Source organism: Hoplias malabaricus, chromosome Y, assembly GCF_029633855.1.
Source record: "Hoplias malabaricus isolate fHopMal1 chromosome Y, fHopMal1.hap1, whole genome shotgun sequence".
Classification (NCBI taxonomy): Eukaryota; Metazoa; Chordata; class Actinopteri; order Characiformes; family Erythrinidae; genus Hoplias; species Hoplias malabaricus.
This window is the reverse complement of record NC_089820.1, coordinates 82,842,259-82,986,437: the sequence shown is the minus strand read 5'-3', so window position 1 is coordinate 82,986,437 and position 144,179 is coordinate 82,842,259. Positions and strand designations below refer to the sequence as shown.

Sequence of the window (144,179 nt, the reverse complement as noted above, 5' to 3'; positions counted from 1 at the left end):
CGGGAGGTAGTATTCTTCCAGTACTAGAGGTCATAGATAAGCCGTCTGACAGTAACGTGTTGGCACTTTCTGGGGTATTAGAAGATCATCCTATGGTTTTCCCTGCTTGTGCTGTGACACGTGCTAGAGCAAAATTGTTAGAGGACGTGGTTGATCTAGCTGATTCATTTTTAGCCCAGGATGACTCGTCTTGCTATACGGCTTCCCATTGTCCAATGGAACAATCTACAGCCTTTGTGCATAATGAAAAGACTGGGTATCAGGGGATGGGTAATTTGAAAATTAGTCGTGACCAGCTTGTAACATCCCAAAAGGCTGACCCTAATTTGAGGAAATGTTTTGCTGCCTTGTCTACAGAAACACGAGATAAACAAGTGTTATTTTTTTTAGATTATAATGTATTAATGAGGAAATGGTTACCTCGTACAAATTCTGAGGCCGCTTGTGTTTATCAAGTTATGATACCCAATGTTTTCTGACAGCATGTGCTTCAATTGGCACATGATCACCCTTGGTCCGGTCATTTAGGTATTACCAAAACGTATGCTCGTATACTTAAACATTTTTTCTGGCCTGGACTTAGAAAGGGTGTAGCAGACTTTTGCCATTCTTGCCATGTTTGTCAGTGCTCAGGGAAACCTAATCAGGTTATTCCTCCAGTTCCTCTTTGTCCCATTCCAGTGATTGGGGAACCATTTGAAAGAATATTACTTGATTGTGTAGGTCCCTTACCAAAAACAAGGTCTGGAAATCAATACTTGTTGACAATAATGTGCACTGCAACACGTTTTCCTGAAGCTATCCCTTTACGGAGAATAACTGCCCCAATTATCATTAAAGCTTTGATAAAGTATTTTACTACTTTTTGTCTGCCGAGGAGTGTACAGACTGACCAAGGAACTAATTTTCTCTCCAAACTGTTTTCACAAGTTATGGCCACTCTGAATATTGCTCACCAGGTTTCAAGTCCATATCATCCTGAGTCACAAGGTGCTTTAGAAAGGTTTCACCAGTCCTTAAAGTCAATGCTTTGTAAATATTGCTTGGATACAGGGAAAGACTGGGATGAAGGGGTACCCCTTGTGCTCTTTGCTGTGCGTGAGGCTGTTCAGGACTCATTAGGATTTAGCCCTGCTCAGCTTGTATTTGCTCACTCTGTGCGTGGTCCTTTGAATGTTCTTAAAGAAACATTTCTAAATGAAAATAGTCAGTCACAGAATATATTGGATTATGTAAGTACCTTTTGAGAGTGCCTGCATAAAGCTTGTGCTCTTGCTCGTGAGACTCTTAGTGGTTCTCAGGAACGGATGAAAAATTCCTATGACAGACGTGCAGTTTCCAGACAGTTCAAACCAGGGGATAAAGTAATGGTGTTACTTCCTGTCCCTGGTCCATCACTTTCATCACTTACGGTTGAAGAAACACTTAGTACTACAGATTATGTTATTCAAACCCCTGATCGAAAACGTAGGAAACGTGTCTGTCATGTCAATATGTTGAAAGCTTATCGTTCTTGTGTTAGTCCTGCTACTGAGGGTAAGATACCTATTGACACCCTTGTTTCTGTTGGTACAGTAGTTGGTAGCCCTGAAAATGATAATGCACATGGGTTAATATTACAAGACTCTCCACAGATATTGTGTCGACTTGCCAATTCTGAAATGCTACAGAGCCTGGCCTCCATATTAGGCCACTTACCAGATTAGCAAAGAATAGATCTTGAGGAACTAATCTGTGGATTTCCTTCCATCTTTGCTGATGTTCCTTCCCAGACAAATGTATTAAAACACGTTATCCAGGTTGCTACTACCACACCAATTAAACAACATGCTTATCGTCTTAATTCTATGAAGAGAGCTGCCATGAAGAAGGAGGTTAACTATGGCAAAACAAAGTTGTAGTCCTTGGAGTTCTCCTTGTCTTCTCGTTCCTAAGCCTGATGGGTCATACCGATTGTGCACCGATTATAGGCGTGTGAATTCTGTCACAATCTCTGATTCTTATCCTTTACCCCGGATAGATGACTGTATTGATAATGTTGGCTCTGCTAAATTTGTTAGTAAACTGGATTTGCTAAAGGGATACTGGCAAGTTCCTCTGACTGATCGTGCTTCAGACATCTCTGCGTTTGTAACCCCAGATGCTTTTGTACAGTACACAGTGATGCCATTTGGTCTTAAGAATGCACCAGCTACATTTCAAAGATTAGTGAACACTGTGCTATCTGATGTATCAAATTGTTCTGCTTATTTAGATGATCTTATCATTTATACTTTGGACTGGCCCACTCCTGTGAAGATCCTATCATCCGTGTTTGATCACCTACAGCGTGCTTCCCTGACACTCAATTTAGCAAAGTGTGAATTTGCTCAGGCCACCGTAACCTATCTTGGTAAGGTAGTTGGTCAAGGTCATGTGCGTCCTGTTGGTGCACTAGTTTCAGCTATATTAATGTATCCTACTCTTTCTACGCAGGTTCCTTGGTATGACTGGTTATTATCATACTTTCTGTAAAAATTTTTCAACTGTAGTTGAACCACTGACTTCCTTGCTCAGTCCCTCTCAATCTTTTACATGGGATTCTGGTTGTCAACATGCATTTGACATTGTAAAAGCTCTTCTCTGTAATACCCCTGTTTTGGCTGCTCCTAATTTCCTAAAGCCATTCAGACTAGATGTGGATGCTAGTGCTGTGGGAGCTGGAGCTGTACTGCTACAGGAGGATGATTCGGGCATAGATCATCCTGTATGTTACTTCTCTCGCAAGTTTAACAAACATCAACTAAATTATTCTACCATTGAGAAAGAGACTTTAGCTCTACTGTTGTCTTTACAACATTTTGAAGTTTGTTGGTTCTAGTTCATTGCCTATTACAGTTTATACTGACCATAATCCTCTGACATTTTTGTCACGTATGTATAATCACAACCAACGTTTGATGAGCTGGTCTCTGATACTACAGGAATTCAATCTAGTTATCAAACATAAGAAGGGTTCGGAAAATGTTTTAGCGGATGCATTATCTCGTATATAATTTGTAAGCAATCTTTGTTAGCATACATTCAGGTAATAATGTCCTGCTATTACAAACATATTACATATGTTTGTTCTTTGGGGTGGGCATGTTACATGTAACAATTTTGTGCATGTATTTGTTATCTTGTTTTGTTTCCTGGTTCTTTCATTTTCTCTCTTTCTCTTCTTCTCATAGGTAGATTGGACTGTCACTCTTCATGGACCTGGCAACCCTTCCAGCCAATCCCAACCAGCCATAACAACTTACTGCTCCTAAAAGGGTGGGGCTTAAAGGTTTTAAGCTGCACCAGGAAGTCAGAAAGGCAGCCATCTTTGGGCTCACTTGTTTTGCTTGGCCATTGTTTGACTCTATCTGGCTGTATGGTCTTGTGTGCTGGTGTGTGTCTTAAAAAACTAGTTTAATGATGTCTACCTTATGTTAGTGTTGTTTTGCTTTTGGAGTATTTATATTTTTGTGTTTGAAACTGTGTCCTAGTCCTGTCAGGTTGTCTGTTTGTTTTTGTCTCCCTAGGAGGGTGAGAGCAAGCTGGAACCTGGAAGGGTTGCCAGGTCCATGAAGAGTGACAGTCCAATCTACCTATGAGAAGAAGAGAAAGAGAGAAAAAGAAAGAACCAGGAAACAAAACAAGATAACAAATACATGCACAAAATTGTTACATGTAACAAGCACATTGATATTTTTTTTATTAACTTCCTGTGTACACGTACCATATCACTGTGAAAGTGTGTGTGTTTGTAGAACCGTAATCCAGATCTCTTGTACTTTACAATGTTCCTTTTAACCTAAACACTTATTACCTGATGAGCATTTCAGTATAATTAAACTAGACACTGTTGGTACTTACCATCCTGTTACCTGAGTTTGTACCTCACATAGTCAAAAGAACTCTTGAACTGCCGAGGCTAGTGCTGCCCTAATGCAGTCACGCCAAACACAGCCCCAGAAACAAACACAAATAAAGCATGTTCCTGTTTTATTTCCTGTTATTTATTTATATGAAATTAATTATTTATATGAAGTTAATTTACTGCTCAAATCCACATTTTGTTCATTAAATACCAATGATTCCAAATGCAAACATGGAAAAGCATGGCAAACCTGCTTCAATATCGAGTCATACGTTCAGAATCTAGCTCAGGTTTTCTCTTCAAGAGCAACGCAGAGTCAGTCAGAGCATAATGACTGTCAACATACTAACAGCTGATGGCATTACAGAAACAGAATAACTCTCCATGTGTCAGTTCTACCAGCAAACAATAGACACTATGACATTCACTGTGTTTCTCCTGGAAACTGCTACATTTTCTGATTGAGTGTCAAATGTGTACGTTTTTGGTGACATACTCTCTACAGGTGAAAGACTGATATTTACCCTGTGGTAGACAAGAAAACAAGACTTCATGTCAGACTTGGTGCAGTAACAGTGTTTATTACAGTACACTCTCTGAATTAAAGGTACAGTACAGGTCTAAGATATAAAGAAGGTCAGTGCCCAGAGGGAGGGCTGTTCTGAAACCTTTAACTGATGTTGATACTAGTGATAACACTCAGTTCTGTGCTAAATGTAAATAAAAACAGAACACAATGATGAGAAAATCATTTAAACCCTATATTTAATAGAAAATAAAATAAAAACAATATTTCACACATTGAGAAATTTCAATACTTTACCTTTTTAAACATTTACCTATTTTTAATTTGTTACCAGCAACACGGTCCGAAAAGGTTGTGATGGGGAACAAAAGACTGGTAAAGCTGTGTAATGCTAAAATAAATTAGGTTAAATGTCAACAGGTCAGAGATGTGACTGCACTGTAAGCCCAGATAAGTTGATTGTACTTAAATAGTTTGAAAGTGATTGCCTTAAAATATTTAAGTAATGAATACTGGAGAAAATTAAATGATTTGAGTAAAATTAACTTTAATTACAAATGAATTTGAAGTGAATATTTGAGTTGAATATAGAAAAATCTGAAAAGTTTATACTGAAATCTGCTGTATAATCAACAAAACTGGCAGGTTCATTCAGATACATATATTACATTTTCTGTAATTAAACTTATTTAAACAAGTTTTTTAAAAACAATGACCTGTATATAAAATTTTCAAAGATGAACTCAAAGTGCATTAAAAAAATGTTTTATTTAAAATTACATCACGGAAACAAAACAGCATTTTGCATAAAATAACTGTAACCAAATCTAAAATGTGACAAATGTATGAAATCAACACAATTTAAATATCTACAATTATAATAAAATAACTTACAATTATGTTCCCGAACTAAAGGGAAGTGAACATATACCCTTGAGAGTACCATTACAGTGACAGCAAAAGTTAGCACCATGGTGAGTTTACTGACAGTGCAGCAGCAGAACAGTCTAAAAGTGATACAAAATAAAACAAGCACTTTACGTGCACTTTTGCAATGTTCAGCAATGTTTCGTACACAACAAGAACATTCTTCAGCTTTTGAAACTTGGGTGTATCTCATGTTCTATATGTCAGACCAAACAAAGGGCACCTTGCCTGAGGTAGGTTGGTAAGTTCATCCATTTCAAGACTGCCTTCTAGGATGATCCTGACACTTGAAGGGTTCAGTAGAGGTGATGCCTGGTTTTGGACCAATGACCTGGAAATCTGCATCATCCAGATTCTATAGAGAGCAAGAGACAAAAAACAGTGTTGAGTGTCAATTACAATTTGTCTAAATATAGATAGAAAGACAGAGATCTATAGATAAATAGTTAGCTGTAGAGGAACAGATAGATAGACAGGTGTAAATAAACGGACAGATAAAGAAAAGATACACACAGAGCTACTTATGAAGAGCCTTGAGGGGACTTCCAATGATGTATCTATGGCTGTTAGCTCAGGGTTCTGGAAGAGCGTGACATGCATGAGATAATTTGTGATTTATTTCTCCAGGTTTTAAGAAATTTGTCTCTGACATTTTTGCCTTAGGTTATGGTCATATTTCAATATTTTTTTCACAAACAGTATAATGTACAAAGTTTAAATAATTTAATATTAATTTTTAATGTTCCTGATGCAACCAAGGACAAGGCTCAATCCTTGTGCTCTCTTCACACAGAGAAAAGGACAGTTTTTGCATTTCCAATAACTTTATCTGTGAGGCTGGTAATGTCTGATATTAAGTCTGAGGCCCAGAACATTTAATGAAGTAAAGGAAACTGTTAACCTCAGCCAAACCACTGGGACCAGCACAGATTAAGAATATATAAGTTAATTTGTCTAGTTAGAAAACTGTGTTTAGTTTACAGTTGAACACAAACCACCTTTACACTTTGTAATGACTCTAAAATTCACACACTGTAATTAATTTTCTAACATAAGCATAAAATCATTTTTCTTTTCAGTCACTTAGTTATGGAAAACAACTCACCAATTTCCAGAATGTGAAAAAGAGCTTGAGGGGAAAAAAAGACATCTTGTTTGACTCAACTGTAATTTGTAACTGTAATTAGTTCTTCTCTGAAGAAAAGAAGAAATGAAAACTATGTCCTAAAAAGGTTTTGCGAGGTTAAGGGGTGTTTAGCTACTGTCGTTACTGCAGCTGCTGCCACTGCTGAGGTCGGGTTTCTCTCATTTATGGATCTACTCATGTGCTTTAAGGTGGCCCGACTGGCTGAAGCTCTTGCCGCAATGGCAGCAGTTGAAGGGCTCCTCACCCATGTGGACTTGCTGGTGGTTGCGGAAACTCATCTCCTTGGCGAAGGTCTTGCCGCAGTGCAAGCAGCAGAAGGGCCTCTCCCCGGTGTGGATCAGCTGGTGGGCTTTCGGTTCCTTTGACTGGCAGAAGCTCTTGCCGCACTTGGTGCAGGTGAAGGGCTTGTCACCCGTGTGGAGCCTCTGGTGCGAGTGGAAGTGGTGCGCCTTGGTGAAGCCTTTGAGGCTGTGGGCAAAGGTGTAGGGCTTCTGCGGAATGTGGATGAGCTGGTGCGTCTTCAGGTTGCCTGCCTAGCCGCACTCTTGAAGCTCTTGTAGCGTATGTTGGGTGTTTAATCATACGCCACGATACCTTTGTGAATATATATTTAATACATATATTTATAATTTGTGTTTATAGCGTTGACCTTATTCAAACTCCTATAATCTCTGATATTTGACTTAATGATATTAATTAAAGTTTATAATTGGCTTAAGCAATTAAAACGTTAATAATTAGTCTGAGAATGAATAATAATCAAGCTAATGTGAGTACGTCAGGATTTTCAGAAATTCTAATGAACAAACTGCACACACTGTTATTTCAAATAATGAAAGCTTTATTAACAGAAGAAAGATATTTGATTAACATAGCATAACCTTGTAATCTTACGGCGTCACCACAGGGTAGACCGATTCGAGCTTAAAGGTGAGCTAGGCACTTCTGGCTTGTGACTAAAGTGTTGCTAACTAAGGTTTAATTAATACAAAATTTATCAAGAAACTTGATTCGATTTTCAGCTCTGGAAATGCATAAGTTTAGCTTACTTTTTCGTCGATTTTCACCACTCGTTTGGATGCAGAGGCTCTCTGAGGTCCTGGGAGTGAAGGCGTCTCACTTAGTCTCGCGGTTTTTACCGCAGAAGCGTCCAGGCTGAGTCAGCTTGGAGGTCCTTCTTCGTTGGTTGAGTTGTCTCGGGCGTACCCGGAGTGTGATGACGCAGGCGGCAGGATCCTCTCTTCGGCTTTTTGTCCGGAGTGGGAGGGTCCAAAGTATGGAAGTCTTGGACGAAAGGCTCGCTAGTTACTGCAGCTCCAGAACTGAAAATCGATTCAATAAACTCACTTATTCTAAGACTTTCTGGTATCTCGGCAGTGTTTCCTTACTCTGGCCACGAATAAGTTCACCTGCTTCGATCAGTCATGAGATTAAACTTAGATTGGGCTATAAGACATAAACACGATTAAAAGAAAAGAAGATATTCGAATCATTCGACGCGTTATTAAAACTTCATACTATGAGCTAATTCAAGACGTCTCCTGGAAGCTTTGATGAAGTCTGAGAGTTTTCTTTGTCTCGTCGGCTGGAAGGAGAGGCGTCTCTTTGTTGTTTCAAAGTTTCTCGGATTTTCTTGCCGTTGTTGTCGTCGTCCTCTCTTTTCCGCTTTCTTTCGTGGACCGTTACTTCTGTCGAGCTCTCGTAACTGCTGTCGAGCTCTCGTAACTGAATTGTGAGCAGTCGACCTGCTTTTTTTCAAAGTCAGCGCGATCACGCCCTAATGGGAGGCGTTCTTTCCTGATTGGACGCGAGTTCAGGCTCATGTGACTGACTAAATGAGACAGAAAAGAGTGAAGGCTGGATCAAAGATTTTAAACAATAAGTAATAAGATAGACATTTCCCGTATCAAAATTTCCTATTCATATTAGTAACATACAACAATGAGTATACTGGATTATTAATATCAAACATTTACATAAGGTTTCATCTTTACGTCCCATTTATGATGATACGCTGGAAAAGAACATTAATCCGTTTTCTCTATTAGGAGACAGAACTTCTTTTCATGATAGAAACAATCGGCAACATACAACATTTCATTAGAAGGTGGGCATTCATCTGAGGACACAGAAAGTGACATTAATACATTTGTTTATACACATTTAATCAGAATTCGACTATTTTCCGCTATTGTTTTAGGCGACTCCGCGCGAGGCGTAGTTTCGCCAGTGTCCATTTGGAGTCGCTGTTGGTCCATGTGTAGGTTGTCGTGTAGATGAGTCAATGGGGTTCAACTCGAGGTCACCCCTTCTAAACACCTGCTGATTCCTGTGGGAGATAACGAGAGACACTGAGGTGCCACTTCGTCATAAACGGGATTATAACCCTTCCTTTTGTTTGAGGTTCCTGTCTCTTAAAAGCATTATAAAAATCGGTTATCTCGACAGTTCCTGGCCATGTGTCACTTGAAAGTGTTCTTAGGTGGGTGCATGTGTGTGGGGGCTGCAAGGCCTTTGCCCCCTGTGGTTTGTGGAATGCTGACTTCGGGACCAGATGAAAGGTCCTCTTCAGAATGGAAAAGTTTTAATTAAAACTTTTCATTTCTTCATTTATATTCTGTCCATATCTATCTTCGGTCCATACTCCACTACACTCTTGCCACACTGCAAGCAAGTGTAAGGCCTCTCTCTGGTTTAGATTCGCTGGTGAATTTTTAGGTTGCCCAAAGTGCTGAAGTCTTTGCCGCACTGCGTGCAGGAGAGGGGCTTCTCTCCTGTGAGATTGCAAGGTATGCAAGAGTGCGATTTTGTGCCGGCCTGGGGACCCTTAGCTGCCCGACTGCAGCTCGTACAGGTGTCCCTTCTGGACCTTGAGGTTGGGTTCATACTCTGGTTTGAGGGACACCAGCTCCCTGGTCTAGTAACACTGAACGTCGACGTGCTGCTCTGATTTGATGTACTCCAGGCTGTCGTGCACATGGGTGATGTAGTCGAAGACGAAGCTGGGTTCGCAATGAGACTTGAAGGAGTCCAGCTTCACGCTGTGGAAGGAGCGCAGGTCGCTGTGCCGCTCAGACTTGATGTAGTCCAGGCCGCTGATCTCCATCTTGATCTGCTCAGAGCCCAGCTCAGCCGTGCTCAGTAGCTGGATCTCTGAGAGGTCCACCATGTGGTTGGAATCCAGGTCCTGCTCGGACTTGATGCAGGACAGCATGGCCATGGGCTCGGCGATGTCTGAGGTGAGTGTGCTGAGGGTGGGCGTGCTGCAGCTGATCAAGTTTTCACAGTTCTGTTTCAAAGTCCTTTTGTTTTATTGCCTTCTTTTGAATTTTTGGATCCCTGTAGTACATTGGAACCTCCAACAACCATCCACCCTTACAGTGTTCTGTAAGAAAGAAACAACAACCAGTATCTTTCACAAAAATAACAGACACAAATAGCCACATTTTACAAGTTAGTACTAGTAATATTAATACTAGTGATAAACCGATATATCGGCCTATTTTTGGGATTTTTTTAAATAAATATATTTATAAATATATATATACTAGCGCAAAAGGCCGATATTTACACAATGCACACAGGTAATGCTGTGGGCAGCTCTGTCATTCTGGCTGTCAGAGCGCCCCTTGCGTGCATTTTGCCATCTTACAGACAGACATCATTGAGTACAAGCCTCCAACATGTAGCTGCATGCCGTCTCAGAGAAAATGGTATGAATTATTTTCTCTTCTTCTGCTCTCACTATTTGTTACTGGCTGCTCTTTCTAACATACACTCAATAATCTGCTCTCATAAACGACTGAGTGGATAGTTGTAACCTAGAAGCCCCGCGTTATTTAGCCTCTTATTATGGTCATTGGTCGGCGGTGCCTATAAAAAAAATCACTAATTGTTATAACCGTCAGTAAGTACTACAGGTCCAAAGTCAACAGTCAATGATTAAAGTCACTGATTTTCATTGATTTAATCATTTTATATATAATCTCACTCAATAAATACGTATTTTTGCTGTTACTGGAAATTGATATGAAAAAATATTGGTTAAAATACAGATTTTCAGATTTTTCACGGTGCCATATTTGAGTAATGTGTACATATCATACATCAATTGAACGGTCAGACTCTCAGGATCATGAAGATATAGACTAAAATTTAGGACTAAGGAATTAAAGCCAAAAGAATTAGATATTCCAATCGATGACAAAACCACTGCTTCTCGAAGCCTGAAGAGCCCACAAGCAGCTCACACACAAAGTTAACATAGCAAACCGTTCGTGAGTAATCCTCATGTTTGTGTCAAGAGTACAGGCCGAAAAAAGATTCTCAAAAAAACAAAGAGTACACATTATCAAAATATAATCCAAATATGTGTTCTCCTCGTGTCCGCGTGGGTTTCCTCCGGGTGCTCCGGTTTCCTCTCACAGTCCAAAAACACACGTTGCAGGTGAATTGGTGACTCAAAAGTGTCCGTAGGTGTGAGTGTGTGAGTGAATGTGTGTGTGTCTGTGTTGCCCTGTGAAGGACTGGCGTCCCCTCCAGGGTGTATTCCCGCCTTGCGCCCAATGATTCCAGGTAGGCTCTGGACCACCCGCGACCCTAAATTGGATAAGCGGTTACAGATAATGGATGGACGGATAATCCAAATATGATCCCCATGGACCCATGTCACTGCAGCGTAGCTTAGGCGCTCAGTTTTCCAACGACATGTCAATCAAATCTGTAGACCAATCAGGGGCAGAGTTACGGTGATGTGCACCCAAGGAGGCGGGACAAACACGCAACAGAGCGCATATGTTTTCAGCGCCTAACAGATCCAGACACTGCGAGAGAGACTCAAACGTTTCTGTTTCGCAGTCAAAAGCTCCACAAACAATAATCAAGTCAATAAACATGTTTTAAAGCTTAGATGTCTTTTACTAGTTACATTTCCCCCACTGAGGGCATTTAAATGCAGCAGGGGTGTGGGGGAGGTTGCCTTGTTCTACAGCCAATCAGAGTGCAGCTCTCGCCTTTTAACATATCAGTCATTTAAAGAGCTTTGAGACGGTTAAATCCAATTAATCACTTGTAGAGTGACATCAAAAATGCTGAAGAATTTCATTCATTTTCCTTCATTTAACCAGGAAAGTATCTCACTGAGATTAAGAATCTCTCTTACAGGAGAGTCCTGGCCAAAACAGGCAGCAGCACATACAATGTTTCCACAAACACCACAAACCACTAAATCTCTAATAAGCTATTTAAGACATTTGCAAACCATTTTGCTCAATTCCAATGTCTGAAGAATGCTTTTTAAAACATTGGCACTAAGTCATGTACTTTAAATACTTTCTTTACCAAATATAAGTCTGATGGTGCAGCCTAACCAAAAGCTTGTTTTTCTATTTCAGTACGTACTGTGGAAACCTTAAGTAGATACAATGATTGAGAGTGTAATATCCATTACTTTTCTGATATGAAGAATGCAGAACTGTGTAATGTATTCCAATCAGGTTGGGCTGGAATATCAGTTTGAAGGTGTCAGATGTTAATTGACTACCAACAGCCAAACAGACGTAAAGCAGTTATCAGGAATAAAAGTAAAACAATCAAATGTTAGTTCAGTGATTAACAAAACAGCTACATCTCTTTAAAAAAAACATAGGATTGAATAGCATTTCAGAATTGATGTCAATGTTCAGCATTACAGCAGAGTGCACTTTTCTGATTTACACACCTGTTCTCTCTACGAAACATTTGAACGACTGAAGACACAGTTGTTCTTCCAATTTTCGGCTGCCCCCGGCGACCAGCTTCAGCCGTCGTAAGTCTGTGATTTAAAACATGGTCCACAATTGTTGCCCTCATTTCATCTGGGACAAACCTATGGGCATGGACTCTCCTACCTCTTCCTCTGTCTTGTCCCCTCAGTCTTCCACCACCCAGCCTTACCCCTCTTCTCGACTGTTCACCCTGTTCACAGCCTTGTCTTTCCACTGTGAGTCTTTGAGACACTGCAGTGTTTGGTGTCTATATGTATTTGTCAATTGAAGGTTCATGAGATGCACCTCTGAGCTATTGTTGAGAGCTGTTTGATCTTTGTTTGATCTAAACCTTCACAAATTCCCCTTCTTCACTGAGAGCCAAGATTCATCTGAGAAAAAATTTTATCAGTTTAGGAAAAATTACCAAAACTTACCAAAAAGGTTTCATAGAAATGTACAAATGATGCCTGAGAGATTATGACATGTTTAGCACTTTTGCAGGAAATGACCCAGGCAATGACCTAAAGCCTAAATGTATTGGAGGGTAAGACAATTCAACAGACAATCAGTAGAACACATTTTGATGAACATGACATAAGGAACTGATAAACACAGCCAACAATTGAACATGACCATTTGCATGAATGTACAAAGCATTTGCAAGATGAGAAACACAATGAGAAATGCTTTTATGATGTGCACAAGTGACAAGGAGATGCGAAGATTGAATGAACAATTTTGAGAATTTCACTGAGAAAAACTGTAATCATTTGTGCTACACAACCCTGACCTGGAAAAGCGGTTACAGACAATAAATGAATGAATTAGTGCTAAACGGTCTTGTCTTTCTCCTCTGTATCATAACGACACGCTCTGTCATTGACCAACAGTAAAGAGCATGAATGTGAATTTGGTCCAGTCTCTTTCAGTAAATCTCCCACACACAGTAATGAAAGTGGGTATTGTTTATATGCCCCTCACAGTAAAAATGCAGCCTGTGCATTTTCACTGCTATCAAAGACATTCAGAAATGACTTACAGAGTTACTGATGTACTGACAATGTGGCTAAAGGTGTTGACCGTCCTGTTCATAATCAACCACACAAGGTCTTGTTCTGATGACACTGACATGTTCATTGACATAGAAACTTCATTCTGGGACGTGATCTAAGGATTCTGAGCATGTTACAGGCATTTGACACTGATCCAGGGCGTGGTGCTGTTTGTAAGAAATGTTTTGAGAAATGCACATAAAGTTGTACAAATATAAAAGATGATTTGAGAAACTGTAAAAAAACTATAACTGTGATGTGTTTATTCTTCTTATCTTCATTAAACACAAGCACCTTTACATTGTATTAATCAGAATCACTATTTTCTCAATAAGGGAACAGGGTGTTTATGTAGAAAGGTAGTGTAGTAGGCCTCTGAAACTAAAACTATTAATAAATGTTTGTTTCAACGTCTGAAATCTGTACTACTTTATATTAGAGGATTAATAATAACACCACTGCGTTCTGTATTAAATTACGTTTTGCACAGCACCCCAACTTTTCTGGAAATGGGGTTTATGCATCACTTTGTAAAGAGAAGGACTGGAGCTTACTGCAAATACATTATTAAAAGAACAGCAGGCTACCCCCCAGCTGTAGGACAGGGCTGAATCTACTGTAACTTAGCACCAACAAGTGGATACAGTCAGAAGCAGTGTTCAGAAAAGGCAGTGGAGTTCTCCTGTTTTCAGCCTTCAAAACACTGCTATGTTCAAGTCCATAGAAACCTACTAATGTCTCCGAATTACTGACAAATTTAACAAAACACAGCCTTTTTCATCAGAAACTTTAACACACACTCTGTGTAGAGGAGGGGTTCACTATCTCTACAACATCAACTCAACCTTCATCTGATCAGGGACACACACTTCACACACACAAACACACACACACACACACACACACTTCGCTCACTTCTTTTTCATTCAATATTTTTTCATTTTATTTTTTAATATTTTCGCACCGCTATAGCATAATTCACAGGAACAACTCCAGAATTCTTCGAGGAAACCACTTCAACCTTCGTCAGAGTGTCGACCTGATTAAGATCGTGATGCACCTCTATGATGACAAGCTTATTCACTCCTACATCAACCTGAGAGAGAGAGAGACAGAGAGAGAGAGGAGAGAGAAAGAGACAGACTTTCTACTTTACATTCTACATTTATTTTTGTGTGTCTGTGTCTGTGCTAATTGAGTGTGCTATTCTCAGGAAGACCCACATTTTATTCCTTGATTCATATCTCAACTCAGGAAACACACACTGAATATTTACTACATTATTTAATTAAACATAATGAACTCTGACCTTTTTGTTTCTCAACACCACTGTTAATAATGTTCAGAATTAGGGTGAATGCAGTATTCCCCACTTGCCCCTAACACATATGGCACTTTTCCACTGTATGGACCTTACTCAACGAGTAAACACAACGAGTAAACAACGTTTAAGGTCACTGCTGCCATTGCTGTGTTCTCCAAAGCCCACTGTTCCTGCTAGAGACTGGGTTTTGAGGCGACACCCAATACATTTAGTGATAATATCTGATTGTGGAAGTCTTCTGAAGGAGAATGAAGCCCTAAATGTAACTAACGTCCAGCAGCTCCTCTGATATCACTGCAGACTGGTGCAGAGCTGCTACAGAGCGGTGCTAGTCGCCTGGGAATGAAGCACTTCTCTGTTCTGATGATGTATCAGGGTCTTGAAGGGTCGTCGTAGGGGGAGATATAACCACTGCACGCTGTAACTCAACCCCAAGGGGAGAGAGGACACTCAGAAACAAGGGGGAGGGGGGAATGGGATTCACCCTACAGTGAGTACTACAGCAGCTGGGGTAACTACAGTCTGGGTTACAGTGTAATGTAAAGCTTCCACAAGGAGGCGTTTGTGTTCATGTTCAGTTTGGGTTTGTGTCTCTTATAAATAACTTTATTATTCCCAGTCAAACAGCACAATCTTAACTAGAACCTTTATCTAGAACCTCCTTTCAGCTTGTTCATGTTTTTCTGGGGATTACACATTTATTACCAACAGACAAACCATAATCACGTATAAAAAGTTAAATGTACCTTGATTCTGTAGTTCACTCCTCCAGCAACTTGGGTTTGGTACGTCAGAACCTCGAAACGAGAAAACTCCTCTCCAAGCTGCTTTTGGACTTCAGGCTGTAGCTGAAATAATAAAAACAACATTTTACAACTACAGCTCAAACAACAGTAAATCAGAATAATATCTCCACAGACTGTCTTCACTTTTAATAATAATAATACTAACAGACCACCTTCACTATAATAATAGTACTGATGATGATGATGATACAGCTTCAGCTTAAAGTCACTGTTCTCAATGCCAAGTGTGGGCTGGAGGGGTCTATGTGGAACTGTTTTGACCTAATCCAGCTTATGAACTGTGTATTAAGAAGGTTTTTCATGCAATTACAACGGTTTATAAACAGCCAGATATTGTGCTGTAAGCTGTTTATAAACTCTCATGAGCTTTAGAAGAAGTGTTATTAGACACAAGGTATCAACAGTTTTCCGTCAGTGAAATGAATAACACACTGGAACACAGCAGTGGGTTTTAATTCTGACCCTGAGCAGGACGGCGCACTTACAGAAGAATAAATTACAGAGATGAACAATATTCACCTTCCTGCAGATCTCATTCACGCTGTTGTCAGCGTTCTTCCACTCTGACCATACTCCAAGTTGTGGAGTTGTTGGAGCAAACTCTGCGACCGTGAACAAGACAACCATGAGCAGGAGACAGAAGCTAGACGCCATGGTGCTGAGGAGAGTCTTTCAGGAGAAGTGACACCTCTGAGTGAGTGGAGTGTAGTTCTGAGAGTGAGTTCAAACTGCTGTAAAGCTGCTGTATTTCTACCTGCATCTTCATCACTATCACCTTCATCTCTCAGCACAGGAACCAGTCAGAAATTAAACCATTCCCTGAGGCAATAATAAGAGCCTTGCCTCATTTTCCTGTGAAACCTGTTCCTCCAGATGTTTGGAAAAATACTTGATTTCTTCGCTTTAAATTATGTCTCTGCAGAAAATATTTCTTTATTTTTATTTTCAGAGGAAAAAAAACATCTTTAAAATCTTTGCTGTGTGTGTATGTGTAACTTTGTTTTGCTGATGAGACTAATTTACATTGTCCTGAGCTTTTGAATAGATTGAAATGATCCATTTTAAAGTAATGTTTAAATATATACATGTTATCTTTGAATTTATATAAAATTATATTTATAATATTTGTTGGATGGTAATAAAAAATAAAAAAGTGAATGTGTAATCTCAGGGACACTGATGGACCACAGAGTGGACACTTTTTAAACCCACACTATTAACGCGTAATTTGTTTCTATGGAAACAGTTTGAGTAACCACTACTCAAAAGAAAATATTTTATTGCATTACTTAAAATGTTTTAATTATGTCTTCCTATTTTGAGAGAATAACTGAGTGCACTAGAATTTTTAATTTGAACAAACTTAAAATATCAATTTGTAGCCCGGACCACACCCTATAGCACTTTGCCAGATTTTCATCGGTCAGTTCCAATGAGCCTAGTCTTGGCTTGTTTTGTGGAAGACCCTGTACAAGTTTGGAAGCCTTTTTCTCATTTTTACACAATAAGATTTGGTGTTTTCTGCATTTTACTTCTTTCCTTGGGCAAATACCTTTTTAGGACATAGTTTTCATTTCTTCTTTTCTTCAGAGAAGAGCTAATCACAGTTACAAATTACAGTTGACTGAGTTAAACAAGATGTCTTTTTTCCCTCAAGCTCTTTTTCACATTCTGGAGATTGGTGAGTTGTTTTCCATAACTAAGTGACTGAAAAGAAAAATGATTTTATGCGTATCTTATGTTAGAAAATTAATTACAGTGTCCGATTTTTAGAGTCGTTACAAAGTGTAAAGGTGGTTTGTGTTCAACTGTAAACCAAACACAGTTTTCTAACTAGACAAATTAACTTTTATATTCTTAATCTGTGCTGGTCCTAGTGGTTTGGCTGAGGTTAACAGTTTCCTTTACTTCGTTAAATGTTCTGGGCCTCAGAGTTAATATCAGACATTACCAGCCTCACAGATAAAGTTATTGGAAATGCAAATACTGTCCTTTTCTCTGTGTGAAGAGAGTACAAGGATTGAGCCTTGTCCTTGGTAGCATCAGGAACATTAAATATTAATATTAAATTATTTAAACTTTGTACATTATACTGTTTGTGAAAAAAATATTGAAATATGACCATAACTTAAGGCAAAAATGTCAGAGACAAATTTCTTAAAACCTTGAGAAATAAATCACAAATTATCTCATGCATGTCACGCTCTTCTAGAACCCTGAGCTAACAGCCATAGATACATCATTGGAAGTCCCCTCAAGGCTCTAAGTTCTTCATAAGTAGCTCTGTGTGTATCTTTCCTTTACCTGTCTATCTATCCGTTCCTCTACACCTAACTACTTATCTGTAGATCTCTGTCTTTCTGTCTATATTTAGATAACTTGTAATTGACACTCAACACTGTTTTTTGTCTCTCGCTCTCTATAGAATCTGGATGATGCAGATTTCCAGGTTATTGGTCCAAAACCAGGCATCACCTCTACTGAACCCTTCAAGTGTCAGGATCATCCTAGAAGGCAGTCTTGAAATGGATGAACTTACCAACCTACCTCAGGCAAGGTGCCCTTTGTTTGGTCTGACATATAGAGCATGAGATACACCCAAGTTTCAAAAGCTGAAGAATGTTCTTGTTGTGTGCGAAACATTTCTGAACATTGCAAAGGGCACGTAAAGTGCTTGTTTTATTTTGTATTACTTTTAGACTGTTCTGCTGCTACACTGTCAGTAAACTCAACATGAGGCTAACTTTTGCTGTCACTGTAATGGTACTCTCAAGGGTATATGTTCACTTCCCTTTAGTTCGGGAACATAATTGTAAGTTAGGAACTCAAATTCCACTGTATTTATTTGTTTGACACTTTCATAGAGCTTAGCCTTTAAGTTATTGAGATCTTTAGCATCAGTTGTAGCATAATCATTTGTATAACTGTTTGTACTATACCCTAATAATCTTTTACATTTGAAGTTCTGTAGTTATTGAATTTGCACGCATAAGAATTTTACAGTTTTTCGTTAAATACTTTTAAAGAAAATATATTGAAGAGAACAGAACATGTACATAATCTCTATATGTTTAATTATAGAGCTGGAATTCAACAAGGAGTACAACTGAGATGACTACACTTGAGCGTTCTTTCACTACACTGCATCTCCTGAAGATCCTTGTTGTCCAGGCTGCCAGAGATGAGGATACGGCTGATAATTCCATCATTGTTGAGGGCAGTGAGGTCTTGACAAAGTGTGACAACACAGCAGAGGCTGTGATAACTGTTGATAGAACTAACGTATGCCATGAATAAATGTCAAATGTGTACTTCCACATATTTGAGGAAGCTCAAACTGTTTTAAAGTACATTTCTGCCATTTTTTTTTTTACTTTTCCAAACCTACTGGTGAAATATTTTTGTTTTTTAAGCATTTTTGTTATATAGCCTTAGCGTAGTACATAAATAAATTATTTTTAAAGAAAAGTCTAAATGTAAAAGACAGTTCTTAGGGTGTAAAACAAATTGTTTCTTTGAAAAACAGGATTTGAATGTTAATTGGGTTTAGGAAATAATGACACTGCCAATTTCAAATTTCAATGTCAGTTATAAATGTATTTTCTATGCATTGATTTTAGGTACTGTTTATATACATTGCAATTGCTTTATGTTTACATTGTTTCAAGGCTGTATGAAAAGCACACTGACTGATATTACATTGTCAGATATGTTGTCATTGTGGTGGTACTCTCAATTGTACATATTTGTACATTTAATTAGGGAACATTATTATATTATAATTGTAGATTTTAAAATGTGTTGATTTCATACACCCTGTTTCATCTCCAAGACTTTTATTATGTTTTTTGTTATATGACATTTCTATAATGAAATGTTACAAACATGTATCTCGCCCTCTGGAGAAGAGAATGTAATGTACCTTTAACGAACAAAACTGGACTTTTAAACACTTGTACCTTTAGTGAACAATAATGTACCTTTTTTCTAAGAGTGTAAGTTATTTAATAAAGCAGTAATTTCACCATGAACCTGATCCTAACCTTTTCTGAGGGCAGGGAGGGTGGTGGTAGGGGTGGGTTGTCGGAGGGGGCAAGAGTTCCCCGAGTGTTTTTGTTCTGACATGTGTGATTCGGCCGATACAATTTTGCTAGCTGGGGTGTTGCCAACACCCGTGTTTACAAAGTTCTGACCACAAAAGTCTTGTCAAGAAATGTTTAGAACGTGTTTTTTCACAATATTTCAGCACTTCTGAAAATAGGTTTTTGGAAAGTCAAAGTTTAGAGTAAATTTAATCAAAAATAGATGTATGACACTCTTACTGATTCATTGTTGTTGCAGAGATTGTTCTGAAGAAAAGCATGTGTAACACTTTGAGAAAAAATAATTTGAGATGGGTGTAATTTGTAAAAAAATCAAGGCCTGTCAGACTACCCCAGAGTGTCTGAAAACCATTGCTGTCTCAGTACTGTGATGACAGTGAAAACCAATTGGAATGTCTCAAAGACAAAGCTTCAGAAGAGAGTTTGGAGCAGGGTCATGTAGACAAGATGAAACTGTAGAGATTATATGTGATACAATACTATGCAAAATTTACTTTCCTCAGAGAACATAACTTTGGACCACTCAGCAGCAGTCCAGTCCTTTTTGTCTTTAGCTCAGACGAGACGCGTTTGACGCTGTCTCTTGTTCAAGAGTGGCTTGACACAAGGAATGCGACGCTGAAACCCATGTCTTGAATATGTCTGTGCATGGTGGTTCTTGCTTTTACACTTTTTACTACCACATCTTTTCCTTCCCTCCACCTCTGTATTAATGTGCTTGTACACAGATCTATGAACAGCCAGCCTCTTTAACAATGACCTTTTGTGTCTTGCTTTGCTTGTGTAACGTGTCAATGGTCATCTTTTGGACAACTGTCAAGTCAGCAGTCTTCCATTTAAAGGCCTTTGCAGGTGTTTTGAGTTAATTCGCTGATTACAGTGTGGCACCAGGTGTCTTCAATATTGAACCTTTTCATAATATTCTAATATTGTGAGATACTGAATTTGGGGTTTTCATTAGCTGTCAGTTACAGCGCCCTCCATAATTATTGGCACCCCTGTTTAAGAAGCATTCTTTGGCTTCTAATAAATTCTTTAAAAAATAATACAGGACAACAACGCAGAAAAGAGAACAATCTAAGCTTTAATTCATGTGCCTTTATTTGGTGGGAAATAATCACACATTAAGAAATAAATCTTTTGAATGAAATAATGTGTGCCACAATAATTGGCACCTGTGGTGTTAGTACTTTGTACAACCTCCTTTTGCCAACAAGACAGCACTTAATTTTCTCCTATAACTATTCACAAAATTGCAGAATACAGAAAGAGGGATCTTCGACCATTCCTCTTTGTACAACCTTTCTAAATCATCCAGAGTCCTGGGTCTTCTCCTACGCTCTCTCCTCTTCAGATCACTCAACAGGTTTTCTATTGGGTTGAGGTCTGGGGACTGAGATGTCCATGAGAGGAGCTTGATTTTGATACTTGTAAACCATTTTTGAGTAGATTTGGCCACATGTTTAGGGTCATTAACTTGCTGAAAGACCCAGTGGCGACCCATCTTTAGCTTTCGGGGAGAGGCCACCAGATTATGATTCAAAATGTCCTGATACTTTAAAGAGTTTATGATCCCATGTGTCCTTACAATGTTCCATGGTCCTTTAGAGGAGAAACAGGCCCACAGCATCATAGTTCGTCCCCCATACTTAACAGTAGGCATGTGGTGTTTTTCTGCGTACTCATCCTTGGTGTTATGTCAGACCCACCTAGAGTGTTTGTTGCCAAAAAGCTCTATCTTTGGTCTCATCTGACCAAAGCACACAGTCCCAGTAAAATCCCAGTACCGCTGGCAAACTCCACCGGTTTACACTTATAACTCAGAAAAGGCTTTCTCCGTGCATGCCTCCCAAACATCTTGTTGGCATGTAGATAGCACCTGATGGTTGATGGAGACCTCGTAACCCCAAGATGCTACCATTTGATTCAATTTCCTTATAGTGAGCTTTGAAGAACTTTTTACTTCTCATACCATCCTTCTCACGGTGTGTGGTGGAAAGATACACTTGCGTCCTCTTCCAGGCTTGTTTGTCACAGTTCCAAATGTTTGTCACAGTTCCAGATGTTTTGAACTTTTTGATGATTGCTCTGACTGTAGATAAGGACATCTGCAGGTGAGTGGCTATTTTCTTGTAGCCATTGCCTGATTTATGAAGGTTGACACACATATGCTTTACTTGAATAGTGTGTTCTCTTGTCTTTCCCATGTTTAAGAGTGAGTAAGAGAAATGGGCCTCTGTGTAACGCTATATTTATCACCCAGCAAAACAGGAAGTGATGAATTACTAATTACAGGTTTCTAGATACTTTGACCCACTTTATACACTACAGTAGAAATGACATAAATGGTTTAAATACATTTATTTCCAAGAAATTGTTAAGGATGCCAATAATTGTGGAACAGGTCATTTTATGGAAAATAATTATTTCTTAGTCAGGATTTTCTCTGTATTCTTTTTTTTTCACTTGAGTTGAAGGTTGTTTTTTTATAATTAGTTTTCAGAGTGAGATTATGCTTCTGCAATAAAAAAAATAATTTATTTTAAGGCTTTTAACACATTTTAACTAGGGGTGCCAATAATTATGGAGGGTGCTGTATAATCATCAAATTAAAAGAAATAAACACTTGAAATATATCAATATGTGTAATGAATGAGTATAATATACAAGTTTCACTTTTTGAATGGAATTACTGAAATAAATCAACTTTATTATTTGTAGTAAACTCATCCCTTAGCCTGGGCCATGTACCCAAAGCTTTTAAACTAGCAATTATTAAACCTCTGATCGAGAAACCAAACCTTGATGCTAGCACGTCTAATTAAATAAGCTAGCACATGTCTAATTACAGGCCTATTTCTAATCTGCCATTTCTATCCAAGATCTTAGAAAAAGTCATGGCCCAACAACTTAGTTCATATCTACATAAGAATCATATATATGAAAAATTCCCATCTGGATTCAGGCCACATCATAGCACTGAGACAGCTCTAGTCAAGATAACAAACAAACTTCTTCTTGCCTCTGATCAAGGCCACGTATCCCTGTTGGTGCTTCTTGACCTTTGATACGATAGACCACAATATTCTATTAGAAAGGTTAGAACACATTACAGCGAATTACAGGGACAGCCCTATCATGGTTCAAATCTTACTTAATGGAATGTTATCAATTCGTAAAAGTAAACAAATTATCTTCAAATTTGGAATTCTGCAAGGCTCTACTTTAGAACCGTTATTATTTACATTATACATATTACCACTAGGCACAGTTATAAGAAACCATGACATTAACTTTCACTGTTACGCAGAAGACACACAATTGTATATTTCAGCCAAGCCCGGTGACAAACACAAATTAAAGAAAATAGAGGACTGTGTAAAAGACGTGAAAGGCTAGAGGGAGTTTTTCTTGCCATTGTAACCCTGGCCTCGCTCACGTGGGGATTTTTACATTCTTTATATTGTTTACATTTTTACATGTCATGTCAAAACTTTGTCTTTACTGGAATGCTGTGAAGCTGCTTTGTGACAACATCAGTTATAAGAAACGCTATACAAATAAATTTGATTTGATTTGACCCTTTACTGACACCGGGGGTTTGTAATCACATTAGATCAGTTTCCAGTGCAAACCGACTAGAGAGCAGCAAATAGTGCAGAAACATCTACTGAATTTTATGAAAAGTGTTTTTTGATCACAATCGTGAACGTTGCCTTCAAGTCTTTGTCTAGGGCTGTGGAACAGGGAGCAGTTACACAGCTCTTTTAGCCCTTTTTCATTCATTCATTTTCTGTAACAGCTTATCCAGTTCAGGGTCACGGTGGGTCACATTTCCTTCTGTTTATGTTTCGGTTTGAAAACCTCAGCTCTTGCAAAGTAAAACGCGTTCATTTATAAAAATATTTTTAATTGTCTGGCGTCCTATATTAAAAAACGCTGTGACAAAATAATTTTGTCTGTTTTTATGCAGTGCTTTTCTACCATCGAGCAGCTGTGTGGTCTGCTGTCTTCTTAGAACTGACAGAATTGTCTACATTGTCTAGAATACAGAGTGTTATCACTGGTCTAAATATCAGTGAAAGGTTTCAGAACGTCTTATTTCTCTCAGCACCTCTTTCATTCTCACCCATATGCAGTCATGGGGAGAGCATTTTTAATGAACCAGAAAGCATTTTAAAAATGGTCTTAGTGAAGAAACTCAGATAAAATAAATGTATGTTGCACAACAAGACTGAATGTGAGCCGGTTCAAGAGTTCTTTCGACTATTTGATGTACAAACTCGGGTAAAATTGCCATTACCAATTTTGACAATTCTGACTTTGACACCACTATTCCAGTCCTGTAACATGTCAAAGTGTAGTGTAGAAGGAAATGGTACAGAGGACCATGATTTTACTTGGTTATTATGGATTTATTTTTCACTCTATCGTAATGTTAAACATACACATATAATTACAACACTGTAGAATTACTGAGGATTGTTTATTCAGTAATTTTCAGTATTTTAGTGAAATTGTATTATGCAGCACATTGATATTTTTTTATTAACTTCCTGTGTACATGTACCATATCACTGTGAAAGTGTGTGTGTTTGTAGAACCGATCTCTTGTACTTTACAATGTTCCTTTTAACCTAAACACTTATAACCTGATGAGCATTTCAGTATAATTAAACTAGACACTGTTGCTACTTACCATCATGTTACCTGAGTTTATACCTCACATAGTCAAAAGAACTCTTGAACCGCCGTGGCTAGGGCTGCCCTAATGCAGTCGCTCCAAGCACAGCCCCAGAAACACACACAAACTGAGCATGTTCCTGTTTTATTTCCTGTTATTTATATGAAATTAATTATTTATATGAAGTTAATTTACTGCTCAAATCCACATTTTGTTCATTAAATACCAATGATTCCAAATGCAAACATGGAAAACATGGCAAACCTGCTTCAATATCGAGTCATACGTTCAAAATCTAGCTCAGGTTTTCTCTTCAAGAGCAACACAGAGTCAGTCAGAGCATAATGACTGTCAACATACTAACAGCTGATGGCATTACAGAAACAGAATAACTCTCCATGTGTCAGTTCTACCAGCAAACAATAGACTCTATGACATTCACTGTGTTTCTCCTGGAAAATGCTACATTTTCTGATTGATTGTCAAATGTGTGTGTTTTTGGTGACTGTCAGGCTTGGTAAACAAGAGAGACGCTCGCGGGTGTTTAACAGAAAGAGATTTACTTTAGGGATGTGCAAAGCACACCGTAAAGAGAAAGCAATCACAGCAAAAGGGGCAATCCAAAGAATAGTGAGGTACAGGCTGGGGTCAAAAACACAACGTAGTAAACAATAGCAGTCCGTAACTAAAAACACAGAGTCAAGTGGAAAGTAAGCAAGGGTCATACACGGGTAGGCTTTCAGAAACAATGTTCGCTCGGTAAGTAACATAAGGTTAGCAATACTTCGCAAATGGTGAATGCAAGAGTCCGGGTTTATATGGTGAGTGAGTGATTGTGACAAAAACGAAACAGCTGTGAATTAAAACTCAGGTGACCTGGAGCGTGTGAGAGGGGTTCTATTGGTTGGTGAAGTCATGTGACCATCAGCTGAATCATCGGAATTGAAGTCTTCTGAGTTCTTCCCAGACTCAAGTGGTACTGTGTCCTGGACTGAGGGAGGAAGCGAGACGTCAGCAGAGACAAGCGTGACAGTGACATACTCTCTACAGGTGAAAGATTGATATTTACTGTGTGGTAGACAAGAAAACAAGACTTCATGACAGACTTGGTGAAGTAACAGTGTTTATTACAGTAAACTCTCTGAATTAAAGGTACAGTACAGGTCTAAGATTTAAAGAAGGTCAGAGTCCAGAGGGAGCGACATTCTGAAACCTTTAACTGATGTTGAGACCAGTGATAACACTCTGTAGTCAGTTCTGTGCTAAATGTAAATAAAAACAGAACACAATGATGAGAAAATAATTTAAACCCTATATTTAATAGAAAATAAAATAAAAACAATATTTCACACATTGAGAAATTTCATTGGTTTTTTTTTAAACATTTGCCTATTTTTAATTTGTTACCAGCAACACGGTCCGAAAAGGTTGTGATGGGGAACAAAAGACTGGTAAAGCTGTGTAATGCTAAAATAAATTAGGTTAAATGTCAACAGGTCAGAGATGTGACTGCACTATAAGCCCAGATAAGTTGATTGTACCTTAAGAGTTTGAAAGTGATTGTCTTAAAATATTTAAGTAATGAATACTGGAGAAAATTAATTGATTTGAGTAAAATTTTAAAAAAAAATTATAAAATTTATTCTGAAATCTGCTGTATAATCAACAAAACTGGCAGGTTCATTCAGATACATATATTACATTTTCTGTAATTAAACTTATTTAAACAAGTTTTTTAAAAACAATGACCTGTATATAACATTTTCAAAGATGAACTCAAAGTGCATTAAGAAAATGTTTTATTTAAAATTACATCACAGAAACAAAACAGCATTTTGCATAAAATAACTAACCACATCTAAAATGTGCCAAAGGTATGAAATCAACACAATTTAAATATCTACAATTATAATAAAATAACTTACAATTATGTTCCCGAACTAAAGGGAAGTGAACATATACCCTTGAGAGTACCATTACAGTGACAGCAAAAGTTAGCACCATGTTGAGTTTACCAACAGTGTAGCAGCAGAACAGTGTAAAAGTGATACAAAATAAAACAAGCACTTTACGTGCACTTTTGCAATGTTCAGAAATGTTTCGTACACACGAACATTCTTCAGCTTTTCAAAAACTTGGGTGTATCTCATGCTCTATATGTCAGACCAAACAAAGGGCACCTTGCCTGAGGTAGGTTGGTAAGTTCATCCATTTCAAGACTGCCTTCTAGGATGATCCTGACACTTGAAGGGTTCAGTAGAGGTGATGCCTGGTTTTGGACCAATGACCTGGAAATCTGCATCATCCAGATTCTATAGAGAGCGAGAGACAAAAAACAGTGTTGAGTGTCAATTACAAGTTATCTAAATATAGACAGAAAGACAGAGAACTACAGATAAATAGTTAGCTGTAGAGGAACAGATAGATAGACAGGTGTAGCTAGACAGTCAGGTGTAAAGAAACAGACAGATAAAGAAAAGATACTCACAGAGCTACTTATGAAGAACTTAGAGCCTTGAGGGGACTTCCAATGATGTATCTATGGCTGTTAACTCAGGGTTCTGGAAGAGCGTGACATGCATGAGATAATTTGTGATTTATTTCTCCAGGTTTTAAGAAATTTTTCTCTGACATTTTTGCCTTAAGTTATGGTCATATTTCAATATTTTTTTCACAAACAGTATAATGTACAAAGTTTAAGTAATTTAATATTAATATTTAATCTTCCTGGTGCTACCAAGGCCATGGCTCAATCCGTGTGCTCTCTTCACACAGATAAAAGGACAGTATTTGCATTTCCAATAACTTCATCTGTGAGGCTGGTAATGTCTGATATTAACTCTGAGGCCCAGAACATTTAACGAAGTAAAGGGAACTGTTAACCTCAGCCAAACCACTGGGACCAGCACAGATTAAGAATATAAAAGTTAATTTGTCTAGTTAGAAAACTGTGTTTGGTTTACAATTGAACACAAACCACCTTTACACTTTAGAACCACCTAAACCACCTCTACACAGATAGATAGACAGGTGTAGCTAGACAGTCAAGTGTAAAGAAACAGACAAATAAAGAAAAGATACTCACAGAGTTACTTATGAAGAGCCTTGAGGGGACTTCCAATGATGTATCTATGGCTGTTAGCTCAGGGTTCTGGAAGAGCGTGACATGCATGAGATAATTTGTGATTTATTTCTCCAGGTTTTAAGAAATTTGTCTCTGACATTTTTGCCTTAAGTTATGGTCATATTTCAATATTTTTTTCACAAACAGTATAATGTACAAAGTTTAAATAATTTAATATTAATATTTAATGTTCCTGATGCTACCAAGTACAAAGCTCAATCCTTGTGCTCTCTTCACACAGAGAAAAGGACAGTATTTGCATTTCCAATAACTTTCTGTGAGGCTGGTAATGTCTGATATTAACTCTGAGGCCCAGAACATTTAACGAAGTAAAGGGAACTGTTAACCTCAGCCAAACCACTACGACCAGCACAGACTAAGAATATAAAAGTTCATTTGTCTAGTTAGAAAACTGTGTTTGGTTTACAGTTGAACACAAACCACCTTTACACTTTGTAACGACTCTAAAATTCACACACTGTAATTAATTTTCTAACATAAGATAAGCATAAAATCATTTTTTGCTAGTATGGTCCACGCCCTATAGTTTGGAACGGGGGGGCGAACTCAGAGGAATTTGGGATGGAGTTCAGCGCGGTTTTGAGCGTGTGTAGAACCAGGCCCCCAAAAGTTACAGGGAAGCGATACGTTGGTGAGCTTCGAAAAGATCATGGATATGGGTGCGGATGTATAAATGATGTGCTTGGGAGGTCCATCGGCCGAGTGTCTGAATGGTATGATCTGAAAGGCCTTGATGGTAAGCTGTAGAGGCAGCACCGATCCTGAAAGAGTGAGCGGAAAAATGTGATGGGTTAAGATTACTACGTGAAAGGATTTGTCGTAAGTGGGACTGAAACCAGTGGCGAGTGGCGACCGAACCCGATTCGGTTGTAAAAAATGGATCGGAATGGGAGGCACCTTGGGATAATCTAAGCTGGAGGTAGTGTGTAAGAGGTTCATAGGGGCTTATAGGGGAAGGGAGTTTAAAGAGAAATATTTGAGAAGAATTGTGAAATTGGTCTGTTTTACTGTGTTTAATAGTAAAGACGAGTGTGTTTGGATCAAGTATGAGTAGGTCAGATAAACAAAGGTGAAGAGAATTATGGTGGATGGAAGACGGGGTTGTGAATTCAGAGCAACGGAGGAAGCCAAAAAACGCTAAAAGGAACATGACTTCGAGGGTGGCATCGGTAGTCGGTGATACGTAACCGGATCGCAGGGTAGTTAGGCAGCTGTAAAGAATGTGAGAAGAGATTGGCATGCGTTGAGGTAGATGATGGGGTTCAGTTCTTCTTAATCCTTTAAGAAGCAGAGTGACTTGGTGATGATTAGTAAACGGATGGGGAGAGCCGTAAATCAGTTTGAAAAAGAAATTAATAGCGGTTGTATAGCTTTTTAAAGTGGATGAACGAATAGAAAATTGAGAGCTAGTGAATGAGAGGAATGCTGTGAAAGAGTGTAGATCAGAAGAAGGGAACTGTATAGAGTGTATATGATGGAAGCGTCGAAAGCACTGCCATCCAGTCCAGTAAGTAGACAAGGTGTTTGGTGCCAGAGATTTCAGGATTAAATCCTGGGATCTTAGAGTCAGATTGCTGAGTGTGTGGGAAGATGGAAGATGAGGTCCGAAAATGGTGGAACGGGAGTAGGATGCAGGTCGGACTGTGGAGCCAATAGCTTGAACTTCTGAAATTGGAAACGAGACAGAGAGTCAGCAATAGGGTTAATGTGACCAGGAATGTAAACAGCTTTTAATAGAAATTGATGGACGACTGAGTGCCAAGTGAGACGGCGGATGAATGGCATGAGACTGAGCGAACTTGAGCGTCCTTTATTAATAATATGAACGACTGATTCATTATCTGAATGGAGAAGGATATCTTGGCCGGTCCATTCATGTCCCCAAAGAACTGCAGCAATGACAGCGGGAAAGAGTTCGCGGAGCGCAATGGAGTCACCACAGTCTAGCGCTAGACGGGTGAATTGATCAGGCCAGGAGGATGCGAACCAGTGTCCCTTGTAAAAACCTCCACACCCCACGGACGGGGCTGCGTCGACGAACAAATCAACGTCCTCTGGGTTAGCTAGTGCATCACTGTAAAAGAAAGAGATGCCATTCCATCTGCGGAGGAGGAGCAACCAGAATTGTAGCTGTGAAGCGCAGGCTTGGTCCAGGGATATTAACTGAGAGAGAAAAGAGGCTGAAGAGGCTAGGTGCAGCAAATGAGAGATGAAGGAACGACCTTGTGGGACAACACTCATAGCGAAATTAAGATGCCACAAAAGGGAGAGGAGTTGTCGTTTGGTGACACATCGAAGAGAAAGAAATTCAGAGAGGAATTCAGTAATGCGGGCCAGCTTGTCGTGTGGGAGTGAAGCACGAAAAGAAACTGAATCCAGAAAGATGCCCAAGAACTCAAGTGAGGTGGCGGGGCCGATGGTTTTCTCGGAAGACAAAGGAATGCCCAGGCGATGGAAAGCAGCAGTGAGTGAAGTGATGCAGCGGACCGGAGGGGAGGACGGCGAGTCAAGGACCAAGAAATCATCCAGGAGGTGTACCACATACGGGACATCATAGACGTTAAGGAGGATCCATGAAAGAGCCTCGGCGAGTGTGTCAAAAATCTTGGGGCGCTGGTCGCGGCGATGAGGTCGCTGGGGAGGAGAAGAAATCGGAGAGGAGCGGCGTCCGTGCGCAGGACCCGTGAGTGTGGAGCGAGAATGACGAGAGCGTGCGGAGGAGCTTGGAGCAGCTGAAGTGGCAGGTGAGGCAGGCACGACGACTGCCGAACGCAGTCTCCTAGTGCTGATGACCGGGGTGGCGTTGGGCGATCGAGTAGGGGAAGGAGAGAAGAGCTCGTGGTCAGAGGCGAGCAGGTCGAGATCCATGGTAGTTGGCAATTCAGTGACGCAAGCAGAAAGCGCAAGACTAGGGACTTGATTGTCACGGAGATTACGTGAGGTTGAAGGGTATAAATGGGTATAAAAGGGTATAGAGCTTGAGGGAAAAAATACATCTTGTTTGACTCAACTGTAATTTGTAACTGTAATTAGCTCTTCTCTGAAGAAAAGAAGAAATGAAAACTATGTCCTAAAAAGGTATTTGCCCAAGGAAAAAAGTAAAATGCAGAAAACACCAAATCTTATTGTGTAAAAATGAGAAAAAGACTTCCAAACTTGTACAGGGTCTTCCACAAAACAAGCCAAGACTAGGCTTATTGGAACTGACCAATGAAAATCTGGCAAATTGCTATAGGGTGTGGTCCCGGCTACAAATTGTTATTTTAAGTTTGTTCAAATTAAAAATTCTAGTGCACTCAGTTATTCTCTCAAAATAGGAGAACATAATTAAAACATTTTAAGTAATGCAATAAAATATTTTCTTTTGAGTAGTGGTTACTCAAACTGTTTCCATAGAAACAAATTACGCGTTAATAGTGTGGGTTTAAAAAGTGTCCACTCTGTGGTCCATCAGTGTCCCTGAGATTACACATTCACTTTTTTATTTTTTATTACCATCCAACAAATATTATAAATATAATTTTTTATAAATTCAAGGATAACATGTATATATTTAAACATTACTTTAAAATGGATCATTTCAATCTATTCAAAAGCTCAGGACAATGTAAATTAGTCTCATCAGCAAAACAAAGTTACACACACACACACACACACAGCAAAGATTTTAAAGATGTTTCTTTTTCCTCTGAAAATAAAAATAAAGAAATCTTTTCTGCAGAGAAATTATTTAAAACGAAGAAATCAAGTATTTTTCCAAACATCTGGAGGAACAGGTTTCACAGGAAAATGAGGCAAGGCTCTTATTATTGCCTCAGGGAGTGGTTTAATTTCTGACTGGTTCCTGTGCTGAGAGATGAAGGTGATAGTGATGAAGATGCAGGTAGAAATAAAGCAGCTTTACAGCAGTTTGAACTCACTCTCAGAACTACACTCCACTCACTCAGAGGTGTCACTTCTCCTGAAAGACTCTCCTCAGCACCATGGCGTCTCGCTTCTGTCTCCTGCTCGTGGTTGTCTTGTTCGCGATCGCAGAGTCTGCTCCAAAAACTCCACAACTTGGAGGATGGTCAGAGTGGAAGAACGCTGACAAAAGCATGAATGAGATCTGCAGGAAGGTGAATATTGTTCTTCTCTGTAATTTATTCTTCTGTAAGTGCTCCGTCCTGCTCAGGGTCAGAATTAAAACCCACTGCTGTGTTCCAGTGTGTTATTCATTTCACTGACGGAAAACTGTTGATACCTTGTGTCTAGTCTGGGTCTAAACTGATAACACTTCTTCTAAAGCTCATGAGAGTTTATAAACAGCTTAGAGCACAATATCTGGTTGTTTATAAACTGTTGTAATTGCATGAAAAACCTTCTTAATGCACAGTTCATAAGCTGGATTAGACCAAAACAGTTCCACATAGACCCCTCCAGCCCACACTTGGCATTGAGAACAGTGACTTTAAGCTGAAGCTGTATCATCATCATCATCAGTACTATTATTATAGTGAAGGTGGTCTGTTAGTATTATTATTATTAAAAGTGAAGACAGTCTGTGGAGATATTATTCTGATTTACTGTTGTTTGAGCTGTAGTTGTAAAATGTTGTTTTTTTATTTCAGCTACAGCCTGAAGTCCAAAAGCAGCTTGGAGAGGAGTTTTCTGGTTTCGAGGCTCTGACGTACCAAACCCAAGTTGCTGGAGGAGTGAACTACAGAATCAAGGTACATTTAACTTTTTATACGTGATTATGGTTTGTCTGTTGGTAATAAATGTGTAATCCCCAGAAAAACATGAACAAGCTGAAAGGAGGTTCTAGATAAAGGTTCTAGTTAAGATTGTGCTGTTTGAATGGGTATAATAAAGTTATTTATAAGAGACACAAACCCAAACTGAACATGAACACAAACGCCTCCTTGTGGAAGCTTTACATTACACTGTAACCCAGACTGTAGTTACCCCAGCTGCTGCAGTACTCACTTTAGGGTGAATCCTGTTCCCCATTTCCCCCTCCCTCTTGTTTCTGAGTGTCCTCTCTCCCCTTGGGATTGAGTTACAGGGTGCAGTGGTTAAATCTCCCCCTACGACGACTCTTCAAGACCCTGATACATCATCAGAACAGAGCAGTGCTGCATTCCCAGGCGACTAGCACCGCTCTGTAGCAGCTCTGCACCAGTCTGCAGTGATATCAGAGGAGCTGCTGGACTTTAGTTACATATAGGGCTTCATTCTCCTTCAGAAGACTTCCACAATCAGATATTATCTCTAAATGTATTGGGTGTCGCCTCAAAACCCGGTCTCTAGCAGGAACAGTGGGCTTTGGAGAACACAGCAATGGCAACAGCAACCTTAAACGTTGTTTACTCGTTGTGTTTACTCGTTGAGTAAGGTCCATACAGTGGAAAAGTGCCATATGTGGTAGGGGCAAGTGGGGAATACTGCATTCACCCTAATTCTGAACATTATTAACAGTGGTGTTGAGAAACAAAGAGGCCAGAGTTCATTATGTTTAATTAAATAATGTAGTAAATGTTCAGTGTGTGTTTCCTGAGTTGAGATATGAATCAAGGAATAAAATGTGGGTCTCCTGAGAATAGCACACTCAATTAGCACAGACACAGAAACACAAAAATAAATGTAGAAATGTGGAAATATATAAAAATGAATAAATAATGGAAATTTACATTTATTCATATCCTTCTCATTTTATAAATATATTTATTAATTTCTTACAGCATTTATTTGGAAATTCATTAATTTTTCACTCATTCATTTCTTTATTACACCATATATTTATGTATATATTTTTTATTTATTTGCAGTAATGACATATTTATTCCTCCACAGTAAACAGATGTAGAGTAAAACACTTCTCTAACACTGTACCATCCTTCTCCCTCTCTCTCTTTCTCTCTCTCTCACTCTGTCTCTTTCTGTCTCTCTCTCTCGCTCTGTCTCTCTCTCTCTCTTTCTGTTTCTCACACACACTCTCTCACTTCTCTCTCATTCTCTCTCTCTCACTTTTGTCTCGCTCTCTCTCTCTCTCTCAGGTTGATGTAGGAGTGAATAAGCTTGTCATCATAGAGGTGCATCACGATCTTAATCAGGTCGACACTCTGACCAAGGTTGAAGTGGTTTCCTCAAAGAATTCTGGAGTTGTTCCTGTGAATTATGCTGTAGTGCGTCCGGCGCCCTAAACATTCTAAAATTCACCCTGTGTGTGTGTGTGTGTGTGTGTGTGTGTAAAGTGTGTGAAGTTTGTGTGTCCCTGATCAGATGAAGGTTGAGTTGATGTTGTAGAGATAGTGAACCCCTCCTCTACACAGAGTGTGTATTAAAGTTTCTGATGAAAAAGGCTTGTGTTTTGTTCAATTTGTCAGTAATTTGGAGACATTAGTAGGTTTCTATGGACTTGAACATGGCAGTGTTTTGAAGGCTGAAAACAGGAGAACTCCACTGCCTTTTCTGAACACTGCTTCTGACTGTATCCACTTGTTGGTGCTAAGTTACAGTAGATTCAGCCCTGTCCTACAGTTGGGGGGTAGCCTGCTGTTCTTTTAATAATGTATTTGCAGTAAGCTCCAGGACTTCTCTTTACAAAGTGATGCATAAACCCCATTTCCAGAAATGTTGGGGTGCTGTGCAAAATGCAAATTAATACAGAACGCAGTGGTGTTAATTATTAATCCTCTAATATAAAGTAGTACAGATTTCAGACGTTGAAACAAACATTTATTAATAGTTTTATTTTCAGAGGCCTACTACACTACCTTTCTACATAAACACCCTGTTCCTTATTGAGAATATAGTAATTCTGATTAATACAATGTAAAGGTGCTTGTGTTTAATGAAGATAAGAAGTTAAACACATCACAGTTACAGTTTTTTCTCAGTCGCTTTGGAGCGTTTCTCAAATCATCTTCTATATTTGCACAACTTTATGTGCATTTCTCACAGCATTTCGTACAAACAGCACCACGCCCTGGATCACTGTCAAATGCCTGTAACATATTCAGAATCCTTAGATCATGTCCCAGAATGAAGTTTTTATGTCAATGAACATGTCAGTGTCATCAGAACAAGACCTTGTGTGGTTGATTATGAACAGGACGGTCAACACGTTTAGCCACGTTGTCAGTACATCAGTAACTCTGTAAGTCATTTCTGAATGTCTTTGATGGCAGTGGAAATGCACAGGCTGCATTTTTACTGTGAGGTGCATATAAACAATACACACTTTCATTACTGTGTGTGGGAGATTTACTGAAAGAGACTGGACCAAATTCACATTCATGCTCTTTACTGTTGGTCAATGACAGAGCGTATCGTTATAATACAGAGGAGAAAGACAAGACCGTTTAACACTAATTCATTCACTAATTGTCTGTAACCGCTTTTCCAGGCCAGGGTTGTGTAGCACAAATGATTACAGTTTTTCTCAGTGAATTTGGCTCATTTCTCAGATCAGAATTGAAATTCTCAAAATTGTTCATTCAATCTTCACATCTCCTTGTCACTTGTGCACATCATAATAGCATTTCTCATTGTGTTTCTCATTTTGCAAATGCTTTTGTACATTCATGCAAATGGTCATGTTCAATTGTCAGCTGTGTTTATCAATTGCTTATGGCATGTTCATCAAAATGTGTTCTACTGATTGTCTGTTGAATTGTCTTACCCTCCAATACATTTAGGCTTTAGGTCATTGCCTGGGTCATTACCTGCAAAAGTGCTGAACATGTCATAATCTCTCAGGCATTATTTGTACATTTCTATGAAACCTTTTTGGTAAGTTTTGGTAATTTTTCCTAAACTGGTTAAATTGCTCTCAGGTGAATCTTGGCTCTCAGTGAAGAAGGGGAATTTGTGAAGGTTTAGATCAAACAATGATCAAACAGCTCTCAACAATAGCTCAGAGGTGCATCTCATGAACCTTCAATTGACAAATACATATAGACACCAAACACTGCAGTGTTTCAAAGACTCACAGTGGAAAGACAAGGCCGTGAACAGGATGAACAGTCGAGAAGAGGGGTAAGGCTGGGTGGTGGAAGACTCAGGGGACAAGACAGAGGAAGAGGTAGGAGAGTCCATGCCCAAAAGTTTGTCCCAGATGAAATGAGGGCAACAATTGTGCACCATGTTTTAAATCATGGTCTTACGATGGCTGAAGCTGGTCGCCAGGGGCAGCCGAATATTGGAAGAACAACTGTGTCTTCAATCGTTCACATGTTTCGTAGAGAGAACAGGTGTGTAATTCAGAAAAGTGCACTCTGCTGTAATGCTGCACACTGACATCAATTCTGAAATGTTATTCAATCCTATGTTTTGCATTTTTTTATTCTTATACTATATAGGACCACAAGACTAGCTCATAGGGGCGGCAGATGTCTCACTACCACACCTCAACAAGAGGAGGCTATATGTGCCATGGTTATAGCAAATAATGCCCTAAGGCTAAGGGAGATCCATCAAGCCTTTATACATGTTTTTCAAAATATTCAATCTGTAAGCATCTCCACCATTGACCAGGTTCTGAAACGACACCAGATCACAATGAAAAAGCTGTACACAGGTCCATTTCAACAAAATGGTGAGAGGGTGAAAGACCTACGGTACCAGTATGTACAGGTAAAACCCTTATGCATACTGACACATGTGCTATAGATGAAATGTATTTAACTGTTTCTTGTCCAAAATGAACATTATATGTTCTTCATTACTCCTTGTGTGCCGTAGCGTATCATGGAGCTGGAATCAAGAGAACCACTCCACACTTTTATAGACCTGGATGAGGCTGGCTTCAACCTTACAAAATACAGAAGGTATTTCCCATTCCTGAACCCAACTGAGGAGTTTTTCTCAGCCTGGAGATGGAAGGTGTACGATCACCAGCTGTACACCCAGATGAACCTGCTGACTACAGTGGATGAAGCTTGTGAGGATATCACAGCAGATGCCTGCAGAGGCTGGATTAGACACTCCAGGAGATTCTTTCCACGGTGCATTGCAAGAGAAGATATCCAGTGTGATGTGGATGAAACATGTGGCCGAACAGAGAGAAGGGTCAAGATGTATAGAAAAGAAAGCACTGTAATTCCTTACAGTTTTTCTCAGTTGCTTTGGTGCATTTCTCTGATCAGAATTAAAATGACTGTTAACTGTTAATAACTGTTAGTTCATCCACAAGATGTGCACATCATAGTAGCAGTTTCTCATTCCGTCCACAACAATTTGCAAATGCTTTTGGACATGCATCAATGGCTTCCAGACAATTCTCTGTTTTATAACATTATCATCCGCTTATGTCATGTCAGTCAAAATGAACTATACTTATGAATGCTGAATAGTTGTTCCCTATGACACTAATAGTCCTCATTTCATTGGTTGAATCATTACATACAAAAATGTTGAACTCATTGTCAAAAGCAGTCAAGAAAATCTTATGCATTTCTTTATAATTTTTTTTCTGAAAATGTCTCCCAACTTGAACAATTCCTCTCAGGTGAAACTCAGTTTTCATTGATGAGGAGTGTCTGTAACCAATGATAAGCCACTTCTCCACAGTCACTCAAAGCTGAATCCCATGAACGCTCAATTGGCAAGCATATATGAACCTAGCAGGACACAGTGTGTACCATTTTCACAATACAGTGACACAGAAATGGAAGGTCAGCATCGTGGAAGAGGAGTGATGATGTGTGGAGTAAGGGGAAGGGGACAAACCAGGGGAAGAGGAAGAAGAGGCCAAGTACATAGGCAGATTCCTGATGAAATTAGGGCTACAATTGTGGACCATGTTGTCAATCATGGCCTCACAATGGCTGAGGCTGGGCGAAGAGTGCAGCCAAATGTTGGAAGATCCACAGTAAATTTAATTATTCAATCATTTCGTTGGGAGAACATGTGTGTATACTGGATAGTAATTCAACACTAAACAATCTGCACTGCTCTACTGTGTCATACATGAAGCCTACAATGAGAGGAAAACTTGGCACATTTTACATTTTACATTTAGACTTACAGCGTTATTGCAGCACAGATTTACTATATTGTAGTGTAAAGTAGTGTTACAGTAAAGATTAGCCACACTTACAAATCGTTTTGTGTGCAGCCATCTTAGAAAACAGCGTCCTCACCCATATCCCCCATCTTGGTCCATACAAAACACAACATTAGCTGACTTTTTTAGACACTCTTTACAGGGACATAATCCTTGAGAATGAGAGGGGTCTAAATGGAGACCATCTGAACAAGTTTGTGGTAATATGGGATAATGTTTGGTTTCACCACTAAGATTTGGTCAGATAGTGGTTTGCAGCACATGAAAGGCTGCAGGTGGAATATCTCCTCTCTACTCCCCATTCCTTAATCCAACAGAGGAGGTTTTCTCTGCCTGGAAGTGGAAGGTATATGACCGGCATTCACAGACCCAAATGGCCCTGTTAGTGGCCATGGATGCAGCATGTGATAACATCACAGCAGAGTCCTGCAGAGGGTGGATTCGAGGAGATACTTTCCTTGCTGCATTGCCAGGGATGATATTCGCTGTGATGTTGATGCAAATATGTGTCCAGACAAACAGGAACATCTGGATGTGCAAGAATTATTTACAGTACTTTGTATGTTCCTATTCAGTTCCAATATGTACTGCAATATTGTTTAGAGTTGTGCACAACTCTATCCAAAGGGTGTTTCTTATTTTTGTCGTAAATAAGTTTGTAATTTGCTTTTGCACAGCGCTGTGAACAAATTAAAATTTCAAAGAGCATATGAAGTAAAAATGTGAAACATACATATTGTGTCTTGTACTCATTTACCTCACTAAATACAATAATGTGCAACTTAACTGTAGACTTCAAATGGGTGTGCTAATAGTGTATAGTGCTGTCTTGAGCATTTTCAGGTAGTGTCACCATAATCTGAGTTATTTTTGCACTGGAAACCACTCACGGAATGAACTGTCATAATGAACACATGACAAAGCCATTTGATTATCTTGTTCATAAACAATGGTGTCAGGAGTGTTTATTTTGATGAAACAGACACTTTCATTGATATGAATACTTGCGTTTGAGGAATGAACTATCCATTTTGAGCAAGTGACAGGGTTTTGCAGATTATCAACTAGGTTTTGCAGTTTGTGCTAATTGTTTTGAGAAATGTACTTACTGTTGTGCAGATATTAATATTGGTGTGAGAAATGCACCAAAGCAAAGAGAAAAACTGTAACACTAAAATCCAGAATATCAGACTGATTAGTGATTAGTACATCTATATCCAACAATGAGCCTGTACCCTCTACATCACCTCGTAAAGACTTTTTAGTCTGAGTTCAGTAACTGTAAACAGTGAAATTTAAATTGACACAGTTAATCATCTCAAACCATCCCCTTGCAGTCTCCACACACTACCAACCAAATTTTAAAGAGTGTGTTTCACACTATAGCACCAGACATACTCCACATTGTAAACACCTCACTCATGTCGGGGGTATTTCCGAGCTCCTCGCTAAGAACTGCAGTTGTAAAGCCTCTTCTAAAAAAGAAAAACTTAGAATCATCTCAGATAAGTAACTACCGGCCAATTTCTAATTTACAGTTCATTGGCAAAATCACTGAGAAAATAGTTTTCAGGAAAATCACTAGTTTCTTGTCCATAAACAGTAGCCTAGACAAATTCCAGTCTGGGTTCCGGTCTATTACTTCTTGATTTTAGTGCTGCTTTTGACACCATTGACCATACGATTCTTATAGATAGACCCGCAAATTGGGTTGGACACTCAGGAACAGTCCTGAAGTGGTTTGTTTCTTACTGTCACGCCTGTAGCGGCGGACGTCTCGCTTCCTCCCTCTGATCAGGACACTTCAATACTTGAGTCTGGGAAAGACTCAGAGAACTTCAACTCCCAGGATTCAGCTGATGGTCACCTGACATCAACAGCCAATAGAACTCCTCTCACACGATCCAAGTCACCTGAGTTCTGATTCACAGCTGTTTCGGTTTTACGTTAATCACTCACTCACCATATAAACCCGGACTCTTCCCTTCACTCTTTGCGAAGTATTGCTAACCCATGTTATGTACCGAGCGAACCTTATCTCTGAAAGCCTACCCGTGTATGACCCTTGCTTACGTTTCTCTGGACTCTGTGTGTTTGATTACGGACTGCTACTATTTACTACGTCGTGTTTCTGACCCTAGCCTGTCCCTCACTATTCTTTGGATTGCCCCTATTGTTGTAATTGTTTTCTCTTTACGGTGTGCTTCGCACATCTTTAAAGTAAATCTCTTTTTGTTAAACACCCACGAGCGTCTCTGTTGTTTACCAAGCCTGACAGAATACTTCGCCTTTAAAATGCAGACGGCGGGTTCTGGTGATTTAACAACTGCGATCGGTAACCAAGGTCAGTTGTTAGGAGAACATCACTCGATATTGCAGCAATTGTCTGAGTCGGTCACTCTATTGAGACAACAGCAGAGCCAGCAACAAGAGCAGATGGCAGTGATTTCTGAACATTTAAAGAATCTCGTTCCCCAGCGACCTTTTGCTCCTCTGCTCGAGCCTCCGTCAACCTCGAGTGAAGTTCCACCTGTTTCTGTTCCATCATCTCCGTATAGCGTGAGTAAACCGGAAAAGTATGACGGTTGTATGGACAAATGTCGGGGATTTTTGTTGCAATGCTCATTATATTTCAATAGCTCCCCTCCATGCTCTGATTTCGCTCGGATATCATTTCTAATATCGCGCTTAACTGGTAAAGCTCTCGATTGGGCTACGGCCGTTTGGCCTAACATACAGAGCATTTCCTATGATCGTTTTGAAAAGGACTTTAAGACTGTTTTTGATCGTCCTAATGAGGGGAGATCTAATGGCGAAATAATCGCAAAGATTCGTCAAGGCAGCAGATCAGTTGCTGACTATGTTTTAGAATTCTGTATCCTCGCTGCTGGTAGCTGCTGGAATGAACCAGCATTAATCATTGTTTTTTGTAACGGACTTAACGGGGATATCCAGTCGGAATTAGCCTGTCGGGATGAGAATCTCTCATTAGAAGGATTATTTGACCTGGCTATTCGTTTGGACCATCTTTTAAGTGCTCGTAGAAGTCGCAATAGTGGAAAGACATCCCAGGTTACCCACGTTTCTAATTCACGGCAACAGCACCACAGAGTAACTACTACACCTGGTTCCTACAATCATCAAGCATCCGAGTATCAGACTCCCATGCAATGTGATTCGTCACGGCTTACACCAGAAGAGAGGATTCACCGTCAAGACAACGGTTTATGCATGTACTGTGGCGCAGCTGATCACGTACTTCGTCAGTGTTCAGCTCGGTAACGCATATATCAAGCACCTCTTTCTGGAAAGCACGCGACAACTCCGCAGAGAAAATTGGTGAGTACCATCACAAAGGGACTCATTTCGAGGTCATTCACTATTCCTGTGGACATTCACTGCTCTCAGGCTTGTTCTTCTATATTTCCAGCGTTGATTGATTCGGGAGCAGAGGGAAACTTCATCACTGCGGCTGTGGTAGAGGACTTGAAGATACCTGTTATTTCCATGGAGCAATCTCTACAAATATCAACTATTGATGGAGACCCTCTAGGAACTGGTTTGGTGTCCCAAATGACTGTTCCTGTACTGTTAGAGACAAGTGCTTTGCAGAAAGAAAAGATCAGTTTTTTTGTTATAGACTCATCAGATTTTGTCTTGGTCTCTGCACTGTTTTAAGCATTGTCTGTCTATACCCCAGATCAACATTCATTCCACTTCTATTGAGAGCCCTGAGACTAGTATCCGGTGTGATATTCCTCATGAATATAGAGACATTAGTGAAGTCTTCAGCAAACTCAAGGCCATGTCACTTCCCCCGCATCGTTCATACGATTGTGCTATAGACATCATTGAGGGAGCTGATCTTCCTAAAGCTCGGATTTATCCACTTACACAAAGGGAAAATCAAGCTATGGAGGAGTACATAAAGGAAGCCTTACAACAGGGTTTTATTCGTCCCTCTACTTCACCAGTATCGGCAGGATTTTTCTTTGTAGAGAAAAAAGATGGGGGTTTGAGACCTTGCATTGATTATAGGGGCTTAAACCAAATAACTAAGAAATTTACATACCCTTTACCCTTAGTGCCTGAAGCCTTGGAACAGATTAGAGGTGCAAGTGTTTTTACTAAACTTGACCTCCGTAGCGCTTATAATCTAATAAGAATTAAGGAGGGAGATGAATGGAAGACCGCTTTTTCAACTAGCAATGGACATTATGAATATCTAGTAATGCCTTTTGGTCTGGCAATCGCGCCTTCGGTCTTTCAATCGTTTATTAATGATGTTCTGAGAGAGATGCTGGGAAAGTTTGTTATCGCATATTTAGACGATATATTAATTTACTCACCCTACATTAAAACACATGTTCAACAGGTTCGTCAAGTCCTCAATAGATTACTAGATCACCAGTTGTACGTAAAAAGAGAAAAATGTGAATTCCATGTACCCAGAATATCGTTCCTAGGATATATAATAAGTAATCAAGGGGTAGTCATGGATGACAATAAGGTGGACGCTGTTATTAACTGGCCAGTTCCCACTACGATAAAGGGTCTACAAAGTTTTTTGGGGTTCGCTAACTTTTACCGCCGTTTTATTAGAGATTATAGCACAATTGCGGCTCCTCTGACCTCATTACTTAAAGGGTCCCCTAGAAAGCTCCAATGGAACAGTTCTGCTGTCACTGCCTTCCAAAAGCTTAAAGAGGCTTTTACCACAGCACCCATACTTCATCATCCCAATCTGAAGATACCTTTCGTGGTGGAAGTAGATGCTTCAGATGTCGGGATTGGAGCAGTTCTATCCCAACGTTCAGAAACTGATAAGAAACTTCATCCCGTAGCATTTTATTCCCATAAATTAACGTCTACGGAGAGAAACTATGGTATAGGGGACAGGGAATTATTAGCCATTAAATTGGCTCTCGAGGAATGGCGTCATTGGTTGGAGGGGTCACTACATCCCTTCCTAGTTTTAACGGATCATAAGAACTTAGAATATGTACGTAATGCAAAAAGACTCAATCCTCGTCAGGCTCGTTGGTCTCTTTTTTTTTTTTCACGTTATCAATTTACCATTACTTACCGCCCGGGTTCTCGTAATACCAAAGCTGATACTCTGTCTAGACAATTTGTCATGGAGGAGGACTTGGAGAAACAGACGGAAGAAATACTGTCAACCGGGGTGGTAGTAGTGGCAGTTAGCTGGGAGATTGATGAGAGAATTGATAAGGCATTAGAAACCACGAATATTCCTTCTCAGTGCCCTGTCGACAAGAAATACGTCCCTATGGAATTCCGAGATTATTTAATCACGTGGGCTCATTCTTCAATTTCCTCTGGTCATCCAGGAGAGAAACGTACTCAGGAACTCGTAAAGGCTAGGTATTGGTGGGAGAACATGTCAGTTGATATTCACCGTGTTGTTGCCTCCTGTTCAGTTTGCGCACAATGCAAGACACCAAAGACTTTACCTGCCGGGAAGTTGCATCCATTACCTGTTCCTAACCGTCCATGGTCTCATATTGCAATTGACTTTATCACTGACTTACCCCTTTCACAACATTTGTGTTCAGATTGTTTGGAATTCGGGAAGACATTGTGTCAGACCGTGGTCCACAGTTTACTTCCCAGGTTTGGTCCGCATTTTTTGAACATTTGGGAGTAAATGTAAGCTTGACTTCTGGTTATCACCCTCAGTCTAATGGACAATGTGAAAGAGTTAACCAGGAATTGGGTAAATTTCTTAGGATATATTGTCACATATATCCGACAATATGGGCCGAAATGGCACAAAATTCCCTTGTAAACTCCACAACAGGTATTACACCATTTGAATGTGTGTTGGGTTATCAACCTCCGATCATGCCTTGGACAGCGGTGACTACTGAAGTTCCAGCTGTGGACAGCTGGATGAAAAGAAGTGAACAGGTATGGGAACTTACTCATCAGCATATTGAAAGAGTTATAGGAAGGTATAAAGACTATGCTGATCGTCACAGAAAAGAGACTCCAATTTATCAGCCGGGAGATCGGGTCTGGCTTTCTACAAGGGACTTCAGATCTGAAGGCGGTTGCAAAAAACTGACTTCTAAATATATTGGTCCGTTTAAGATTATTGAAAGAATCAATGATGTTACCTATAAGTTGGACTTACCTAAACAATATAAGGTTTCTAGATATTTTCATGTGTCCCTTTTAAAGCCTGTGGTTCCAGGTCCGTTGGACGAAGAGATACCAGGTGAGACACCTCCGCCTCCGGTGTTCATGGATGGAGATCCGGTGTACCAGGTTCGTGGTTTGCTGGATTCCAGGAGGAGGAGTGGTCAACTGGAATACCTGGTAGACTGGGAGGGTTATGGTCCGGAGGAGAGGAGTTGGGTTCCTGCCAAGGATGTTCTGGGTCCTGCTTTAGTTTTAGAATTTCACCATCTCCACCCGGACAGACCAGCCTCTCGTCTTAGAGGACGCCCCAGGTCTCAACCACTTGGCTCGGGCAGGGTGCCTACTGCTCGACGTTCAGGGAATCGTCATGGGATGACTTCTTCAGGTCAACAATCTCTTGACTTAGGTGGGTGGTTCAGGAGGCTTACCTCTTCGTTCCGGAGCGAGTCGTCCTGTTCGACCTCGTCCTTCAACTGCGCCGGACTCCTTGGGGGGGGGGGGGTACTGTCACGCCAGTAGCGGCGGACGTCTCGCTTCCTCCCTCTGATCAGGACACTTCAATACTTGAGTCTGGGAAAGACTCAGAGAACTTCAACTCCCAGGATTCAGCTGATGGTCACCTGACATCAACAGCCAATAAAACTCCTCTCACACGATCCAAGTCACCTGAGTTCTGATTCACAGCTGTTTCGGTTTTACGTTAATCACTCACTCACCATATAAACCCGGACTCTTCCCTTCACTCTTTGCGAAGTATTGCTAACCCATGTTACGTACCGAGCGAACCTTATCTCTGAAAGCCTACCCGTGTATGACCCTTACTTACGTTTCTCTGGACTCTGTGTGTTTGATTACGGACTGCTACAATTTACTACGTCGTGTTTCTGACCCTAGCCTGTCCCTCACTATTCTTTGGATTGCCCCTATTGTTGTAATTGTTTTCTCTTTACGGTGTGCTTCGCACATCTTTAAAGTAAATCTCTTTTTGTTAAACACCCGCGAGCGTCTCTGTTGTTTACCAAGCCTGACACTTACCTGGAAGACAGGAATTACTTTGTAGAAATAGAAAACAATATTTCAGTGAATATGCCAGTGACCTGTGGTGTCCCCCAGCGTTCTATTCTTGGTCCACTTTTATTTAATTTATACATGCTTCCTCTTGGCCAGATTCTAGAGTCAAATCAAATCAAATCAAATTTATTTATATAGCGCTTTTCACAACTGATGTTGTCACAAAGCAGCTTCACAGAATTCCAGTAAGACAAGATTTGACATGAAATGTAAAGACAAATGTAAAACCCTCAAGTGAGCAAGCCAGGGGCGACAGTGGCAAGGAAAAACTCCCCCAGCTGAGGAAGAAACCTTGGGAGGAACCAAAGCTCACAAGGGGTGACCCATCCTCCTCTGGTCAATCTACTGGTGATGATAGTTAGTAGTCCATGAGAACTTCAGTGTAGGGACAGCTTCAAGGCACTTGGTGGTTGCTGGAGCGTGGGCAGCTGGTCTGAAGCGTGGAGGAGGATCTCGACAGTCATCCATCAGTGTCCAGACAGACAGGTGGGCAGTCGTTTACTCGGAAAGATGTAAAGGGATGGAATTAGTTTTGAACTGTTTTGTGTTTGTAAAGTAGAAAATATGAAAATTTCCAGAGTGTGGCTAATGACTCCGGCAGATCTGACTATGACAGCATTAACTAAAAGGAGAGAACCAGGAGGACACACAGACACGGGAGCATCCTGAAACACTGGCATCCCTCCGCTCCACCGTCAACAAACCTGAGTGATCGCGAGAAGCGGCGGGACGACAGCACCAGCGTCTCAGTATACTATAATTCCCTGTGTCCATGGACCCCCCGGATCTGCCGCCTTTATCTATGGGGGAGCATTAGCTACCAAATGATAAACTAAACAAATGAGTTTTTAGCCTACATTTGAAGATTGCGACTGTGTCTGAGTCCCGAACATTTTTTGGAAGATCATTCCAGAGTTGGGGGGCTTTATAAGAAAAGGCTCTTCCCCCAGCTGAGGCCTTCTGAATTCTGGGAACATTTAAAAATCCAGTATTCTGTGATCTGAGTGAACGTGGAGGCTCATAATAGGAAATTGTATCTTGAGGACTATGGGCTGCTCCTATCACAGCTGTGCAGATGATACTCAGATTTACATGGCCCTGTCCCCAAACAACTCTGGTCCAGTGACTTATTAAGCAAGTGCCTTAAACACATCACTAACTGGATGGGACACAACTTTCTGCAGCTGAATAAAGATAAAACTGAGATTATTCTATTTGTGAACAGCAGTGAGACACAGATTGGCTGCATATCTGGACTCGAGAGCCCTCAAATCTAAAGAACTGGCTCACAACCTTGGTGTATTAATGAACTCATATCTCAGTTTTAGTGACTAAACCAGACCTGGAGAAACTTATCCATGATTTTATTTCTAGCATTGATTACTGTAATAGTCTCTTCATTGGACTTCCACAAAAGACCATTAAACTAAACATGGAGAGGCAGGGTTTAAATTTTAAATGGAACCAACCAACTGAGAATATTAGAAGAGTCCCGACTTTAGACAATTTTAAATCAAGACTGAAAACATTCCTGTTTGAGCAGCTACAGCTCAGTTTAAAATACTCTGCACTTTTATTCTGTAACGGCACTTCAGTTCTTTTCTTTTATTATATCATTTTAAATTGTTTGAATCATTTTTAATCATTTACTCATTTTAATCTTTTTATGTAATTGTTTTATTGGACTTTTATGATTTTTATTCTGACTTTTAAGTTAACTGATTTTTTTGTCTGTAAACCACTTTGAATTGCTTTTGTATGAAAGGTGCTCTATAAATAAACTTGCCTTGCCTTCTACAGAAAAAGAGGTGAACATTTGTGGGAATTACTGTGTAAAATAAAAGAACACAATGTAAGTCCAGGAGATGAAAGGAGGTGTATGAAATCAACACAATTTAAAAATCCACAATTAAAGTAAAATAACTTACAATTATGTTCCCGAACTAAAGGGAAGTGAACATATACCCTTGAGAGTACCATTACAGTGACAGCAAAAGTTAGACCCATGTTGAGTTTACTGACAGTGTAGCAGCAGAACAGTCTAAAAGTGATACAAAATAAAACAAGCACTTTACGTGCACTTTTGCAATGTTCAGAAATGTTTCGTACACAACAAGAACATTCTTCAGCTTTAGAAACTTGGGTGTATCTCATGCTCTATATGTCAGACCAAACAAAGGGCACCTTGCCTGAGGTAGGTCGGTAAGTTCATCCATTTCAAGACTGCCTTCTAGGATGATCCTGATACTTGAAGGGTTCAGTAGAGGTGATGTCTGGTTTTGGACCAATGACCTGGAAATCTGCATCATCCAGATTCTATAGAGAGCGAGAGACAAAAAACAGTGTTGAGTGTCAATTACAAGTTATCTAAATATAGACAAAAAGACAGATCTACAGATAAATAGTTAGCTGTAGAGGAACAGATAGATAGACAGGTGTAGCTAGACAGTCAGGTGTAAAGAAACAGACAGATAAAGAAAAGATACTCACAGAGCTACTTATGAAGAACTTAGAGCCTTGAGGGGACTTCCAATGATGTATCTATGGCTGTTAGCTCAGGGTTCTGGAAGAGCGTGACATGCATGAGATAATTTGTGATTTATTTCTCCAGGTTTTAAGAAATTTTTCTCTGACATTTTTGCCTTAAGTTATGGTCATATTTCAATATTTTTTTCACAAACAGTATAATGTACAAAGTTTAAGTAATTTAATATTAATTGCCGCCGGCGGGATAAAATTGAAATTCCACATAAACACGTATATAACTCTGCGAGATTTTATCCTAAAAAAAAATACAACATACCTCGGAAACCTTGAAGGGTCTACTTTCCAACTATATATAGGATGAAACGATATATATATTTATATTCTTGTGAGAGAAGCGTAAACAACAACTGGCACATTTTTGAGGCACAAGCTTTTTTGTTCCGCCCATAGACGCGTTCTGCCATTCATATGTTAACACTATGGTAATTCGGCAGCTGCTAGTGGAGGATCATTGGCTGATAATTTGCATGAAAACGCCCAAATACAGAGCCACATGTCGCGGAATTGTTTACGTGGAGCTTCGTCATGTCGCACTCACGGGAGCTGGAGCCACTGCGGAGGAGAGCTTTGTTCTGGAAAATGAAGAGGATTTCAGCTCATCTGACGAAAGCGGGGAGGACAGTGACGAAGAAAGATTTATTTTGAGATGCGGATTGATCCGAAGGAGGATTTTTGTGAAGGGTAAGTGAAATATTTCCTTTCAAATGAAACAAACCCACGCTTCGCGCTTACTGTGTACACTCCGCGAATTCCGGATAAATTAAAATAAAGAATAAATTAAATAAGTATTCCTTTGTATATGAAAGCATAAATTAATGTAAAAAAAACCTGCTGTTGTGTAAACGGGACATTCAAGTGTAGCCTGTTGCTAATCTGAGTGCATGCTGAGAGTGCTAACATTACCATGCGAGGCTCCAGTACCATAAGTGTGGCTTATGGCTGTATATGTTTAGCCTAGTGTGGTAATGTCATGTGTAAATGGCCTGTGTGAATGTGATAGTGTCATCCTATGTAGCTTGTTATGCTATGTACTGCTATACATAGGTCATATACAAGTACTGTATTTGAAATACAAGTAATTATTAGTTGTAGTGACTGTTGGCATGTATAGCTAATCTTTGTAACTGCTCAGAAGCTCACATTTCTTATTATTTTTCTTTCAGAAATGTGGAAAATACTCCACCTCCAAGCAAAGACGACGGCGTCAACCAAGTCTGCAACCACCAACGTGTAAACACATGGTCCTTCCACATCTGCTCTGCAAGTTTAGCATTTTGCATTACACAACTCAGCACAAAACTTTGAAGTGGTACAGAAAACTGTTTCTTCACTTCTTGGACATTGCTGCTACCAATGCCTACATTCTCCACAACAACTTATGCAACAGGACAGCCTGACCCACAAGGCATTCATGGAAGAGCTTGTTGAACAGCTGTGTGGTATGCAAAAACCCCATGGAAATGTGAACAGTGTGATGTCTACCTTTGCATGCAGCCAGACAGAAACTGTTTTAGAGACTGGCATCTTTTGTTGAACTGACTCAAATATATATACACACACAAGGATATACAGTATGACTATCTTTAGTATATTATCACTATGTTTACATGTGAACACATTTTCCATTTATTTTAATTCATGCCAGTTATTTATTTTTTTGTTTTTATTGCTTGTTTAGTTCTCTTTTTTTGAAATAAACTGTGATAAACTCTGCCTCTGGTCTCTTCTCTTTTGACAGCTGTGGCAGTGACAGCTAATGGGCCATTCATTAGGCAGTGGGGTGGGGACCTCGCACCTCGGTTTTCGCACCTATCTTCATACATATGCAACGTAGGAGCCAGTGACTGAGAAAAACAGAGTGTCACCTCACATTTGTTATGTCCTAAGTATAAAATTACATACAATTTATGAAAAGTAGAATCAGCAGTGTGTTGCCAAGACCCGTGTTCACAAAGTTTTGACCTCAAAGGTCCCGGTGAGAAATGTTTAGAAGGTGTTTTTTCACAGTATATCAGCACTTCTGAAAATAGGTTTTTGGAAAGTCTAAGTTTAGAGTAAATTTAATCAAAATGTAGATGTATGACACTCTTACTGATTCAACACTGTTGTTGCAGAGATAGTTCTGAAAAATGCATGTGTAACACTTTGAAATGATTTTTTCTCAGATGCGTACAATTTGTAAAACAATCAAGGCATGTCAGACTACACCAGGGTGTCTGAAAACCCCTCAGACTCCAGGGGGTTAATATTTAATGTTCCTGATGCTACCAAGGCCATAGCTCAATCCGTGTGCTCTCTTCACACAGAGAAAAGGACAGTATTTGCATTTCCAATAACTTCATCTGTGAGGCTGGTAATGTCTGATATTAACTCTGAGGCCCAGAACATTTAACGAAGTAAAGGGAACTGTTAACCTCAGCCAAACCACTGGGACCAGCACAGATTAAGAATATAAAAGTTCATTTGTCTAGTTAGAAAACTGTGTTTGGTTTACAGTTGAACACAAACCACCTTTACACTTTGTAACGACTCTAAAATTTGGACACTGTAGTTAATTTTCTAACATAAGATAAGCATAAAATCATTTTTCTTTTCAGTCACTTAGTTATGGAAAACAACTCACCAATTTCCAGAATGTGAAAAAGAGCTTGAGGGAAAAAAGACATCTTGTTTGACTCAGTCAACTGTAATTTGTAACTGTAATTAGCTCTTCTCTGAAGAAAAGAAGAAATGAAAACTATGTCCTAAAAAGGTATTTGCCCAAGGAAAAAAGTAAAATGCAGAAAACACCAAATCTTATTGTGTAAAAATGAGAAAAAGGCTTCCAAACTTGTACAGGGTCTTCCACAAAACAAACCAAGACTAGGCTCTTTGGAACTGACCAATAAAAATCTGGCAAAGTGCTATAGGGTGTGGTCCCGGCTACAAATTGATATTTTAAGTTTGTTCAAATTAAAAATTCTAGTGCACTCAGTTATTCTCTCAAAATAGGAAGACATAATTAAAACATTTTAAGTAATGCAATAAAATATTTTCTTTTGAGTAGTGGTTACTCAAACTGTTTCCATAGAAACAAATTACGCGTTAATAGTGTGGGTTTAAAAAGTGTCCACTCTGTGGTCCATCAGTGTCCCTGAGATTACACATTCACTTTTTTATTTTTTATTACCATCCAACAAATATTATAAATATAATTTTTTATAAATTCAAAGATAACATGTATATATTTAAACATTACTTTAAAATGGATCATTTCAATCTATTCAAGGTCTCAGGACAATGTAAATTAGTCTCATCAGCAAAACTACACACACACACACAGCAAAGATTTTAAAGATGTTTCTTTTTCCTCTGAAAATAAAAATAAAGAAATCTTTTCTGCACAGAAATTATTTAAAATGAAGAAATCAAGTATTTTTCCAAACATCTGGAGGAACAGGTTTCACAGGAAAATGAGGCAAGGCTCTTATTATTGCCTCAGGGAGTGGTTTAATTTCTGATTGGTTCCTGTGCTGAGAGATGAAGGTGATATTGATGAAGATGCAGGTAGAAATACAGCAGCTTTACAGCAGTTTGAACTCACTCTCAGAACTACACTCCACTCACTCAGAGGTGTCACTTCTCCTGAAAGACTCTCCTCAGCACCATGGCGTCTTGCTTCTGTCTCCTGCTCGTTGTTGTCTTGTTCGCGATCGCAGAGTCTGCTCCAACAACTCCACAACTTGGAGTATGGTCAGAGTGGAAGAACACTGACAACAGCGTGAATGAGATCTGCAGGAAGGTGAATATTGTTCTTCTCTGTAATTTATTCTTCTGTAAGTGCTCCGTCCTGCTCAGGGTCAGAATTAAAACCCACTGCTGTGTTCCAGTGTGTTATTCATTTCACTGACGGAAAACTGTTGATACCTTGTGTCTAGTCTGGGTCTAAACTGATAACACTTCTTCTAAAGCTCATGAGAGTTCATAAACAGCTTAGAGCACAATATCTGGTTGTTTATAAACTGTTGTAATTGCATGAAAAACCTTCTTAATGCACAGTTCATAAGCTGGATTAGGTCAAAACAGTTCCACATAGACCCCTCCAGCCCACACTTGGCATTGAGAACAGTGACTTTAAGTTGAAGCTGTATCATCATCATCATCAGTACTATTATTATAGTGAAGGTGGTCTGTTAGTATTATTATTATTAAAAGTGAAGACAGTCTGTGGAGATATTATTCTGATTTACTGTTGTTTGAGCTGTAGTTGTAAAATGTTGTTTTTATTATTTCAGCTACAGCCTGAAGTCCAAAAGCAGCTTGGAGAGGAGTTTTCTGGTTTCGAGGCTCTGACGTACCAAACCCAAGTTGCTGGAGGAGTGAACTACAGAATCAAGGTACATTTAACTTTTTATACGTGACTATGGTTTGTCTGTTGGTAATAAATGTGTAATCCCCAGAAAAACATGAACAAGCTGAAAGGAGGTTCTAGATAAAGGTTCTAGTTAAGATTGTGCTGTTTGAGTGGGAATAATAAAGTTATATTTAAGAAACACAAACCCAAACTGAACATGAACACAAACGCCCCCTTGTGGAAGCTTTACATTACGCTGTAACCCAGACTATAGTTACCCCAGCTGCTGCAGTACTCACTTTAGGGTGAATCCCATTCCTCATTCCCCCCTCCCCCTTGTTTCTGAGTGTCCTCGCTCCCCTTGGGGTTGAGTTACAGGGTGCAGTGTTTAAATCTCCCCCTACGACGACCCTTCAAGACCCTGATACGTCATCAGAACAGAGCAGTGCTTCATTCCCAGGTGACTAGCACCGCTCTGTAGCAGCTCTGCAACAGTCTGCAGTGATATCAGAGGAGCTGCTGGACTTTAGTTACATTTAGGGCTTCATTCTCCTTCAGAAGACTTCCACAATCAGATATTATCACTAAATGTATTGGGTGTTGCCTCAAAACCCAGTCTCTAGCAGGAACAGTGGGCTTTGGAGAACACAGCAATGGCAGCAGTGACCTTAAACGTTGTTTACTCGTTGTGTTTACTCGTTGAGTAAGGTCCATACAGTGGAAAAGTGCCATATGTGGTAGGGGCAAGTGGGGAATACTGCATTCACCCTAATTCTGAACATTATTAACAGTGGTGTTGAGAAACAAAGAGGCCAGAGTTCATTATGTTTAATTAAATAATGTAGTAAATGTTCAGTGTGTGTTTCCTGAGTTGAGATATGAATCAAGGAATAAAATGTGGGTCTCCTGAGAATAGCACACTCAATTAGCACAGACACAGAAACACAAAAATAAATGTAGAAATGTGGAATCATATAAAAATGAATAAATATGGAAATACACACATTTATAAATAATGGAAATATACATTTAATAATATTCTTTCTCATTTTATAAATATATTTATTAATTTCTTACAGCATTTATTTGGATATTTGTTCATTTTTCACTCATTCATTTCTTTATTACACCATATATTTATGTATGTAATATTTTTTATTCATTTGCAGTAATGACATATTTATTCCTCCACAGTAAACAGATGTAGAGTAAAATACTTCTCTAACACTGTACCATCCTTCTCTCTCTCTCTCTCTCTCTCTCTCTCTGTCTCTCTCTGTCTCTCTCTCTCTCAGGTTGATGTAGGAGTGAATAAGCTTGTCATCATAGAGGTGCATCACGATCTTAATCAGGGCGACACTCTGACGAAGGTTGAAGTGGTTTCCTCAAAGAATTCTGGAGTTGTTCCTGTGAATTATGCTGTAAGGCGTGCGGCGTCCTAAACATTCTAAAATTAACCCTGTGTGTGTGTGTGTGTGTGTGTGCATGTGTGTGTGTGTGTGTGTGTGTGTGTGAAGTGTGTGTGTGTGAGTGAGTGTGTCCCTGATCAGATGAAGGTTGAGTTGATGTTGTAGAGATAGTGAACCCCTCCTCTACACAGAGTGTATTAAAGTTTCTGATGAAAAAGGCTTGTGTTTTGTTCAATTTGTCAGTAATTTGGAGACATTAGTAGGTTTCTATGGACTTGAACATGGCAGTGTTTTGAAGGCTGAAAACAGGAGAACTCCACTGCCTTTTCTGAACACTGCTTCTGACTGTATCCACTTGTTGGTACTAAGTTACAGTAGATTCAGCCCTGTCTTACAGCTGGGGGGTAGCCTGCTGTTCTTTTAATAATGTATTTGCAGTAAGCTCCAGGACTTCTCTTTACAAAGTGATGCATAAACCCCATTTCCAGAAAAGTTGGGGTGCTGTGCAAAATGCAAATTAATACAGAACGCAATGGTGTTAATTATTAATCCTCTAATATAAAGTAGTACAGATTTCAGACGTTGAAACAAACATTTATTAATAGTTTTATTTTCAGAGGCCTACTACACTACCTTTCTACATAAACACCCTGTTCCCTTATTGAGAATATAGTAATTCTGATTAATACAATGTAAAGGCCCTGGATCACTGTCAAATGCCTGTAACATGCTCAGAATCCTTAGATCACGTCCCAGAATGAAGTTTCTATGTCAATGAACATGTCAGTGTCATCAGAACAAGACCTTGTGTGGTTGGTTATGAACAGGACGGTCAACACGTTTAGCCACGTTGTCAGTACATCAGTAATTCTGTAAGTCATTTCTGAATGTCTTTGATGGCAGTGGAAATGCACAGGCTGCATTTTTACTGTGAGGTGCATATAAACAATACACACTTTCATTACTGTGTGTGGGAGATTTACTGAAAGAGACTGGACCAAATTCACATTCATGCTCTTTACTGTTGGTCAATGACAGAGCGTGTCGTTATGATACAGAGGAGAAAGACAAGACCGTTTAACACTAATTCATTCATTAATTGTCTGTAACCGCTTTTCCAGGTCAGGGTTGTGTAGCACAAATGATTACAGTTTTTCTCAGTGAATTTGGCTCATTTCTCAGATCAGAATTGAAATTCTCAAAATTGTTCATTCAATCTTCACATCTCCTTGTCACTTGTGCACATCATAATAGCATTTCTCATTGTGTTTCTCATTTTGCAAATAATTTTGTACATTCATGCAAATGGTCATGTTCAATAGTCAGTTGTGTTTATCAATTGCTTATGTCATGTTCATCAAAATGTGTTCTACTGTTTTTCTGTTGAATTGTCTTACCTTCCAATACATTTAGGCTTTAGGTCATGAACAGGATGAACAGTTGAGAAGAGGGGTAAGGCTGGGTGGTGGAAGGCTGAGGGGTCAAGACAGAGGATAAGGTAGGAGAGTCCATGCCCATAGGTTTGTCCCAGATGAAATGAGGGAAACAATCGTGGAACATGTTTTAAATCACGGTCTTACGACGGCTGAAGCTGATCGCCGGGGGCAGCCGCATATTGGAAGAACAATTGTGTCTTCAATCGTTCAAACGTTTCGTAGAGAGAACAGGTGTGTAATTCAGAAAAGTGCGCTCTGCTGTAATGCTGCACATTAACATCAATTCTGAAATGTTATTCAAATCTATGTTTTTTTTAAAGAGATGTAGCTGTTTTGTTAATCACTGAACTAACATTTGATTGTTTTACCTTTATTCCTGATAACTGCTTTACGTCTGTTTGGCTGTTGGTAGTCAATTAACATCTGACACCTTCAAACTGATATTCCAGCCCAACCTGATAGAAATACATTGCACATTTCTGCATTCTTCATATCAGAAAAGTAATGGATATTACACTCTCAATCATTGTATCTACTTAAGGTTTCCACAGTACGTACTGAAATAGAAAAACAAGCTTTTGGTTAGGCTGCACCATCAGACTTATATTTGGTAAAGAAAGTATTTAAATTACATGATTTAGTGCCACTAATGTTTTAAAAAGCAATCTTCAGACATTGGAATGTCTTAAATAGCTTATTAGAGATTTTGTGGTTTGTGGTGTTTGGGGAAACATTGTATGTGCTGCTGCCTGTCTTGGCCAGGACTCTCCTGTAAGAGAGATTCTTAATCTCAGTGAGATTCTTTCCTGGTTAAATGAAGGAAAATGAATGAAATTCTTCAGCATTTTTGATGTCACTCCACAAGTGATCAATTGGATTTAACGGTCTCAAAGCTCTTTAAACACCCTATCAGCATTGTAGCCCCTTCTTGAACTCTGTGACTCTTTTTGTAAGTTCTTTGAACATAAAATAACTCAAATTAATGACTCACTCACCACTCCTGCATCCTATACATTCTCTTTCTGGTAGTCAGCCCTTCTCCCTCTGGAACTCCCTCTTTTCTTCTCTGCTTTTGAGCCGGTTACTGATTCAGTCATTCTTGAAATTATTTCTAAATCTAAAACCACAACCTACTGTCTTGTTCCCCTCCCTACACCCCTAACCAAAGCCTGTATAATTACTCTGGCCCCCCACCTCACAGCCATTATTAATCAGTCATTGCTCAATAGCCACGTCCCCTCAATCTACAAAGTTGCAGCAGTAACTCCAATTCTCAAAAAACCTGGTCTTGATCAGAATAACAAACAATTTTCGCCTCTAAGCTCCCATTCCTTTCAAAAGTTCTAGAAAGAGTAGTGGCTAATCAACTTAAAACCTTTCTTGAATCAAATAACCTTTTTGATCTACTTCAGTCTGCTTTCCGTCCATGTCACAGTACCGAAACTGCACTGGTTAAAGTAGTCAGTTACTTGCTGGTAACTGCAGATAATGGCGGCTTTAGTGTACTCGATCTAAGTGCTGCCTTTGATACAGTAAGCTACTCTATCCTCCTCCAGAATGAGTGCTCCCCAGCAACCCCTCTAGGGTCCCCAAGAAGTAGAGAAAAACACTGTAGTAATTCGGGTGTTTAGGAGTGGTCAAGGAGCAAGGGGATGGGGTATATGCAGGAGACTTTAATAACAATAAACAAAAGGTAACTAGACAGAGGTAAGCTAACACTAAACACTAAACAAGACTAGATACTAAATACAAAACACAGGTAAACACCAAACAAAGCTAAAGCTAAAATTCGGCGAAAGCGTCGCCGCTGCGGTAAACGTGGCGGTCGGCTAGTGAAACTAAAGGTCTGCCTCTCACAATCGTCATCCATTTCCCGGCCAGGATGTGGATTATCCCCTCAATTCGTTGTGTCCTGGCGTTTCCTGGAGCCCATCGGCATCTCCCTGTCACGGCATCACCTGAGGCAGCTGGCAAAGGTGAAGCCATTTCTCACACATGAGCACTTTCAAACAGTAATCCATGCCTTCATCACATCAAAGCTGGATTACTGCAATGCACTGTATTTTGGAGTCAGCCAGTCCTCCCTCAGACGTCTCCAATTGGTACAAAATACTGCTGCCCGACTTTTAACGGGTTTGTGTAAGAGGGATCAATTGGAAAAGTGATCAATTGGATTTAACCGTCTCAAAGCTCTTTAAATGACTGACGTGTTAAAAGGCGAGAGCTGCACTCTGATTGGCTGTAGAACAAGGCAACCTCCCCCACACCCCTGCTGCATTTAAATACCCTCAGTGGGGGAAATGTAACTAGTAAAAGACATCTAAGCTTTAAAACATGTTTATTGACTTGATTGTTGTTTGTGGAGCTTTTGACTGCAAAACAGATACGTTTGAGTCTCTCTCGCGGTGTCTGGGTCTGGGTCTCTCGCGGTGTCTGGGTCTGTCCTGCCTCCTTGGGTGAACATCACCATAACTCTGATTGGTCTACAGATTTGATTGACATGTCATTGGAAAGCTGAGCGCCTAAGCTACGCTGCAGTGACATGGTGTCACATCAGCCCAAGCAGTTTCTCCTCCAAACCACCAGAGGTCACACTCACCTGAGTTCTAACCTAGATTCCTCACCTGTCTCTAAGAAGCCAAATCATTTGTAGAGCATTTAAGCTCACGGTTTTGTTCCACAGGTTGTGAAGTATTGTTAGAAGTATATTGGCAATTCCGAGCATTAGTGTTTGTATTAGCTTTTCATGGTTTTTTGAATCTTGGCTTTGGACTTGGTTTATCCCTTTGATCTGTTTACCCTTTGGATTACGGTTGTTTTTTCTTGGACGGTCTTCATGGTTTTTTGACTCCTCTTCTACTTTTTGTCTCTTGAATAAACCTGCAACTGACTCCTCAACATTTTGTAAAATTGAACTTTATGACACATGGGTCCATGGGGATCATATTTTGATTATATTTTGATAATGTGTACTCTTTTTTCGAGATTTTTTTTCGGCCTGTACTTTTGACAAAAACATGAGGATTACTCACGAAAGGTTTGCTATGTTAACTTTTTGTGTGAGCTGCTTGTGGGCTCTTCAGGCTTCGAGAAGCAGTGGTTTTATCATCGATGAGGAAGTTTGAAATATCTTATTTTTTTTGGCTTTAATTCCTTAGTCCTAAATTTTAGTCTATATCTTCATGATCCTGAGAGTCTGACCGTTCAATTGATGTATGATATGTACCCATTACTCAAATATGGCACCGTGAAAAATCTGAAAATCTGTACTTTAACTAATATTTTTTCATATCAATTTCCAGTAACAGCAACAATATGTATGTATTGAGTGAGATTATATATAAAATGATTAAATCAATGAAAATCAGTGACTTTAATCATTGACTGTAACTTATAACAAGTGATTTTTTTTTTTTATAGGCACCGCCGACCAATGAGCATAATAAGAGGCTAAATAACACTGGGTTTCTAGGTTACAACTATTCACTCAGTCGTTTATGAGAGCAGATTATTGAGTGTATGTTAGAAAGAGCAGCCAGTAACAAATAGTGAGAGCAGAAGAAGAGAAAATAATTCATACCATTTTCTCTGATGAGATGGCATGCAGCTACATGTTGGAGGCTTGTACTCGATGATGTCTGTCTGTAAGATGACAAAATGCACACAAGGGGCGCTCTAACAGCCAGAATGACAGAGCTGCCCACAGCATTGTGTAAATATTGGCCTTTTGCGCTAGTGTGTATATATATATATATATATATGAAGAAAACCCAAAATTGGCCAATATATCGGTTTATCACTAGTATTAATATTACTAGTACTAACTTGTAAAATGTGGCTATTTGTGTCTGTTATTTTTGTGAAAGATACTGGTTGTTGTTTCTTTCTTACAGAACACTGTAAGGGTGGATGGTTGTTGGAGGTTCCAATGTACTACAGAGATCCAAAAATTCAAAAGAAGGCAATAAAACAAAAGGACTTTGAAACAGAACTGTGAAAACTTGTTCAGCTGCAGCACGCCCACCCTCAGCACACTCACCTCAGACATCGCCGAGCCCATGGCCATGCTGTCCTGCATCAAGTCCGAGCAGGACCTGGATTCCAACAACATGGTGGACCTCTCAGAGATCCAGCTACTGAGCACGGCTGAGCTGGGCTCTGAGCAGATCAAGATGGAGATCAGCGGCCTGGACTACATCAAGTCTGAGCAGCACAGCGACCTGCGCTCCTTCCACGGCGTGAAGCTGGACTCCTTCAAGTCTCATTACGAACCCAGCCTCGTCTTCGACTACATCACCCATGTGCACGACAGCTTGGAGTACATCAAATCAGAGCAGCACGCCGACGTTCAGTGTTACTAGACCAGGGAGCTGGTGTCTCTCAAACCAGAGTATGAACCCAACCTCATGTCCAACCACCTCAAATTGGAGATGAATGGTCTAGAGTCCATGCTAGAGTCTAGAGCTCAACAAGCTGCGCCTTGATGAAGGCCAGACGGTCCAGACGGGACACCTGTACGAGCTGCAGTCGGCCGAGGCAGCTAAGGGCCCCCAGGCCGGCACAAAATCGCACTCTCGCATACCTTGAAATCACGCAGTGCGGCAAAGACTTCAGCACTTTGGGCAACCTGGAAACCAGTGAATCCACACCGGAGAGAGGCCTTACACTTGCTTGCAGTGTGGAAAGGGCTTCAAGAGTGCGGCCAGGCAGGCAACCTGAAGAGGCACCAGCTCATCCACATTTGGCAGAAGCCCTACACCTGTGCCCACTGCCTCAAAGGCTTCACCAAGGCACACCACCTCCACTTGCACCAGAGGCTCCACACGGGTGACAAGCCCTTCGCCTGCACAAAGTGCGGCAAGAGCTTCTGCCAGTCAAAGGAACCGAAAGCCCACCAGCTGAGCCACACCGGGAAGAGGCCCTTCTGCTGCTCGCACTGCGGCAAGACCTTCGCCAAGGAGATGAGTTTTCTGCAACCACCAGCAAGTCCACATGGGTGAGGGGCCCTTCAACTGCTGCCATTGCAGCAAGAGCTTCAGCCAGTCGGGCCACCTTAAAGCACATGAGTAGATCCATAAATGAGAGAGACCCGACCTCAGCAGCGGCAGCACCTGCAGTAACGACAGTAGCTAAACACCTCTTAACCTCGCAAAGTAATAGTCTTTCTTTTCTTTATACATTTCTTGACAGTGAGACCTGGAGGGGCATGATTGAGAGGAACAGCCCCGCTGATCTGAATCTGAGTGGTGTTCAGTTATTGGATCCCCTATGCCTATCACAGTTTTGTGGATCTGGAAAAGCCAGTTGACCGTGTCCCTCGGGATATTCTGTGGGGGGTGCTCTGGGTGTATGAGGTATCGGGCTCTTTGCTATGAGTGCCTGTATAAACAGAGCAGTAGTCTGGTTCGCATGGCTGGCAGTAAGTCCGACTGGTTTCCTATTGGAGTTGGACTCCGTCAGGGGTTCTATGGAAACAGTTTGAGTAACCACTACTCAAAAGAAAATATTTTATTGCATTATCTAAAATGTTTTAATTATGTTCTCCTATTTTGAGAGAATGACTGAGTGCACTAGAATTTTTAATTTGAACAAACTTAAAATATCAATTTGTAGCCTGGACCACACCCTATAGCACTTTGCCAGATTTTCATTGGTCAGTTCCAATGAGCCTAGTCTTGGCTTGTTTTGTGGAAGACCCTGTACAAGTTTGGAAGTCTTTTTCTCATTTTTACACAATAAGATTAGGTGTTTTCTGCATTTTACTTTTTTCCTTGGGCAAATACCTTTTTAGGACATAGTTTTCATTTCTTCTTTTCTTCAGAGAAGAACTAATTAGTTACAAATTACAGTTGACTGAGTCAAACAAGATGTCTTTTTTCCCTCAAGCTCTTTTTCACATTCTGGAAATTGGTGAGTTGTTTTCCATAAATAAGTGACAGAAAAGAAAAATGATTTTATGCTTATCTTATGTTAGAAAATTAACTACAGTGTGTGAATTTTAGAGTCGTTACAAAGTGTAAACGTGGTTTGTGTTCAACTGTAAACCAAACACAGTTTTCTAACTAGACAAATTAACTTTTATATTCTTAATCTGTGCTGGTCCCAGTGGTTTGGCTGAGGTTAACAGTTTCCTTTACTTCATTAAATGTTCTGGGCCTCAGAGTTAATATCAGACATTACCAGCCTCACAGATAAAGTTATTGGAAATGCAAATACTGTCCTTTTCTCTGTGTGCAGAGAGCACAAGGATTGAGCCTTGTCCTTGGTAGCATCAGGAACATTAAAAATTAATATTAAATTATTTAAACTTTGTACATTATATTGTGTGTGAAAAAATATTGAAATATGACCATAACTTAAGGCAAAAATGTCAGAGACAAATTTCTTAAAACCTGGATAAAAAAATCACAGATTATCTCATGCATGTCACGCTCTTCCAGAACCCTGAGCTAACAGCCATAGATACATCATTGGAGGTCCCCTCAAGGCTCTAAGTTTTTCATAAGTAGCTCTGTGAGTATCTTTTCTTTATCTGTCCGTTTATTTACACCTGTCTATCTATCTGTTCCTCTACACCTAACTATTTATCTGTAGATCTCTGTCTTTCTGTCTATATTTAGATAACTTGTAATTGACACTGAACACTGTTGTTTGTCTCTCGCTCTCTATAGAATCTGGATGATGCAGATTTCCAGGTCATTGGTCCAAAACCAGGCATCACCTCTACTGAACCCTTCAAGTGTCAGGATCATCCTAGAAGGCAGTCTTGAAATGGATGAACTTACCAACCTACCTCAGGCAAGGTGCCCTTTGTTTGGTCTGACATATAGAGCATGAGATACACCCAAGTTTCTAAAGCTGAAAAATGTTCTTGTGTAGGAAACATTTCTGAACATTGCAAAAGTGCACGTAAAGTGCTTGTTTTATTTTGTATCACTTTTAGACTGTTCTGCTGCTGCACTGTCGGTAAACTCAACATGGGTCTAACTTTTGCTGTCCCTGTAATGGTACTCTCAAGGGTATATGTTCACTTCCCTGTAGTTCGGGAACATAATTGTAAGTTATTTTATTATAATTGTTGATTTTTAAATTGTGTTGATTTCATACATTTGTCACATTTTAGAAGTGGTTACAGTTATTTTATGCAAAATACTGTTTTGTTTTTGTGATGTAATTATAAATAAAACATTTTTTTAATGCACTTTGAGTTCATCTTTGAAAATGTTATTGTCACATCAGCCCAAGCAGTTTCTCCTCCAAACCACCAGAGGTCACACTCACCTGAGTTCTAACCTAGATTCCTCACCTGTCTCTAATTAGCCTAATCATTTGTAGAGCATTTAAGCTCAGTTTTGTTCCACAGGTTGCAAAGTATTGTTAGAAATATATTAGCAATTCCGAGCATTAGTGTTTGTATTAGCTTTTCATGTGTGTTTTTTTTTTTTTTTTTTTTTTTTTTTTTTTTTTTTTTTTTTTTAAATCTTGGCTTTGGACTTGGTTTATCCCTTTGATCTGTTTACCCTTTGGATTATTGTTGTTTTTTCTTGGACGGTCTTCATGGATTTTTGACTCCTCTTCTACTTGGATTTTGTCTCTTGAATAAACCTGCAATTGTTGACTCCTCAACATTTTGTAAGACTGAACTTTATGACAGTTATATACAGGTCATTGTTTTTAAAAAAAACTTGTTTAAATAAGTTTAATTACAGAAAACATGTGTATCTGAATGAACCTGCCAGTTTTGTTTTTGAATATACAGCAGATTTCAGTATAAACTATTCAGATTTTTCTTTATTCAACTCAAATATTCACTTCAAATTCATTTGTAATTAAAGTTAATTTTACTCAAATCAATTAATTTTCTCCAGTATTCATTACTTAAATATTTTAAGACAATCACTTTCAAACTATTTAAGTACAATCAACTTATCTGGGCTTGCAGTGCAGTCACATCTCTGACCTGTTGACATTTAACCTCATTTATTTTAGCATTACACAGCTTTACCAGTCTTTTGTTCCCCATCACAACCTTTTCGGACCATGTTGCTGGTAACAAATTAAAAATGGGCAAATGTTTAAAAAAAAAATAAAACAATGAAATTTCTCAATGTGTGAAATATTGTCTTTATTTTATTTTCTATTAAATATAGGGTTTAAATGATTTTCTCATCATTGTGTTCTGTTTTTATTTACATTTAGCACAGAACTGACTACAGAGTGTTATCACTGGTCTCAACATCAGTGAAAGGTTTCAGAATGTCTTATTTCTCTCAGCACTACATTTATCCTCCCACTGGGCTCTGACCTTCTTTAAATCTTAGACTCTTAAAGACATGAGCTGGGACTAACTGCATGATCAGCCCTTCTTTCAGTGCCCACTGTGTTAGACCAAACCCAGCTGTAAAATCACCAAAGAAACCAAGGCCTAGGACCTTCTTTGAACCGTCTCCACAATGAAATAGGAGCTGTGCTGTAACAGTCATCACTCTTCCTCCACCAGGAGCTCAGTGTTAGAGTTCCCAGTCCTTGTTTCATGAGATAACACTTTATTCAACAATAACAGCAGCACAGGAGGGTTTCATTATTATTTCAATTCATATTGTTTTCACAAAATATGGAGTCAATCAACGTGTTTCTAAAATTCATACATTTTCTGAACATACAAGTTTTCCCAAAACCAAAGCTGTGGATCTTTCTCATCTCATTTACAAATGCTCACACACAGCCGACAGAACTGAAAACCCAATGTTCAAAACCTTAAAAACAGTATAAAACACCTACCTCTGGAACATCAGCAGGTAAAAAGCTACTGTAACAATTGATGAGAGTTTCTAAAAGAACAGATCACTGACACACACACAGAAATATCTGATGTAGATGAACCACAGCTGATTCCAAACTCAGCCTGAGACATACGCAGGTGAGGAAGTGCTGTCAGTGACATGGACTCATCAAAAAGGACTTTCTGGAGTGGTCAATGTGGGCTCACGACACAGGAACAGAGCGAGAGAGAGAGAAAGAAAATGGACGAAGGAGAGACTGAAACAGAACTGTGTACTTTTGTAAAATTTCACACTTTCTGTGGCTTTTTTACTGAATTTGTTATTTCATCTTTACACATTTGGGACCTAAGGCCATGAATTCTGGATTTTTTGTTGATCATTGGCAGCAATTTCATGATCCTACTGTTATGGGTTTTGTTTGTCTGTTTTCTTTTTTTCTTTTCTTTTTGTTCTTGCTATCCCTCCCTGTCTTTAGGTGGAGCTGTGGAGCTCTCCGGTATTGCTGGGTGCTGAGAAGGTGTTTCCTGTGTCTGCCTATAAAGAAGCAGGAAGCTGAAGATGGTCATGCCTCTTTTTCTAATTGTGGATTGCCATGTGGTGTGAAGCTTGGTGATTGCTCTGTCTGTGTGTGAGAACCTTGTAGATCTGGAGACTGTGTGTTTCCATACATTAGTCCTTGTGTTTGTTTGTTGTGTTCTGTTTATTGCTTTTCTTGATCACCTGTGCCGGAAGTGGGTAAGTGCTTTTTGAGTTTGCCTATTTTCTCTTGGTTAATTGATAGATAGGGAGTCAGGTATATTCATTGTCATTTATTTATTCATTTGTTTGAATAGCAAAGTTAGTGTTGGGGTTGGAGTCAGTGTTGGGTTATGTTTGTTATTTTGGCCATGGCTTACCCCTGGAGATATGGCTTTAAGATTTGTTTCTTGTTGTTATATGATCTGATTGTTTGGTTTTGTTTAATATCCATATTTTCTTTGTAAATACACCTTTTTTTCATTTATTCTAAACTGACTTTCTCTTTTTTTTCCTCTCTCTCTACTTTATTTTTGGGAAACTTCATTAACCAATAATCATCTCCTCGACCGAGACGTAACACCACACTCTCAGGAAAAACTCTTACTGTTGTGGTGTCCTCGAGGGAACATGTTCCATACGTTTAGTTAGGAACTCATATTCCACTGTATTTATTTGTTTGACAGTTTCATAGAGCTGGTGCTTAGCCTTTAAGTGATTTAGATGTGATCTTTAGCATCAGTTGTAGCATAATCATTTGTATAACTGTTTGTACTATAACCTGATGATCTTTTACATTTGAAGTTCTGTAGTTAATGAATTTGCATGCATAAGCATTTTACAGTTTTTCGTTAAATATTTTTAAAGAAAATATATTGAAGAGAACAGAACATGTACATAATCACTATATGTTTAATTATAGAGCTGGAATTCAACAAGGAGTACAACTGAAGTGACTACACTTGAGCGTTCTTTCACTACACTGCACATCCTGAAGATCCCTGTTGTCCAGGCTGCCAGAGATGAGGATACGGCTGATATTTCCATCATTGTTGAGGGCAGTAAGGTATTGACAAAGTGTGACAACACAGCAGAGGCTTGCAAACTGTTGATGGAACTGATGTATGCCATGAATAAGTGTCAAATGTGTACTTCCACAGATTTGAGGAAACTCAAATTGTTTTAAATCTACAGAAGTCATGTGATACTGCTGAGAGGTTTTTTTTTTTTCTTCAATTGAATTGAATTTCACAAGGCCAGGAGGCCCTGGGCCCTGCTCCCAGCCTGCCTGAGTCCGGCCTCGCTCAGGGTGCTCTTGGCTTTGGAGATCCAACTAGGTTTCTCAACGATGGTGACTAAAATTTTTCAGGGAATTTGTGCAATGCACTCTGACCTCAAAAGAGCGGAGAACTAGATAATTTCAGGCTGTCCAGTTTGCCTCACCCGCTCAAAAAGCAGAACGTGTCAACAATGGGTAGTCCTACTTGACCCGCCCAAACTGGGCAGAGCTTAGATCTCGCAAGTCAGAAAACTCTCCCAAATCACACTCAGAGAAAGAGACAGATTGTTTTTCGGCCAGGTTTAATATCATAACATATCCTATGATAGGGGGTGGTATGTGACTTTTGCACTCCAAACATTTGAAGAAGTTCTTTGAGTATGCTTTCGAAACTAGCACCCTGGTCCAAATGGATACGCTTTGGAAATCCGTAAATAAGAAATAAGTCATTCCAAAGATGCCATGCTACCTGCTTAGCAGATTGGTCTTTACAAGGAAAAGCATGTGCCATCTTTGTAAAATGATCTGTGATGACAAGGACATCTACAGACTTATCACGTTGTTCTGTGGAACAAAAGTCGGTGCAAACAAGTTCCATAGGCTCTGTGGTCACTATGTTTGTGAGTGGAGCACAAGCATGTGGTTCAGGTGTCTTGCCCATAATGCATCGGTCACATGTCCTAACATGGTTCACAATATCACGCTCCATGCCACTCCAAAAAAAATCTCTGCCTGGCTAGGGACAAAGTCCGAGACTGGCCCTGGTGGCGTGCAGCGTTGTGAAGGCCATGCAGGACCTCCTTCTTCAAAGAGTCAGAAACTACATATAGGAAATGATTTGTGTTTGTGCGATGGTCTTTTCTTGTTTTGTACAGCATACCATTCCTTAAAGTGAGTTTATTCCAGTGCTTAAAAATTTTAATGACACTACAAGGCTCAGCGGCTCACTCATGTTTGTTGGGCCGTTTATGTCTCTGCACATAAAACATGATTCTGCCTATAGTGACATCCTGTTCTTGCAGAGCAAGCAGTCGGCTCTGCGGAAGGGTAGTGCTGGGATTTTCCTCCTGAAGCTAGGGAATGTTGGTGCCTATTCCCAACATCTGACTCACCCCACCTGTATGCTGTGCAGTGAACAAAGCAGCAACCTTCTCTGATGTCACAGAACGCCCTGTGGCATGCAGTGTAGGGTCATTGACCATCCTTCTAATGCAGGGGTGTCAAACCAGATCCACGGAGGGCCGTGTGGGTGCAGGTTTTCTTTCCAACCACGCAGAAGCCACACCTCATTAAACATGTTTTTAATCATTGGATCTAATCAATATATCTTGACTTTCAGTAGTGTGGGGCTTTTGCGTGGCTGAAAAGAACACCTGCACCCACATGGCCCTCCGTGGATTTGGTCTGACACCCCTGTTCTAACTTAATCATCACTCTGGTTCTGAACCTCATGACAGTTGTTGGAATTCAGCGGACCAGTCAGATGGAGACAGTTGGGTATGTGCTGCCCTCCTGGGGGTACTGTGCCCTCTCTTCCCAAATTGTCATATGCCAGGTGTCACGCCCTCGTCTCGTCACCTCTGTTTTCCCCGGTCATGTGCTCTTTTAGCACATGGCTATGTTTTGTTTATGTTCTTGTCTCCGCCCTTGTCCCGCCTTTGTTCCGCCTTCTCGTCTGTGTCATGTGTTAACCCATCCTCCTCGTTATCTGTCCAGGTGCATCTCGTCTATGTTGTGTATTTAAGTCCCCTTCCATCACTTCCTGTTGTCGTTCATTTTGTATTGTATTGTTGCCCAGTCATGTCGTGTTTCTACTATGTTCCGAGTCCTGTCGTGTTGTCTCTTTCCCTCTCCTATTCCAGTAGTTTTGTTTTCTAAGTCATGTTGTTTTGTTTCTTTCCTACTCCGAGTCTAGTCTTTGTTATTCCCAGTTAAGTCGTTTCATTTTGCTTCCTGTTCATGTCGTGGGGTTTCTTTGTTTTGATTAAAGTATTAATGGGTTGAAGAAGGTTATATTGAAAACGATATAAGCCTATTTACTGAGAGAAAAAATAAAATGAAAGCATGTGAAGTTTATTTTTAGAGCTGTGAAGTTAGTTAAATTTTTCAAAATTAACTATGAACATGAACTAATTCATTTTCTTTATGTAATTATGTAAAGATGGACTGCAGTAAGAAAACTAGTGGAGCAGTGAAACATGCAGGTGGGCAGGGAGAAAAGCAGATAGGATGTTAATTTAAGGTATTTAGATGAGATCTTTAGCATCAGTTGTAGCATAATTGTTTGTACTATAACCTGATAATCTTTTACATTTGAAGTTCTGTAGTTAATGAATTTGCATGCGTAAGCAGTTTACAGTTTTTCATTAAATATTTTTAAAGAAAATATATTGAAGAGAACAGAACATGTACATAATCTATATCTGTTTAATTATAGAGTTGGAATTCAACAAGGAGTACAACTGAGGTGACTACACTTGAGCGTTCTTTCACTACACTACACATCCTGAAGATCCCTGTTGTCCAGGCTGCCAGAGATGAGGATAAAAGTATGTGTTTTAGCAAGTGCGTCCGCCTCTGTCAGTCCGCCCCGTGATCCATGACACCAGGCTCAGCAGTGAGCTTAAATAGGGATTTGGCCTCTGCAGAGCACCTCTCAATGAAAATGCTGATAATACATGACCATACCTAAAAATGACCTGATCTCCTTTGCACATGGTGACTTTTTGTCATCCTCCATGAGGTCTGTCGCCTGGGTGTCACTGATGACTTTGACCTTCTCTGGATCAATTTGAAAACCTTCCTCACATATGATGTGGCCAAGAAACTTCACAGACCTCTGAAGGAAGGAGCATTTTTAGGTGAGAGGTTAAGTTTGTGTTCTGCAAGTCGGGAGAACACCATCTCCATCCTCAGAAGGGCGACCTCTTCAGTAGAAGCGAATACCAGAAGATCATCCAAGTAGCAAAGTAGGCTTGAAAAGTTCTGGTCACCAAATATAGACATTATCATACGCATGAACGTGGCAGGACTGTTACATAACCCCTGAGGAAGACAAGTATATTTATGAAGCCCAAAAGTGATAAAAAGGCAGTGTATTTCCTGTTTTCCTCATGGAGAGGGATGTTATAAAAATCTGACGTGAGGTCCATGTTGGAGAAGAATGCGTTGCCACCAAGTGCTGCCAGAGTATCAGCTTGGTGAGGTAATGGATATGCATCCTTCATGGTTCTGAGCCATCTAAAGTCGGTGCAAATCCTAAGATCACCGTTTTTCTTCCACACCAACACAAGCGGTGATGCATATTCACTGCATGACTTCTGTATAATGCCCTTTTCTTCCATTTCATTCAAAGCAGTCCTCAGTTGCTTATAATGATTTGGACGAATACGCCGGTAGGGTAACTAGAAAGGCTTACTGTTGACTAAGTGAATGTGATGCACAAAGCCTTTAGCTTCACCACAGTCCATTTTGTGTTGAGAAAACAGACTCATACTGCTCAATAAGTCGCAACAGCTTGTCCTTCCATTCCAGTGACACCTCACAAGTTTTTAAGTCTAGATCCATTAATCCTAGAGTCTCTAAGACCTGTGTCATGTCTTCATCTGACCTGGACTGTGATTGTGCAATTTGAGTGCATTGCATGGCACAATGGACCTCATTAGGAGTGGACAGATCCTCCACCGCAACGCAGAGAGAAACATCCGCAATCTTTGCATTCTTTTTCAAAACAACAGCATGACTGGAGGGATTGATTACTTTGACTGGCACCCACCCATTACCCCACAAAGGAGCGATGACTCTTCTAACAAGTATGTGCTTTGGCCTGGCTCTTGGTTGTGTATGCTCCACAAGTATTGTGCTGCTTGCTGACATTGATGACGAATCAGGTAACTTGCCCCATACAAGAATCTTGGCTCAAGAATCACACATCGTTTAACCTGTACTCTGTAACCTTTTCTTTTAACCCTGTAACCTGTGCCCACTTTATCAGGAACAGATTCACCTTTCCATCTCTCAATATTGGACAACAGTGACATGAATTGATGGAGCTCAACATGCTAAGCCCTGCAAGGTAAGGACTTCAACTTCTAATAACTGTCGGTGCTTTTCTGCTTAACAGGTGCATGATTGCATTACTCCCCAAGATCATCTGCTCTGTTTGGCCTGGCACAACTAGTGCTGGAATGATCATCTTACACCCATTGACCATGACATTTAAGGTCATACAAGCCCTTAGGAGTAATATGATTACCACCACATCCAACAATAACAATGTTTTCTGTCTCTTTCCTCATAACGCCAGGACAGTGCAGCAAAATGCTTTCTTCTGCAGCTTCACTTAGGGTGCAAGCCATTGATCCACTGTCTATCATTGCTCTGAGAGTAAGACCATCATGGACATCTACTGAGGCATAGAACAAGCTGTCAGCTGTTGTGATTCTCTGAGAACCAAGAAAATTAATGTTTTGGACAAAGACATACGGGAAGTGCGAGATTCATAAAAGTAACTGACAGATTGCAGAGAGGCTCAAACTTGGCTTGGTAAATGGAGCAATGGTAGGACGACCTTCGGTTCCCGAAAGATATCCAGTTTTGGAGTTCAGATGCCCCCGGTGTAAAAAAATGGCAAATTCTATCCCAATCCCCGTCCCATTTCCATGCTCAGACACACGCAGACACACACACACACACACACACACACACACACACACACACACACAAATCCAATGTTATTGGATTCTGAAGGGCTATGTTCTAGTCTATGGCAACACTGGGATCTGTCTCAAAGATTGATTCCAACCTGTAGAACCAGCTGGACCCAGTTTTGGAGTTCAGATGCCCTTTGGTGTAAAAAAGGGGGCCAATTCTATCCAAACCCCGTCCCATTCCCATACACACACAGACACACACACACGAACAAATATCCAATGCTGTTGGTTTCTGAAGGACTATGTTCTGGTCTTTGGCAACACTGTTATCTTCCTCAAAGATTGATTCCAACCTGTAGAACCAGCTGGACCCAGTTTTGGGGTTCAGATGCCCTCTGGTGGTCCAAACGCCCTCTAGAGCCTCTTATTGGCAGTTTATCTGCAGCTAGTTCACAGAGGCTCCGATGTGCACTTTGTCTGATTTTACTTTATATTTGATGGAGAAACCTGGACAAATGTGTAACGATTTTTATCTGCACCAGTCACAACATTATGACATCCTTGTTTCTACACTGTGTCCATTTTATCAGCTCTACTGACCACACAAGAGCACTTAGTAGTTCAATAATCACAGGTTGTTGTCTGTCTATTGCTCTACATACTTAGTTACGTTATCTTATTCTCCAACGGTCAGGCCCACCACAGAGCAGGTATGATTTGGGTGGCGGTCGTAGGCGTACTTCTACAGTAGGTATATTTCAGTTAAATATGGATTAGACATGTATTAGAGATTTTAAAGTGTGTGTGTGTGTGTGTGTCATATAATCTTAATTCAAAGTTTAAACATTATCCTGCTCCTTAGTAATATTTTTCAACAAATATTGAGTAGTTTGAAAATGGCGAGCAAAAGAATTCATTACTGAATTCAGGAGTGTTTGAATTTTGAATTACACGTTAAACAAAGGTGTACAAAGAAGTTTGAAAGGATTTAATACTTTCCTTAGCTCTTAAAAACGATTTTTTGTCTTGTTTTTCAAAGAAAAACTGAAATACATTATGAAAAATTAAAGAAATTGCGTGAGAGCTATTTCCTCACTCAGATGTTCACAACTAAGCCATTTTCTATTCTTTGTCTCACAGCTAAATGGTAAACACTGATCCTGGGTCTGTGTGTGCTCAGTCTGGAGAGTATGGCTGTTGTGATTTCTGTAAACCACCAGATGTCACTGTTTTAAGCCTTTAAATCTTCTGGCCAATCAGGATGAAGCTTCAAAACAGCCTCCACCTGTCTGGGACTTGAATGATCACTAATTGGAGTCAGCTGTGTTGTCTCGGTTTAGTTCAGTTCAGCAGCTTTCCCAGCAGTCTTGTTGCTTTCTGAAAATAGGACTTTATTTTGTTGTTGTTTTGGCTGTTGTCTTTAGTTGAAGTTGAATTTGGGTTCTCTTGGGTAAATACGTTTTAGAGATTTCTGTTTTATTCATTGCTTGATTGATTTACAATTTTGACACAATGAATGCTGTAAACAAGGATTATTCATAGATTGTAAAGTTCATTAGCTCTTTATTAAATGTTTTTAGTTTCACTGGAGATCTGTAGTTTTCTGTTATGACGAAATGTGCTGTTTTTGTTAGGTTTTATTCTGTGGAATCTGTTGGGTTCTGTTTGGAGACTTCCAGGTCTTTGTTGTTTGAAAGGGCTTTTATTTTACCCCAGGTCCATTCAGTAAGGGGCAATAATTGAATCCATCTGAAGTTAAAAGAGACTTTCCATTCAATCCACTCACATCTGAAAGGGCTTGGATCCAGTCTATGGCCAGTGTGATCCTCTTGAAGAGATTTTGAGCAAGGTCTATGACGTAGGTCAGAATCTTTTTTTGCTCTCTTGTGTGTTTTTCACCTCTCATATGAAGAGCCATGGTCCTGGTCTATGGAGGCCACCTGTTTGTTTGGGGCAGGATTAGGAGCTAGATGGTTGCTTTTAAAATCTTGGTTCGGGTCTGTGGAGCTAATGGGATCTTTCTAGAATGTTGAATTCCAATCCAGGAGACCCTGTTTCTCTGTTGTAAAAGAGGGCCAGTTCGGTCCCATTTCCCCCACACCACACACACACACAAAATCTAAGGTTATTGGATTCTGAAGGGCTATGTTCTGGTCTATGGCAACACTGGGATCTGTATCAAGGATGGATTCTAACCTGTAGAATCAACTGGACCCAGTTTTGGAGTTCAGATGCCCTCTGGTGTATAAAAAAAAAAAAAAGGGCCAATTCTATCCCAATCCCCATCCCATTTTCTCTCTCTCGCACACACACACTTTGTATTTTGTACATCAAAGCACACCAACTATAATTCCTATGATTACCGGGGCACAGAAAAGTCTTAAAACTCTTATAAGAGCTTTTATCAAAGTTACAAACTACAGTAAACTCAGTTTAAGGATTTTTTATTTTAAAGCTCAATTGAGTTATGGGTCTTTGTGACAATGTATTGATTCAGTATTTTAGATGGACTATGCATTAATTATTAGGAAATATCAGGTGTGCTGCAAGCAGTGGTGGACAAAGTACTCAAAATATGTACTGTACTTTACTCCAGTAGATTTAGTCCTTGTTTTAGATTTCCTCTTGAGTAAAAGGACAAACGTATTTAACTTCAAATACATAAAGGTGCATCTGAAATGTTATACATTTATATAGGATCCAACCACTCATCTCAGTGTAAAAGTGTAGTGGAATTAAGGCGTCCTGAGCAGAGAAAGACACATTCTGCTATGTTTTTCTGTTCTCAAGGCCTTGCCTCGCACTCTCGAGATGGCCTATAGTACCGCCCTGTGCAAACTTGCCCTTCCCAACACACGTTTATTTTGTTCTTCCCAATAAGGCCCCACCCAGAAAACTTTTTTTTACACCACCACCAAATTTGGCCCAGGTAAAAATAAACATGTAAACACCCCAAAAAGCTTTCTTTTAACCCGATGGACCCTATTTATATAGCTATTTTGCTATTCCGTTTTTTTGTCAGTGCCTCTTTCAGTTGCATTTAAACAGTAATTGTGACATAGCCATATTCAATATGTTGTTTTATTTTCTAAAGAACCTTTGCTACTCAAATATCTCAAATATGTAATCACTTGAGGTTTTCATGCTGACTGATAAATCAATTTTTCTATAAATTTGTCATGTTTTGACCAAAATTTTACCTAGCGCCTGCTTTTTTTTTTTTCATATTTCTCAATGTATAGCTTTGAAGTCATACTCCCACATCGGACATCTTCACACAGATTGTTAGTGTGAGGTGTCTGTTAGTTGAAAACATAAGCATTTTTGATGTTAATTTATTACATGTCATATTACTGTGACAAAATAAATTTGTAGCATCAGACGGACATATTTTTCTTGATATTCTAAGCTCTGGGATGTATGACTGATAAAGTTCTGACAGTCACAGCAGGCCCAGACTTTCAGGAATTTAGTTCAGGGCAAATATGTACAATATCCCAACAAATAAAAAACATTTTGGTACTTTGGCAGTTTCCTCAGATGCTGATAATATTTACTATTATTATTATTATAATCTTTTTAAAAAATGATGAAATAATATTTGTTTACTTAGAATACACACAATAAAGAATTATTTAAGCTTTTTAGTTTATATTTGTTGATCTAATGCAGTGTTATTTGATGTGAAACCTACAAAAACCTTGAAAAACTATAAATCAATAATAGGAATATGTTTTTGCTGATGACTCATATTTTTCTGCCCAGAGACAGCGTGGGATGACGTTATGTGAGTCAAAACGAAACTGAAAGTAAACACCGTCTTGTCCCTTTGCAGCGTCTTCATTACTGATTATAGCGACTATCATTAGAATCTTTCATGAGAAGGACATAAGACAAAAATTTTGAAGGAGCGCCTTGATTTTTAGGTGGTTTTTCACACTGGATTACTCCCAGAGGCTTCACAGCACCGCGATGAGAGCGCTATTTTTAGAAACGGTAGGATCTGCGCTTTCTAACGGTATACGGAGCTCAGACATTCAAGACTTACAAAGCTGATTATTAAAGGTGTGTTTTTCACCCCGCAAAATGCGGGATTCGGGTTGGGCCCACAAAGATGGGCCCAAAATGCCTATTATATTTAAAATTTTGCATATTTGTGTTTTATGATGAATGTGCTCTCCAATGGAACAGAGAGAATGAAGCAGGCATTAAATGCAGTTTTCTTCTGGGGGAATTTTAGTGAGTGGGAATAAGTTTGGTTTATGGGATGCCAGATCTGCCACAGAATCAATGAGTGATATGATTACATCACTCACCACCAGTGGTGAACGAAGTACACAAATCATGTACTTAATGTATTAAAGTACAGATACCAAAGGTACAATAATACCCCAGTAAACGCACAAAAGAATTTGATAAAACATTGAAAGTCAAACTTTGTCCATTAAGTAGAATCGAATTGCTGTGAAATTGTTTCTCAAACAAGCCTTTTTTAATGAATTATTGACAACTTAGTTACAAGCTCATGATTCATAATAAAAAAAACCTTAGACATTGTAGTAGGGCTCTGTCTGGTCCGACCCATTTTAACAAAGTGCATGCTGTAATCTGAACTAACATCAGATTTCTTATAATGTAGTGGAGTAAAAGGTAAGTTGTTTGACTTTGAAATGTAGTTAAGTTAAAAAAAAAAAAAAAAAAAAAATCTCCAGTACACTGTCCACCACATCCCACCACCATAAATACATTGCCTTCCAGCTCATATGACCTCTGAAATGGATGGATGATGGAAATCAAACAAGCTGAAACAAGCTGCAGTTCATATACACCACAGGTCCTCAGCAGTGTCATGGGGCACATTGGCTAAAGTTTCATTGCTGGACACCTCTCAGTTCTCCTTCACTTCAGGGAACTCCAAACCCTGTCTAACCAGGCTAGCTTCATGCCAAAGATTAGTAAGTAATGAGGTACCTTTTAATTTTACTCACTACATCTGAAAAGAAAAATCTGTACTTTTTACTCACTAAATTTTGCAAACATTACCACAGCAATGCCACTGTCAAACATTCTCAGGTTTAAAAACATCATTGGCCGAGCAGAGCAGGCAGCAGGCAACAGGCAGCAGATAGCTATTTTTAGAACTATTAAACACTACTGAATATAATATATGTAAATGCTTACTCTGTGTCATATCCTCCTGATCCACATCACACAAGTGCAAAATCACTACTGGAGGCAGCACTACCTTCGAGGAAAAAGAAACGTAATCCAAATCCAAAAGGTGGGGATGAATGTGATTGGGCATTGGGTGGATATTTTCAAATACCTCTCTATAAACCTCTAAAGCTCTGCCTAGATCCCCATGTTTTTCTGACTGCCAGAATTGTATTTTGAAGCATGAACATTCAATATAATTATCTTTGTTGTCACTGTAAACTAAGCTCTGTTTCATAATTTGCTGGAAGTGTTGCAGAAATGTCAGTATAATGTTTGTGAGTGGAGGATAATGTAACTGCCCCTAATGAAGCTCCAGAATGTTATAATGTCCTGAAGAAGTACTTTCCTGCACATTTGAGTTCTGGCTGCTGTCTCTGAAGGCACTACAGAACGTTTTACAATAACGCTCTGCTTCCTCTGTCAGTTACTAAGACAAAGTGAAAAAGTGCTGTTTCTGAGGAAGCAGAGCATTATTGTGAAATCTCAAGCTGTTTTCCTTTTGGTCAGAAGTTGGTTTACAGTTTTTATTAAAGTGCAGATTTGATGTTTGTTGTATGTACATTTCTTGAAGTGTGATATTAGCCTGTGCTGCTTGTAATTAGAACAGTGTCTCAGTTGGTAGCACTTTTGATGGTTGTTATATAGTTGAGTTGAAAGTATGTGTCATCCTTGTATTCACATTTTTCCCCGGGTTACTTCACACGTCTAACAGTGAATTTCATCCCACACCTTCATCATTTCTCTCACACATTTAGTCTAAATACTTAGAGACAAATACGTTTAGGAAATGTCCTGCCTTTGATGCTATTTGATCATTCACTTACTGTATCTTCAAAGTGGTGTGTACACAATTTTTACTGCAACTAATTTTCCACATGCTGTGTTACTAATGATGGATTTTTTGGTTGTTTTTTTCTTTTTTAGACGCTTCATGCTTTAGATAGTTTTCAGATCCTCAGAGTCGACAGCAGCCAAGAAAGTCCTGAACCATGCATCTCCATCAGAGGCGATTGCTCTAAGACTGCAAGGGAAGCTCAGCTTCCCCTAAAATGTCAGAAAATAAGTGATCAAGTATAAAGCGTTGTGTGTACTTGTCACTGAATAAATATGCACTACAACGCACTCAACCTTTGTTCAAAATCAGCTTCTTATCACTGGTAAAGACGCGGCTTTCCTCTCAGTCATTCCCGCAGCTTCACAGTGCTTTAAACAGTGAGGACGCTGAGCGTCCAGAGTTCAACAGCGAAGCAGCGAAGTGCAACGAAACGAGATGAGTCATTGGATAAATGCTGGGCTTTGTCCCGCCCATCGGACGCTCAGAGTCTCTGGGGGTCTATGGGGCAGTGGGCTGGCCTCGGCTGGCCCGGACGCTCAGCTTCTGCATGATGATTGGATGATCCATCTGAGGCTGAATCCCTTTTTGATTGACAGCGAAATGAGCGAATCAGCGATCATTTGGTGTAAAGATCCGTGGACGCATTAAATTTTCATTCTGTTCTGAGTTGAACCGGACACTTTCTTAATCCTCTTAGCGGCATTTTCTTTGTTAAAAACGACTAGCTACAAATCGAGCTTCTATTTCTGGTGGGGTTTTTGTAGCTGCTTGTGTTTGGAGACTGACTTCTATCACTCTTTCTGACTTCTATCGCAGTTTCTGTCCAGCGGGTGCTGCTGAGCCCCTCCACTGTCACAAACACTTCACATGGGCCAAGGCCGTTTAAGCAGCCTAGCTCTGCTGGCCATTGAGAGGACACTAGTCAAGTCCCTGGAAAAGACGCCTTGTTGGTACGACAGGGTCACAGATCATTTTCTTGAAAAGGAACAGAGGGTAGAATTTACGTATAAATAAACTGACACATTTTATGATGTAGGCCGAAATTGAGCTTCCCCTTTATGAATAAATAATAATGTTGAAATTTTAGTTTCAGTTTTAGGCAAGGAGCATCAGCGCCATGTTACAGTTTATGAGAAGCTTCGCTTTTAGAAGTAAGAAGGAAGCTCTAAATAATCCCTCCTTTGGTTCATTAAAATAACTGTGAAAACACCCCAAGAGGCTTTCATTATTTCTTTCTAACTCATAAAGACAAAGATAAATACAATGTAATTAAGACAAAACAAAGACAGGGCCCAGACATTTTGGATTTGTATTTTATGAAGAATGTGCTCTTGAGAAACAGAGAGAATGATGCAGACTTTTCTCTTTTGAGAGATTTTTTTTAAATTATTTTTTGAATGCAGTTTTCTCTGGTGGAACTTTAGTGGGTGGGACTAAGTGTGGTTTATGTGATGTCAGATCTGCCACAGAACCAATAAGAGTGATATGATGACATCACTGAACTCTCTAAAGACTGTCTTCCAGCTCATAATGCCTCTAAAGCCCTGCTGGGGGTGACAGAGCTTCTCAGGGGAAAGTTGTTATGTAACATGTCACATGAGAGGGAGAACTGTGACCTCCTTAAATTAAGGTAATTATACATTAATACATTAGAATATTATTTAGAACACATTTCCAGAAATCTTTTGGAAGGTGTATTCTTCAAAAGGCAGTGCACAGTTTGTGTCAGTTCCTCTCAGAGAATCTTTAGCTCAGAGAAGTCAGCAGTGTCTCTGGATGTTGGTGAAGCTTCTGCTGTCCACAGAATGTAAGCTTGCTTTTGTAAAAGCACTAACAGTTGGGATTAGACCACTGGTATCATCTGTGGATTTCAGCTTTGGCTTTTACACAGAGAGATTTCTCAGGGTTCTCAGAGTTTTCAGTGCTACAGGCTGTAAGATGTATGTAGATGTAAAATTAGTTAAATTTGGCCAAGACTTTAAAAACAAATACAAAACTTTCCATTGAGAATTAGATCAATACCTCACTCCTTACTGATGTTTAATCAGCACTAGTCAATCCTCTAAACAAAATATTATTGTATTTAAGGAGAGGAATTAGTGACAAATAAAGAACAATCACTACAGTGGAAAACTGTGAAATACAATGTGCCCAATGCATCACTTTTTTTCACAGTAAAATACAGAAAACCTGGAAGAATAAAAATCCACTGTTACACATCACTTAACCCCTTTAATGTAAAAAAATCACCATGAGGATTTGCATATTTAAACAAAATGACACTGATGTGGAAAACGTGCCAAAATGAATAGTAAAAGATCCATTACACTGATTTAATGCCAACTGACATCTTAAGAGAATAGCATTTAAAGTGTCTAGGTCAAGGAGTGTGGGGAAAGACTGTTCTCTGGGTTGTTTACATTCAGACACTCCACTTTTAAGGTGGAATGGTATGTTTGAGGGAAAAAACAACGTTGTTTGTACGTGGCTGAAATTAAACTTGTCTGTAAGTTTTAATTCACAACTTGATTTACCACAGAAACTAATTTGTTACTTGAGTTGTTTAGTTCTGTATCACTTTTGCTGTGTATTTAATTTCAGTACCTTCTACAGCAAAAATAAGTATTACCCACCTATGGAGCAGGAATAGAGCAACATCCTCGTTTTTCTCATGCTTTTCAGCATCTTTTCATTGTCTGCACTGTATTCCACCGTGTGTTGCTGTGATATAGGACAGAACACGTTCCACTTTGGTGGAAAAGGGCTGTCCATGTCCTGGCTTGTTCACAATGTAAACAAAGTCAAACCTAGTTTTACCTAGTTCACCACCCTCTTATTCAGGAAGGTCAGTCAAGTCTACACACTTGGTATCAGAAATTGTTACTGTCAAGTTTTTGTTTTATTTCACTTTGAACTTTGTCATTATGTCAGTAACATACATTACCGTAGATATTTTAAATGGCTGTAATTTTAAAATGAAATGTAAAGTGTATGTAAATTATTCATTCATTCATTCATTCATTATCTATAACCCTTATCCAGTTTAGGGTCACAGTGGGTCCAGAGCCTACCTGTAATCATTGGGCGCAAGGCGGGAATACACCCTGGAGGGGGCGCCAGTCTTTCACAGAGCAACACAGACACACACACACACACACACACACACATTCACTCACACACTCACACCTACGGACACTTGAGTCGCCAATCCACCTACCAACGTGTGTTTTTGGACTGTGGGATGAAACCGGAGCACCCGGAGGAAACCCACACAGACACAGAAAGAACACACCAACTCCTCACAGACAGTCACCCGGAGGAAATCCACGCGGACACGGGGAGAACACACCAACTCCTCACAGACAGTCATCCGGAGGAAACCCACACAGACACAGAGAGAACACACCACACTCCTCACAGACAGTCACCCGGAGGAAACCCATGCAGACACAGAGAGAACACACCACACTCCTCACAGACAGTCACCAGGAGGAAACCCACGCAGACACAGGGAGAACACACCACACTCCTCACAGACAGTCACCTGGAGCGGGAATCGAGCCCACAACCTCCAGGTTCCTGGAGCTGTGTGACTGCGACTCTACCTATTTGAAATGTAAAATGCATTACAGATAATATGTGACACTGTATTAGCTATTGTATTATTATAAAGTAAATGATTTTTTTATTAATACTGTTTTGGGGTTTGGGCCTTAAGTCCGTTAGCTACAATATATTGTGATACATATCATAGGCTGTTTTTTTGTATAGTTGCACCCAGGAAGGTGCTTCTTGTTATTTTTGGTTTTCTTTCTTTGTTTTATGGTCAAGGGGTGGCTCCCCCTAGGTGCTCTGGTTGTGCCCTTTTTGGGGGTAGTTTTCTGTGGTGCTGTCATCTTGCTTTTAGTGACCTCAGTTTGATATTTGTTTTGCGTGGCAGTGTTATTGACTACATGATTAGTGTGCAAATTAAAGGCCTCCGTGGGTTGGCCACTTCCTTGGCCACACTTTTTGTTAGTCTGTGATATGTTACTTAGTGTCTATATATATATATATATATATATATATATATATATATATATATATATATATATATATATATATATATATATATATATATATAAAATATATATATATATATCAGCTTAAACACCATACAGTTTTTAAGAGTATCTAGAGCTTTTTCCCGTAGTGCATTTTTCTAATTAACTGAAATGAAAGCACGTGTGTTTTTTTCTGGCTCTCACACTCTTTCAGTTCAGTGGCCTAGCAAATTACATTTTACATGTTACATTAGCCAATAGCCAACCCCGGCACAGTTGTAAACAGTATTAAACCTAACAAAAATTAATAAAAGGGAAATGAATACATTTGTTACATTGTCTTTTATGTCACACAATATGGCTAAAATATATACAGAAAATATTGTATCTTTGGTGTTTTCATCATTGGAATATCTTGGCTAGAGGTGGCAGTAAAAACAGTGGTTTAATTTTTCACAGTTATCCAGTTGGCCTTCGTTCATCCATTCATTCTTCATTCATTGACTTTCTGGGTTTTGAAACTGTGGCATAAACTGTCTCAGTCATCGGCTGTTTCTATACAAAAGGACAATGGGGAAAAAGTACAGCGAGTTACACTTCAATAATAAGAAGAGTGTTCATGTGTTCACTGTCACACCACAGTTGGGTTAAATTCAGAGTCTCGGTTCTGTTTCTCTGAGCAGATGATGTCATGGCGTGTGACTTTAAATGAACACTTATTTTATTTCTAACAGAGCTTACTTGGAAAAGGGGCATTACCTCAGCAGAGACTCAAAAAACACCAGGTACATTACCCAGGTGTGGTTTTGTTACGTTATTTAGCAATTTTACCATTTATTTTCATTTTAAACAACAAAATGATCATAAGCCCTCAGAGCAGCATCAGCGTTTTTTCAAAGTCCATTAACAGAATTAGTGGCATTTAGCTGTTCTTACCATATCAGTCACTGATTCATACGTGTTAGTCGGAGTTGTTGGATCCGGCTGCTGGGTAGTTTCAGGAAAAGATAAGACATGATTAATTAAAAACAGTATTCACGTTATATTTTATAAAACCATTTTGCATTAAACTGAACAAACCCGACAGATATTATGGGATGAAAGAGCATGGAGGTTTACAATCGTACTTTTTAAAATAATATTCACTTACTACTTTTTTTTTTCTTGAGATTGTATGTATGTGAGTATGGAGGTGATACAAGGACATGGGGCGTTAAACAAGGTTAACTGGACAGAGCAATAGAAGGACATCAACCCAGCAGCAGGACAAATACCTGCTACTTTGTGTGAGAAGGAACAGCAGGAGTACAGCCAGAGCCCTGTAAAATGACCTCCAGCAATCTACTGTTGTGCTTGTTTAAGATCAAAGTGTCAGACACAGGGTTCATGTGGGTGGCCTGAGGGCCAGGCATCCTCCAGTAGGACCTGTACTCACAGGGCAACTTGATTCCCCATAGAACTGTCAGATCCACTATTGGCACACCGTTCTCTTGAACAGATAAAAGCAGGTTCTAGACTAGACAGGCTGGTTAAGAAAGCTGGCTCTGTGGTGGGGGCTGAACTGGAGTGCATCACTTCCATATCAAACAAGAGGACCCTGAACAAACTGATTAGCATCTTGGACAATGAGTGCCATCCACTCCACAGTATCATAACCAAGCAGAAGAGCTTGATCAGCTGGAGACTTCGCTCACTGCCAGGCTCAACTGACAGACTGACGAAGTCATTTGTCCCCAGGGCTATTGAGCTGTTCAATGCTTCACTAAAGGGGAGAGGAGAGTTGGACTTCTCTGCATAGTCTGTCTGTCCATCCAACACCACCACCACCTCCACCTCCTCCATATTGCACATGTGTACCTAACTGGACAATAGACAGGTCAACCACTGGACAAGTCAACCAACTCATCTACCTCATGTGTACCTTAATCTGACAGCTACAATAGTAGGTGTATACTTAATACAGGTACATTGCACTAAATTGCCTTGCACTATTTTATTTAATATATTTATTTCTAATTCTGAAACTGCACTGTTATTGCACTGTACTTATATTGCACATTGCATACCCATTGCATTATCCACACCTTTTCAACTTTTAAATCATATGCTGCACTAAAGAGATCATCCCCAGCTGCTCACAGTATCACAGATTCTTGCCAGGCTATGTTTGATTACTCTGACGATTGATTGATTGATTATTCTTAAGCACACTGTCAACTTTTTGGGTTTTTTTTTTTTTTTTTTTAACTCTATTAGTCCATTGCTGTTTAGTGATTCGTGTATGTGATGTCTAAGTCTGTAAGCTACTGAGACCTTGAATTTCCCCTGGGGATCAATAAAGTATCTATCTATCTATCTATCTATCTATCTAGGTTCACACTGAGCACATGTGGCATGAAAGAGTCTGGAGACACCATGACGAATGCTGTGCTGCCTGCAACATCATCATCCAGCACGATCGGTTTGGCTGTGGGTCAGTGCTAGTCTGGGGAGGAATCCTCAGGGCCATTGTCAGGTTTACGCTGGTGTAGTGGGCCCTGGTTTCCTTCTGTTGCAGGACAATGGCAGAGTCCCATGTGGCCAGAGTGTGTAGGCAGTTTTTGATCTCATTTTCCCCAGAACAGAACCCAACTGAGGACATCTGGGACAATATCATAGTGCATCCAGACTGTCCCGGACTTCCCTGACGACCTGATCCAGGTACGAGGCTATCCCCCAGGACACCATCCATTGTCTCATCAGGAGCAGCAGAGATCCGGTGTGTAATTTAAGTGTCTCCTTAATCATTTTGGGCAGTGTATTTGGCTTTTATAGCCCAGCTGCATTAACTAACCCAATTCCTACAAAATTATCAATAAACACACACTGATCAATGAATTAATAAAAAATAATGTATTAACATTTTTTTTTATCTGAATAAAACTTGACCTGTTTTTCAGGACTTGGAGTGGTCTGACTGCGCTCTTCGGTACCTGAGGTTTGTGCTTTTGCCCCTACAACACTGTACACAGTAGAAGGATGCTCCAGAGGAATATTCTCACCATTGGGCTGTAGACATGATTACAATAAAGGATTTAAACACTGGCACGTACTAACAACACAACCTTCAGATTACAGAATGAATGTAATCACAGCACTTACTGATGTTAAATATCTTCAGGAATGAACTTAAATTCTTACCTGAACCTCTGCATAGAGAGTGTTTTCACACTGAGGGTCACCTATGCAGTTTTGAACAGAAAATACAAATTTAAGTCATAGATGGGACATGAAACATTTACTCACCATACTTTAGTTATTTAGTCACAGTGGTTGTAAAACAGTAATTTTACACTGACGTTGGCTCTAAATTGTTGTATTTGATACTCATGAATATAAAAAGTCATCTGCTGATGATACTGAAACTTCTGCAGATATGTCTAAGTTAAAAAAAAGGGGGTGGGGGTAGTATGATGGGAATAAAAACTGAAAAACGGTGAATAGTAAATTTTGTTTAATTAAAAAAGGGGGGGGGCAGGGGTCTAGAACCTACCCAGAGTCATTGGGGACAAGGCAGGAACACCCCCACAGAAACTTCCAGTCCATCACAGGGCATGAGGCACTCATTCAGTCACTGTTACACTCACATCTGTGGACAATTTCCCACACTTATGAATAATTGTTTTTGGATTGTGGGAGGAAATCAGAGCTACTGGATGAAGCCTGTGCACATACAGAGGGAACACCGCAAACTCCTAGTAGAGCGTGACCTGAGACAGTGATAGGACCCAGGACCCCTGAACCCTTGAGCTCTTACAGTGGCACTACATTCAGTACCAACATGCTGCCCATGAATCTGCCTTTTGAAATTAGATGCTCATTCCAGCAACTCTATGGGGTCTTTCCTATTTTGTTTTAATGCTGCATTCACAGATGTTGAAGATAAACAAGTCACATGCACTTACACACACCCATTTAAATATATACTTTGGCTTTTTCATATTTAAATGAAAAATATGAAAGTTTGAGATTTCTGAAAACTCTATACATTTCACTATTCATCTGTCCTTTCAAGATGGGCCGGCTTCTTCTAGAGCTCCCTAGTCACTCTTCCTGCCCAGCTCCATGTATCCTTGGTGTAACTCTGGATGTCCATTTATCCTGTTTTATCCAAGCATTCACCTTTACAGCTTATGAAGGCTTTGACCCTTTATCCCTGAGGAAGCCCCCCTACTTGCTCCATGCTGGTGTCCTGTAAGGGAAAGAGGCACCATTGGTTCATCCAGAACACAGCAGCTCATCTGGTCTTAAATCTTCCAAAGTCCTCTTCAAAGTTACTCCACTGAAGTGTTTCCTTCCTTCAATTACTATTCCATCAGATTTAAATCCTGGTGCTCACCTACAAAGCCAAGAATGGACCCGACTGTCTTTATGTAAAAGTTCAAAATCTGATCTGTGTCTCAAGTGCATCAAGGCTTGGTTTGAAGCACTAAGTCACAATGAACACAAAGCAAAAATCATCCCTCGCTGTCATCAGTCACAGAGTTGAACTCACTCTTTATGGAGTATTTAAACTCTAATCCTGCACTTGTAGACTGTATCATCTTGAATTTTTTTCAAATGTCTTGATAGAGATGGAAGGATGAATGGAGAGTGTGCACCAGTGAGTCTGCAGCTATTTTGGAAATTACTGACATATGGTTTCTGTTTTTCAATTCTTTTTAGTGTTTCACAAACAAAAGGCCAGAGGATTAATCAGATAAACTATTTAACTATATTTGTACCATATTTTTATCTAAACACAGGTCAAGTGTTATTTTCAAATAGTTACATTATTTCACACACACTTTTTCCAAATTTGGGGTTTCCTCAAAAATGATGTAATATTTCAGTCTGGTTTATTTCAGCTGGGTATATTTTGGTAATTGTCAGGATTAGCGGAAAAGGGCGGACTGATGGAGACGGAGGCACACGCTATAACACAGACGTTTATTTAGAGAAAAATAACAAAACCAACACACATACTTGAGGGTAAACAAGAACCGAGGAACAGATGAGAAACAACAACATGAAAGGAGGAAACAAAACAAGGAACAACCGACTAGGAATTTAGAACACGACTTGGAATTGAAACAGCAAAACAACACGACTTAACTTGGGGAATGAAACGAGTAAGAGAACGACACAAAACAATACAAAACAAATGACCGATAACAGGAAGTGACAAAAGGGGACTTAAATACTAAACACAGACGAGACGCACCTGAGACAGATAATGAAAGGGCAGGGTAACAAATGAGACACAGATGAGGAGGCGGAACAAAGGCGGGATTAAGGCGGAGACATGGACAATAACAGACAGAGCCATGTGATGAGCTAGCACATGGCAGGGAAAACAAACAGGATTGGGCCAGGATGTGACAGTAATTCTGGTAATGATCCTCCTGCTCTCTGGCTAAACACCTGTGATTGTGGCACGTCATTTTAGACTCCTTTTATCTTAATATTGTATATTTTATATGGACTCACATGCAAAATATCATGGGACAGCAGTATGTAAATTAATTTTGAAGTGGCCTTACCCCAAGAAATGGCTAAGAAATACCCACAGCTGTAGATGGTGTGAGGTGTTATATTGAGAGTGAGGCTGAACACTGCATTAAGAATTCATGGCAAGGCAATGTGAATTACAAAGTTTTAAATGTTAAATATCCACACAACTTTGGACAAACACTGCTGTTTATTATTTTTGTGCATTCAGGTGTATTATGTGACGTCCTGATTATTAAACAAAGAGGTCAAAGAGTAGTTTTTTCACTTAGTACTTTTTACTCTTACTTTAAGAGTAAAAGGATTTTACTTTCAAAGGATTGAGCGATGCCATAGAAGAACCACCTTTGGTTCCATAAAGGACCATGTTTGCTAATATATTTAAATTAGTAAAGATCCTTTGGATTTTTTAAACCTTCAAAAGCTTCTTCACACAAACATGGTTCTTTATGGAATGAAAAGTGATTATTCTATGGCATCGCTCAAAGAACCCTTTGTAGAACCTTTACTTTTAATAGTGTACCCTTAAACATATCACCTTCTGTTGGCAGTGCTTTTCTGTTCTAGGGCTGATACAAGCAGGTGTACAGTCCAGTGGCTGTGCAGAAAATGGGTACCTTTTTAAAGCAGTTGAATTTACTAAGCAAAGGTTTCTAGAGATTTAATAAAAAGAGTTTCCTTGATATATATATAATATGGAATTGGTCATAATACAGCTGTGATTATTTTTTTCTTTGTGTAAAATCCACCTAATACCCTATGGACACTATATGGACAAAAAGTACTGGAACACATGCACATTACACATAGACAAGATTTTAAAACACAACTATTGAACAGACAATCACTGCTGTCCTGCTGCTATTTACTGTGCAATGGTTACATTTCAGTGTATCTACAGTTATTGCATATTGCACTTTATTTCACTCCCCTCACCCACTATGTGAAATGTGACTCCTTAATATTTATTGTTATTGTTACACATTGCATTGTTTATTGTTATTGTCTTGCATTGTTGCACATGTTTACACTCGTGCAATCAGGTATTAAGTGACTGTTCTATATATAGAACCTTGGTCCTTGGAGAAACGTTGTTTTGTTTCACTGTGCATTGTATACAGTTGAAATGCAATGGTATCAGCCTATTACAATACCACACTCTAATTCAGTGAGCTCTTTAGATTAGAACAGCCCACTTTTCCACAAAGGTTTATAAAGATGCTTGATTAGGTGCTTGATGTTATACACCTGTGACAATGGGTTTGAATGAAACACTTGAATTCAATGATTAGGAGTTGTGTCACAACCTTTTGTCCGTATAGTGTTTAATGTTAAATTGTTCTTGAACGTGTCCTGTAGCATTTGTAGCACAATAGTGGTGATTTAAAGATGAAAACTACTTTAGGATTATTTGTAGTCTGCATCCAGGAAACTGGCACATGCTCAGAAAAATGTGAGAAATATTTTCCAGTTCAAATTTAACTTAATTATTTACACCGAGAGAACATGGAAACTCCCCGTAGATGGGACTGGAACCTAAGGGTTTAACACTTTGGAGGTGAACATGTTCATCAGCAAACCACTGTGCTGCCCCCCAAAAATAGCATAAATGCAACTATAAAAACTATGTAACTCTACATTAAAAGTTAAAAGGCCATGTTACATTTAGAAATCAAGAAAACATCTTTTAATTCAAATAAATACTGTGAATGAATCTTTAATCTAAAAATGCTGGTTATTTTGGGGTGAAATATCAGAACATTTTTACAGGATGTGTAAACCCTTACAAAGGCATGTACATTATTTAACATTTATATAATTGAATTTCGTGTTGTTTAAATTTTTTAAAAGATTGTTAGAGAACTGGTTTGAAATGAATATACCTGTTGGTGTTCTCCTTCTGCAGAAGTAGAAGATGGTGATGATGATGATGACTATAAGACTGATCAAAACCACAACCCACGTAGGCAAAAGATCTGGTTCCTGACCATTGTCTTGGCCTAATGGTATAAAAACGGATTGTAAGTGATCTTACAACAAACATAGAGAATTTTTTTTATAACAGAATATATTACAGAATATGTTTACACCTTTGTCACCACAGAATCGTCTCATCTCCAAAACATCCATCTTCCAGCTGGCTGGGTTGCTGTGGTTACAGATGATGGAACTTTCGTTGATAAACACTGAGAGGACAGTGTATCCACTTTGTGCCTCTGTCTTCTCTTGGCAGGTTTTGTTATAACACATGAATTTATTGGAGAGGTCATCACTTCTGCAGGAGACGGTGATGTTGCAAAGGTCACTGTTTGAATTGTTTGGGAATGAAGTAAGGACTGGAGCCTCCACTGGATCTGACACACACACAAAAGCATATCTCTGAACTTTTGTAAATGGAAACACACCAAAAATATCAAATTAATGATATACTCCTATATAACAGAGATAAAAGGCCAGGATATATATATACAATCTGTAGCAAGAAAGTGGATTGCACAATAACAATAATGAAATATAGCAGAGCTGTCCACTTTGGAGATTAAATCACCAAAATATCTCCAAAACAACTTCCAACCTGCACAAACTCATGCTGGAGCTCCCTCTGTGAATCCCAGCCAGCCTCCCCCTAGGTGTCAAACGTTCACGTAGGAAGCAAACACCCACAAAACATTGCAAATATCCCCAGAAATGTTCTGGCTGCCAGTGAGATCCTCTCTTCACTGCACTGCCTCACTTTTAGCTTTAGCTTCTCCAGCATTGTTAACTACAGACCCATTATTAGCATGCCTCTTCACTGGCCTCGGCTCACAGCACTAACATGATCATTTCATTTCTTGCAAAGCCAGCAGTACAGTGTTCATTTTAACACATACACACACTCAGAAATAATGGTAGGGTACATTATTGTTACACAAAGAATGTAAATGTGTCTTTTAAAGGTAAAACAGGTCAATCCATTTGTGTTCTCTAAAGGTACACTTCCCAAAATCCATTTGTTTATAAATACACGTCATCACTGCATCCATATATACAATTAAAATTAATAAAATGCCATCCAGACAACATCATTTTCAGGGAAGGCCTTGATTATTTCAGTAAGAAAAGCCAATCCACATTCTTCATGGATTACAACAGCATGACTTTGTAGTATGCGCCTGGGTACTAAATTAGTCCAGACCTGTCACCCACTGAAGAATATAAATGCATTATGAAACAAAAACACTGTAGTGGACCTGTTTAGAAGCTGAAAACTTATACCAAGCATAAATAGAAAAACCTGTCATTTTCAAAAATACATCCACTATCTTTCTCAGTTCCCAAATGTTTACAGAGTGTTGGTAAAAGGAGGGGTGCTGCAACACAGTGGACATGGTTGGACTTATAGTCACCTAGTTTAAAATACAGAGAAAACTGTTGATGTCATAGTGTTGTACCAGAGGATTCTGTCTGGTATAAAGTTAAATATGGGCAGAGTAAATTAACGGTGTTTATAAATAATTTACATAATATAATTTATAATAAAAGGTGGCAATGTGGTGCAGCAGGTAGGTATAGCAGTCACACAGCTCCAGGGACCCACTCCGGGTGACTTTCTGTGAGGAGTGTGGTGTGTTCTCTCTGTGTCTGTGTGGGTTTCCTCCGGGTGACTGTCTGTGAGGAGTGCGGTGTGTTCTCTCTGTGTCTGTGTGGGTTTCCTCCGGGTGACTGTCTGTGAGGAGTGCGGTGTGTTCTCCCTGTGTCTGTGTGGGTTTCCTCCGGGTGACTGTCTGTGAGGAGTGCGGTGTGTTCTCCCTGTGTCTGTGTGGGTTTCCTCCGGGTGACTGTCTGTGAGGAGTGCGGTGTGTTCTCCCTGTGTCTGTGTGGGTTTCCTCCGGGTGACTGTCTGTGAGGAGTGCGGTGTGTTCTCCCTGTGTCTGTGTGGGTTTCCTCCGGGTGACTGTCTGTGAGGAGTGTGGTGTGTTCTCCCTGTGTCTGTGTGGGTTTCCTCCGGGTGACTGTCTGTGAGGAGTGCGGTGTGTTCTCCCTGTGTCTGTGTGGGTTTCCTCCGGGTGACTGTCTGTGAGGAGTGCGGTGTGTTCTCCCTGTGTCTGTGTGGGTTTCCTCCGGGTGACTGTCTGTGAGGAGTGCGGTGTGTTCTCCCTGTGTCTGTGTGGGTTTCCTCCGGGTGACTGTCTGTGAGGAGTGCGGTGTGTTCTCCCTGTGTCTGTGTGGGTTTCCTCCGGGTGACTGTCTGTGAGGAGTGCGGTGTGTTCTCCCTGTGTCTGTGTGGGTTTCCTCCGGGTGACTGTCTGTGAGGAGTGCGGTGTGTTCTCCCTGTGTCTGCGCGTAATTCCTTCAGGTACTCCAGTTTCCACCCACAGCCCAAAAACACACGTTGGTTGGTGGATTGGAGACTCAAAAGGACTGGTGCCCCCTCCAGGGTGTATTCTCTCTTTGTGCCCAGTGATTACAGGTAGGCTCCGGACCCACCGTGACCCTGAACTGGATAAGCGCTTACAGACAATGCATGAAAGAATGAATTAATTCATAATGAGGGAAATTAAATGAATAGCTGTAAATTCACATTAACTTCCAGGATGTACAAGAGAGAGATATGCAGGGGTCTAAGTTTCAGATTCAGTTACTTCATTATTCAGTTATTCAGTTATTTTAAACAGGAAAACCTGTACACTGGAAAAAATGTATTCTGATTATTATCTTCTAATCCTTTGACTCTTGTGGGGGTGGTGTGTAAAGGGGGAAAAAAAACACACCACTCATTGACAGGTTACAATCAGAATTGTAGCTCTGAAGTGCAGGCTTGGTCCAGGGAGATTAACTGAGAGAGAGAAGAGGCCGAAGAGGCTAGGTGCAGCAAATGAGAGATGAAGGAACGACCTTGTGGGACAACACTCATGGCGAAATTAAGATGCCCCAAAGGGGAGAGGAGTTGTCGTTTGGTGACACGTTGAAAAGTAAGAAATTCAGGGAGGAATTCAGTAATGCGGGCCAGCTTGTCGTGTGGGAGTGAAGCACGAAAAGAAACTGAATCCAGAAAGATGCCCAAGAACTCAAGTGAGGTAGCGGGGCCAATAGTTTTCTCGGAAGACAAGGGAATGCCCAGACGATGGAAAGCGTAACCACGTCAAGCTCTGATTCAGCAGAGAGAAGGTTGGAGGCATGGAACGAGGAGACGGGCAGAACCACCAAACCTGGGGAGAAAACAAACAATAGACCATCAAGGAGATAACATACGAATGCGAGGTCAGGGTGGCGCGAGAGGCAGCTTGCGAGCTCGGGAACGTTGACAGGGGTGGAGAGAAAACGGATCAGTCAGCTGTTACCGAACTTAGGCGGCCGCTTGATGCAGCTTGGCAGAGCGTGCGCTTGAGCACAGGAGGTGCATACATGAAGAAACCTGCAGGAAGATACAAAGCAACCAGCGGAATTGAAATTATTGCAGATCATGGAGCCATTAAGAAAGAACAAGCGTCTACCGCGGGCATCACGGGAGCTAGAACAGGTGATACGCTGATTGGGGGCCTGGTCAGGGATGAAAGAAAAATTAGGGCCCGGAGTGGGCGCCAGGGTGACCTGGGAGCACGCAGAAGTGGGATGAGAAGGGTTGCCGCACAACCCGCAGGAAGTGCAGTTCGGCCAGCGAAAATGCAGCAGTAGAGCTCCAAGTCGAGTGCACCCCAGTAGGATGGAATATTCCATCGTTGCAAGTGGGCGGCGGCCTGTGCGGAGAAGAGCCGAAGGTAGTCGTAAAAACCAGAGCCTCCGAAGCGGACTGCGAGGTCGAGGATGTTGGAGAGGTAATCGTCCAATTCCTGCCTGCGGGCAGGGAAGGAGAAGCACACCATGTCGCGATAGAGGGAAAATGCGAGTGCGAATTCGGAAGTTGTGAGGAGCTTGCAAGCTCTGTGCTCTGAAGTCTTCAATGAAAGGGTCACATCCCCCACGTCAATGGAGCGGGGTGCTGTACAGGAAGCTGAGGGAAGCAATAGAGAGGACAGGTCAACGTCCGCACCTTGGAGAATCCGCTGACAAAAGGTAGGCTGCACCAGGGGTGGATTGAAGACACGAGCATTGGGAGGAGGAGGAGCTGGAGCAGTGGTGAAGAGAGAGAATGTGGCGTCAGGAGCTCGGGGCACCGGAGCGAGAGGTTGACTTGCAAAACCTGCGGAGAGAGAATCATTATGATAAACAACGGGATACTGCGTGCCCATGAGGGGAAGGGGGTTGGGATGATAAGGGAAAAACAGGGTAGGTGGAAGAAGTAGTAGCAGGGAGAGAGAGAGCAGGAAGATCAGAAGCACGTAAAAAGGGGAGACAAACGAGAAAAAACGGAAGTCGGGGCAGGGTCGGGCCCAGTAGTGCAGACAGGAGCCAGATCTGTGGCACCAGCAGGGAGCACTGAGCTGGTGAGGGGGGCCCTTGCGGGGCGTCCTCGGCGCCGCGTCGCAGGTGCAGTGACGTCATGGCGCGATGGCGTTGGTTGAGCGGGAAAGACCCCATCCTCCGGGGTAGAAGCCGAAATCAGGGAAAAAAGGGGTCCTCTTGTTGGCTGAACGAGCGAAGGGGATACCGCGCTCTCGGAGCACTCTCTGGAGGCCCGCCACGGTCCAGTCGGAGATGGACGGAGAAGCGGGAGAAGCCGGATCCGGCCGTACTCGTCCGACGGTGAAGGAGGGTTGCCGAGCGCGATGGTCGCGGCGATGAGGTCGCTGGGGAGGAGGAGAAATCGGAGAGGAGTGGCGTCCGCGCGCAGAACCCGCGAGTGTGGAGCGGGAATGACGAGAGCCTGCGGAGGAGCAGCTGAAGTGGCAGGTGAGGCAGGCATGACGACTGCCGAACGCAGTCTCTTAGTGCTGATGACAGGGGTGGCGTTTGGGCGATCGAGTAGGGGAAGGAGAGAAGGGCTCGTGGTCAGAGGCGAGCAGGTCGAGATCCATGGTAGCAGTTGGCAACTCAGTGACGCAAGCAGGAAGTGCGAGAATAGCGACTTGATTGTCACGGAGATTACGTGAGGTTGAAGGGTATAAATAGGCCTGGGGGGAGGAGCGTGGGCGTGGCCCAACTCCCAAAATTCTGTTATAGTATAACTTCAATTATATTGTTATGTTCTTGTCTTTTTTCTAGTCCTGCCTTTTATCACCACACCATCTGTGTACAATGTAGTCCAGACCTCTCATTACCTCTCGTAGATGTTCCTTGTCTGTGTTTTTGATTAAATACCCATTGTTTCTCTTTGTGTTTGCCATGCATTGGAGTTTGTTACGCTGGGGCTGTGTTCTGTGTTTCTGTTTGTTTAAACCCTTTGCCAATTATATTTGATAAGGTTTTCTAAATGTTGTGTTCTGTAGTTTTGTTATTTTTCTGTTTGATATTCACCATATTATGTTAATGAATACAGCTCACACTTGCCTCTATGCATGCTTCACAAACAGCCTGAAAATCCAAATTAACCACCTAATATCACCTAGCAACCACTTTGAGCATCTTAGTAACCAAAGAGAACAAAAGAGCATCCTCTTTGGATATTATAGCATCGATTAAGCAACACCTTAGCAACCACCTTGAATGTCATTGTAATGGCTTAGCAACACTGTAGTCACCACCTTGAATACCATAGCAACCACCTGGGATAGCTTAGCAACAGCTTAGTAACATCTCAGCACCTATCTGGAATCCCATAGCGATGGCTTAGCAACACAACCTTGTATATCATAGCAACTGCCTAGTAACAAGTTAGTAGCCACCTGGGATACCATAGTGATGTCTTAGCAACACCTTAGCACCCACCTTGGGTACCAATTTTAGTGCCAGGCAATATGTTAGCAACCACCTTGTAGCAATGTCTGAGGCAAAATCTTAGCAATCATCTCTGATATCATATCAACAGCTTAGGAACTCCTTAGTAACCACCTGGTATACCATAGCAATGGGCTAGCAACACTTTAGCAACCATCTGGGATATCACAGCTACATTATGACCCAAATGCCAAATCTACAACTGATTTAATGTTTCAGGCATTGCCATCCATGACAAGTACTTTTTGTTGGCACATGGACTCACATTTTGTGATTGATCTGCCCCCTTAAATTGCACCCATCTGTAGCTGATTCTGGACACATTTACCCAAAAATTATTTATGTTTAAAGATACAATTTATCTTGAAAGACACAATCGTTTCTCTGTTTTTGTAACTAGCACATTACAGGGTGTGTTGTAAGTGCATCCAGAGACCAAGCCTTGTTATTTAGAAACTGAGGGAGTGAGGATAGCAATAGACTTGTTCAAGATGAACTGGTCCTCAAGTCTGAGTAACAAACAAGTGACAGGAAAGGAGTCAAGATGAGAGCTGTGTAGTTAGAATTTTTATCTGCAGCGTGCCAAGTGATCCAGCACCCTCTGGACACTCATTTTAGATTTAATATTTCTTTGAAGAATATAAATCATTTAGCAGGTGATTATCATTATTGTGATTAAGCACTCCTTGATTCACTGATTGTAGGTTTTATTTACACCGTTGTCTATTGTCCATAAATAAATAAATAAATAATCACTGCAGAGTCACAGCATCTCACTTTCAGACCCACACCATCCACTCATTATGTAATACTCCACTAGATGTCTGTTTATATAACAGTCATATTTACATCCATCAGTTTTAACATTGTACAAATTGTTCATTTTCTAAAAGGAAAAATTAGATGAATTTTTCAGTGTCAATGTAGAGTTCTCTGTATATTGCTTATTTTCACTTTGTACAAGTAACAGATGCAGTTCAGACAACAAAAACATTGAACAAAAACTCTTGTGAAGTTTCCTCACATTAATTGAAATGAGAAGAAAATCAAAATATGAAAAGGCTGTTCCACCAGGAATCCTCTGTTACCTCACTCTGTTTCTGATGTTATTTCACTGTAATAACTTTTTTGGATGATGTACGAATAGCAGTGGTGATGACTGAATAAACAGCAGAAAAACTTTAATGAAGCAGAGAATTTAAGGTTAAGAAATCTCCCTGAGACTAAAGCAGTGGCCCTGATCAGGGGATTTTCTGCTGAAACATGTTAACCATGTTTAAGAAGCTTGTCTGAGCCACTATTTAAGAGAGTTTTAAAACACCTCGTTGATAATTTAATTTAAATATAATTTATGTATAAGTTTTAACATAATTCATGAATTAAATATAATATAATTTAATACAGTAATGTTAACAAATCAGTTAAAGAAAGTAAGCAAAGTGAACAACAGTGTTCAACAATTTTTAAATCTCTGTAGTGTTTAGTACTAACAGTAAATGTAACTATTCAGAGTTTAAATCATAAAATACAGTTTATTTTAATACAGTAATGTGTGTTTTTAACTTAATTAAACATCTTTCTTAAACATAACTTTACTTGAATTGTAATGTGAAAAAGACTAAAGCCTGATAATAATTTGATGTGAATCTGAATAATCTGAGGCAGAAAATTAGAATTTAGACGAGTATTTACCTGTAAATGGAAGCGCAAAACATAGAAGAATGGTGAGATGCTCCATTTTACTTTGTGAGTAAAGCCAGGAAATACATTTTGGGAACTGAAAATGGTGACTTACCTTAAGACCTCCTCTTTCTGAATGTTGAAGGCAGAAGTATTTTCAAACCTCCACTAACTGCATATCAATAAACATTTAAATAACAGTAATATACAAGGTTTGGCTTCCTCTGGTCAAGCAGAATATTTTATTCTGTTGTGTGTTTTATTGTTTCATTTTGTGCTTCATGTGCACATCTGTTGAGCTTGAAATAATCTGATACACATCAGACTGAATACTGAATAAGTTGAAAGACTCCACATCTCCCTTTCTCCTATTTCATACAAGAGATTCCACTGGGGATTTATGTCTGGGAATTATGCAGGTTGCCAATAATGTAATTTACAATTGCACTGTGTATTGGCGGTGCTGATGATGAACAGAATAAATATGTGTAATCCTAAGACAACTTGAGCTCTTTTTTTGTGGCTGTATTAAACTTAAAGTCCAATGTACATCATGTACTGTGGTCCAGTTCTAGTGACAGTGTACTGAAAGCCTATGTTTACTTTAGTAACAGTAGTCACTCTGTTTGACCACATGTAGTTTGCTGATGTCATGGAGGCTTTCTCAGTTGGTGCAGAGAAAGTTGCACACATAGTTCTACTGACACTTTAGAAAGATAATAATACATCAGAGTTTTATACAAAAAGCCCCCTGAAATGTCACACATTGCTAAATTATTAGTGGAACAAAATTAAATAAACTCGGTGGCTGCACACCCACATTTTTTCCAAAGCAAACTAAAGCACTGCTCTAACACAGCTACATTAAGTGCTATGCAGGACATAGAATAAGTTTGAGCAGATTGACTGAATCGGTCACACACTGGGGCTCCAAAACAATGTAGTGTCCTAAAAAACACCCATCTGTTTATCTTTATTCATTCCCTATAGAGACGGTTCCCAGTCCTAGTGTGTGACCCCCTGCTCTGTATATCTTTGTGTTTTCCTGACATTACACACCTGGTCTAACTTGTTCATTAGTTAATATGTTTATATCTCAAACTGTTACTAATCAGTGAAAGGTTATTACAAATCACCAATTTCCTGAGTAATGATCAACAGTGTAACTGGAGTGATTCAAGTAGTAGCCAGTGAGAAAGCAAGGAGAATACAAATGACTTTCAAGGATTAATGCTTTTAAATTCTCATACGATTGGTCCAGCATCTGGTATAAAGTCTTCCAAAGGAATATAGGCTGTTACTGCAGCAAAAAAAAAAAAAGAAAAGAAAAAAGTTTATAAACACAATTAATTTCAGAAGAAATGTTGATGCTCCTTCAGTGTTATTGTTGAGTGTCGGCAATTTTTGAGAAGAATGAAACCCCCAAGAAATACTTAAAAAATCTATGTAATAAATACAGCAAGTGTAATATGTTGCCTTCAATGTCAGGTAAGAGATTGTAAAAGTTGTTTAGAGTCTGACCAGCTTCACACTTATCTTATGAAGGAAGGATATGGTTTAACAGCGTATATTTAGCACCCAGGAGCAAGTCAGTTTGAAGCTTACTGTTTGAAAGTACAATCAGCCCTGGAGATTAAATTGGTAATTTTATAGATTTTAAAATCTTCAATAAGGACAATGGGGAGATCCCTTGTCTTAACTTGCTCTCTGTCTGATTAACTGTTTGTTTTATGTCCTTCTGTTTCTCCCTCCTCCTAACCCTAACACTGACCCTAACCTTAGCCCTAAACTCAGATTTAGTTTTAATAAGGCCAGCAAACTAATTAGCACACTGTCTCTGGAAATAGATTAGTCAGATGAACTCTAATTGTGAAACACTGCAATGTCTCTACACCTGTGGCTTTACCAGAAAATGACCTTTAGGTGGGCCTGGGTAAATATGGGTGGGCACAATATAAAAACAAATGCAAAACTTAGGGGGTGGTATTTTCTAATTCATTTTCTTTCTTCCAGGTTCTAATTCTCCCTTCCCTCTATGGAGAATGGACTCAACCAGGTAAGTAAAACTCAGCGTCTGGAGCTAGTACTCTTTTCCCTCTCATATGACCCCTCTGCAGGTGAGTATCAGTAAGTACAGGTAAGTATACACAATGGTTTCTATTGGTGATGTGTAAGAGGTACTGTCACCACATCCCAATATGTCCCCTAGTGCTTTAGCTTTGAAGCCGACTGTGGGTGTGTGTGGAACAGTCAGAAAGGAGTGTGTCTGTGCGAAAAGTATACATTTGCAGGCCGGAGGCAGCTCCGAGTGGCAGGTACAGCTACCCACTACCCCATTTTTCCACGCAGGAACTCGTGGGTCATGCTTTCACGTCCTCTCTTTTATAGTTGTGTACTTCCCCTCATCTACCAGGCCCTCTTTAGCCTGTTGTTATTTTCACCTAAAGCATTAGCATTAGCTTAGCACCATTATGTAGAACAGAAAGAACAGTTAACTCCATTAAAAGCAATATGCTGCTTAAATTAATAAAATGTCAACTTTATTTTTCAACTTTAAAATCGATCTTCATATTTTCATATGTTTTTAAGCAAAAATAAATATTTAAAGAACCACTGACAGTTTCATTGGCGAATGGAGGATCCCTTGGCACCGTTACTTTTCGTTATTCAGTATTGGTAATATGCAGTGTGCTTTAATAATATTGTTCACATTATCACAGTGTTCACTCTGGACCCCAGTGAATTTAGATTATTCACCAGAGTAAAAATATGAAGCATAAATAAACACTCCATGTGACTCGACTGTGCTTTAACAATCTTTTCTTAGGAAATTATTTATGGACGAGGAGCCATCTGATCTCCCTTGTGCTGCGGAATCATCAAAATGACAATTTTATTCAGGGAACCTACAACCCTAACCACTAATTTAACACTGTGTGAGAAACAAGGACGTTTTTTTTTTTTATATCTGGAAGTTCTTTTGAAACTTGTAGAAAAACAAAGACAGAGTAAGAGACAGATCAGAATATACATGAGGAAACTACATGTTTATACCACTCTCATGTGTAGTATGTTTTATCAACAAAATACTAAATATATTTTCTCCTGTTTCTGATTTGCTTACAAAGTGGAATTCTCAGAATAATCTCAGAATAATTCTGAAAAAATGTCAGTATAATTCAGAGAATAAAGTCAGTATTTTTAGAATTTTTTTGGGTTATTGTTTATTATAAAATGTAGACAGACAGACTCAGAGTCTGTGCTCCATGAGTGAGTTGTGAAAGAAGCAGTCAGTGAAGTGAACAGAATTATTTATTAAACGCATCCACAGACATGACGACTAACCCCCGTCAGTGCAGCCCCTGACTGTGATGCATAAGGCTTTATTTTATTGTACGAGTCCGAGCTGTAAAGTGATGGAGCCTCGTGGACCCTGTGAAACATGTCCTCTTTTGAATAAACCGGTTCTTGCACTGATTCATGGTTTAAATACTAATCACAATCTGGTTCTGATGTGGCAGAGGACTGAGTGTTTATTCCTGAAATCTATACCTTAGTATGACTTCAGCAACACGCTGCATTCCTCGGTTACACTGTAGTTGTGTCTGCCCCATTCTACGTGCAGCGAAATATTCCAAGATTATTCTCAGAATTATGACTTTATTTTCTGAATCTTTTTTTTTTTTTTGTCAATGCCTTGCCCCTAAAACTCTGTCAGAGACATTAGATGTACCTAAAGTATAATAATTAAATTAACAGATTAACTTCTTACTTTTAAGTTCTTTTTAGTCCACTATTGCCCCCTAGAGGTAGAGGTGTTCAGTGTGAGAATATATATCAGGGTTAGGACCAGACTGAGGGCACATGTCTACGTTTCTTGCTGCATTCTGCCACTGGCTGTTCACTGCATTTATGAAAATGAAGTAAATATTCTGAAGAGCACACAGCGATACCAGTCTTTGTCCACACCTGACTGGCTACATGAAGTGGGGTTGGGACATGCGTTTGCATACAATTCAAATATGTCAAACATATTGATTGAAGAATAAAAACAGATTTGGGCACATGGATTTGAGAACAATATTTGAAAACAACTTGTAAATAATGTAAATATTTGTACTTCAAAGAAGAGGTCTGTGTGCCTTTGTCTTAAAGTGATAGCATCATTTGTTTCTTGGTGGTCAACAAGGGGAAGAGCTCTGGTGTTCATACACAGTCCCAGTCTGACAAAAAACAAGGGTCTGTTTCTCTGCGTCGCTGGCTGGGCCAAGCTCATGGATGTATTTATTTGCAAGCCTGCAATTTAACAGGTGGTTCTAACAACAACAAAAACAACAACAGCATGCTTTTGATAAGACCTGGTCCAAAATATCTTGGTACAAATGTGATTTTAAGCAAAAAAAAAAACAATTCCAAAACAACACTGTCCAAAGCTGCATCTGCACTGAACACAATTAGCATAATACAGCGTTAAAGAAGTTAAACACTTGAGCGCAGCACTGAAAATAGAGTAAGTGTGTGAAGGTTTAGCTGTTTCTCTGTGGTGTGTGGTTTTCCTGCATCAACATCGCTGTTGGAATGTGGCTTTAAATAACAGAAGTATAGAATTGAATTTTAATTTATATTGCTGGTACAAACAAAGGGTTGTGCATTAAATTTGCAAGTAGCTAAATATTATGCACACACACACACACACACACACACACACACACACACACACATACACACACACACACAACTACCATTAACACACATGACATGAATTATACTGGCAACATATTATTGAAATGTACATGAATTAAAATAAGACAATATTATGTTACAGTAAAATATCTGACTTTGACATTTTGTGACAAGGCTCCACTAAACAATCAGGAAAACACAAAAAACAAGAAAGTGACACACAGTGAATACAAAACCAAGACGCTGAAACAGTAAGAAGAATGTAAATAAGAGGTAGCAGCAGTGTTTTCCAAATCGTTTCTGACTTGTATTCAGGCGAAAATAGAAAACTAGACGAACCATTTTAAAAGTTTTAATCTGTGAACAGGTTTTATTATGCACTGTGATGGACTGGTGCCCAGTCCAGTGGGTGTTCTGCCTTGTGTCCAGCTCCAGATTCACCACAGCCCTGAACTGGAAAAGCGGTTACAGAAGGAATGGATGTAAGGGAAAAAAGGTTCAGTTTTCAGTTGGTCCAAAGAGTAATATAGTTTATATTGAGAGATTAGATAATATAACTCTTATTAACTGTGTAACTGTATGAGTTTAAGATGATTTCCTGAGTCTTCCTCTGATGTGGACAGTGATGACTGCAGACACCATGAGGATCAGAGCAGTGGAAAACCACACAATCTTCAGTAAACACACAGATACACCAGCAGAGGGAGACACTGAGTCTGAAACACACAACACACACACACACACACACACACTGTAATAAACAAAGCCACCAAAATCTTTACATCTGTGACCTTTTTTTATTCTTTGGGTGGTTGTTAATTACAATTTCTCATAATTTCCACTGGCTGATCAATATCAGACTCTTTATATTGACTGTGCAAGTCTTGCTCAATCCCTGACTGCTACAGAAATGATGGTACACTAATGGCTGCACATAGGCCTCATAAAGCCAATGCTGTTAAATAGAGAGCCATTTGAGAGCTAAAAGGGTAATCTATATTTGTGAGCTGAGCCAGATGATCTGATCTAGACAACTACTCCCCTATGCTCTTGATCTATGAACCTGAACCTAAGAAAAAAACGCCCCTCATTATTAAGTGAGCACAGAAACACAGAAGTAAAGAACAATATAAATATATGAAGAAACTGATTTATTTTATAATAAAATGTAAATAATTACATTGAAGAGTACATAAATGTAAAATATTAACACATAAGTAAATCAGATTCTCTCTACATGATATATAGAGAGGGTAATTCTAAGTGTCAGATTATGATACTGTTATAAAACATCAATTAACTATGTATGTATGCATAAACATTTTTTTTTGCATGTCAGATTTTATGTATTAATAAACCTCAATAAACACCTTCATTAGCACAGTCCTGTTTAAGTTTTTCCATCTCCAAAACATCCCTCTTCCAGCTGACTGGGTTGCTATGGTTACAGATGATAACGCTGTTGCTGACAAACAGTGAAAGAGAGACCAGTCCAACTGCTGTCTCTTTCCTCTCGTCACAGGTTTCCTCATCACAGCTGGAGTTGACAGAGAGGTGATGAGTTCTACAGGAGACCGTGATGTTACAGGTTTCCTTGTTTAGCTGGTAAATCAGGACTGGAGCCTCCACTGGGTCTGGGGTAAAACACACACAGACACATCACTGTAATGCAGACAGTCAGGGAACTTAAATCACTCAGCACTGACCACACAGATCATTAAGAGATACAGATCTGAACTGGTCAGTGTGCGTCAACACCACCAAGATCCAAATGAGAAGAGAAAACAATAAAAGCTTAAAGTGTGTTTACTTGTAATGTTAAAGCAATAAAACATATTGTGCATGTAGATAATATATTAACTTTTATTGATCAATTTTTTCTTTTAAAGGAGACTTCAATCCATTTTAGAAATCTTCTGCTTAATTAAATTTAAATGGTGGTAGAAACCAAACATCTGGGAAATGTAATGCCTCTAAACATTAACTCACACAAACCAAAATGATTACAAATATATTGGATATGTTACATGATAGTTTTGAAATGAGGTTTTAGTGTAAAATTAGTCGAATAAAGTCTAAGGATTCATAATTCTGAATGTAGTTTTTTGAGGTTTATCTGTATTATATATAAAAAGCACTTGTGCATGTTCATGGTTTCCTTTGATCTCTGGTTTGAATAACAAACATTAAATTAAGTCTGTTTATTTAAATCCTTGTGCAGTTTTATTACATTATTGTACTTGCATTTCAAAATTTATAAAAAATAAAATAAAAAAAGAAAAATCAGATACTAAACATTTTCCACTGCTTTGCTCTGTACTGAACAACACTTCTGGACGTGTGAGGATTCATTCAGATTCTCACAGATAGCTGTGCATGTCCAATATTTATACATGAGCAGTATTATTGTAGTATTGTTTCTGAAATCTGCAGTACTCTGATATTTCTTCATTAACTAATAGTAATGTTTAAATTTTAATGCCACTGATCTGACACGAGTGACCATACCTCCTCAGTTGGTAACAGTGACTCTTTTATAACTGGCCACTCTTAGACAAGCCACTCAAGCCGAGTATAGTTTGTTTCTAAATGCATAAGCTTGAGTTTTCTTGGTTCAGCGGATGTATAAATATATATTACAGAAGTACTGATACATTAGTACTTTACTAATAATGTCACATTCTGGGTAGGATTCTGACCCACCGCGAACCTGAACTGGATAAGCAGTTAGAGACTATGAATGATCAATGTTTTTGATCACACCTTTTTGGTCTTTTGAATGTGTAAACAACTGTGCAACTGTTTGAAACCATATTATTGAGGGGTGGCTTTACTACTGCATCTAGAACTATTAGTTTCTCTTGTAAAGAGGCACCCAGCTGCATTGGCATAACATACGCAATATACAAAATTATATCATTTTAAAAAGTGTGATTTTCTTTCATTTCTCTACATTGTCCCTAACCACCTACATAAAAACAGATTTTTCCAGGGCCAAAAAGTTGCTTAGCCTTGGCCTAGACCACTACTCACCTCACAAACAGTAATAGTTATAATAATTATATTAGAATTCTGCTCGCTGACTTACTGTTATTTTTGGTGAATGGTAGTTTTTAAGTGTTTTTACATAAAACTAGTTAATTCATGATGGAAGACATGAATATATATGTCATATATGTCATATGTTCCACAATGTCTTATGGAAAGGACATTATTAGCTTATTCCACCTGCATTTACAATATAAACTAACTTGGCCATAGAACATTAGCCAAAATTATTTTATTGACATTTTATAATTTTATCAGATTTACCAAGGGGTTGGGTTGCTTTAGCCTACTCATTACATAGCGGTGTTTAGAAAACAAACTCTTGTTTAATAGTGTGATTGGGTGTGATGTCGGCCCAGTATGCCAGATGGCCTGTCTGTCCCTGCCCCCCCTTCATCTCTACCCTTTCGATCCAACCTGGACTTTGTGTAAGGTTCACACCCAGCCACCAGAGGGCAGCGGCAGACGGCTAATCAGCCATAACACCCCGCACCTGGTAACAGGTTTATAAAGTCTCACTAGAAGCAGACTGAGTTGCTGGTTCTTTGGCACTACGTGTATGAGAGAGTCTAGCTGGTAATTTTGGTATCTGTCTGCTCATCTTTCCTCTGTTTTTTTTTTTTCCTCAGAAGGTTTAGAGGTCTCGTCCTCCCCTTCTTTTCTCTGTGTTATTAGAAGGCCGAGTGGTCTCCCTCCCTACAATTTTTAGTGTTTTTCAGTTGGGAGTTACTCACCAAACCTCAGTGTTTCTCGAGGTAGCCAGTCTCCCCTGGCGTCCTTTGTTTACCCCTTCCTGCTCAAACTTTTCCCAAAAATGGGTGGGTTTGTGCGGGGTATTGTTTTTCCACCCATTTTACGTTTTCCGCCCGTTAATTCCTTTTTGTTTATTTATTCATTCATTCATTCATTCTCTTCTGTTCCCCTCCTTTACTGCTTGTCACTTGGGTCCACTCCTCAATTACGCTGGTAGCTCACCCGTTCCAACCTCACCGGGGGCTACCATTACACTTTGGCTTTACAAACATTCTGAAGCTGCTCCGAACTGAGTTTGCCTCCCTGTTTTAGCCTTTGAGAGTGTGATGTGTACTAGCAAATGATATTTTATAACACGTTTCTCACTCATGATTATCATTATTTTTATCCTCTTTGAATTATAATTTCTAAATTAAGGCAAAATGTTTGCTGTAATTCCTCTTTTTATACAAGATCTTTAATCTCTACAGGCCTAGTGTAAGCTGAAAGTGCATTCTTCCAGAATGTTCTAAACTCTGGTAGAGGCTCCTGTCTGGAGCTGAACTGAGTCACCAACCGACACAAACACATCACTGCACTCTGTAGAGGAAGAAAATACAATAAAAACATTAATTAATAATAACTCAGTTGCCCTAAGATTATACAGCATTTAAATGAATTTGGTGAAAATATATTTTAGATGTCTGTATCAATAATAATGATTAATTAGTTAATGTAATTCCATATTGTTTACATGTTAGTCCTGTTTAAAGTCTTTAACAGTAAATCTGTGTTTAGTCTACAGCTGTTTGTTCAGATTGAAACAGAGGACACTCAACTGTGGAAAATCTTGGCTTTAAAAAAATATTTAAAAAAATGTTTAGTCTTAGGTTTCTACATAGGTTTACTGCATCTAGGTAAGTCAGGTCAGATGTTCTAAGTGAAAAGAACAAACTTTAATGTAGCCGTATCACTTTCAGTGCTCAGGTTCTTTTTATTGGTTGCATTAGAAATAGAAATTCAATAAACAAAACATTTGTCTAAATATTTGTACAGTCCCCATTTAATTAGAACTTGCTTCAAATAAATAAAACCATAAAATAGTGTGTATATTAATGTGCAGAGGTGTGTTCTGTGGAGAGGAAGTGTTCACTTTTTTCACTTAGGCCTCAACAAAACATCATGAACAACTACTCCATCTGACTGTGTGTTAACTGTAATTAAACATGTCTTTAATTTATTATTTAGTTTAACATATGATTTAGATTTAGCATAATCTCTACACTCCAGTGTCACATACTGACAACAAGCACCGTCTATTTGGCCACCTGCCTCTGACATCATACATTCTAAACACTTAAAGGAATACAATGTAAGAATGGGCTTTGATGTCTCCTGAGCTCCCCCTACCTGCTGCTGAATGTAATTCACATTTACAGTACTTTCATGAAATCAAGTCTCACACCCGTCTCTCTCTCTCTCTCTCTCTCTTTGTCTCTCTTTCTCTCTCTCTCTCTCTCTCTCTCTCTCTTTCTCTCTCTCTCTCTCTCTCTTTGTCTCTCTCTCTCCCTCTCTCTCTCTCTCTCTCTCTCTCTCTCTCTCTCATAAATTCACAGAAACACGACCGGCTCTCGGTCATTGAACAAAAATTCTGAATTAAAAAATGGCTTTTATCAGCAGTGAATTCTGTGGTGGTCATCATTTGAAGTGAGGGGTTTATATATATATATATATATATATATATATATATATATATATATATATATATATATTATGTGTGTGTGTGTGTGTGCTTTTAAACATTCAACAATGTAATGTATTATATTTATTTATGTATAATGTTTATATAAAATCTCATAAACATTCGTGGCGTCAAAATACTATATAGTGGCCACGACTTGCTAAATAAACCCACCATGTCACCTTAGGGGCTCCGTATAATGTTTCTGTACTGTTCTGTAAAGCACTTGACATTGTGTATGAAAAGTGCTCTATGAATAAACTTGCCTTGTGTTGAAGTGATGATAATTCTTTGATGCTTGTAATTTTGATGAGACCTGGTCCAAACTCTCTTGGTTCAAATGTGTTTTAGGCCAAAACCAGTTCTAATATAGTACTGCGCTGTCTGTGCCGTGCCTCACTGTGTCACAGGTAGTTTTTCTGTCTACCATTTTACCAAAGGCCCAAAACTGCACTGAACACAATTAGTACAACACAGTGTGAAGAGAGTTGACCACTGGAGCACAGCACTGAAAAGACTTAGCATGTGAATGTTTAGCTGGTGTTTCTCTGTGGTTTGTGGACTTCCTGCATCACCACCGCTGTTGTACTGTGGCTTTAAACAACAGTAGTTTAGATTTTTAAGTACATTTATTTAAAAAAATTCAAACAAAGCGTTGTGCAGTCAACATTCACTTAATTAAATATTTACAGATGTTACACACACACACAAAAACAACAAACTTATACACACAAGGTTATAATGGCAACAACAAGTGCAAGCTACATACATTCGATGAGAAAATGTTACAGTAAACTCTCAGTTTAAGATTTTGTCACAAGGCTTTTCTAACACAAGGATCTAAGAAAACAAGAAAATGGCACAGTGAAGTACAGCTAAGAAGCTTTAACAGCAAGAAAGATTTAAATAAAAACACACAGCAGTGTTTTCAAATAATTTCTGACCTGTATTCAGTTCAAAACAAAACAAAAAAAAGCCAGGAAACATTTTGGAGTTTAATATTGGAACATACTGTCCTCTTATGGACTAGCACCATGTCCAAACGTTCAGATTTCAGTTGGTCCAAAAATAAAAAAAAGTTGTTTTAAGCTGTGACAGCTGTAATTAACTGTGTAACTGTATGAGTTTAAGATGATTTCCTGAGTCTTCCTCTGATGTGGACAGTGATGACTGCAGACACCATGAGGATCAGAGCAGTGGAAAACAGCACTGTCTTCAGTAAACACACAGATACACCAGCAGAGGGAGACACTGAGTCTGAAACACACAACACACACAAATTAAGTAAGTCACCCAACTGTCTACACCAAAGATTAAATATATATTTTTACTTCACTTACTATTAATTTAAATACTTGTTTATTTCTCTATTTTCTATTATCTGCATGTCCTTGTCTTTCCAGTAGGGTCTCCCATGGTGAAAAGTTTTGGAGTGAAGATGCAGAGAAACATGATTGGAACAATGGAAATTGTGTGGCTGCTGGTAGGAAGAGAGTGGGGTGGACCCTGTGTGAAGCTTTAATGGATTGGCATCGGATATTTTACATCTTATCTTGTGTATCATTATTATTATGTAGTGTGCTTCTGTGATGATTTAAAATTGTTTTTTACATTATCACAATAATTGCTCTGGGTCCGGTCCAGTGTAAATAGATTATTCACCAGTATATAGAGTTAAAATATGAAGTATAAATCTCTTGTCGCTTGTGTTTGTGGCTCTCATTTTTGCTATTAACCATCCTCCCACACCTGCATTAAGGTCCTGTGTATTTTTTCTTAGGGAAGGTCTTATGAATGTGGCACAATATCTGAGCTTCTGACAGCAGCGGTACAATTAAAATAACAGTTTAGTTCTGGGAAGCTAAAGCCTTTAACCACAAACATGTCAACAAAATGTGAGAAACAAGTAACAAGAGGAAGTTTGAAGACTTGTAATGTGCCTTATCAACAGTGTAAGACATTTGTTTTTAACTTCTGGTATTTCTGTGGTAATGTTGAAAAACAGAAAGATAAATAAAGAGTAAGAGAGGCAGATCAGAATATACAAAGGAAACTTTCCCAAAGCAGCTGCAAAAGCGCTGGCTGCTAAATAGACTTGTTTTAACATGTAATTTAAAGCTTCTTTGAAGAACCATGCAGAATGTATCTGTCTGTGGTTTGCTGAATGTAATGTAAACTCAATATGGTTTGCTAAATGCTAACTCTTAAAAAATTCCAGCCTCAATAGTAATGTCCAGTCCTATAAATCTGCTACTGTATATAAACCAAGCCAAATTCTTTATTAGCTATGTAAAATAGAGAAAAATTAATAGACATTTTCCGCATATATTTAATATTGTAATCTAAATTTAAAAGGCAAACATTCATTTGAATGTGTCCAACATTCATGAACTAAGCAGAGCTTTGTCTTTTTGGAGTTTTCAGAGACCAGAGGAACATCCTGGGTTTACTTAATTTTAAAGAGACCTACATTGTATTATAGGCCAAAGACATTCAGTGATTTATCTGCAGTTGGATGCACTGTAGGAAGCCAGTGCTGTGATATGAGTGAAGAAGTGGAGAAATCAGCCACTGACCACATCTCAAAAGTCAGTTTGGCAGGCACACGTTTTAAGCATTGCTTGCACTCAGGGATGGCCAAAATTACATTATTTGCAAGCCTGCAGTTTTGCAGATGCATCTAAAAAAAACAACCACCACAACAACATGAAAGTATATAATTGTCCATGTGTAAAGACAAGCGATCTCTTTGATTGTAAGGTAATATTTAAACAACTCTTTCCAAATTAAAAAATTATGAAATCTGCAGAGGATATTTTGTATCTGGCCAATGCATTTTAGTGGGAGATGATAAGAAACTGCACGGGTTGTTCAGCACCTGCTTGAAGTGACAAAATACTTTGCTATGCTTGCAATTTTGTTAAGATCTGGTCCAAACTATCTTGGTGCAAATGTGTTCTAACTCTCTTGTTGGTGCAAAAAAACAAGTTCTAAAATAGTAAAATAGGTGGCAGTGCCGTGCCACCAAACTGCACTGAACACAATTAGTACAACACAGTGTGTTGTTGACCACTGGAGCACAGCACTGAAAAGGCATGTGAATGTTTAATTGGTGTTTCCCTGTGGTTTGTGGACTTTAAACAACAGTAGTATAGATTTTCAAGTACATTTATTTTAAAGTTATATTGCTGGTACAAAGGGTTGTGTTGTCAACATTCACATTTTTAAATTAAATAATTACAGATATTACACACACACACACAACTACCATATAGACACAGGAAGCAGATAATAGTGGCAACACACTATTGAAACCTACATAAATTCACATAAGAAAATGTTATATTACAGTAAAATATATCACTTTTAAGATTCTATGACAGGGCTTTCCTAAACACAAAGATCTAAGAAAACAAGAGAATGACACAGTGAAGTACAAAACCAAAAAGTTGGAACAGCCCAAAAATAAAAAAAATAAAAGCAAATGGCTGTGTTTTTCAAATAATTTCTGACCACGATACATTTGAAAAATAATAATAATAATAATAAAAGACAGGAAAGTTTTAATGTTGGAACATACTATGTCCTGTGATGGACAAGCACCCTGTCCAGGGGGTGTTCAGTCTTGCTGTCTGTGTAGGCTCCAAACCAACTGTGCTACCAGATTCTACTAAGGGGAAATAGTTCAGTTTTAAATTTGTCCCAAAAAAAAAATATATATATATATGTGTGTGTGTATATAACGAGATCACATAATCAAATATTTTAAGCTGTAATTAACTGTGTAACTGTATGAGTTTAAGATGATTTCCTGAGTCTTCCTCTGATGTGGACAGTGATGACTGCAGACACCATGAGGATCAGAGCAGTGGAAAACAGCACAATCTTGAGTAAACACACAGATACACCAGCAGAGGGAGACACTGAGTCTGAAACACACAACACACACAAAAAAATAAAGTCCCCCAACTGTCTATGTCAACGTTTATATATATGACTTATGTCCTCATAATTATAAGGTGGGCATTAATCATTTATCTTTTCCCATAATATCCATTGGCTGATCAATATCAGACTCCTTATATATGCATGTCTGTGTCATGTATGTGACTATGCATGTCCGGCTGAACCCCTATTGCTATAGAAATTACTACACTAATGGGTGGTCACATATCAATTCTGTTAAATAGAGAGCAAGTTGAGGGCTAAAAGAGTCACATTTAATAATCTGAGCCAGTTGATCTGACTGGATGAAAAGAACCAGAACACCCATCACTAGAATCAAATTTTCCCCTCTGGTCTTGACTGCTAAACCTACACTTGAGAAAAGTAACCCCTCTTTATCACATGAACGTAGAAATACAGATGTGAAGAATTAAAATGAAATTAAGCAAATCAGGAGAAAAATGAAATATTTAGGTGACATTTTATGTCCGTCCTTATGTACAGAGTGTCCCAAACTCTAAGGAGTAGGGAGGGTAAGGGTTAGGGTTAGAAAAGAAAAGAAACACCCGTATAAAATATGGTGGTCCATTTTTAGAGACAAGCGGTGCAGCACGTGGGAGCCATGCCTGAACAGGTTTTACTCTTCCCTTACGTCTTGTGTCTAAAATTGGATTACTGTTTTTATACAGGTGTTTGTTTTCTTCTCTGTTTACTCACTTTTGGGACGCCCTGTATTAATAAGTCTCAGTACACACCTTCATTAAAACAGTCCAGTTTAAGTTTTTCCATCTCCAAAACATCCATCTTCCAGCTGACTGGGTTGCTATGGTTACAGATGATGACACAGTTGCTGACAAACAGTGAAAGAGCAAAACCTCCAACTGCTGTCTTTTTCCTCTCTTCACAGGTTTCCTTATCACAGCTGGAGTTGATGGAGAGGTGATGATTTCTACAGGAGACAGTGATGTTAAAGGTTTCCTTGTTTAGCTGGTAAATCAGGACTGGAGCCTCCACTGGGTCTGGGGTAAAACACACACAGACTAATCACTGTATTTCAGACAGACAATGATAAATCACTCAGTACTGATCATACAGATAATTAAGAGATACAGATCTCTCAGTCTCTGGACTGGTCAGTGTACTTCACCACAGAAAAGGTCCAAATGAGAAGAAATGAAAAATAAAAACTAAAATTATAAACTATAAAATAAAAACTATAAACATATATATGTTTACTTGGAATGTTAAAAAATGAAAACATAATTCATATGGATATTATATTGACATATGATAATCACTCGTGATTTTAAAAGAGAATTCTGTCCATTTTTTAATTCTTCTGATTAATTAAATTTAAATGGTGGCATTAGGAGTGGCACGGTGGTGCAGCAGGTAGTGTCTCTGTCACAGCTCCAGGAACCCTGGACACTAGTCTCGTGCCGGGTGACTGTGAGGAATGTGGTGTGTTCTCCCTGTGTCTGCGTGGGTTTCCTCCGGGTGACTGTCTGTGAGGAGTGTGGTGTGTTCTCCCTGTGTCTGCGTGGGTTTCCTCTGACTGTCTGTGAGGAGTGTGGTGTGTTCTCCCTGTGTCTGCGTGGGTTTCCTTCGGGTGACTGTCTGTGAGGAGTGTGGTGTGTTCTCCCTGTGTCTGCGTGGGTTTCCTCCGGGTGACTGTCTGTGAGGAGTGTGGTGTGTTCTCACTGTGTCTGCGTGGGTTTCCTCCGGGTGACTGTCTGTATGGAGTGTGGTGTGTTCTCCCTGTGTCTGCGTGGGTTTCCTCCGGGTGACTGTCTGTGAGGAGTGTGGTGTGTTCTCCCTGTGTCTGCGTGGATTTCCTCCGGGTGACTGTCTGTGAGGAGTGTGGTGTGTTCTCCCTGTGTCTGCGTGGGTTTCCTTCGGGTGACTGTCTGTGAGGAGTGTGGTGTGTTCTCCCTGTGTCTGCGTGGGTTTCCTCCGGGTGACTGTCTGTGAGGAGTGTGGTGTGTTCTCTGTGTCTGCGTAGGTTTCCTCCGGGTGACTGTCTGTGAGAAGTGTGGTGTGTTCTCTCTGTGTCTGTGTGGATTTCCTCCAGGTGACTGTCTGTGAGGAGTGTGGTGTGTTCTACCTGTGTCTGCGTGGGTTTCCTCTGGGTGACTGTCTGTGAGAAGTGTGGTGTGTTCTACCTGTGTCTGCGTGGGTTTCCTCCGGGTGAATGTCTGTGAGGAGTGTGGTGTGTTCTACCTGTGTCTGCGTGGGTTTCCTCCGGGTGCTCCGGTTTCCTCCCACACTCCAAACTCGAAATTGTCCGTAGGTGTGAGTGTGTGAGAGAAAATGCAAGTGTGCGTCACCCTGCAAAGGACTGATGCCCCCTAAAGGATGTGTTCCTGAGTGGTGCCCAGTGATTCCTGGTAGGCTCCGGACCCACCATGACACTGAACAGACAATGACTGTTTATAGGGTATGTATAAATATATATTACACATGCACTGCTACAAGTAATGCTAAAATTAAGTATAACACTTTGCTTACACCTAATTATCACTAATTTCATTCATTCATTATCTGTAAGTGCTTATCCAGTTCAGGGGTGCGGTGAGTCCAGAGCGTTCCTGGAATCATTGGGCGCAAGGTGGGTATACACCCTGGAGGGGGCGCCAGTCCTTCACAGGGCAACAAACACTACTAATTTTATTATGTTTAAATTATAATTTGTAAATGAAGGCAAACATTTTTATTTTACAATATTCAAGATCATAAAATTTTTTAACAGTAACTCTGTGTTTAGTCTACAGCTGTTTGTTCAGACTGAAACTCAGTGTTTAAACGGAGAAACAGAAAAAGCTCAACTGTGGAAAGTTTGGCCTTAAACAATACAGCAAACTATATTTTATTTTTAGGCTTAGATTTAAACTTAGGTTTACTGCATTGAGATTAGTCAGGTCAGCGCTCTCTTCTTTAGATTACAGCTGTACAGCCTTGTTCCAGTTAAATACTTATTGATGTTCAAAATGAAAAAAATCAAATTAAATATGGTTCTGTCTCTTAGGTTCTGTTTATGTGCTGAGTTTGACATTAAAAATAAATAAAACATTTATGTGTCTAAATATTTGTGCTGTCCCCATTTTACTATAAATATATACAAATACAAACAAATATACACTTGCAGAAAACCAAATAATTGTATGTACATTAATAGTAAATGTACTGTATATGCTGTCTAGAGGAAGTGTTTTTTTTTACTTAGTCATCAGCCAAACACCTTCACAAACTACTCCATCTGACGTTGTAAGCGCCATATTGTATTATGTTTAAGTTTAATACTTTGTGCAACTTGTTACATTATTTAATATTTTGTTAGAAGAAGAACAGTAGTTTCCCAAATATTGATTAAGATTCCTGTGAAGAAAATACATTATCTGAGCTCCATTATTCTGTCGTGAGGAATGACGTCATTAGGATTAATCATATGTTAAACACTTAGGAGCTGCATTTCAGATATAACTTGTGTTGGAGATCAGAGTGAACAGAGTAAAGAACAACTACAGCATTAGTATGCTTCCCTTTTATAAGACACTTCCTCTGTCAGTTTGGTTCAATAATAAATGTACTCTCAAATGGAACAGAGAATGAAGCAGGTTGTTTTTGTCTTTTGAGATTTTTTAAAGATCTTTAAATGCAGTTTCTCCTGGTGGATTTTTTGTTTGTGGGACTAAGTTTGGTTTATGTGCTGTGAAATCTGCCACAGAACCAATAAGAGTGATATGATTACATCACTCACCAACATAAAGACATTGCCTTTCAGCCCATATGGCCTCTAAAGCCCTTTTGGGATTGAATGAGCCTTTTAAGCGAAGGTTGTAAAGTAACATTTCATGTACCTTAGTGATGGAAATCATAAAACAAGACTGCATTATAATTTATAAAGTTAATGAAATAAGCTGCAGCCACTGTTCACTGCAGGTCCTCCACATAAGGGGCTCAGGAGGCACATGGACTAAAGTTTCATTGCTGGACACCTCTCAGTTCTCCTCCACTTCAGGGTACTCCACACCCTGGCTAATTAGGCTAGCTTCATGCCAGAGGTTGGTATGTAATGAAGTATGTGTACTTTGTTTAGATATTTTTATTTATTTTTTTATATAATATTAATATTTTACTTATCTGTATTTTACATGAGATTTTCTGTCACTTAATACTTTTAAATTTTTATTCACTGCATTAAAAAAGAAAAATCTGTACTTTTTATTCACAGCTTACATTCAAGTAAAAAAATATATACCGAGATCTTTGCAATACTTATAAAAATTATGAAACTACTTTAATGTACTGTAACAAAAAAGAAATTGATATTGCACATTTTTCTTCCAAAGACACTTCTGGCAGACAGAGTAGGCAAACACAAGTGTCTAGACCAGGGGTCGGCGACCTTTACCACTCAAAGAGTCATTTGGACCTGTTTCACACAGTAAAGAAAACACTGGGAGCCACAAAACCCTTTTGAAATTCTAAATGAAATAACAATGCGCATAACAGGGTTTTTTTTTTACCTTTGTGCTAAGTATAAACAAACTATACTGCGTTACATTTATGAAATCAATGAACGACGGCAGAGAAAATGAAATAACATTTCTGCATTCAACAAAACATTTGTAACTCCAAAAAAAAAGACGTTGTGTTGACGGTAAAATAATCAATGTCTATTTGAGTCCTTGTAGTAATGGGGAAAAAAAGCCAAACTTAAATTATCCACTGGCTGCAAACAAAAATGCTCTCCTCTCTCTGCGTGCCGTCATTATTTTACTGGCGCCGTGCAGTCAGCTGTCAAAAAGTTCCAGAAACCGCACACTGACTGGTGTCGCACATTGGAAGTTGTGACGTGTATTAAATATTAAAATATTTTAGATGTTACAAGATCGTAATAATCTTCATAGAATTACATTTTGAAAATGAATGAACCAAAATAAAATACATTTTAATTAAATACTCATTAATTATTTTCAAAAGCTGAGCCGCATCAGAGGGATCAAAGAGGCACATGCAGCTCTACTTTACAAAAATCTTTTTCTGAAATTGTATAGTGCCACTCCCCTATAACAAATGTAATTGGATACCAGTCTAAAAGTGGGGGTGAATGTGATTGATTAGCACACATTGGGGTGATATTTTCAAATTCTGTGTCATAAGCTAGTAAAGCTCTGCATAGACTCACGTGTTTGCCTGCCCTAACTGCCAGGAATGTCCTTGGAAGAAATAAACATGCTTGTTTACTGAATAAGATACAAAGCTGTGGGATCCTCATTTTTAACCTATATAATATAACCTGTTTATTCCACTGAAAATATTTCCCAAAAAATGTATGTGGGTTTATATGGTACATTGTCTTATCACAGGCGTTCCCTCTAACATACTGATGGATGTTGAAGTGTTTTATAAAACTTACCCAACACTGATAGTGTGTACGTGGCAACTATGTTTTTGTTGTCACCTACTGTTTTTGCTTCATAGAGTCCACTATCAGTCTTCTGTAAGTTCTTCAGTGTCAGGCTGTAGGTTTCATTATTGAACTCTACTCTCCCTTTATAACGGGTAGAGAGTATGATTTGTTTAAATATTTTAGAATATTCTAGAATATTTTTAGTTCCATTAAAGTCCCAGTAAAAGGTTCTAAACTCTGGTACAGGAGGCTGTATCTGGAGCTGAACAGATTTACCAATCAGCACAGACATGTCACTGGACACTGTGGAGAAAGAAGAGAGACAAATCGTTTGGTTATTTTCTCATCATTTCAGTTGATTTGATTTCATGTTTAGTGTTTTATATCGCATATGTATTGTTACAGTTTATGTTGTAGTCTTTTATATATTTTAAGAATTACTAATAAAACCTTGAGCGCGACTGAAGTTTATTTTAGGATTAGGAGTGGTTCAAAACATTCTGCCTTCACACACAATTTAGACATTTTGGATGGAAGTCCACCATCAGTGCAAGAAAGGTTTTGTAATTTAACTCCATATTAAACCATATTCTGCTAAAATGTAGAATATTTTATTAAGCATCAACAAATAAGTGTATTTGTTATAATTATTATTATTATTATTATTTTATTATGATGGCTTACTATGCAAAAAAAAAAAAAAAACAACATCAAAAGTATAAAACAATGAATGTTTTACAGTACCATATGACATACATCCACACAAGATGCTTTTACATTTTTAACTGAAACAATGTATGTTATTTGCTTTAAAAATTTGTCCTTACAGGAACACTCCTACTGGAATTCCTGTCCAACATCTGTGTACGCTGTAGCCCTGCACCTCTCATCATATCTCCTAGCTGTATCTTGTTTGTGTTCTTGCTTAAATACCCCTTTGTTTACCGTTGTGTTTGCCCTGAATTGCTGTTTGTTGCTAGTCTCAGCCACAAGACGCTACTCCCCAAGGAGAGTCTGATACTTGCAGTGTCAGGATTCTGGTAGTACCATTCTGATTGGCTATCTACATCCGCTATTTATATAATTTTGTACTGACTCTGTTACACAGCTTCAGGGACCTGGGACTGTCTGTGAGGAGTGTGGTGTATTCTCCTTCTGTCTGTGTAGGTTTCCTTTGAGTGTTCCAGTTTCCTCCTACAGTCCAAAAACACCTTGGTATGTGGGTTGGTGACTCAAAAATGTCCACAAGTGTGAGTATGTGAGTGTGGGGTGCCCTGTGACTGGCTGGCACTCCCTCCATGGTGTATTCCCACTTTTTGCCCAGTGTTTCCGGGTAGGCTCTGGACCCACCATGACCCTGAACTTGATAAGCAGTTACAGATATTGATTGAATGAATTAAATTAAATTTTATTTTATTATATTTGTTTGATTTTCACCACAGACTTGTCAGTAAATACAGCTTGCATTTGCCTCCAGTCCTGCTTCATTACACCAACAAACTGAAATACCAAATTAATAACCTAATAATACCTAACAACTACTTTGAGCATCTTAGTAACCAAACTGAACACAATATCATCCACCTACTAACATCTCAGTAACTACATGGGATATTATAGTAGCAGGAAAGCAACACCTTAGCAACCACCTAACATACAATAGTAGAGGTCTAGCATCAATGTTCATCTCACTTTAATACCATAGCCACCACCTAGCTACACTTTTGACCAACAGGGATAGCTAGGCACCAGCTTAGTAACACCTTAGCAACTACCTGGGATCACATAGCAATGGCCTAGCAACAGCTTAGCAACAACCATGGATAACATAGGAGCTGCTAAGCAAAACCTTAGCAACAATTTAGCAGCCACCTAAGGTACTGTAGTAATGGCTTAGCAACAATGTAGTAAATACATGTGAGTTCCCTCATTTGCCTCCCAGCACTGGGATCTTGTGTCCCATCTGGGTGGAGTTTTCATATTCAGTTTCCATGTTCTCCCTGTGTCTGCATGGGTTTCCTCTGCATGGGATGTCTGGTTTTCTCCCACAGTCTAAAAACATGGAGATTAGGTGAATTGGCTACTCTGATCTGTCCTGGTGTGAGTGAATGAGTGTGTATGTAAAATGTTTGCATGTATGTGAGTGAATGAGTGAATGTGTGTGTGCCCTGATATGGATTGGTGCACTATCCTGGGTGACTCTCTAATGCCCAATGCAGTCCTCCAGGTGAATGGTCATTCCTGGTTGAGAGTACACTGTGCACGTTTGGCTGCTACTTCTCACCAGTGTGTGTGGGCTGAATGTTGAGTGCTGATTGTAAAGTGTTCTTGGGTATCTAGAAACATTTTAGCAGCCACTTGGATACAACAAGTGTTAACCAACACGTTAAAATCCACCTTGTATATAGCAACAGGCAAGGCAACATCTTAGCAATCATGTCTGATACCATATCTAAGAACACCATTGTAAAAGCCAAACAAAAATTGTGATGATATGGGATACCATGGCAAAAGCCTAGATACACATTAGCAACCACAATGGATATTAACATCCAAACTACATCCCAACAGCCAAAATCTACAACTGGTTTAATGTTTCACACAAAGTTCTATTGGAACATATAATAATATTCTGTGATATCTCTGACCACTCTTAATTTTCATCTATTAGTGATTCTGGACGTATTTACTTAAAGAATCTCCAGCAATTTGAAAAACCCAACCTTTTCTCTTGAAAATTGTAAGTCACAAGGTGGATTGCAAGTGTATACAGAGACAAAGCTTTGTTAATTATTAACTGAAGGGAGGTGAGAAGGTGAGAGTCTTACCACTGACTGAGACTGCAAAAGATGTGAGAAGAATGGTAAGCTGCTGGACCCTTGCCATTTTGCTTTGAGTAAATTGAGGAAACACATTTAGGGAAACTGAAAAAGGCTCATGTTTAGGACCGCCTTTTTTAACTTGAATGTTCAGGACAGAAGTAGTCTAGAGCCAAATGCCTTGCACTAATGCCTAGCTGCACATTTCATATGTTTTTTTCCCTGAATTTCACATGGAAGACATAAAGCATTAAATGTGGCCAGTGTTCTGTGAACATTAAATGTTCACAGAAAAACTAAAGACCATTTCTAAGAGTAGAACCAAGGAAACAAGAAAAAAGTAACAAAAACATATGTAAATAAGAAACCAGTATAAAACAAAAACCCAGAACTAAGGTCAGCAGAGACTAACACAAGACAGGGAGAGAAGAAAACTAGATAAGTCAAAGACAATGCAATAAATAAACAAAAACATTATTAAAACAAAAAATACAAAGACTAAATGCACAGACAGGATAAGCATGAACTGACCAGGAAATAACTACAAAACAAAATCTGACAGATACCAAAGAATAAGATGTGCACTGTCATATATATTTTATATAGGATATCAAACTTCTCAGGTCACTAAAATAAAGAAAACAATGACAGATGGAGGAAAATACAGAAACATGAATAATTGTAATACAGAGACAACAAGAGAATAAAGGTTTCAGTGCTCCCTGGTCTTGTGTGTAGATGTGTGCTTTTATGCCTGAGTGTTTCTGTATATGTCTACACTGCTTCACGGCTATTCCCTTTTGTTCCTGTTCAAGTTCTGTTCAGTTTTGTTCTAGTTTGTGTTTCTGTGACCACCTCTTAAAAGTTTAAATATAAAGAAAACTGAATTAAACATTAATAATTACTAATACATTAAAATAGTGATGACTTTTTGTTTTCTCTGAATCAGATCTTAATGAAAATCACATTGAATTTATTTTATTCCCTTCTTGCCGTTCTTCCATTCACAAGCTTGAGATGTTGCCAAAATTTGCTCCTTCTCTTCTGAATCATATGCTGTTACATCATCAAATACATCAGTTTTGTAAAGCTTCCACTGGATTCCTTTTAAGAACTGGATAAACTTCAAAGGTAGCTATCATGTGAAATCAAACACACATGGGAATCGAACCCACAACCTCCAGGTCCCGTATATGAAATTAATATATGAAATTAATATATGAAATTAATACAGCTTAAAATAGATTGTTACAATTATGCTCGTTAATGTTATTGACGATCACCAGCATAACAGAGAAATGTACTGTGATTGCATGCCTTCTTATATCATGCTGTGCCATGTTTAAAGGAGGTATGTTATCAGCCAGCAAAGTCTGAAATGTATTATTAACATTTACAGAAACCTAAGAATTGTTTTTTCTGTCTTCAGGCCTTGGTTCAGTTCCTCTTTTTGTAAGTTCTGTGGTCAGTGAATGTGGGGCATACCCAAATTTGGCCTGATGAGATATGTGAATTTCACACCAGAAATGGCACATTATAACCATTGCCCTATGCTTGTTATTTCACACTAGATGCCACACAAAAATTGAGTTGAAAAGTGTTTCTATTTAACATTTTATTTTCCCATGAAAATACCATCTATGAAAAACTATCATTTGTATATCGCTTTATAAATGTTTATGTAGAAAACATTTAATCATAGGTTTTTATTATCTGGAAAAACATCCAACAATACAAACCTGACTTGCTGCCACATTGGGCTATTGGTCTCATTACCTGTGCAAGGTCAGGGTTTGAATTATTCAAATTGTGCTGCTACAATTTAAAATATAGCTTTTTTTTTTTTTTTTTTTGATATGTTTACAGGCTAGATTCAACTGTAATTTCTGTACTGTTTCTGTGTCGTGGGAGGGCAGAGGTAAAATGGGCCATGGGTAAAAGTAAATATTACTTTGAGTCAATTATTTACAATTCACACTTTCTCTTATTCATGGACACAAGAGAACTAATTTATTAATTAGGGTTAAACAAGCTGCCTTTTGCCAAAATTCCTTAAAATAGCTACTTGGTCACAGCACAGACCTTAAACTTTAGGATTTGGGCATGTCCTTCTAAGGGAAGAAAAAGGTTCCATTTTCATTCATTCATTCCTTCACTCATTCATTATCTGTAACCCTTATCCAGTTCAGGGTCGCAGTGGATCCAGAGCCTACCTGGAATCATTGGGTGCAATGCAGGAATACACCCTGGAGGGGGCGCCAGTCCTTCACAGGGCAACGCACACACTTACATCTACGGACACTTTTGAGTCACCAATCCACCTACTATCATGTGTTTTTGGAGCGTGGGAGGAAACCGGATCACCCGGAGGAAACCCACACAGACACAGAGAGAACATAACACACTCCTCACAGACAGTCACCCGGAGGAAACCCACGCAGACACAGGGAGCACACACCACACTCCTCACAGACAGTCACCCGAAGGAAACCCACGCAGACACAGGGAGAACACACCACACTCCTCACAGACAGTCACCCGGAGGAAACCCACGCAGACACAGGGAGAACACACCACACTCCTCACAGACAGTCACCCGGAGGAAACCCACACAGACATAGGGAGAACACACCACACTCCTCACAGACAGTCACCCGGAGGAAACCCACACAGACACAGGGAGAACACACCACACTCCTTACAGACAGTCATCCGGAGGAAACCCACGCAGACACACGGAGAACACACCACTCTCCTCATAGACAGTCACCTGGAGGAAACCCACGCAGACACAAGGAGAACACACCACACTCCTCACAGACAGTCACCCGGAGGAAACCCACGCAGACACAGGGAGAACACACCACACTCCTCACAGACAGTCACCCGGAGGAAACCCACACAGATATAGGGAGAACACACCACACTCCTCACAGACAGTCACCCGGAGGAAACCCACACAGACACAGGGAGAACACACCACACTCCTTACAGACAGTCATCTGGAGGAAACCCACGCAGACACACGGAGAACACACCACTCTCCTCACAGACAGTCACCTGGAGGAAACCCACGCAGACACAAGGAGAACACACCACACTCCTCACAGACAGTCACCCGGAGGAAACCCACGCAGACACAGGGAGAACACACCACAGTCCTCACAGACAGTCACCTGGAGGAAACCCACGCAGACACAAGGAGAACACACCACACTCCTCACAGACAGTCACCCGGAGGAAACCCACGCAGACACAGAGAGAACACACCACACTCCTCACAGACAGTCACCCGGAGTGGGAATCGAACCCACAACTTCCAGGAACCCATCGAACCCACAACCTCCCACAACCTCCATCTCACATGCATCCACATGTCTTTGCAATCGACAGCATTACAGTAGGATTACTAGAAAAAATTGCCCAAATCTTAATAATACTTAAGAAAATTAAATTATATATGTATATGGAGCTGTGTGACCGCGACACTACCTGCTGTGCCACTGTGCCACCCCCTGGTTAAAGTCATGCAATATAATTTAATTTTCTTAAGTATTATTAAGATTTGGGCAATTTTTTCTAGTAATCCTACTGTAATGCTGTCGATTGTAAAGACATGTGGATGCATGTGAGATGACTGACACAATGACTGACAAGGCCTGAGACAGAGACACAGGGATTTAAACCTGCAGATAACAGTAAACACCTATGAGTTAGTCACATGGCCTGGAAATGCTCACAGGTGTAGGGCATGTCTAGAGAAACACGGTACGGGATGTTAACATTAACACTTGACAAAACCAGACAAAACATGACAAGGATATATAATATATTTAATTGGAAAATAATTTGATAGTTTTTTTGGTTTAAAAAAAGAAAACCTACTCAAACATCCATCCATTATCTGTAACCGCTTATCCAATTTAGGGTCGCGGGGGGTCCAGAGCCTACCTGGAATCATCGGGCGCAAGGCGGGAATACACCCTGGAGGGGACGCCAGTCCTTCACAGGGCAACACAGACACACACACATTCACACACGGACACTTTGGAGTCGCCAATCCACCTGCAACGTGTGTTTTTTTTTAGGACTGTGGGAGGAAACCGGAGCACCCGGAGGAAACCCACGCGGACACGGGGAGAACACACCAACTCCTCACAGACAGTCACCCGGAGCGGGAATCGAACCCACAACCTCCAGGCCCCTGGAGCTGTGTGACTGCGCCACCGTGCCGCCCATTACTCAAACATCATAAGGTCAAAAATATAAAGTGCAAATTAAAATATAAATTATTTGACACATGTAACAGTGTACCTGTGATTTATCCATATTTTGCATTATGTTTGTTTTAATGAAGTGTATTAATGATTGAAATTCTAAATGTAGATTTGGACTTCTTTTGTGTTCATCAGAAAAGAATACACATTGTGTATTTTTACAGTAATTTTATTCTTGACAGTTTCTGCTCTGTACACAATCACTGCAGTATTCTGTACACTGATTTACAGCCGTTCCTGTAAAAATGCAGTGAATGTATTTACTGTAAATGAGTTGAGTTTAGTTTGTTACTAAAACGCTAAAGCTTTGTAAGTCATAATTTAATGAACAAAACACCAGACACATGATTTACTTCATATATTTAAAAAGAATACATATTTATATATAATAATAATATATTTTGTATTTACATATTTACCCAGAGTGTTTATACAGATATTTGAGTTGGTTCAGGGGATGTATAAATAAATATTACACAAGTTCTGATACACTAGTGCTTTAATAATAATGCTATTTTACTATGGATTTATAACACTATCCTCTTTGAAATTGAATTTGTTCATTTGTACAATATTTCCTCTTTTTGTATGAGATCTTCAGTCTCCACAGGCCCAGTGTGTGCTGAAAGTGCAGTGCTGTAACAACAACAGTGTTCACTGATATTCTGTAACACTTACCCAACACTGAGAGATTATACACTGCAACTACTGTCTCTTTGTCACGTGCTGCTATCGCTTCATAGGGTCCATTATCAGTCTTCTGTAAGTTCTTCAGTGTCAGGCTGTAGGTTTCATTATTGAACTCCACTCTGTCTTTATAACTGGCCGAGGGTTCAATTCTGTGATATCCTGGTAAGTTATAGTACTGTAGAACATATTCAGTTTTAAACTTCCAGATAAATATTCTAAACTGTGGTACAGGCTCCTGTGTGTGCAGCTGAACTGAGTCACCAACCGACACAAACACATCACTGCACTCTGTAGAGAAAGAAAATACCTTTAATTAATAATTACTCAGGTACTCTAAGTTAATACAGCAGTAAAATTGCTTTCATTTAAAAATGTATCTTAGATGTTTAGTACCAATAATAATGATTCATTTGTGAATGTAATTCCATATTAAATACATGTTAGTCCTGTTAAAGGTATTCAACTAGTGAACAGTGTCTCTTTATTTAGTCTACAGCTGTTTGTTCAGATTGACACTCAGCAGGTGAAGTGAGAAACAACTGTGGAAAATTCTGCCTTTAAACATTACAGCACATGATATTTAATTATTAGGCTTAGGTTTAAACCTAGGTTTACTTCAGTCAGGTCAGCGCTCTCTTCTTTAGGTTACAGCTGTACACCTTTGTTCCAGTGAAATATTTGCTGATGTTCTAATTTGAAAAGAATAGAAGTAAATATGGCCCTGTTTATCAGGTTCAGTGCTCGGGTTCTGTTTGTGTTTGACATTAAAAATAAAGAAAAAGGTATTAAAACATTTCTCTACATATTTGTACAGTCCACATTTTATTCTAAAGTGCTTCAAATAAAATTAAACATATACAAATATAAATAAATCAAATCAAATCATATGTACATTAATGTGCAGAAGTGTGTTCTGTGTAGAGGAAGTGTTTATTTATTTTCACTTATTCATCAAGTAAACATCTTCACACACTACTCCATCTGACTGTGTGTTAACTGTAATTTAACATGTGTTTAATTTGTTATTGAGTTTAAAATATCATTTAGTTTAAGCCCAACCTCTACACAGCAGTGTCATGAAGTGTCAACATCGTCAGCACCGTCTGTAAAACTGACCCTCCTCAGAAATGATACATTACTCAGACACTAAACACTTCAGAGATTCATTTCAGAGATGTTCAGTTCTTACCTGTGTTGGAGCTCAGAGTGAACAGAGTGAAGATCAGCTGGAGCATCAGCGCCATGTTACAGTTTATGAGAAGCTTCGCTTTTAGAAGTAAGAAGGAAGCTCTGAATAATCCCTCCTCTGTCCGTTTGGTTCATTAAAATAACTGTGAAAACACCCCAAGAGGCTTTCATTATTTCTTTCTAACTCATAAAGACAAAGATAAATACATTCATTCATTCATTATCTGTAACCCTTATCCAGTTCAGGGTCGCGGTGGGTCCAGAGCCTACCTGGAATCATTGGGCACAAGGCGGGAATACACCCTGGAGGGGGCGCCAGTCCTTCACAGGGCAACACAGACACACACACATTCACTCACACACTCACACCTACGCACACTTTTGAGTTGCCAATCCACCTGCAACGTGTGTTTTTGGACTGTGGGAGGAAACCGGAGCACCCGGAGGAAACCCACACAGACACAGAGAGAACACACCACACTCCTCACAGACAGTCACCCGGAGGAAACCCACACAGACACAGAGAGAACACACCAACTCCTCACAGACAGTCACCCGAAGCAGGAATCGAACCCACAACCTCCAGGTCCCTGGAGCTGTGTGACTGCGACACTACCTGCTGCACCACCTTGCCGCCCCATGACAAATACAATGTAATTAAAACAAAACAAAGACAGGGCCCAGACATTGTGGATTTGTATTTTATGAAGAATGTGCTCTTGAGGAACAGAGAGAATGATGCAGACTTTTCTCTTTGGGATTTTTTAAATTATATTTGAAGTTTTCTCCTGGTGGAACTTTAGTGGGTGGGACTAAGTGTGGTTTATGTGATGTCAGATCTGCCACAGAATGAATAAAAGTGATATGATGACATCACTCAACTCCCTAAAGACACACCAGCCCATTTGGCCTCTAAAGCCCTGTTGGGGGTGACAGAGCTTCTCAGAGGAAGGTTGTTAACATTTCACACTTCTCTGCAGCGATGGAAATCATGAACCTAGAGTGTGTTATAATTTATAAAGGATGTGTTAGTTACTGAAACAAGCTGCAGCCGCTGTCCACCACAGGTCCTCAGCACAGTGTCATGGAGCACATTGGCTAAAGTTTCATTGCTGGACACCTCTCAGTTCTCCTCCACTTCAGGGGGGTCCAAACCCTGGCTAACCAGGCTAGCTTCATGCTAATACTACTGCAGCTCTCCTGATGCTGTGTTTGCATTAAGACGACAATGCCACTGTCAAACATTCACAGATTTGAAAAGCACTGTCTCAGCAGAGCAGGCAGCATTAACACTGATAGAATATAACATTGGTAAATACTTACTCTGGCAGATCTTTAAGATCAGTGTAAATGTAAAACTGAGTGGACAGTTGCTAACTCACTCATTCATACAGTTATATTAACTTTGCTCATCTCATCTGTGTTACAGTGTATTTTTTACTAGTCACAGTTCACAAATTAACTTAAGAAATTCTACACTTAAACAGAGAAATATAGACAAAAATATACAAAATCTTTGTTAAAATGCTTTTGTGGAACTTTAAGCACAATAATTACATCACTGTGTGTTCTAACTATGTGTCTGAAAGTTAAGTTGGTGTTTATCTGTGGTTTGTTCCATTTCTGTTTATCACTTTCCTGCTCTATGCTCTGACTTCCTCCTTCACCATCACTTCCCCATTGTGGCTTTAGTTTAGAATTTCAAGTGTATATATATATATATATATATATATATATATATATATATATATATATAATATATGGCACTATTCAAAACAATTAAACTTCGTAATAAATAGACAGTAAATCATTCTGAGCTAGCAGTAGTTCCTAAAGCCTAAACAGGTGTAACTACTCACACAGAATCACAGCTCTCACACAAATATGAACGGAGAAGCCCATATTTAAATATTCAGGAGGTTATTTGCATTGATGATTAATAGGTAAATGTGGCCGTTACGGAAGCGGAACATGGGACTGGTTCACCTGCGCACGTTTTGAAGAAGGTTGTGATTTATGAAGAGAAAACATGAATAAATTCATGATCTGGGGAAAGTAATTGCTATTTTTCTGCTGTTGTTTCAGTTTCTTCACAGCAGCGGAGAGACAGCTCCAAACAGGGATGAGAAACATTAAATAAACACAGATACACAAGTCTGGGTAAATTAGACTATCACAGAGTAGTTCATCGATTTAACTATTGTTAATGTTTATAGAAATAAAATTAAATGTTGGTGTTGCTCCTGCTGAACATTGTTTTTTTTTTTTAGTAAAAGTGTTATTAAACAGACTGTTTCTTAAATGTGTATTTATTCATACACTCTCAGAGAAAAGGTACATTGGAGGTACATTAGAGATCATTAGCATCATGTCTGCGATGTAAAAACAGATGTGGGTTTGTGGGTTTTCTGGGTGAAACTAGGAATATTGAAGATAACCCATGCTGCTACATTCTAGATCTGGCATAGGCCAGGAAACATAATATGAGCAAGAAATAATAAAATAGTAGATTATTTATTGATCAAAAACAGCTCCTTCTAAGAGTGACAAGTTTTTTTTTAATTTATTTATTTAAACCTGGTTTTCTGCAGTTTACTTGATCTTTAGAACCGATTGCCAGCTCACAACAGTTTTCACTGAATATTAAGAAACGAGGAGAGTGTCTGTGATGTCACAACACAAGCGTCACAACAAGGAGGAGCCAGGAGGAGGAGGGAACAAGGTGGGCCCAACTGACTGGGTTTATTTTACATTTGACATCACCATCTCATAAAACATCATGAAGCACCTAACAAGTGCAACAACTAATGCTGCTACTCTGTGCCTTTAATGTAAAATTTTCAAGAAAAACCCTCCAATTGCTTGTTAAATTTCCCTGCAACTACAGTACATCAGGATTTAGAAAGCCTCCACAGAAAGCCACAGTCATAGGAAACATTTTGTACAAATTCAGTATAAAACTGTGAAGTCCATGATCTTAAATGAGTATAATTTATTTCAAAGTTCTTTTGAAATACAACAAAATTACAAACATAAATTACAGCAAACGAACTACAAACTCTGCTGAGTTAATGAGTGAATGATTTAGACAAACTGTATTAAACTAATGAAATAAGGTTAGTTCTGAATATATAAATAGTAGTTTTAAGTACAGTATTCAATGCTCAGCCTCAAACACCATTCATTTGTCATCTTTGCACAGGGGCTCCGTGAAACATGGGGCCAGCGGTAGTTGCTGGTCAATGAGGGAACCATGAGTGAACTTAGAGAACGATGTGAGTGACACTGTGAGTTTACACCATGGAGCATCACCAGTTTGTTTTTCACTGAGCTATTTTTATGTTATGGCTATGATTTAGGAACACACTCTGTAATTCGGGAGGATATGTCAGCCACAATGTCATAGGTCTGTATTTCATCATGCTTTTGTTAAAATAATGCTTTTAAAATTGGTATTTTTTAGATTTACACCCCCCCCACCCCTCCCACCTCTTCTACTGCAAAATGAAAATGTTTCCGTTTGTCTCGCTCCAGCTCAGGGTAGCGTCACTACTCATTCCCTGTGTTCTCAGCGTTTCTTCAGTCTGTAAAAGAAAAAACATCACCACTGATAGTAAATACATTAATTTATTGTCTGTAACTGCTTATCCATTCATCAGGGGGCAGGGAGCCCTAGCCCTAGACACGGCACCCAGGGAGCAGATGGGGGTTAGGTGCCTTACTCAAAGGCACTTCAGTCATGACCTTCCTGCTCTGGGGATTGAACCTTCCAGATACAAGCCCAGTTAATAAGTTGTGATTGAGCATGTGGTTTGACAGCAGTCAATCTTGTCAAAAAACACACAAAAAAAACCCAAAAAAAACCACAACACTGTAAATGTGTGAACTGGAGAAATCAGTGCTGTCACCACTGCCCCTGTGTTAGTTTTTGTGGAGACATATGATGTTTTCATTTTTTTTCTCTCTTGCTGTTGTGGGAGGCGGTCGCATTTTTCTCCCTCTCCGCTCCTTATCTTTAGTGCTTGGCTTCTCTGGTCTTGTCTTGCCTACCCACAGAGACTCTCTGAGCACCGCTCTTCGAATTAAAATTAGGAATGGAATTGATCAACTGGTCTCTCAACGCTGTTGACACCATCTTCTCATGGAGGAGCTTGGGCTCGGGGGAGCCCACCTGACCCAGTGGAACGACGTCGGCTGGATATGCCATGGATGGATGGGGAGGTGGCGTGTGGTGTGTCTGGCTCCTCTTTTCATTGAGGACATTGAAGATGTATACCTATTTAGATTCATGATCGTGGGCTCCAAGATTGAACTTTTGGAAGACAAGTGCAAAAATGGAACTTTGAATCAGAGGGACTATTAGCTCAAAATTCAGCTCAGGTCTCTGATCTCAACAAACTGAACTTATCTGTTTTGGCTGCCCCAGCTACCAACAGCCTTAAGCTGCTGATAGTCAAACTCCCCCGAAGGAACAGTTGCTATGGAGATCTGCTGCACCCTCCCGTCTTGAACTGTTGCACTGCTGGGCTCAAGGACAAGTGATCGCTTCACCATTCTGCGGACATTTTTCACAGACTGAACCTTGCCCCCCCCCCCCCCCCCCCCCACAAACACGCCTCCTACTGCTTTTGTCCACGTCACTGAAACTATCTGTGTGTATTGCTTGTGTGCTATAGGTGTTGTTTTTTTCAAAATCACACACTGTGTTGTTGTTTTTTTTTACTACCACTTCCCTGCTGTTTCTTCTAACTGGAAGATGGTGCGGGCACCTGCTGCCGTCGCATATTTTGCGCACACCTAACCCCTGTTTATGTGAGTGGACAGACGAAAAGTAATTTCGCTACAATGTTGTACTTGTTTAACTTTGTATGTGACAAATAAATGGAATCTAATCTAATCTAATCTAATCTAATCTAATCTAAAATTGTGAAATACAATGTGCCCAATGTATCACTTTTTCATAGTAAAATTCAGAAAACCTGGAAGAATAAATATCCACTGTTACACATCACTTAACTTAACTTAAAAACTTAACTTAAAAAATCAACATGAGGATCTGCATATTCAAACAAAATGACTCAGATGTAGAAAATGTGCCAAAATGAATAGTACAAGATCCATTACACTGATTTAATGCCAGTTGACATCTTTAGAGAATAGCGTTTAAAGTGTCTAGGTCAGTGAGTGTGGGGAAAGTCTGTTCTCTGGGTTGTTTACATTCAGACACTCCACTTTTAAGGTGGAATGGTATGTTTGAGGGAAAAAACAACATTGTTTGTACGTGGCTGAAATTAAACGTGTCTGTAAGTTTTAATTCACTACTTGAATTACCACAGAATCTCATCTGTTACTCGAGTTGTTTAGTTCTGTACCACTTTCGGTGTGTGATTACTTTCAGTTCCTTCTACAGCAAAAATAAGTATTACCCACCTATGGAGCAGGAATAGAGCAACATCCTCATTTTCGTTCATGCTTTTCAGCGTCTTTTCATTGTCTTTATTGTATTCCACTGTGCGCTGCTGTGAAATTAGGTGTGTGAAATAGGACAGAACCCGTTCCACTTTGGTGGAAAAGGGCTGTCCATGTCCTGGCTTGTTCACAATGTAAACAAAGTCAAACCTAGTTTTACTGAACTGTTATCAGCAGCAGCTCAAATCACCACGTCAATTTACTGTGACTGCTCTGGTGAAAATAGTGGTGATGTTCTAGCACTTGTTTCAAAATATTAATTCTCTGAATTAACTGTACCTTTAACATAATTGACATTTCAGAGAAATGTTAAGCCACGATTGGCACAGATCCATTTAGCCAGGGCCAGCACAGACATACATTTGCTAGAAGTGAGCCAAACCTGCTTTGATCATTGTGAATACGTGGGCCACTTTTGGTTCAGATGCAGTTCACCAGAACAGACAGACAGTTGGCCAACAGTGCCACATCTTTCCCAGTTGTGGCCCACATCAGAAAGGTCCCTGGTAGGTGCTCTTCTAATACTACATTTGTGTTTCTTCCTAAGAAGAATCGAACACCTGTCTACTGTGTCTGCAGTACTATAGCAACAAGACTCTCACACTTTTCAATAAGACAACTCACATTTTAATGTGGGAAATGTAGGAGGGAAGAAATGTCATAGTAATGGCATCCTATTAAAATACTACCTTCAAATTCAGTGAGCGTGATTTTACACGTGGCAATGACCAGTGATTAGGAGGTGTGTCCCAAAACTTTTGTCCATATAGTATGTAATGATAAAGTATTCCTGAAAGTGGCCTCTAGCATTTGGTAACACAATAGTGGTGATTTAAAGGTGTGTAGTCTGCATCCTGGCTCTTCAGGTGAGAAATTCTTTTCAGTTCAGATTTGACTAAGGTTAGATATGATGCAAGTAGATCTCTAGATTGGTTTGTCATTTCATTATGTTTCATTTACCGAACAAAACTGACCTTCTAACATTCATGGACGAATACTGTGACTCTAAAGGACAAGTTAAAAAAAATAAGAATTAAAAAGCATTCTACTTTTTTTATTTCAATTAAATACTGTCAATAAATCTTTAATGAAATCTTAAAAATGCTAATTTACTTTGGGGTGAACTATGAGAACATGTTCACAGGCTGTGTTAGCTCTGACAGAAGCAAAGGCATGTTTGCTTGCAACATAGTACCCATCATGTAATGGAAAAAAAGCTTCTTTTCCCCAGAAAATTGGAAGATTGTTATAGACATGGTTTAAAATGGAAATGAAAATACCTGCTGATTGTTTCTTGATGGTGATGAAGACAACAATGACTATAAGAATGATTAAACCCACTGAAATCAAGGCAAACCTAAGCCAGTTTATTATTATTTCATCTCTGGGCAGGTTTTGTTATAACACATAGAGCTAATGGATAAGTCATGACCTCTGCAGGAGACGGTGATGTTACAAGGGTCACTGCTGGATCACTTTGGGAATGAACTAAGAACTGGAGCCTTCACTGAATCTGAGGTACACACACACACCCATACACACACACCAACAATGATTAATTTCTATGACGGCTGTGGCACAGAGAAGTCTTAAAATTCCTATAAAAGGTTATATTAAGGTCACAAACTGCAGTAAACTCAGTTTAAGTTTCATTAGTGTTTATCAGTTTTATTAAACTTCCAGATAAATGTTGTAAACTCTGGTAGAGGCTCCTGTGTGTGCAGCTGAACTGAGTCACCAACCGAAACAAACACATCACTGGACTCTGTAGAGGAAGAAAATACAATAAAAACATGAATTAATAATAACACAGTTGCCCTAAGATTATACAGCATTTAAATGAATTTGGTGAAAATATACAAACCAGATTCCAAAAAAGTTGGGACACTAAACAAATTGTGAATAAAAACTGAATGCAATGACGTGGAGATGGCAAATGTCAATATTTTATTCGTAATAGGACATAGATGACAGATCAAATGTTAAATCTGAGTAAATGTAACATTTTAAAGGAAAAATATGTTGATTCAAAATTTCACAGTGTCAACAAATCCCCAAAAAGTTGGGACAAGTAGCAATAAGTGGCTGGAAAAAGAAAATTGAGCATATAACGAACAGCTGGAAGACCAATAACACTAATTAGGTCAATTGACAACATGATTGGGTATAAAAAGAGCTTCTCAGAGTGTCAGTGTCTCTCTGAAGCTAAGATGGTAAGAGGATCACCAATTCCACCATTGTTGCGCAGAAAGATAGTGCAGCGATACCAGAATGGTGTTACCCAGTGTAAAACTCTACAGTGCAAAGAGGAAGCCATTTCTAAGCAAGCTCCACAAGCTCAGACGTTTGCACTGGGCCAGGGGTCTTTTAAAATGGAGTGTGGCAAAATGAAAGACTGTTCTGTGGTCAGATGAGTCACGGTTTGAAGTTCTTTATGGAACACTGGGACGCCATGTCATCCGGACCAGAGAGGACAAGGATAACCCAAGTTGTTATCAAGGCTCCGTTCAGAAGCCTGCATCACTGATGGTATGGGGTTGCATGAGTGCTTGTGGCATGGGCAGCTTGCATGTCTGGAAAGGCACCATTAATGCAGAGAACTATTTTCAGGTTCTAGAACAACATATGCTCCCATCTAGACATCATCTCTTTCAGGGAAAACCCTGCATTTTTAAACAAGATAATGCCAGACCACATTCTGCAGCAGTCACAACATCATGGCTACGTAGGAGAAGGATCCGGGGACTGAAATGGCAGCCTGCAGTCCAGATCTTTCACCTGTAGAGAACATTTTGCACATCATAAATAGGAAGGTGCGACAAAGAAGGCCCAAGACGATTGAACAGTTAGAGGCCTGTATTAGACATCAATGGGAGAGCATTCCTATTTCTAAACTTGAGAAACTGGTCTCCTGAAATGAAAATTTGAAACAACATATTTTTCCCTTAAAATGATACATTCTCTCAGTTTAAACTTTTGATCTGTGATTTGTGTTCTATTCTGAATAAAATATTAGATGTTGGCACCCCCACATCATTGCTTTCAATTTTCATTCAAAATTTTAGTGTCCCAACTTTTTTGGAATTCGGTTTGTATTTAACATTTTAGTATTTTGGACAAAAATATCTTGTTGTATTTGTTTTTTAGAGATTTAAGTAACTTTCCTTTATGCGGTTTTTCTTATATTTTCTTATATATATTTATATATATTACTACTACTAAAACTATAATGCATTACACTTTATATCAGCGTTCATTAACCAGTTTAAACTCTGGCTTAAATTCTATCTATCTATCTATCTATCTATCTATCTATATAAATAAAACTAAGCACATATTAAAAGAACGTGAAATTAGAATTCAGAGATGAAATACAATGTGCTACAGTAGATGATATGACGCAAAGCATTATACTGATGTACTAAATATTCAGTTTGCAAAATATTGTGATTTGTGGTTATTTACAACAGAAATGTTGTCTTTTGAACAGCAGATGGCAGCACAGATGTCAGCGTGTCTGTAGTCACCTGGTTGGATGCATTTAAACTGGCCAGTGAAGATAGTTAGCAAGTTTCACATTATTCTTAACAAGAAAATGGCTAGAAGAAACTTTATTTTGCGTTGTATGCGGACTCTGAATGACTGCGCTCAGGTCCTTTTAAATGACAATCCTGGACGTGATGTCCTTCAGTCAACGTTAGTTAGGTATAGTTCAATCCCCGTGCAGTTAAACAGTACTCTCCTAGAGTTTGTATTAAGCTTGTATTGTGCGATGATCTGTAGAGGTGGTACAGTATTATGAACAGATGTAGCTACTTAATTAAAGAAATTCCTAAAATGCAGGACACCCTGCTAAAGAAAAGCAATTGTATGATTGCTGACCCAACACAACACATCCTATTTAAGACAGTTATTAGCTACGAGCTAGTAGTGGGACACGGTATTTCAGTCACAGAATCCGTTTCATTTACATTTTCCTACGGAAGTGTTAGATGTGGGTTGGAATTGAAACATGCAGAAGGTAGATCTGTTCCCACATTGATCAACACGTATTACAGTTTTGTTTATTTATATAGAATGGAAACCATGAAAAGGGGCCTGGCCTGGGCCAGGGGGGGGGGGGGGGGAGACAGGTAAACATTCCTGCAGCAGATCGTCTAATTAACGTCATCACTGAACACTGCCAGGTTCGGGAAAGCGTTCAGCACCACACCAAGGTACTGTTTAAACATTCTCATGAATATTCATAAAATTGTGCTCAGATGAATTAGTTTATTTGAAAAGTGAGTGGAGATTGTCTTCGTGTGTGAATGTGTGACCCTCCAATGAATAACGCAGATGCATGTATTATTGATGCTAGATGTTTTATACATTAATTTTCCAAAATCTCATGCAATGTCACAATACGTAGTCACCTTTATATTAGGACTGAATCACGGCTGTGACACATCCACCACTGCAAAGGAAAACTGAAACATGTGTAAAGTCTCCTAGCTCCTCAGTAGGATGATGATGAACACTTTTCACATGAAATTAAAGAAAAAAAACTTTCATGAAGCCAAAATATACAAGATGACAAAAAAAAAACATAATATTGTTACCTCCAATTCATTTGTTAACAGAATAGATTCAGATTTAGGACAATGAGACATGATAACAGGGCTGTAGCTCATTAATAAGGGGAAACTTTGCATTTTAAATCTATAATACCACATCCAAACTTTCCTTCTCCTGGAGCAAAATTATTTTCACAACTGTACAATATACATTTCACTAACATCCTCATCACTCTGTAATATTCTGTTTGTCATAGGTATTTACTACAATTTATATGTACAGATAAAAACACACTGAAATATCTGACATGCCCTTTTTTATGTTTACAGTAGTTGAAGTTTGTTTGTTAGTTTAATACTGTTCATAATCTCAGAGCTGTGCAGTCACCATGTTGCTTGTTGCTTGTGCACTTGCTAAAACACAATTTTTGTAACATGTTAATCAAAAATAAATGATTCTAATTATGTTTGTGTTATTTTAATGTGGTGTACTCTATGGGGAACAGGGCATCATTTGAACCCATTTTGTTGCAGCCAGTTCAGGTTACCAGGCACCACTGGTTTCTAGTGGCACTAGGAGTCGTCCACGTTACTCCATCACCAGAGACCAGCTGTCATTTCTCAGGTCGTGTGGTTTTACAATGCCACAGATGGCTGATATTCTGCGTGTGTCTCTGAGTAAAGTAAAACGCTGTGTAAGGTGTGTAAATATATTTAACTCCTATAATGTCGTTGATGTAATGAAGTGAATTGTATATTTAAAGAGTGCATTACTTTGAGAAATACCTGCAGTTTTGTAACTAACTCCAGAGGTGAATATTAGTTTATGACTTTTGACCATAAGATCTACACTGCCGAGATCCTACTAGGAAGAAAAGAATAGAAACTTCAAATAGAAGTATAATGCAGTTTAAATGAAGTGTGTATGCATAGGTCTGTATGTATGTATGAAATATTTATAGTTGTATTGTCTCTGGTTTTCAGACTCTCACATTCTGCCTCATGTTCTGATATGTCAGACTCTGCTTTGGATAACATGATTAGAGACTTAGTGGCTGGAAATAACAAGCTTGGACCAGAGGCTGTTAGGGCACAGTTACGTGTGAATGGAATTCATGTGCAGAGACACAGAGTGCGTGCAAATATGAGACGGGTCGACCCTACAGCAGCAGCACTCAGAGCAATGTCTCAGACTCTGCATCGGAGAGTGTACCATGTGGCTGGTACAAAATCACAATGTTCTTCAGTTGAAAACATAAAAATTTATTTAACTCCATAATTGAACTTAATTGAAATTGAAGTTTTAGCAGCTGCTGCACAACTCAGGGAGCCCTGAAGTGCCTGAAGTTCCACACAGTTTTTTCTGCCTGTTATACACACCAAAAACTATTGAAAAAGTATCTTTCTAGAATCACTTATAGAATTGTAGCAATCAGAAGCATAAACACTTTTTTTCTACCTGTATATTTTTTCCTACAAGTGAAGCAAGCTCAAAGGGTAAATAAATGTAGCACTTTTCACACTTAGTGGGTTATACCAGTTTCTTTTTAATAGCAGACATTTAACTTCGGCTACCCCTCAGGGCTTCATTTACATGAGGAAAAAAAAAAGATAGGTGCTAAATGCTGAATGAGGGGCAGTCTAACTTAATAAACTGCACATAGAAGAAACACAAGAAAATTAATTATATAACTTAATTATAAATATATAAATCATAAAAACAGCTGAAAAAAACTGGTGGTCAAAATCGGTACAGGCTGTGTGTTGGCCATTACATATTTTTTTTACCCTTTAGACTCACTCCTCGTGTAGAAAACAAATTTGTTTTGACGGCTGAAATTGATGTTAGAAATAGTTTTTTCACAGTTTGTTTGTATAACAGACAGAATAAAATAAAAATGTGGAACTTGGTCTCTGAAACATACTTTAAACTTTTATTTTAATCTTGTCGACATAACCCTGGCTGTATATTTTGGAATTTACAACAGTTTAGCATACCTCTTCTACTGCTGATCTGCTACAGTATTCCAGGACCTGTGGGTTATTCTAAAAAGCAATAATTCTTATGTTAATCAGGTAACTTAAGCCAGAAATGAAGCCTATCCAATAGGACAAGAACATCTAGCTAACAAAGCAGTAATTCTGCTTTTTTGAATACCCACTGCATGTTGCTGCTATATAGTACAGTGAATTATTTGGCCATTTCCCAATTTTTTTTGTTTATTGTGGCACATGTCACACTTGATTGTTGTAGATCGTCAAACATGTTTTTAACAGAAGACAACATGAGAAATCACAGTTTTTAAATAGTCATTCCATTTCATGAAAAAAGTAAATATATGCAATGAACATTTAAAAGCAGCATTTTGTGTTTACATGTCTTTGTCTTATATTAAAATTAGTTTTATTATCTGAAACTTTTAAATCTCACAAATTAGCAACAGTATGAAAACACTAAACTTTCCCGAAACCTAGGGATCCTCTTAAAGCCATGCCCATTAGTTCATGAAATTCCTCCTCGTCTTTCATTCCCCGAGGCAAAAACAGATGTAAAAAGTACACATAGAGGCATAGGGTAGCCTCCGGAAACTAGCCTCCTGACCATAAAAATCAATCATACAATTTAGCTGGAACCGCAGTGGAGGAACAGAGTCTGCACCAGTCACAAATGTTAGGTCTTCAAATGTGATATCCATGTTCTCTTCTGTTGACATTGAGAAATAAAAACATGTACCTGCACATTTATATAACATTGCAACATGTATACGGTGTATAAAGAGGAGCCACATTAATAGCACAAAACATTAATACTATCTGAGCAGTTTATACTTACACAGCCCAATATTCTCAGGACAGTAACATTCCTCATACTCCTCTTGTAACCAGTATGAAATATTTGGCAGTGGGCAAGTGTAAGAATTTAAGCACATTGCCAAGGGCCAAAGTATTGGGCTCAATATAAAAGTGGAAAATCAAATTACAGCCTGATCCAACTTCAGTGGAAATTCCTCAAGGCAAGTTCAAATGAGACTCAGTGGTGTGTGTGGCCTCCATGTGCCTGTCGACCTCCCTACAAAGCCTGGGTAATGGTGAATCTGCCAATCTTGGTGTTCTCTGGCAAATGCCAATCACCCTGCACGGTTGTTGGGCTCTAAGCACAAGCCCCACTTGTGGAGGTTGGACCCGCTTACCATCCTCATGGAGTCTGTTTCTGACAGTTTGTGGATATTAGTGGCCTAGGTCATTAGGTCATTTTGCAGGGCTCTGGCACTGCTCCTCCTGTTCCTCCTTACACAAAGGAAGAGATAGCGGTCCTGCTGCTGGGTTGTTGCCCTCCTATGGCCCCCTCCACGTCTCCTGGTGTACTGGCCTGACTCCTGGTATCTCCTCCATGCTCTGGACACTGTGCTGACAGACACAGCAAATCTTTTTGCCACAGCAAGCATTGATGTGCCATCTTGGATGAGCTGCACTACCTGAGCAACTTCTGTGGGTTGTAGACACCGTCTCATGCTTCCTCTAGGGGTGAGAGCACTGACAGAATGCAAAAGTGACCAAAACATCAGCCAGAAAGTATGAGAACAGAAAAGTGGTCTGTGGTCACCACCAGCAGAAACACTCCTTGATGGGGGTTCTCTTGCTAATTGCCTCTCATTTTTATCTGTTGTCTGTTCCATTTACACAACAGCAGGTGAAACTGATTCACAATCAATTTGGCTTTCTAACTGGATCGGCTGATTTCACAGAAGAGTGAATGACTTGGAGTTACATTGTGTTGTTTAAGTGTTCCCTTTATTTTTTTTGAGCAGTGTATTAACAGTGATCTGAAGAGGAACACATCACGCACCCAAGAATGTATATATGAGCCTAATGAATATCCCACCTGGTCTGAACTGACAGAAGAGCTACTGTGGAAAAAGTGAGGGAAATTTTTAGTACTGCTTACAGGAAGAATTTATAAGAACATATAATATATGCTGGGTTTTTTGTATAAATATTATAACCAGGCATCACTATTTTTTTTTTATAATAGACAGTGTACTTATACTCCTTACTGGTTGCAAACATATGGTATCACTTACCTTGAATTGACATTAGCCAGCATTCCCAGAGGAAGACTGTGTCCTCTTCCTTTTCCTTGAGATTGCTACCTTGTGGACTCCAATTTACTGTGAAGAGCTCTTGAGAGTTTAACACCTGTGTTGGTGAACACAGGGAGGAACTGCTTCCAGAACCTCTCCACCATTGACCACATCTGTCCACATGAGTTCATGCCTGATTTGAACTGCTGTTCAAACACCCTGAAAATATTAAGTAATATTATTGTAAATTACACCTTCTAATTTACCATCAACACCAAAAAGCCACAACATTAAAACTAAACATCTTAAAATCATCTAAGCTTTGTATATCCACACAGCCCAATACTCTCACTGCTCCAACTACTCCATGTTCTCAAACATTCCTTCTATAAGCAGTATTAATTTGGTCATCAGTTTGTCACCAGTTCAGTCTATAGCCGGTTCAGTCTGTTCCCAGTCCAGTCCAACCTGTTGCAAATAGAGTCTAGGCTGCTGCCAGTCTGTTTCCAGTTCAGTGTGTGGCTCTTGCCAGCCCAGTCTGAGTTCAGTCTGTTCCCTTTCCAAAAAAGTAATATTAGAAATTTGTACCTCCTTTACACAAGGTTATATAAGTAAGACATGTCATAAACACTCTAATATACAGAAGAACATAGTAAAGACCTTTTGACTTAAACCGTTCTCAGTGTGGCAGTGCAGTAATAACAAAATCCATTAAAAACTCAAGTCTTCAACCCTGGTCAATTTATATATTTTATTTGTTTAATAAACATTTACATTGAAATAAGTGGTGTTTATAAATGTTTAACACCAAAAGTATGGAATGCATAAAATGTAGGAGGCATTACATATGTTATGCTTACATTTTGTTCCCTGTCAGATTCTGAAAAGAAATACGAAACGTGGACTAAAACTACACTTTCTGTAGTTTGACAAGCATATATTGACCAGGGTTTTCAAATTGTTTGTATCAGACTGTTGGCTATCATATACTTACATGAAATCATTTACTGAAATTTCTTACCTGTGATACAGATGATGTGTGATTATCTGTTCGTATACGGTAGGCAGGTCTGTGAATATATTTGGTACACCACACTCTGCAATAAAGTCCCCCAGTGTCCTTTTGAGTTCATCAAGCTCATTAAGCGTGGTACATACAGCTACCAGGAATATTTATAATAACATATATATTATTAGGAACACATTGTTAGGAACATGAACACCTAATACTTCATACAGTTCTCTAATCATGCCAATTATGAAGCAGCAGTGCAATGCATGAAATCATGCAGTGATAGGTCAGCAGCTTAAATTAGTGCTCACATCATCCATCATAGAAATAAAATTCTGATCTCAGTGATTGTGGTATGATTGTTGGCATCACACGGGCTGGCTTGACTATTTCTGTAAGTGCTGATCTCAAGGGAATTTCACACCCTGTACAGTTTACTAAGAATGGTGCAATAAAGAAAAAAAAAACATCCAGGAGTTTGATGAGACAGGTCAATTGAGAATGTTCAGACTGGTACAAGATTAGATTACTGAAAAGATAACGTTGCTCAGAATCATTGTGTAACTGTGATGAGCTGAAAACAATCTCAGAATGCACAAGAGGTCAAGCCTTGAAGGAGATGAGAGCAAAGGGAGGCCCTACAATGTCATACTGTGATGTATTTAAATAAAGTGCTGAGATATATATATTTATTTTACTGTGAAATATTATATATTTGAAGTATTATAAAAGTAATTTCTATGTATTTGTAATTTACTAGCATAGACCACGCCCAGAGAAGCGTGCACGTAAAGCCGTGCGATGTGGGGATGGAGTGAGAGTGAAGGGGTATAAATAACGCTGTGGAGAGGTAATTGGGGCATGGTCTAGCTCCCAAAACTGTCACGTGGTCACTTCACTTATTAGTAATTAGTAATATAAGTAATTGCTAATATTTTTCCAATATTACTTTAAAGAATGGTGGAACATGATTTGCCCCATCTTCACTGTTAGCCATATATAAATTTTACTCACCTTTTGTAAATTGTTTTGTATCTCCTCATCCTGGAAATGACTTAGGTCAAATGATGAGTAATCAGTCTTCTGGCCACACATGAGTAAAAACAGCTCTCAACTAAGGCTTCTCACACCTGGTTCATTGTGCATAATGGACCAAGCGATGAGTTTGCCTCCAGTATAAAACTTGTTTTGGCTTAATGCCCTTTGGTCATAGCTGAAAAGCAGTTGCCCAGGTTTCCCTACAAAAACTCCAAGTCTCTGCTGGATCTCAATCATAAGTAGTCCAAAACATAATGACAAGACGAATGTATGATTAAAATGTAATTATGTGTCATTTATATGCAACAAAATCACTTTAATACTTCATTTAATACTAACCTGAAAAACTCTCTTCTTGGACCTCTGCCAAGTCCTTTGCCATCTCTCCAACAAATTCAACATTTGGAACTTTATGCCAGTTAAAGTAAGACCTTGAGAGGGCAGTACATGCACTCTGAAGAATGTATTTCCGTCTAACTATTACATTGATAGTCATAGTTAAGTCAATGTGCTCTTCTCTGAATTCCTTCAAAATTTGAGCCAGGTCTTTTTCATTCTGGAGAAACAGGACAAGAGAATGATGAAACCAATCAAAAATATATGAGGGACTTACTAACTGTGAGGGAGCAAACTATAACTGCAGATGGAGCTAAAACATAACATTCACCCAGAGACACGTTTGGGTTGCCAATCCACCTAACAATTTGTGTTTTTGGACAGTGGGAGGAAACTGGACCACCCGGAGGAATCCCACACAGACACAGGGGGAACACACCAAACTCCTCACACACCGTCACCTGGAGCAGGACTCTGGAGCAGGACCCTGGAGCTGTGTGACTGCAAAACTACCTGCTGCACGACTGTGCAGCCCAAAAACTCAAAATATTGTAGTGAATGTATTCATTTTTTGATAAAACACTAGATTTAGAATTATGTTGTTTTAATCTTAATATATTAAATTACATAATTTGAAATCATAACATGAACAATAGCAATATTTTGGGTGCATGTACATACATATTCAATATTATTTTGATCTGGAGTTGCCAGGAGAACCTCTTCAATATCAGATCCACATGAGTCCACGTAGAAGTCTTCCCTCTATGATATGAAAAAGAACAAATTTAATTATACCGTAGTATAATATACTTTTATGTAATTATGATGAAATATTGATTACCCATGTCTGTACATTTAATTACCAACCTTATCACATCATTCTGGTCATAGGTAGCTGGTGGAACCTGGCTGAGAGCTGCAGTGGACTGGCGTGTGGAGGGTGGAACCTGGCTGAGAGCTGCAGTGGATTGGGTGGTAGAGGATGGAACCTGGCCTGAGAGTTGCAGTGGACTGGTGTGTAAAGGGTGGAACCTGGCCTGAGAGTTGCAGTGTACTGGTGTGTAAAGGGTGGAACCTGGCTGAGAGCTGCAGTGGATTGGGGTGTGGAGGGTGGAACCTGGCTGAGAGCTGCAGTGGATTGGGGTGTAGAGGGTGGAACCTGGCTGAGAGCTGCAGTGGATTGGGTGGTAGAGGGTAGAACCTGGCTGAGAGCTGCAGTGGATTGGGGTGTAGTGTTAGATGGAGCTTGGCCTGAGAAACCCTGAAAAAACAAACAAACAAAGATAACAGCAATCAAAACAGCTTCTTCCCACTGGCTGTTAGGACCCTCAACCAGATGTCTGACTATACCAAAATGAACTGTGTAAAATTTATTTCCTTAAAATTAGCTACTTCATTACATGACAATTTATTACCGTGGAATATCAATGTTCCCAGAATCCAGAAGGGCTAATAAATTGATTGCTTTTGCCATAGATTATCGTGATGCAGCCAGCAATAGGCTACCTGTTGTATATTTCATATTCTCATAAATACTGTACATGGGTTTAAATCATAGTTCATTTACAGCAGTGTCTATGCATTCTTACTTTATATAAATATAATATGTCATCTCAAATTATATATCTTTTTTTATTAGTTCTCTCATATATTCATATATATATATATATATGCATACATTTTTATTTATTTATTTATTTTTTAATTCAGCTTTAGCATGTTTGACTTATTTTAGAGCTAAGCTAGATGAATGTATAATGCTGACCTTCCCAAGGCATTGTTGCTTTATATTTCTCTAAGACACAAGCTTCGCAGATTTAGAGGAATTATCATTCTTTGACCATTCACCCTGCACAGTTCAAATTCTCCAGGCAGATCAGGGAAATTTTCTCTGAGTGTCTGAAAAAATTCCCTTTCATCTGAATCCAACAGCACAACAACATGACGTGGTGATGTGGAATCTGAAAAAGTATTAACACCACATGGAAAAAAAAAACAAAGTACTGACAAAGTATTCATACACAGAGCAGATAACGGACATAATCTAAGGCTTTGAGTATAGAACAACAGGTGTGTGTGTCTGTGTGTGTTTACCTCTGTTAGAGCTGTACCAATGGGCTGAAGGATTATGTAAGACAGAAACTCTGAAAGTTATTTGTCTTCTTGCCCGGTTTCTTCTGTGTTGGCAGATTGGTCCACCACCCTCAGCATTACGAAACATTTCAAATCTACACATATTATGAACATAAAGTTAAAGTTTATAAATAATATCTGTGTTTAGAAAAAAATGCTTTGATTATATAATTAAGACCAGAAAATGTATTTCAAAATGTATATTAGGTGATATATATACGATGACACTGAGATGGATTAAGCAGCAAAGAAGATGATGATGATGATGGATATGGAGCAGTCTTGGAGTAATTATGGTTTGTTATCATGTAAATGTTATAAAACATAGGAATTCTAAAATTTCACTTAATTTTACCTAAAAATATGTCAGTTAAGCCAAAAATCCACCTGGCCAGACATTAGTTTGTTATTTTATAAATACCTTTGCAAAAGACTACTCTCTTCGCCTTCTGGAGAATCTTCATTTAAAAGACGTTTAAACTGAGCATTCATTCTATCCCTTATATCACTAATTCTCCTTCTGAACTGAGAACATCTCTCTGACATTTCCACTGCAGTCACAATGAAAATGACAGGGAAAACAAAGCGCGGGAACTCTAGATTTCAAAATGTTCGGCACTGAGATACAATTTCAAAATAAATTATATTATTCTACGCTAAAATATATTTTTAAATTGTGTGTGTGTGTGTTCAGATACAGCAATTTTTGTTCAAAAATCTTATACAGTCTGATGTTAAATAGATTTGTCTCTGTAAAGAATAAATAGCAAAAATTTTCTTTTTCATGCATTTGTTTTATACTTCAGCCAACATCAACTCCTAGCCAGCAAAATTAATTTAACTTTAAATTTTTGGGAATTTTTGGCACTACACAAAAGCAATAATCCGCACTTAATTAATACATTTAACTGTAGGAAAACATGTTTTCAAAGTTTATAATAATCCTATTGGAGCCAGGATAAAACCACTGCTGATGACCATCTGTCTACCTTTTTTTTTTTTTATCTATTTAAGGCAGTAAGCTGGCTTCAGTGATTAGTGATTCCATCCTAGTCGGTGACAAAAGTAATCAAATCTCATGTTAACAATAAAAGTTCGAACACATACAATATGCCACAACGGTAAAATTTTTTCTCAACTAAATGGCAGCTTCGCTCTTCCACCTCATGGTTGAACATTGTATATCCTTGTTAACATGTCTCTTGTACCTTTAGTCATTCCAATTATCATATATGTAATTGCCAAGTAACAAAATCATTTACAAAACATATGTGTCCAAAAACATAAACTTGGACCTTCAGAGGCGTATAAATAGTAAACGATACGTTATATAATAATCAGCAACATGAGTGAGTTTGTATTGAACAATCAGAGAGTTGTTGAATGGAGTAATAACCGGCAGGTGGTGCTCATTATCTTATTTTAAAACGCCGCTTTAAACGCCGTTGGTTTGGCTTTGGAGTGGCGTAAAATACGGCGTCCTGGAGGTTCAAAATGGCGATTTTTACGGCGTTTTGAACTTTTGTATATTAACGGTGTAAAAAACGCCGGTATTTATACTTTTACGGCGTAATTAACGGCACCATGCCGAGAGAAATGACGTATTTTTTCGGCGTTTTATAAAGTGAATGCGTCTTTATCTGCCTTTTTTTAGACCACCTACCAGTGCTCTAAAATATAGATAATGTGGACTCCATTACTACATGTTTGTTGTTTAAGTGCAGACCAAACGACTAAGGATAGTTAGATACTGCTCAGACCTGTTATAAAATATTAAACGTCAGGTTTAACATTCAAATCCTTTGAGATTGCTAACCTCATCCTAATAAGGTTTGAGATCTCATTACGAACATGAACGTGCAGTGGCTTAAAAAACAGTGCTGATTCCACACATACCAAATCAACACACTTGTTATTTAACTTGATCAACTAATCTTATTAACTAATCTTAACTATATTTACACAATGATTCGTTTTACTATAGCTTATGATCGTTGTATAAATTATGGTAACTATACAATGATTCAGTCATGTATTTACTGTACATTAACAATGTAAAGTTAACATTGTCCGTGTCTGAAACAGTGCCCTATTGCACTATTTTTGGTGCTGCCATTTTGTAGTACTGTCTGAAAACATGCACAGATTTAAGAGTGCAATCTAACAAATCCACAATTGATCAGAAAATATTGTAAAAGTTGTGTAACCTAGCAGATAGTGGATGTAAGTATCCTATATGTCATATTCATTTTGTCCAAATGTACTCTTAAAATACCTTACACACACACACATATATATATGTATGTATATATATATATATATAT

The 144,179-nt window shown here is 39.2% G+C and overlaps 2 protein-coding genes and 2 pseudogenes across 2 annotated transcripts; 1 reads left to right on the top strand and 3 right to left on the bottom strand.

Annotated features, from left to right (window-relative positions):
* Positions 1 to 6,593: 6,593 nt before the first annotated feature.
* Positions 6,594 to 16,069, bottom strand: LOC136678569 (zinc finger protein 383-like; annotated as a pseudogene).
* Positions 16,070 to 50,827: 34,758 nt separating this feature from the next.
* On the top strand, positions 50,828 to 59,492 carry LOC136678568 (zinc finger protein 383-like; annotated as a pseudogene).
* A 20,528-nt stretch (positions 59,493 to 80,020) lies between these two features.
* On the bottom strand, positions 80,021 to 92,039 carry LOC136678567 (uncharacterized). Its single transcript, XM_066656610.1, has 7 exons — positions 91,785 to 92,039; positions 91,227 to 91,413; positions 87,304 to 87,567; positions 87,097 to 87,213; positions 82,865 to 82,905; positions 80,621 to 82,732; positions 80,021 to 80,239 (listed from the first exon to the last, which is right to left on the bottom strand). Exons 1-6 carry the CDS (start codon positions 92,037 to 92,039, stop codon positions 82,580 to 82,582), a joined length of 1,017 nt encoding a protein of 338 aa, XP_066512707.1. The 3' UTR covers positions 80,021 to 80,239; positions 80,621 to 82,579.
* Positions 92,040 to 108,148: 16,109 nt separating this feature from the next.
* On the bottom strand, positions 108,149 to 123,295 carry LOC136678857 (SLAM family member 9-like). Its single transcript, XM_066657022.1, has 5 exons — positions 123,228 to 123,295; positions 122,027 to 122,326; positions 114,259 to 114,555; positions 109,595 to 109,858; positions 108,149 to 108,823 (listed from the first exon to the last, which is right to left on the bottom strand). Exons 1-5 carry the CDS (start codon positions 123,280 to 123,282, stop codon positions 108,693 to 108,695), a joined length of 1,047 nt encoding a protein of 348 aa, XP_066513119.1. The 5' UTR covers positions 123,283 to 123,295; the 3' UTR covers positions 108,149 to 108,692.
* Positions 123,296 to 144,179: the final 20,884 nt, after the last annotated feature.

Excerpts from the sequence above, each read along its gene's own strand:
- LOC136678567 (XM_066656610.1), bottom strand. The coding sequence starts at position 92,039 with ATGCCTGCCTCACCTGCCACTTCAGCTGCTCCTCCGCAGGCTCTCGTC. Across the intron at positions 91,414-91,784 it reads GAGAGTGCTCCGAGAGCGCG|TATCCCGTTGTTTATCATAA; the intron begins GTATCCCCTTCG and ends ATGGGCACGCAG. Across the intron at positions 87,568-91,226 it reads TTGTCAGCGGATTCTCCAAG|ATCCAGTGGAGGCTCCAGTC; the intron begins GTGCGGACGTTG and ends TGTGTGTGTCAG.
- LOC136678857 (XM_066657022.1), bottom strand. The coding sequence starts at position 123,282 with ATGGCGCTGATGCTCCAGCTGATCTTCACTCTGTTCACTCTGAGCTCC. Across the intron at positions 114,556-122,026 it reads GTATAATCTCTCAGTGTTGG|TGTCCAGTGACATGTCTGTG; the intron begins GTAAGTGTTACA and ends CTTTCTCCACAG. Across the intron at positions 109,859-114,258 it reads GTACACACTATCAGTGTTGG|ACCCAGTGGAGGCTCCAGTC; the intron begins GTAAGTTTTATA and ends GTTTTACCCCAG.